This window comes from Cervus elaphus, chromosome 6 (genome assembly GCF_910594005.1).
Source record: "Cervus elaphus chromosome 6, mCerEla1.1, whole genome shotgun sequence".
NCBI lineage: Eukaryota > Metazoa > Chordata > Mammalia > Artiodactyla > Cervidae > Cervus > Cervus elaphus.
The window spans coordinates 32,830,891-32,975,069 of record NC_057820.1 but is presented as its reverse complement, the minus strand read 5'-3'; the positions used below and the strand labels follow the sequence as shown (position 1 = coordinate 32,975,069).

Here is a 144,179-nt window from a genome sequence, read left to right as displayed (position 1 = left end):
TCATTTGATAACTGGTGAGAAACCTGGGTAAATTAGTTACTTAAAAAACAAAGTACATGTATAATGAGCTAGACTGACAAAACTCAAGGGTCTATACTCACTTTGGAAAACCTTAAAGAAGAATGATACTTCATCAAGTAATCACACCCACATATTTTCAAAAGTAAACAATGGCCAAACAGTTGTTCTACTCCAAATATGCCTATAGATCAACAAACCTCCTATTGTTTATTAAAAGTTGTTTCTATTTATCTTATGTGTTTAAACTATGTCTTTAAAAGTTTGTTTCTATTTGTCTGATGTGTTTAAACTATGTTTACAATTGGAAGAATTATCCCTAAAAAAAAAAAAAAAATAGGCTGAACAAGACAACTAAGTCTTTGCAGTTCTCAGCTCCTTTGACTCTGCAGCTAAAGCTCTTTACAATGCACAAGTCTTACAAATAGTTAGTAAGGAAAAGTTGGCAAGTTCCTCAGGGAAAGGAAAACAGCTAGATATGGAGAGCGCTAGAAATAGAGTAAGCATAGTCTAACTGAACAAACTCCAGTCATAGGAAAGTCAAGGGAAATATCCCTGTCTTATTACAAGGAGAGTTTCTAAGAAAACTCAGAAGGACCACTAAAAAAAAAATTGACCAAATTCTGCTTCTGCAATTATGACTAATCCCTAAAGATGAGCAGTCAATCTGATGTGACAACTTTTGACCTTTCCCCATCAAATACATACTAATAGTTTCTAACACCAAAGTAAAGTCAGAACCATTTGCCTGAGTTTGAATCCTGACTCTGCCGCTTCCTAGCTGTTGTGATCTCAGGAAATTCACTCAGCTTCTCTCTGCATCAATTTATTTGTAAAATTGATGCGAGTATATTATCTGTCTCATGGGGTTGACATAGATTAAATAAGTCAACACATGTTAATGCTTACAGTGGTCCCTGACACATTCAAAGAACTAGGGTTTTCTATAGCTAAATATATAGATGTTTTATTCCTTTATGTTTGCTTCAGTTGGTATTTTCTCTCCTAGTTTAGCAGTGTTTGTGAATTAGCAACCATTAATTCATATTTTGGAGAAGGGAATGGAAGTCCATTCCAGTATTCTTGCCTGGGAAATCGCATGGACAAAGGAAGCCGTCGGGCTTCAGTCCACGGGGTCAGAAAGTGTTGGATACGACTGAGCGACCAACACAGTCCTTTCTCTAACACAATTCATATTTACTCTGTAAAATAATGAATACGTAGTACAGAAACATAATATACACAATAAATTTGCATTATATATATTAACATATATTTCATCCACTAAAAAAGAAAGATTTATTTGAAAATCTGCCATTTGTGACAACATGGTCAAACCTTGAGGGCATTATGCTAAGTAAAATAAACCAGACTCAGAAAGACAAATTTTTTATTTGCCAAACTCCTAGAGGCAGAGATAAGATTGGTACTTGCCAGGAGCTTGGCTGGGGGAAATGGGGAGATGCTGGTCAGAGGGTATAAACTTCCAGTGATAAGAAGATTAAGCTCTAGAGATCTAATACGCATGGTGACTGTAGTCAACAACACTGTATTGTATACTTGAAAGTTACTGAGAGAGTAGGTCTTAAATATTCTCATGGTAAGAACAAGAACAACAAAATGGTAACTATGTGAGTTGAAGAATGTATTAACTAACTTTTTGTAGGAATATTTTGTAATAGGCATGTATCAAATCATCACACTGTACACATTAAATTTACACAATGTTATATGTCAATAAAGTTGGGGGGAAAGTAATATGATAGAATATATTTTATTTATCCTTTTGCCAAGTAATTTATAACTTCTAAATATTTATACTTATAGTATATGGGCCTCAATGTCTTTTACTTCTCTGGGCCCCACAAATGTAATCAGGGCCATGCCCCCTGAGTAGGGGAGGGTAGCCATGCCACTGTCTCATGCACATTTCCAATTAACTATGGGATTTCTATAGCCTAATCCAAGGGGTTATAAGCTAGACTTGAAGACCCAAAAGGCAAATATCATATCTGTTTTACTCATTGCTTATATACCAAGGGTTAGCAAAATATATCCCACAGGCCAAATCCAGCCTGCAGCCTGTTTCTGTACCATCCATGAGCTAAAAAGGCTTTTACATTTTTAAATGGTTGGGAAAAAGGCAAAAGAATACTATTTCATGAACAACTAAAAATTATTTAATACATGAAACTCAAATTTTAGTGTCTATAAATAAAGTTTATCAGCCACACTGATTTGCTTATGTATCATGCATGGCTGATATAATGATATAATGACAGAGCTGAGCAATTATAACCAGAGATCTTATGACTCTCAGCCTAATATTTGCCCCTAGCCCTTCATAGAAAAAATTACAGGCCTCTGCTACATAACCAGTGCTTTTCAGAATATCTGGTACATAAGGTATTCAATAAATGTTTCTTACCTGAATGAATTAGAGGATGAATGAAAGTCATCTAGTAACAATTCATGTGAATCACTGTCAGATGTCATAATTGTAGCCACTTTTTAGAGGGAAGGGCTTCCCCTCACATAGCATAGAATTAAATGTCATAACCACTTGCTTTAAGCAACATAAATTTTGAAATAGAAATTTGATTTAAAAAGTTGTCTGGTGCACTTGGAAATACAGAAACTGTCTCCAAGATGCCTCACAGTATAGCAAAACAGATAAGTTTACTGAGGTCCAGGGCTCAGAGACTTCATGAAGGTTGAAGTTTAAACTTGGTTGATCCTAAAGGGAACCAGAGAGAACCATCTCAGGAACAGGATGCAGGAGACAGGAATCCCATTCATTAACTTACTTCATAAAATACAACTGTTATTCCCCTCAGAATCCTAGCATATTCTCCCTCTAAGGAAGACCTGCCTGGAAGAACAAACTATGAACATGATATTAACTGGTTCAATGGATTAGCAACATGAAACTGGACTGTCTATTGTATTTGCCTCCAAAGAGTTGGAGGTGATTCTGTGTGACCCAAGCCTCTTTTTCTGTGGTCAGTGCTCAGGTGAAGATCACCAGCCCCTGCTGGTTGATATTCTCCTCTTCTATGCTTCCATGGCTGACCTACCTCCCCTCATCTGTGGCATATTCATTACATACACGTGTTCATTTTATTATGCTACCATCAATTGTAGGAGCCTGGGACACATTGTGACTTCAGTTGACTTTGCCTATTTCTACTATAATGTATAATATATGTGTTGATTTTATAAATTAACCTAATATCATAAATATTATTTTCCAAATTGCTGCAGAAGAATGACAAAAAATTCACTACATTATACTGTCAAATAGGTATGTAACACACACACACAGAGTATGTGTGTATTTTCTACATATGACCCATTCACCACATATATACACATAGAACAAAAACTTGCTAACTTTAATTACTCTCATATACATCTAGAAGAATATTTTGTTGCATTTGGCTTTGAGGCTCTCAAGTGATTAATACTGGATTTATATAAAGTTGCAACAACTAACTTTCAAAAGGAAACACATTACAACTACCATAAATGGTGTGTTAATAATTATGAAAAGTCATAAATGGTTTTATAAGTAGCAAATTGCAGTTAGAACACTAAATGATGATAAAATCATTGTGGGAGAAGCCAAGGCATTTAAGCAATTACTTAAGTGCAGTGATGAGCTAAGTGTAGTTCCATATTTAAAAGCAGCCAACATGAAAAATAATTTTAAATAACTTTAGCTAAAATTTCCCCAGTGCTTTCTGTGTGCCACACATTTTATGTGCATTGCCTTTTATTTAATTCTCATAGCTCTGTGATATAAATGGGCTTCCCTGGTGGCTCAGGGGTAAAGAATCTGCCTGCCAATGCAGGAGATGCAGATGCAATTTCGAGCCCTTGGTCAGGAAGATCCCCTGGAGAAGGAAATGGCAATCCAGTGCAGTATTCTTGGAATATTGGAAAATTGGAAAATCCCATGGAAACTGGAAAACCCCATGGACAGAGGAGCCTGGCGGACTCCAGTCCATGGGGTCACAAAAGAGTCAGACACAACTTAGTGACTGACCAACGGTGATATAAATACCATTTTCTTTATTTTTCCTGGTAATAAAACTGAGGCAGTATTGTGAAAAGATTATACTTTAAGTGCTTGAGTCAGAGTATTTCAGTTTAAATTATGGCTCCACTACTTATAACTGTGCCATCTTAAGCAAGTTATTATCCTCTCTGCACTCTACATTTCTCATTGGTAAAATGAGGTAATATTTATAACTGCCTCAGAACATCTCACATTCTAGTAAAGTAATGCTCAAAATTCTCCAAGCCAGGCTTCAGCAAATACATGAACCGTGAACTTCCAGATGTTCAAGCTGGTTTTAGAAAAGGCAGAGCAAGCAGAGATCAAATTGCCAACATCCGCTGGATCATCAAAAAAGCAAGAGAGTTCCAGAAAAACATCTATTTCTGCTTTATTGACTATGTCAAAGCCTTTGACTGTGTGGATCACAATAAACTGTGGAAAATTCTGAAAGAGATGGGAATACCAGACCACCTGACTTGCCTCTTGAGAAATCTGTATGCAGGTCAGGAAGCAACAGTTAGAACTGGACATGGAACAACAGACTGGTTCCAAATAGAAAAAGGAGTACATAAGGCTATATATTGTCACCCTGCTTATTTAACTTATATGCAGAGTACATCATGAGAAATGCTGGACTGGAGGAAGCACAAGCTGGAATCAAGATTGCTGGGGAAAATATCAATAACCTCAGATATGCAGATAACACCCCCCTTATGGCAGAAAGTGAAGAAGAACTAAAGAGCCTCTTGATGAAAGTGAAAGAGGAGAGTGAAAAAGTTGGCTTAAAGCTCAACATTCAGAAAACTAAGATCATGGGATCCAGTCCCATCACTTCATGGCAAATAGATGGAGAAAGAGGGGAAACAGTGGAAACAATGGCTGACTTTTTTGGGGGGCTCCAAAATCACTGCAGATGGTGATTGCAGCCATGAAATTAAAAGACACTTACTCCTTGGAAGGAAAGTTATGACCAACCTAGACAGCACATTAAAAAGCAGAGACATTACTTTGTCAACGAAGGTCCGTCTAGTCAAGGCTATGGTTTTTCCAGTGATCATGTATGGGTGTGAGAGTTGGACTGTGAAGAAAGCTGAGCATGGAAGAATTGATGCTTTTGAACTGTGGTGTTGGAGAAGACTCTTGAGAGTCCCTTGGACTGCAAGGAGATCGAACCAGTCCATCCTAAAGGAGATCAGTCCTGGGTGTTCATTGAAGGGACTTATGTTGAAGCTGAAACTCCAATACTTTGGCCACCTGATGCAAAGAGCTGACTCATTGGAAAAGACCCTGATGCTGGGAAAGATTGAGGGCAGGAGGAGAAGGGGACGACAGAGGATGAGATGGTTAGACGGCATCACTGACTCGATTGCCATGGGTTTAGGTAGACTCCAGCAGTTGGTGATGGATAGAGAAGCCTGGCGTGCTGCCGTTCATGGGGTCACAAAGAGTCGAACACAACTGAGTGACTGCACTGAACAGAATGTTGTCATTAAAGATAAAATTAGATAAAAAGATAAAATAGTGAAATAATTAGTCGAACATAGGAACATAGTTAGAGAAGGAAATGGCAACCCATTCCAGTATTCTTGCCTAGGAAATTCTATGGACAGAAGAGCTACAGTTCATGGGGTCACAGAGTCAGACAGGACTGAGAAATTGGGCACATGCACCAGCACATAATATCCACTTGAGAGATGCTTGACATCATTAAAGAAGTTAGATATCATTCATGAGATCACAAAACTTACAAGTTATAGGAACAAAATAGGACCTGGGTCCATTTCATTCAAAACCCATACTCTTGATGCCTAAACTCGAAGGTCTTTGTCTACTTAACAACTGATGAGTTTACTTTAAATGATTCTAAGACATCTGAAAGTCTATTACCCTTCTTCAAAGATCTCCAGATTGTTTTCAGGCTTTTTTCCCCACCTTCCCCACCCCCAAACCAATGTCTGTAAGAGGAAAGGAAGGAAAGTGGCCAGGAAGGATGTGCATTTTCTATGGGTGGAGTAGACACCACAAAATATAACCTCGCTTGAAGTGGCTGTTGCGCCTTTCCCTAACATCTTTCCCTAGCGAGTGAACAGCCTTGCAGCTAAGGGGTTGTGCACAGGGAGCAATTATTAGGAGCACCAATGCAGGCAGAGTGGGAGCTGAAGGGGAGCTGCCACAGTGACAACCAAGGGTCACAAGAGGACCACATACAGCACTAGTTGACTGAAAAAAATCTCTTGTCCCTTTTCTGTAATTCATCCCCATTCCCAGCTCCCCCCACCCCCAGCACTCTCCCAGCCCCACACAACACTGAAAGGGTAAAGTGATAGACCTGGGTTTGGGGAAGGAAGCCAAAATAGATCACACTCCTACCCCAATGTAAGGCCCATCAGAGGCCAGGCCAGAGCTAGCAGAGGGAAATAGTGAGTCAAACAAGAGAGAGGATTTCTAAATTAGTCTACACCAAATCCTTGATACCTTCAAGTGGCTGGCAAGTTATGGAATCCCCCCCTGAAAGTCAATAAGGAGTGGAAAAGGGAGAATCAACCATATAGGGGAAGGTACTGACTAGAGAAAAGCAAAACTGTTTCATGCTTGTACCCTACCAAATTCAGGCATTTTAATTAACTGATGGGATAATTATATAGCTTTATAAAATTATCAGTGTGTTTATTTGCTTAATGTGCATATTTCTCTCTAGACTACAAGTTCCACGGGGGCAGAGGTTACTCTCCCAGTAGCAATTCAGCACTTGCACACAGCACTTCTCGCATCAATATTTCTTAAATAAATAATTGAGTCTACAGAAGATAACTCTCTTGAATTTTTCATTTTAAAGTTCTCAACAGCTCAGAATAACACACACCGCCCCCCCCCCCCCCCGCAAAATGTACCTTGTTGTATTTACATATGAAAGATATCCTAATTATCAGATGAGTCCATTAAAAAATGAGACTTTGAGGCAGGAAAACATTTTGGGGGGAAAAAAAAGAGAGAAAGGAGAGAGAACCTTCTGCCAGAGGTGTCCTTTCCTCTGGGAATGTTATTTTCAGTGTGATATTCCTTGGAAGGAGAGGACTGTGGAAAAATAGCATAAGATCAGTCTGATGGGGAAAAAAGTCTCCAATAAGTAGCTGTTGCTTGTTCCAGAGAAAAGGCAAATGGGGTGGGAGGGAGAGGGAGTTACTTTTTCCTATACTTTCCTTCTTGTTATAATGTCTCTCAAGGTGATATTTCATCCCAGAATGATCGAAGTCCCTGAAATTTCAAGAACAGGCAGGCCTTCTTTTACAAGCAACAGTAAAAAATTTTGAGCAGCTAAGCATGTTACTAGGGAATTAATAATAAATCTGTACAGATTGATATTCCCCTGAGATAAAAGGAGAGAGAAAATATTAAAAAACCAATGCTCTTGGCAAATGGAAAACTAATGGAGTGTTTATTTCTTCAGGGAGGGAGGGACGCAGTGCTTGCTTTTATTCCCAAGACTGAAGGCTGCCAGGTGGCCTAACAGGCAGGGAGATGGTCTCCGGTCATGTGATTCTATGAGACCATTAATGCTGACCGACCAAAGCATATTGCCAAGGAAAGAGCCAAACAGACTTGGATTAAAATGCCACTTTTATTGCTCATTGACCTCAGTCAAGTAATGTAGTGTAACCTTGAGCCTTAGTCTTTGCAAGAGAAAATGGGGATAACACCTACTTCCTGATGTGTGGAGAATGAAACAGGAGTATCTGCCTACTGACTAAGATCTAGTAAGGACTCAAGAAATTCCTAATTTTTTTTCCCATGATGTACATTTTTATAGTTAATTTTCATTCAAAAGAGCCTCTTTACTCCACATAAACTACCTATTATTTCACATACTACTCTACTTTGATAATACAAGATCCATAATCTTGGAATATCTTTCTTATCCAACTTCATCATATCTGATTCAATAGACATCAGTTCCTTAAAAGTACCGATCATGCTTCTTTGGATTTCATCCCAAAAGATGAAAAGTTGGATTTCACCAACTCTCAATCCCCACTGCCATTAGTCACTGGTGGATTATAAGATCTGTAAAGCCAGATCTGTATTTTTTTCACCATTTTACCCCAGTAGCTAACACAGAATTGATTCTTGTAGGTTCTCAGTTGGAGAAGGCAATGGCACCCCACTCCAGTACTCTTGTCCAGAAAATCCCATGGATGGAGGAGTCTGGTAGGCTGCAGTCCATGGGGTCGGTAAGAGTCGGACATGACTGAGTGACTTCACTTTCACTTTTCACTTTCATGCACTGGAGAAGGAAATGACAACCCACTCCAGTGTTCTTGCCTGGAGAATACCAGGGACAGGGGAGCCTGGTGGGCTTCTGTCTATGGGGTCGCACAGGGTCGGACACGACTGAAGTGACGCAGCAGCAGCAGCAGCAGCAGGTTCTCGGTAAATATCTATTACCTGAATGGATGAATGTAAGATATACTCATCAAGACAAGCTAACTTCTGTACCAAACAATCTCAACATCCCAGTGTCTTAGGCCAATAAATGTGTATTTTTTCATATACCCACAGTTGAAAGTAAGTCAGCATGGAACTGAGCTCTGCAGAATCATTCCAACAGTGGGATCTTTTCATCTAGCATTTCACTTCCTCCAGGCCTTCCAAATCCCCCACTGAATCTTCTATATCCAACCAGTAATTAAAGAAAGAGGAGGGCTTCCCTGGTGGTCCAGTGATTAAGAATCCGCCTTGCATTGTAAGGGACACCGGTTTGATCCCTGGTCCTAGAAGAATCCGCATGCCTCAGGACAACTAACCATGTGTGCCACAACTACTGAAGCTGAGCTCTGGAGCCTGCAAGCCCACAACTACGGTGCAGCCACGACTGAAGCCCGCATGTTCTAGAGTCCATGCTCTGCAACAAGAGAAGCCACCACAAGGAGAAGCCCACACACTGCAACTAGAGGGTAGACCCACTTGCCACAACTAGAAAAAGCCCACATGGAGCAACGAAGACCCAGCTCAACCAACAATAAAAAAAAAATAAATTTTTTTTTGAAAAACAGAAAAAAAAAAAAAGAAAAGGAATCCAATAAGAATTTCCAGGAAGATTACAGGAGCCAGGTCTGGAAGTGACTCATCACATCCCTTCACACTATGTTGACCAGAACTCAGATGTATGGGCCCATCCCCTGCTAGAAAATGTAATACATTTTCCTCAGCAGGAAAAGGGGAACTCCTAGTCAGGCTCTCACTTAACAAGTCAGACCATATCTGTTGAGTGACTAAGTGACCAGCATTAAGAATTGGGCAGACAGCTATCATCTAACAATTACAGTCACGGTTTGGGAACAAGATTCTAAGAGCCACAGAGGCTAAGGAGGAAAGGAAACAATAAGGTAGAAGAAACCAAAATCCAAAATAAGGGACCAGAACTAAATACAAGGCAAAAGTTCTACAGGCCCAAAGACAAAGGCTGACATCATAGCTCAATATCATCAAATGTCAACACCAAACCAATGGCAGTAAAGGCAGCTATTCAAGTTATACCTGCTTCAAGTCCATAATATTCTAGAAACTGAGACAGGCTGGGTTTCATGTGAGATCATGTGCCTCAATGTGCAGATTTAGGAATTTAGAGGCAGGAATTTGTCAGTAATGCAAGTAACCAAAGCCATAAAACCTACACTAGATATGATGGGGAAACATGGATCCTCCAGAGCCTTAGTCTCCTGGATTCCTTGTTTCCTCAGATCAAGGGACAGATTCTAGAAAGGTCATGCTTTTCTGGAAGGGAAAGGCCTTATCTTAACCAGTTTGAGCTGTTATAACAAGATACTCATAGACTGCTGCTGCTGCTGCTGCTAAGTCACTTCAATCATGTCCAACTCTGTGTGACCCCATAGATGGCAGCCCACCAGGCTCCTCCATCCCTGGGATTCTCCAGGCAAGAATACTGGAGTGGGTTGCCATTTCCTTCTCCAATGCATGCATGCATGCTAAGTTGCTTCAGTTATGTCCGACTCTGTGCAATCCTATGGACAACAGCCCACCAGGCTTCTCTGTCCACAGGATTCTCTAGGCAAGAATACTGGAGTGGGTTGCCATTTCCTTCTCCAACCCATAGACTAGGTGGCTTAAACAACAAACACTCCTTTCTCACATTTCTGAAGGCTGGAAGTATGAGATCAGGGGGCCAACATGGTTGGGTTCTGGTTCAAACCCTCTTCCTGGTTATAGAAGGCCATTTTCTTGCTATGTCCTTCCTCACATGGTAGAGAGCAGAGAGAGAACCAAGCTCTCTCATGCCTCTTACTAAGAGGGCCTCACCCTTATAACCTGATATCACCCACAGGCCCCAACTCCAAATACCATCACATGGAGGGTTAGGCTTCATTACACAAATATCAGAGGGGGACACATTCAGTCCATAGCTGACCTTATCCTGGAGGACAGGTAACAGATGCCCTGCATTTACCAAGGGGGCAGGGACCTGCATCTCCAGCTGTCATCTTAATGAGGCCGCTTTGCCTGAACGAAAACAGGACCAGCACTTCCTACACAACTGCCCTGCTCCTTTGCCCTCAACAGGACAATGACAGGATCGCTCTCCTTTCTCACTTTCGAGTTTCCCTTTTCAGCACGTTCCCCCCCTCCCCTGCCAAGCACAGTAATTAGTGGGCTTAACTGTAAATCTGTTTTGATTAATTAGTCTCAAAGCTGACTTGGCATGTATTGAGACAGTGGAGAGGGTTCTAGATTTATTTAGTGTTCAGGCCCCTGCACTCTCTGGGATGCCTCTGTCAGCAACAAAACTTAAAGCTCAAAACTGTCTATGTTAAAAAATGCTTTATGTACCTAATTAACTATTTGTCACTTTGAGGTAAGCCCAAAGATAAAATCTCACCATCCTGTGTAAGGTGATGGATGTGCATCTTTTTATAGTGCCATGGACCAGGAAACTCAAGAATCAATTTCTAGACTTGGGAACGACGACAAAATTGTCTAATGTATTAATTTGTGCTGTGACACATTACTCATGATGTAGCCTTCCAAATGGCTTCTCAAAATCTTAAAGCCCCCCGCCAAGGAAGTTTTCTTAGGTTTCTACCTCCAGGAATCAATGTAAAAACTGAAGCTGGTAGTATTTAGCTCAGCAGAGCTGAGTTGAGTCAAAAGATTTGTGGGAAGAGAGTTCAACCAATAGGTTGAAAGCCTGAATTCAGACCTTATTCCTGTTAGTAATTGGCTGTTGAGGAACCTCAGACAACCAACTGAAATGAGTTTAAAAGTAAAATAGGGAATATTTTAGCTCATATAACTAAAATGTCCAAGGATTGGTCTTTAGACCCAGCTGACTCAAGGAGGTTGAATCATGTTGACAAACCTCTGGATATGTCCTGTACTTAGCCTCTCTTTACTTTTGTTTCTAGCTTTATTCTGCAGACAGCATGTCAGAGATAGCTAGGGCAGACAGTCCATGGCAGTTCCACGTGTAGCAAGTCTTACAACTGTCAGTCCCATTAGAAAAGAGTGCTTCTCTCTTTGAACATCCATAAGCAAATCTTTACATTAGTCTCTGACTATCTCATTTGGGTCATGCACCCACCCCTGAACCAATCACTGTAGCAAAAAAAAAAAAAAGGTGTTATTGTTCAATTTGGTCTGACTCTTTGGAGTCAGTGGACTCCATGGACTATAGCTTGCCAGGCTCCTCTGTCCATGAAAATTTCCAGACAAGATTATGGGAAGCGGTTGCTATCTCCTTCTCCAGGGGATCTCCCCACCCCAGGGATCAAACCCTCACCTCCTACAAGTCTCCTGCTTTGCAGGCAGATTCTTTACCACTGAGCTACCAGGGAAGCCCTAGGATAAAATAAGTGGAGTCCTACAGGCTATGTCTTATATCCCTTCCTATGGTAAGATAGACAGAGGGGAGGGGATTGAAATTTTCATAGAATTTTCATAGCCATATGCAATTTGGAAATGTGGTCCAAGAGATGAAAGGTCAGATGCTATTATCAGATGCAAAGGAAGGATAGGATGGACAGACAAAAACACCATTAATTTGCACTATCACTTATTTAAACGAATAACTTATTTGGCATAAGAATGTCTTGGCAGGCATAAGAATGTCTCCATTCACTTTACATGGGAGCATAAAAATAAATCACTGAAAAATGGCTCAAAAAAAGAACTTTAGGGAACAAAATACACCTCTTCTATATTTCTATTGATAATATAAATTTGCATTAACACTTTGGAAGACAATTTGGAAGAAGTCTTGTAAAACTAAATATTCATAAACCCTACAACCTGGAAATTTCACTTCTAAACGGCAGAAACAAATATTCCATCTGCTCCCTGTGGTTCTCACTATTCCTCTGTTGCGTTAGGTTTGGTCATTTGGCTATTTCAGTTAAAGGAAATGTAGAGAAAAGTCACCTGTCACTTCTGAGATAAGGTACCATAAAGCCCTGGGCAGTTCCATTGTGTCCCTCTTCACTTCCTAGGAATTGAAGTTCTTTAAGACACAGCCAATGAGGAGTCTGGTGGGCTACAGTCCATAGAGTTGCAAGGAGTCGGACATGACTGACCATGCACATATATGTAAAATGATGGTGTAGCCTCAGTCCCTGAGACTCTGCCACCAAGAAATCAACCTTTGTTGTATGAAGCCATCTATGTCTAAGGGTTGATTTGTTATGACAGCATTATCTGCTCATCCTGTCTGACATAATACAATCCTCAAAAGAAACATTCACACAGGTACAGGATAACCATAGCAATTACCTTTTTTTCAAAGATTTTTTTGATGTGGACCATTTTTTAAAGTCTTCATTGAATCTGCTACAATGCTGCTTCTGCTCCATATTCCCGGCCCTGCTGCTGCAGCTGCTGCTAAGTCGCTTCAGTCGTGTCCGACTCTGTGCGACCCCATAGACCGCAGCCCACCAGGCTCCTCCATCCCTGGGACTCTCCAGGCAAGAACACTGGAGTGGGTTGCCATTTCCTTCTCCAATGCATGAAAGTGTAAAGTGAAAGTGAAGTCGCTCAGTCATGTCCAACTCTTAGCGACCCCATGGACTGCAGCCTACCAGGTTCCTCTGTCCATGGAATTTCCCAGGCAAGAGTACTGGAGCGGGGTGCCATTGCCTTCTCCGCCCAGTTGCCCTACTAGGGACAAAATCTGCATCCCCTGCCCTCATTGGGAGGCAGAGTCCCAACCATTGGACCACCAGGAAGTCTACTAAAAATGTTTACACAACTCAAATGCCTGCTGACAAATATGATGCATTAAGGAAAAAACACAGTATATTTCATAGTAGAATATTATACAGCCATAAAAGATATTGCTACAAGCAACATTATGTATACATTTTAACAACATAATGTCAAGTGAAAAAAGCAACTCCTAGGAGACTGCATATTTGGTTTAGTGCCCTTTATACACTCTACCATTTGTAAAATAGTGGGAACCTGCTTACAGCACAGGAAGCTCAGCTTGGTGCTCTGTGAGTTACTTAGATGGGTGGGATGGGGGGAGAAAGGAGACCCAAGAAGGAGGGGACATATAGCTGACTCACTTCCTTCTACAGCAGAGACTAATACATTGCAAGCAATTATACTCCAACAAAAACAATAAATTTTGTTATTTTAAAATAATACAAAAGTTTTCCCATTGAAAAAAATTTTAATTAAAAAATAAGCAAAGAAAAATATATTATCTAGGCACACAGATAATTATGTTTTTAAGCAAGAATATGATCACAAAAATCAGTGTTATTTACCTGGGGAGATGAGACAGGAAATAAGAGAGAACACACAGGTAAATATGGTTATTGGTAATTGCAGTGGACTGAATATTTGTGTCCCCAACCCCAGATGTCATATTGGTTTGGTCTGACTCTAGGAAGATAAAGATGGTATTTGAAGAAGGAGACTCAGAGCTATAGAATCTTATCAAGGGAACTAATTCCTCCAAATTTTAGTTTGCAAACTTGACTCCTCCATAGAAGGAGCAGACATTGCCAAGCCTGGAACACTGTTGGAGTCTGTCTTGGGCTAATCAATCTCCTAAACTTATGCCCATTTTCCCTAATACTGACCCTCTCAGCCTGTTACTTTAAGATGCCATTTATCATCATACTTTCCCAGTATCTCACCTACCAAAACATGGCTTTAACAACAAGCCTGAACTCTTTTTCTCTCCTCTCCACACTCTAAACACTCACCCAGGGCAATCTCAACAAAAAACAGCTTCAATGCCCTCAACATGCTGATACATTCCAAATTCACACAATTCTTTCCTGAAGAATGGAACAGTAACTCGGCTCATTTATCATCTCCATTTGGTGTCTGAGAAACACCTTTAAATCAAAACATACAATATTCACCTTTAATCCCTCCCTCCCAATTTTTATTCTTTCTCCTCTTTGATTAATGCTACCACTAGTTACCCAGTTTCCAGAACCATGGATCTGAGGTTCATCGTAGGCAATACCCTAGCTCTAGATGCCTTGGACCATGGTGTCACCTTTCTCATGGGACCATCACCAGTGACCAGGTCAAAATGAAAGTCTAGTGGAGACATGTGGACTTTAAGACTGTTCTTAAAGACACGTGAGTCACCCCCAGGAGTCCCCACAAGCAACCAGGAGGGATTTTAAAAAGACCAGGTTCTAGAGTATGAGGTAGAACTATGAACCAGAGGAATTTAAGTTACATAATTTTACCAATAGACTGGTAAGACCTAGACATATTTAAGTTACATAGTTTGATATTTGTTTCTTCCACTATATTGTAAATCTCTATAAATTATGGATTGCATTTTATTAATCTTTACCTCAGTGCCTTCCATGGTATCCAGCATATTGTAGATACTTGACACTACTGTTTAAGTGAATAAATCGGTACACCATGTAGCTTCATTGGAGCTATTTACATTTGTGTGATTGAGGAAGTTTGGTGTCCTGGTGAGCCTTCTCCCGTGTCTCTGATCCCAGGAGGAGCCCATCCATCCCCATGAAAGCAACTTTCAGAGCAGGGCTTTGCAATTGCTTGTCAGCAAGTCATCTTGCCTTATACTTAACCTGTTTTCTAGCTCCACAAAAATAAGCAAACAACATAAAAAGGAACGGGAGATGCAACAGTTCAGGAACAAATCGCTCACTATGTTTTGGAAGCATTTGCCTCAAGCATTTGGCAGTGTGATTCATAATAAATTTTTTCTCTCTCTTTTTTCTTTCTTTCTTTTTTAAGCATCAGGGAATAATATCATAAAAAGAAGCATGATACTTTCATAGAATGTAAATGAGGTGAAATAAAGAGGATGTTGTTTCTACTAGAATCAATATTTACCAGTCTGGTTAAACTTTATAGAAACCATGATGAATGGGTGCCTGCTTACGGTCAGGGGAGTGTAGTGTGGTGTATCTGTTATAAGCTATCCACTGGAAACTGATTATTTTCCCTCTTCTATAATTCTAGAGTTGTTTTTTTAAAGCATGTTCATTTATTTACCTTGTGGGATTCCACATTTTTGTCAGGTCATTTCCTTTATGTTATAAGAACCAATGTCAGATGTTCATTGTGGTGACACTTATAAAGCCACCCAATGGAATATAATGAGGCCTGCAGTCAATAAATAAATAATGTTGACCTGAAAAGAATAGTGAAAGCACAACTTCTCCCCACTAGTCACTACTGACTGTTAACTGCTCTACAAATGCCAGGAAAAGAACACCGTGCCCATGGCAACCCAGCAGTTGAACTCCAATGGTGAAGTTCTTTTTTTTTTTCAGTCTTGGAAGAGGGGCAGATGTATGTTCACATGCCTCCCATAGTTAATAATAACTTCTAAATCTGGCATTTCCTGATAATGCAACAAGCTTATAAAATAGCTTTCATCCAAGACCTTAAAAAAACCTAAAATCAAGCAAGTATTATCAGCATTTGAAAGATAAGAAAACCCCCAAAGATTATGCAGCTCGCCCAAGGTTAGACAGAAAAACTTATGAAAGCAAAAATACAGCTCAAGGTAACCAACTCCCAGTCTGCTGTTCTAATTAGACAATTCTCTCCTGGGCTGGACTCGGAGCTCTGCCTTAGGTTCTCAAAAACTTCTGATGGATCCGTAAGTCCAGGGAACACTCCCCATGGGCAGCTGTGGTTAATTGAACACCTTGCAACTTAGAAGTTTCTGTTGTTAGCCTCGTTAATTAGTTTAAAGCATTTCTCACACACATTCTCACACACATTCTCAAACACATGAAAATTAAGGAGTTTCCTCCTCTTGTTTTATAACCTCGATAATTAAGATGTTAGAAACAAATTATAGTGGAAATGAATGTATCACACCTCTACTTACAACTCAGTAGAAAGTAAAGCCACCAGCTGTATTTGTTACCGAGCCCAAGCTCATACTGCTCACCTGCCCAACAGGCTAACAAATCAGGAGAGGAGTTGTTGGAATAAGGAATAACGACTTTAATCAGAAAGCTAGCCATGGGAGATGGCAGAGTAGCTTCTCTATCTTCCCTCAGTCCAAATTCAGGCTCCTTTTGTATACAAGAGGGGGAGGGGGCGGAACACACTGCAACACTGACCAATAGCTGAGCTGAACCACTAACGGTCACGGGTTGACACTGACCAATAGCTGAGCTGAACCACTAACGGTCACGGGTTGACACTGACCAATAGCTGAGCTGAACCACTAACGGTCACCAGTTGACTCACTCACCAAAGGTCACTTGCTTGGGAGAGGGGCTCACCGTGGGATCACTATGGAAGCTGCGCGGGGATTCTCTAGTTGGTGCCTGCCTGGCTCCCAATGCACCCCAAGCAGAAAGGTGTGACTACAGAAAGCGTCAGGGTCCAAAGAAGTACCTGGCCGCTCCAGCATCGTGATCCTGCAGCCCTGGATGGAGCGAGGCGTGCAGGCACAGGGTCTGAGGCGGCAGGCGCCCTGGGCTCAGCCTGCCGTTGGCCCCATCCCAGAGAGCTCTTGATGGGCTAGGTCGATATGGCAGCTGGCACCCCGAGAGCAGAGCTCCCACCTGCCAGCTTGTGCAGTGGGTGGGCAGCAGGAGCGGGCCAGCCTGGTGGGTTAGGTGCAGCGTGGAGCAGAGGGGTGTGGCAGAGTGGCCCCTGCCTCGGCAGAGCAGGAGGGCAGTGCCAGGGAGGGGGGAGGGAACGGACCAGCACGCCTCGGGGTCAGCAGGGGAGGCCACAACTACATACTGAGTTAGGGTAACTGCGAAGAGGCTGGAGGTGCAAAAGCCATCCACAAACACTCCCTTCATGATGCAGAGAGTGTTTTGAACGAAGTAGCAGCAAAGATAACAGGAGTAGGGCTTCCCTGGTGGCTCAGTGGTAAAGAATCCAGCTACCAATGCAGAAGACATGGGTTCGATCCCCGGTCCAGGAAGGTCCCATGTGCCGCAGGGCAACTAAGCCCCTGGTCACAACTATTAAGCCTGTGCTCTAGAGATCAAGCTCCACAACAAGAGAAGCCCTCACTCACCACAACTAGAGAAAAGCCCGAGCAACAACGAAGACCCAGCACAGACAAAATAATAATAATAATTAATAATAAAGATAATAAAATATTGCTTACAACCGGCAAAGCACTCAAGAACACTAAGTGATAATGTCTAAGATGTTTTTCCTTTCATCTCTGTGTTGCTGCATCTGCCATTCCCTACACCGTGACCACCTCTCCTTTCTCATCTCTCCAACACATTAACTCCTCAAAGGCCCAAGTTATGAATCACCTCTTTCCTGAATGCTTACCTGCCCTCTCCAGATGCTGTCTCATGCCTCCAGTCTAAAATATAGCCCTCTCTGCTCCCATCAGAGAAGGCAATGGCAACCCACTCCAGGACTCTTGCCTGGAAAATCCCATGGACAGAGGAGCCTGGTAGGCTACAGTCCATGGGGTCGTGAAGAGTCGGACACGACTGAGCGACTTCACTTTCATTTTTCACTTTCCTGCATTGGAGAAGGAAGTGGCAACCCACTCCAGTGTTCTTGCCTGGAGAATCCCAGGGACGGCGGAGCCTGGTGGGCTGCCATCTACAGGGTCGCACAGAGTCGGACACGACTGAAGCGACTTAGCAGCAGCAGCAACTCCCATGATCTTCCTGGCTTCCATTAACCACCCCTCTTCCTATACTTAAATGGCCTCTCGTACATTAGACTGAGCTCCCAGAAAGCAGGAAAAGCGCTTCCATTGGTAAAAGTGGGAGAGAAGTCAGGAACTATTTCTCATCTCTTGTGATCTGGCTTGAGACACAGAGGAATTTTAGGAAAATTGCCCAAATCTGGAAAAGGGGATTTCAGCTTCAACGGGTAAAGAGTTTAGAAGTTGTAGCTCTAATTATCCTTACAATAAGGAGAAAGCTAAGCAAGCTGAAAATCAATGACTTTTCTTGAACCCAGCAGAGAACTGAGGTTGCAGAGAAAACTGCCATCCCAAAGTCTGGAGAGACAGACAGGTGAAACCAGAGTTACAACTAACATCTGCTTACCTGGAGTAGAAGCCACTGGAGCCATGAACCAAAGGGAACACTAAAAAGGCAATTTTGATGAATTGTTGGAGGCTGAGTGTGGACCAGGGTGATTGGCATAAACTCCTGTGAGCGGCAGTCTTAAAGGACCCGCACACATTTGTGGGTTTTATCTCTAGGAATCTGCCAGTTCTCCTGGTAAGAGCCAAGAAAAGACCCTCTTGCGGCTTTGGCAGGGACAAGAAGAAAGTAACTGTAACCATAGTGAAATACCCAGAGCATTCGCCTTACAAAGACCTACAAAATTTCTAAGGGAAAAGACGAGACTATCACACTGGGGAAGGTCTTTTTCCTGACTCCAACACCCTCTAGCCTTGTTGTATCAAATAAGGTGTAAAAGTAAAACTGAAGCAAAAATGAAAAATACTTCTGACAATCGTAGCCCAGGCCCACAAAAAGATTAAAATTTATTTTAAGATTGTAAAACACTTTTTCCTTGCCTATCTCTTCGCACCACATCGGCAGAGCTCCAGTAAAACAGTAATGGATTACAGCGAAGACGGCTGTGAGGTGAAAACTCTTACGTAAGGAGTTCTTAGGGAACATCAAAGACAACAGGGGGTTGTAAGACAAGGACATTCAAGGAATCTGAAGACTGACACAGTACAGCTATAGCAGACATTAAACAGTCCATCTCCCAGCCATATGAAAAAAGGAAAAAAACCTAACCTTCCCACGAAAGGCCTATTTACCCCGGTTTCCAAAACTTCATACAACATGTAAAACTTTCAACAAAAAATTACAAAACATGCCAGAAAGCAGGAAAAATCAACTTGAAGAGTTTATGAACGTTAAAACCAGGGTCAGATCTGATACAGATTTTGAAATTTGTCAAACAGGGAATTTAGAATATCCATGATTACTATGTTAAAAGCTCTCACATAAGAAGTAGACAATATGCCAGATCAAATGGGTGATGTAAACAGAGAGATGGAAACTCTAAGAAAGTAACAAAAGAATACGCTAAAAATCATAAACACTACAGAAATGGAAAATGGCTTTGATGAGCTCACCAATAGATAGGTCACAGACAAGAATCAGTGAGGTTAAATGTGTTTAAATAAAAACTTCCCAAACTTAAATGCAATGAGAAAAATGAATTTAAAAGAAAAAACAGAACACCCAAGAACCATAATTTCAAAAGATATGACATATGTGTAATTACAATACCAGAAGGAGAAGAAAAAGAGAACAGAGCAAAAGAAATATTTGAAGAACTAATGGCTAACAATTTTTCAAAATTAATGACTGACACCCAACCACACATCCTGGAAGCTCAGAGCACATCAATCAGGATAAACACCAAAAAACTTTACACTGAGAATATCATATTCAATTTACAAAAAACAAAAGACAAAGTCTTGAAAGAAGCCAAAAGGAAAAAAATCTTACCTACAGAAGATCAAGGGTAAGTATTATAGCAGATTTCTCAGAAATCATGCAAGCAAGAGGAGAATGGAATGAAATATTTACTGATGACAGAAGAAAACTAAAACTGAAAAATAAGATTATTACTTTATTAATGAGGGGGTGTTACTTTTTAACAACTTTTTAATGTATAATTGATATATATTAAACTGCACATCTAAATTATATAATGTAATAATATTTGAAATGTGTATATGCCTGCGGAGCCATTACCACAACCAAGGTAATAAATATATCCATCACCCTCCCAAAGATTTGTCTTGTGCCCCTCTGCACTTCCTCCTTCCTAGCCTACCTTGCCTCTCCTCCCCAGGAAATCTGTGATCTGCCTTCAATCACTATAGATTAGTTTGCTTGTTCTATAACTTCATGTAAATGGATTCATACAGTATATTCCCTTATGCGTGGCTTCTTTCACTCAGCATAATTATTTTGAGAATTATCCACATTGTAGTTTGTATCAAAAGTTGATTTCTCATTATTGTGATCATGGATTCTATCATGGATTCTATTTATGCATATTTCACAATTTTTCTGTTCACCTATTATTTGGCTATTTGAATTGTTTCCAGCTTAGAGCTATTATGAGTAAAGCAGCAGTTAGCATTCATGTAAAAGTCTTTTTGAACATATACAGTTGCATTTCTCTTGTGAAAATACCTAGTATTAAATAGTAAAATGGATATGCTGTATGTGTACGTTCATTTAAGAAACAGCCAAATTGTTTTACAAATTATTTGTAACACTTTTCAGTCTTGTAAGCAATGCATGAAAGTTGATTTCCTCCACACCCTCACCAACATTTGATATTGTCAGTGTTTTTCATTTTAGCCATTTTAATAGGTTTGTAGTGGTACCTCATGGTTTTAATTTGCATTTCCCTTATGACTGGCCAGCAGGAAGAGCTAGCCAGCACCTGAGCAGTACACAGACAGCCTCAAGGCCCTGGGGCGGTGTTAGTCACTCAGGCATGTCCGACTCTTTGCGACCCCCAAGGACTAGAGCCCACCAGGATCCTCCATCCCTGGGATTTTCCAGGCAAGAGTACTGGAACGGGCTGGCGTTTCCTTCTCCAGGGGATTCTCGACCCAGCCCAGTCTCCCGAAATGCATGCAGACTCTGTGATCTGAGCCACCAGGAAGCATTATGACTAATAATGTTAAAGCACCTTTTCTTGTACTTTATTTATCCCCATGTTTCTTCTTTAGTCATGTATTTGTTCAACTCCTCTGCCTGTTTTACATACGATGTTTTTGTTTTCTAATTGAGTTCTAAGAGAGCTCTTTACACGTTCTTAACACAAGTCCGTCATCAGATCTATGATTTGCAAATGTTTTCTCCCAATCTGAGGCTTGTCTTTCATTCTTTTAAAAGTGTCTTTCAAAGAGAAGTTTTAAGGTTGCTAAAGTCCAATTGATCAATTTTGTCTTTTATGAACCATACTTTTGGCGTCATATTTAAGAAATTTTGCTCGACTCAAGGTCATAAACTTTTTTCCAAAGTTTTTTTCCTAGGAGTTTTATAGTTGTAGATTTTGCATTTGGTTTTATGATCTATTTTGATCTAGTTTTGTATATGATACAAGGTATGGTTTGAAGTTCTTTGTTTGGTTTTTTCGTCTTGGTGGGGTGGTGTGGCACACGCCTGTTATGCCAGCACCATTTGTTGAAAAGTCTATCCTTTCTCTGCTGAATTGTCTTTACACATTTGTCAAAAATCAGTTGTCCATATATGTGTGCCATATTTGTGTGGGTCTGTTTCTTGACTTGCTGTTCTATTCCACTGATGTATTTGTTTGTCTTTACACCAGTACCACCTACTTCTGATTACTTAGCTTCACAATAAGCCCTGAAATCAGGTGTCAGTCCTTCAACTTTGTTTTCCTTTTTAAAGTTTAATATACAACTGGCTATTCTAGGTCCTTCGCATTTCCATATGAATTTTAAAATCAGATCATCAACGTCCATGCCAAAAAAAAAAAATCTTGCTGGACTTTTACTGGATTTCATTAAATCTGTTGATCAGTTTTGGAAAGCTTTACCTCCTAACAATAGTGAATCTTGGGACTTCCCTGGTGGTCCAGTGGTTAAGAATCTGCCTTGCAAATCAAGTGACTTGGGTTTGATTCCTGGTCAGGGAACTAAAATCCCACAGGTCACGGAGCAGATATGTTCCGGCACCACAACTTTTGAGCCTGCACACTCTGGAGCCTGCAACTCTGCAGTGAAGGGCACATGCCACAACTAAGACCCAGTGCAGCCATAAAGAAGTGTAGAAAAAAGTAGTGAGCCTCCCAATCCATAAAAACAATATATCTAATGAGGTCTTCTTTAATTTCATTAATTTGCAGATGTCAGTACACTCATATTGATTTTCTTGTATAATAACAGATTTATTCCTAGGCAGCTTAAGTGTGATGCTATCATAAATAATGCTACTTAATTTGAATTTTTAATTGTTGTCAAAGTATATAGAAATACAACTGACTTTTGGATATTAATCTTGTATCTTGCATATGTGGTAAAGTTACTTAATACTTCTACCATTTGGGGTTCTTTTAACTTTCATTAAAGTTTTTACTCTCAGAAAAAAAGGAGAGTCTTAAAAAAAAAAAGAAAAAAAGGAGAGTTTTACTTCTTTCTTGCCATCAGTATGGCTTTCTCCCCCTTGCTTTACTGCACTGGCTTTTCTCTACTATAATGTTGAGCAGAAGTGACGAGAGCACAATTCCTTGTCTTGCTGCTGAAGTAGGGGAGAAAAAAGTCACTGTTATGTTTGATGTTAGATGTGAGTTTTTTGGTAGCACCCTTTATCAGATTAAGAAAATCTCTATTTATTTCTGTTTTACTCAGCAGAGATGTTAAATTTTATCAAGTAATTTTTGCATCTATTGAGATAATCATATGGATTTACTTTTCAATTTTGTTGATATGATAATTTAATTTATTGATTTGGGGATATTAAAACAACTTTGCATTGCTAGGACAGTCTCACTTGATCATGATGTAGATGCTTATGTTATATTTTTCAATTTAGTTTGTTTTGTTTAGAATTTTTGCATCTATATTAATGAGGGATATTAGCCTATAATTTTCTTATAATGTCCTTGTTTTGGTACACTAGTTATGATGACCTCATAGATAAGTTAGGAAGTACTGTCTTCTTCTCAATTTTCTGCATGAGCTTGTGTAGAATTAGTATTATTTCTTCCTTAGATGTTCTGTAGAATGCACTCATAGAAAAGTAGATAACTAACAATTAGTTACTCCAAATCTGTTACCCAGAGATAATCACTGTGTCTGCTCCTGTATAACATTTTGAGATTAGACACTATACTGGGTTAAAATAATGGAAAATTACAAGTCATCTAAATGTGCAACCATAGAGAAATGGTTCCATAAATGTGATTCATCTATGCAAAAGAATATTATGCAGTCAATAAAAATACTGTATAAAGTATTTTCAATTATATATGTTTAGTTAATGGGATGGGATAGTGGGCTTTTGATTGCTGATTTAGGGGACTTGTTCTTGTTTTGTTATTGTTGTTTTGTTTTTCTGTAATAAAACCATAACAATATAATCTAGTAAAATGATCTTTTAAAGATCCAACAGTGTTCTGCCTCCCCACGACTGAGAATTCAACATACCTTTGGATTAAATTTGTTTTTTCTATGTTGAACATGATCATTAGTTACATAAATGTAAAGAGAGTATTCCCTTGAATAGCCTTGAAGAAAACTGTAACACTGTAACATTATCTGCATTCAGCTGATTTTTACTTAGTTTTGGTTTTTTTTTTACTGTCTGTGGTTGAACAACTGTCTCTGTCCCTATTGTGTTTATACAGGGAGGGAAGGAAAAATATTTATCCCTGTAGAGCTTGTGTCTTATCTCTGTATACATAACTAGATACTGTAAATTGCTAGCTGCTTTTGTAAAGATGTATGTTCTTATTCAGTTTCTTATGAGTGATATAGGATGAGAACCACGGCACTGCCCAAGAGACATATATGAATAATACTTGATGTAAGAAAAACAGAAAGTAAAACAACTGAACTTTTGATGTCCTTTATGTAATGTTAATTAAGATTAAATCACCCCAAACTAGCCCATCTAATGTAACTTTCTTGCAGTAGTTTTTACACCACTCTGGATGGGATAGGGTTTCCTCTAAATGAAGCAAGTATTTTCTCTCCAGTCATGCTGGGGAAATGCCACTTAGGATGGAAAGTAAGAATTAGGAACTTAGCTTAGACTGAGACAAGGACCTGAACTCAAAGACGGGGACATTTGGTGAAGTGGATGCCTGTCCGGTGCAACGGGCAGCAGGCGGCAGGGAGGGAGCCCCCTGCAGGACACTGAGGGTACATAAGCTTCCAGAGGAGCCTTCGCTGCCGCCTTATATTAACCCCTGTGTTAGACTAACGGTTCCATGATATTAGTATTATTCCAGGAGAGTCAGCAAAATCTTGCTCCAGGAGGCAGCTGGGTTTACACTGTGAGACATGAAGGGAAAGGCCTGGGAGTGAGACACAAAAGGAAGAGTGGTGTCTGCTTCCTGGAGGCCCAAGTTGAGGGAGAAACTGCAGAAACTAACAGAAGAAAGTAGAGTCCAGAAGAGCAGTTGATGACAGAGACAGTGACAGGCTGAGTACAGGTAGCTGGAGATGACGATGAGGAGCCTGTGACCAAATGTATGTGGGAAAGCAATGGGGAATTCTTAAGAGTGTTGGTGGTTTAAAGAGAAAGACAGTATGATATCATGTGTAGGGGAGAATAGAAAGGAGAATTAAGTTGTGAAACATAGTTGTGCTTAAATCCTGGCTTTGCCGCATATTAGCTGAGTGACGTAGGGCAAGTAGTTTAGCCTCTCTGACCCTTATTTTCCTTATTTGTAAAATGGGTATAGTAGTAACGCTACCATAAATGGATTGTTCTGAGGAGGACGTGAATTAACACACATTTCCATTTAATGATGGAAATATATTTATGATGTATTCAATGAAAAATATCACAAAATAGTATGTAGATTTTAATCACATATGAAGTGACTTAGCAGCAGCAGCAGCAGTCAATATACAGAGATAAATAAAGAGAAATTATGGAAAAATACACTTCAATATCTCTGGATTGGGAAATTACAGGCCCTTTTAATTTTTCCTTTTCACATTTCTGCTCCTGAGGTTACCTATAGTTAACTTTTACAATTAAAAAAGCAAAAATATATATTCATCATGTAATGACAGAGCAGTATAAGATTTTGGAAAGTTGATTGATAAAATCAGATTCTCTAGTTATGCCCTCAAGAAATTAACTTTAAAGCTAACATGCCCTAAGAATTCATAGAAGAGGAGTTTCCACTTGTTTGTTTACTAGATGATATTTAAAAGTTATAGTACTTGCTGTTACCCTTTTAAGATGTCCTTTTTTAAGGTGATTCCATCCTTATCAGCAAAGGAGTCTATGTTAGACTCACTCTCAGGGACTAGGCAGGGAACGAACAGACCTTTAAAGATGGTCACCTAGGACCTGGTGGTCCAGTGGTTAAGACTCTGCACTCCTAATGCGGGGTGCAAGGGTTCAACCCCTGGTCAGGGAACTAAGATCCTACATGCCATGCCACGTGACCAAAAAAGAAAAAGATGGTCACCTGGTGACACGAAAGAGGCTATGTGTTAACCTTACCTTTTTGAAATACTGCACAACACTGGCCACTTAGTATTGGATAAAAAACAAAGATACTCTTTATACATTGGCTGCCTACACTTTCACAACAATCTTATAAGGAAGGTACTACCACTGCCAAAATGTTCAGTGAGGCCCAGGAAGGTTAAATAATTTGCCTAGACCACACAACCAGGAAAGGATCAAACCAGTATCCAAACAAAAGCCAGTCGCCCAGCTGCTCTCAGACTTTCAACCACAGGAACTCAGAAGCCCGAGTGCACACACACTCAACATGGGAACTGAAAGAATCCTCAGCAGACATCATAACCCATGATTCCCAAGGTTCTTCCAGCACTTACCTGCAGACTTCAGAATTCTATATCAGCTTACAGTTTTGAAGCTAAATGGAAAAGGAAGGAATGCTGTCAATAAAAACATTGAAAAACAAGAATGGCAATCACCTTCTTACGCAAACAATCTAAAGCCATATATTACAGTGCTCTGTGACAATGTAGAGGGGTGGGATGGGGGCGCTGGAGGGAGACTCAAGAGGAAGATGATAATTGTATACTTATAGCTGATTTATGTTGTTGGACAGCAGAAATCAACACAACATTGTAAAGCAATTATCCCCAGTTAAAAATAAATTTTTTAAATAAATTAAAAATAACTTCATTTTTTCTTAAAAAAAAAAACTGCATAAATTTAAGAACTAAATATTACAGCAGATCTACTTTTATTTTCCTTAAAAACAATAGACCCAAAATGGAGTCACTTATGCTAAGCCCCATGTCACCAAACAAACTTAAGATCAGTTTTGACTTTCCCAGAAATGGAATTTTAAACCAGTCAGTCAGGATAATGTAATCAGCACCAGTTAGGATCTGCCTGATAAATCCCTACAATCCCCTAAAGGAAAGTGATTTTGCCAAAACCAACCTCTCTTTGTCTAGTATAACTTCCTCATTTCTGTTCATTCCTGACTATAAAATCCTTCATTTTGTACAGCTCCTAGAAGCTCCTTTCTCTCTGATAGACAGGATACTATCCAATTCATGAATCATTGCATAAAGCCAATAAGATCTTTAAAATGTACTCAGCTGAATTTTGTTTTTTAGCATTGTGATTATAGAATGTAGTACCATTCATTCATTTGCTCATTTATCCCACAAGTATTTCCAGAATGCCATTATATTCCAGACACTGTGTGGCAGGCATAGAGAGTGTCTCAATGGCTCACTTGGAGGTGAGTTATTACTACAAACTCCTCAGATCACCACCCTCTGAGATTCAGCATTAACAGAAGGAGAACCACACCTGCCTCCACGCACAAGCTTCCCTCTGCAGGCACGTTCACATAGGCACAGGTTCTCCCATGTGCCCTAAACAAGGCACAGATTCTGTAGTCTGCCCTGTTAGCAGTCATTAAAATTTTATATCCATCTCTAGGAATTATGATGGAAGCAAATACACGTGTATGGATAGGGTTCCAGACAGGTTACTCCCCAAACATGGCAAAGTGAATATTTTAAGCGGAAGGAGTTTCAGAAAACAGTAAAAGCAGGAAGGTACAAGTTTCTCCCCAGAAACAGATCATATAACCTTCATGTGGGAGGTGCCCTCCCTACACCCAGAGGAAAGGGGCATCCTCATCTCCAAAGACAACTGAACACCAAGAAGACACAGAAGCAGCAGGCCTTGCTGCGTTTCCCCCAGTTCACTGCCCTTGCCTCATACTCTGACTCATCACACGTCTACACGAAGGCCTGATTTTCATCAAACCTAGCGTAAATACTCAAGTGTGTTTCTTAGGGTCTTCGTTTCCTCAATGAAGTCTCCCATGTCACATAAAACTTACATAAATCTGTACACTTTTGGTTACTTGTCTTTGTCGGTTTAATTTTTAGACCCAGCCAGGGAGCCTAAGAAGATGTAGAAAAACTTCTTCCTCCTTCAATATACAAATAAAGGGGATTTTAATGGAAAGACACTGATGACCAGCAGATATGTGCATAGCCTGAGTGCCTCTTTATCTCCAATGATTTTTTTTAAGGGTCTATGAAAATTACCATTTTCTGTGAATGGTAAATCCAGGTCTAGTTTTACACATTGACGGCACTGTGTTTGGAGGGGGATGGTGTCTTTCTCTCTTCAAATGCAGGGAAAGCTCCCTTGGAACACAGCTTGCATCCTTTGTTGTGGAAGGCCTCCTTGGTGATGGAGTCATTATCTTGCTCAGCCCTAAGAGAAAGTGTCCCTTCTTTCCTGTATTAAAGTGCCTGCTCCTTGACTCAGTTACTAAAATGAGGGAGCAAATAGCTCCTTGTTCTAATTTTCCTTATCAGCCTCCACAGGGCCCATTTCGGGCTGTCTGTAAAGTGTTAGAATGCAATTGTGTGCTTGAATAAAAAGGAGAAACTGAATTAGAGCCTCTTAAGACCATTATATTGTCTTATTTAGTGACACTGTTTGCCTCTTCATTACTAAGCAATGAGCTAAGTGTTCTTTCTGAGTAATAATGATACCACATTTAACCACCACTTTCCTCTTTGCAAAGCACTTTCACATGTGCTATCCCTTTTGATCCATGCAGCAACTCTGGAGCAGATCAGGATGGTGCTCTAATCATCAGCTTACAAAGGAGGGGTGTGTGTGTGTGTGTGTGTGTGTGTGTGTGTGTGTGGAGGGTGGGGCGTGGGGGGTTCTGCCAAGGCCTCTACACTGCGGAGTCCCTTGATGTGGGAGATTCAGTCCAGCGCAACTTCCCCCAATGACCCTGAGCCCCCACTTCTGGTTGCCTATCCCTCAGGTTCCTGCAGCCCCCTCACTTAGCAACCAAACCTTTTAGAAAATGAGGGGAAAGTACTGGCAAGCGGGCTCAGGCCAAGCTCCTGCTAGTGCACCCACTTGTCAAGGAGGATCCTTTCACACTGTTATGGCGATGTGACGTGGTGACTCCTCTCCACATAAACAAAGGGAAGGGAAGGAAGCGAAGAAGGAGAGGCAGAGAGAGAGAGCGGAAGAGGAGAGGAGAAAACAGAAGGAGTAAAACTGGATAAAATTATCAAAAGCAACCTTTTCAGGGAACTAGACATCCTCACTCCGAGCTATGATCTTTCCTAATCCTCTCCTCCACCTGATTTTCCGGACTTGGTCCTTTGCCGTCAAATCACCGCCAGGTGATTAGAGGCCTGGAGCTAATGTAATTCTTGTGGTGCTGATGGTATTAGTGAGTGCTGTAATGGTTTAGCCTATCCAGATAACATATTTGCAATTTACTGGTTTCTTCAAAGATTTACCAATAAGGAAGAGGAAAAAAATTATAATTTTGAACGCCATTGCAAATCAGTGAGGGAGATATATTAGAAGAAAAAGGTAATGACTCTTTCAGTTCTTCTTAAATCTATCATTTATCTAAGTTGCTGCCTCGTCTCTTTCCTAAAAGCACTGCAATGATATTTGTAGAGTTAACGAAAATTATAATAATTTTATAAGATTTTGTGACACATTTTAAAGTAATTGGAGACCTCCTGATGTGCCATAAAGTCAGGAATTTAAATTCACTGCACTAAATAATTAGATAGTTTGTGGAAAGCTTACGCATTAAGGGACATCCAAAATGAGGCCAAATACCCAAATTCTTCCTCCAGAACCTTGGTTTTAAACATTGAATCATTATGATATGCTCTTACAGTAGCTGCATGGGACAACTGGGTATAACCGCTAGAAGTTCTGTAAATTAGATGGTGTGCTATGTCTTTATCTGCAACAGTTAAACTTTCAATCCAAACTGGAGTTGTTTAGCTTGCAGGGTCAGAGCGCCACCTGCTGGTGTAATATGTAAATTCACACACATTTCCTTCATAGTGAATGTCTCCCCAGTCTTTTGAAAGTTCAATTTGCAGAGAAAGATAAATATCATATATCACTTGTGTATGGAATCTAAAAAATGATACAAATATTTACAAAACAGAAATAGACTCGCAGACATAGAAAACAAGCTTATGGTTACCAAAGGTTGGGAGGGGGAGATAAATTAAGAGGTTGGGATTAACAGATACACACTACTGTATATAATTGACAAATGGCAAGGGGGCTTCCCAGCGGCTCAGGGGTAAAGAATCCACCTTCCAATGCGGGAGATGCTGGTTCAATCCCTGGGTCAGGAAGATCCCCTGGAGAAGGAAATGGAAACCCACTTCAGTATTCTTGCTTGGAAAATCCCAAGGATAGAGGAGCCTGGTGGGCTACAGTCCACAGGGTCGCAAAAGAGTTTGGCATGACTTATCAACTAAACAACAAGGACTTACTGTATAGCATAGGAAACTAACTATATTCAATATTTTATAATAACCTATGATGGAAAAGAAGCTGAAAAAGGATAGATATATATGTATAATTGAGAAGTTAACTATATTTCAACATTTTTAAATATCCCAGAAAAATAAATTTTGCTTTATACCATTCCACTTTTATGGAAGACCTACATTTAGTATCTGTTGCTAATGGAAAGAAATCTAAAGAGGATTTTTACCTTCATGAAAGAGGGTAAAAAGCAAAAATAGCGTTGTTCCTTTTGCAGTGAGCACTTAAGGAGGCAGCTGGTACCCCTAGTAGGGAGAGTGGTTCCACCAAGCTCCTTCCCTGGGAATTACATGCAGCATCTCAGCATCAAGCCCCCATAGTTGTGGACTGTGTCTGCCAGCATCTGTGCTTCATGTGGGTTTATTTCATGTGTCTGTTAGCAAGATGTGTCTTAAGGTTGCTTCGTTTTATGCCATTTCAGCTTAAAAGGGTTTCAAAGGAACACTCAACTTTCCAAAAGCAGGGAAACCTGTCCTCTGGTTAGATTTCTATTACCAAAAATCAAAACAATAAAATTTAATTTCAGAACAAAAATAATTAATGAACATAAAAATGTGTTCATCCTTTTCCTAAGATCATTCAAAACCTTCTAAGGGGAAAAAAAAAAACCCCACTGAACTCAGAGTTAGAAAACCTGGCTCTACCAATTTCTAGCCAGGAGATGATGAACAAGTTTTTAACCATCACTGAGCCTCAGGTTTCCAATCCATAAAATTTGGGTTAAAAAATTGTTCTGGATGAAACAAGATGACACAGCATGCTGACAAAGGAAGAAAACATGCTGAAGGTTGAGAAGTGAATGTAGAATGAGGAATTTACTCATGTTGATCCCTAGTCCTGCAAGATAAGATCTGTGGCTAGTTGTAAAAAGAGAAGAAGGTACTAGTAAGAGGATCACAGACATCATACAATGGATATAGCCTGATGGGGAAAAACTAAAACCTAGACTTGGAAAAAAGATGAAAAGACAAGAGACCAGAGATCATAATGAAGTGAAAGAAAAGGTAAACTGTAAATAGGGGAGAGAAAGGTCCAGAAGGATGCAAGATGATGGTCAGTGATTCATCCCAGAGCATCCAGAGGATGACAATGTCACAAATGCAAATAAAGGTGAATGTCACAGGATTACAGGTACCATAAGACTGGGTGTTGGCTCTGTTGTCCAGTGGATGTTGATGGCAGCAGGAAGACAAGACCATCAGCGGGAGCCAACGTCCTTATGAAAAACAAGGGCAAGATCAATTCAACCAGGAGCAGTAGAGAATGATGTAAGGGGGAGGCATCAGCACCCAGACAGGTGAGATTTTTGCTGGAGAAGTCTCTCCCTCCTTGTCTCCCTCTCTATAGAGAGACATATTTATATATATATGACTTAATACACATATATGACTTAATAGAAAGACTTCCTTACAGAAAGTCTTACAGTTGTTTTAAGCTTTACTAATTCCAAAATTATAAATGCTACCAACTTCCAAAACACATCATTTAAGGGTTTAACTATTTAAATTTTATTCACCCCTATTAAGTTTTGTGGTTTTTGAATACAAACTTCTCATTTTAATTTGCAGTTTCAGTCAGCGTTTGCCACCTTCAGTAAGAGGGACTGAATACATTTATTCAGCCAAGTTGATTAAGACCATTAGACCTACTAAGATTCACAAGAGTCCCCACAATGGCAGAGGTGACTGTGGTCCCTACTTCATTTGATACAGGAAGGCTGAGTCTCCTTTCCTTCTCAGTATGACCATCTTCATTTAGCAACACATTTTCATACCTTCAGATATACACAAGTATACAGAGACCAATTCAAAAGCCTGGGACATGGGAAACCTTCCAAGTTGGTTCCTGGAGGTGCATAAAACAGCTGGTCAGCTATTAAGATGCAGCACCATTTCAATTTCCAAAAATAAGGTTCTACTCCTGGGGAAATACTGCTAAATGTCCCAGGAAATGGCATAGATTCCCTGGCTTTCAACTTGTCCTTTCTCCCTTGTAAAAGAAGCTAACTGTGTTTAAAAAAAAAAAAACATATTTTAATAAAATTGCAGTCAGTTTTACTGTATGTAATGTATATGTTAGGTTGTGTCCATATATTGTTCATATATTATGCAATGTATGAAACAAATTTTCTTATAGAAGTACAAAAACTGTGGCTATGCTATTTTTAGCTTGTGTTCAGGGGTGGAAGAGTAGAATAGCTAAAAGTAAGGACTCTGGACACTACCTGGGTTTAAAATGTTTCTTTTACTAACTGAACTCGGTAATCTCTGGCTAATTAACCACTTGAGCCCCAGTTTCTTCTACAGCAAAATGAGGATGGTAATAATACTCCTGGTAGTAATAACGTGGCCTGGCTCAGCAATAATTTGAAGTGGAAAGTTAAACCTAAATTACTCTTGAATCTTCTTTCTTCCAAATTCACTCAAGAGTTATTCCCTTTCCCTTGATCTCTTCTCCCTATATATGAATTTGGGGCTAGAATGTAAGACAATTAACTTCATTCGAATTTCAGGGAGATCTTAGTATGTTTGAGCTCTGTGTCTACTCACTGTAATCAACTTTAAATGTTAGATTCTAACATAAGAATGTCAAATTCTCTTTAAACCAAAAAGAAATGTGGATTTATTCTCTGGAAGCCAAATCTTCATTCCTTGGTATTCCCTGAACACAAACAAACTGGAGATTTTTTAAAGGTTAAAATATCTTTGGAAACTGTAACTATTATGCCTTGCTTTAACTAATTAACCTTTCTATTGAACTAATGACAGGGTTAATTAGCTCAACAGATAAACAATTTAGTTTGGAGAAGGAAAAAAGCGTTGGAGATTAGAATCATTCTTTTGCCATCTAGTGGTTTCATTCTGGTAAACAGATCTCTATAAAAGCTAGATGATACATTGTCCATCTATATAATTATATCTCTTCATGGTAAAAGAGCCTCTTGATGAAAGTGAAAGTGGAGAGTGAAAAAGCAGGCTTGAAACTCAACACTCAAAAAGTTAAGATCATGGCAGCCAGTCCCATCACTTCATGGCAAATAGAAATGGAAAAAGTGGAAACAGTGACAGATTTGGGGGGGGGGGCTCCAAAATCTCTGTGGACAGTGACTGCAGCCATGAAATTCAAAGATGCTTGCTACTTGGAAGGAAAGCCATGACAAACCTATACAGCATATTGAAAAAGCAGAAACATCACTTTCCCCTCAAAGGTCCGTAGAGTCAGAGATATGGTTTCTCCAGTAGTCATGTAGGGATGTGAGAGCTGGGCCATAAAGGATGAGCACCAAAGAATTGATGCTTTTGTACTGTGGTGCTGGAGGAAACTCTTGAGAGTCCCTTGGACTATGAGGAGATCAAACCAGTCAATCCCAAAGGAAATCAGCCCTGAATATTCATTGGAAGGACTGATACTTGAAGCCGAAGCTCCAATACTTTGGCCACCTGATGCAAAGAGCCGACTCACTGGAAAAGACCCTGATTGCAAGATTGAGGGCAGGAGGAGAAGAGGGCAACAGAGGATGAGATAGTTAGATGGCATCACCAAGTCAATGGACATGAATTTGAGCAAACCCTGGGAGATAGTGGAGGACAGAGGAGCCTGGTGTGCTGAAGTCCATGAGTCACAGAGTTGGACATGACTTACTTAGCAGCTGAACAACAACAAAGTAGTATTTAAAGCTGCCATTTAAAACTGCTAGATGATTTCATTTGGTTCTTTTTCTAAACACGTAAGATACTCAAATGCTTACCATTGATATCCCTCTGAAGGAGAAAATGTTTTCATATACAGTCAGTAATAAATGAGACAAGATGATATAAAGAATAGCTCAGTTCACAAAGAAAGACTGAAACGTGTTCAGTTCTGTGGGCATCCTACTAATAAGCTACATCCTCTGCAAGTGTATCATTTCTAGTTTTTATCAGGACATTTAAGGATATCCTTGGAAGACACAGTGAACACAATTTAGACTATTTAACTTGCGGACAGAGTATCGTTATGTTACTGCTGTTGTTAACTTTCCATTCTCACCTCATGATGGCCACTTCCTTCACATCCCTCACTTCTTTCTGTTAACAAGGAGAAGAACCTAGACGTTACCCTTGTCTGCGGAGACCTCTGCATTAGCTCAGAAGACACAGCCTCAGGGTATCAGTGGAAGGTCAAGAAAAACATTAGATTCTCTAAATAGTGGTTCACTTTTATTTCTTCCAGAGACTTGAAACATCCTCTTATTTACATAGCACATATAAAACAAAATTCTCCTGTTTCCATGGCTTCATAAAAGGACTACCAGAGATAAGCTTTGAAGCGAAAATAGAACCCACAGCTAAAACAAGCAAATCTATAATTCCACCAAAAATCCAAATGCACATTGGATTACAGGCACATCCATCCTTAAATAATGACTTGGTGTATCTCATAGATAAGGTTACAAATGAATTCACTAGAAAAGACTTCCTAACCTGGACTAAAGTAAATGGCCATTACTTAGCTACTAAAGTAAATGGTCAAGCCACTTATGACTGCCTAAGACTGTGTCTTCATGACAAAACCTAAGGACTATGTAATTATCTGAATTCATAAATTCCATTGTAATAAAATAAAAGAATCTGCTGAAGAGAGGAGAGGTAGAGATGGTGATGGAGAGGAATAAGACAAATGATTTTCCTGAAATACTCTTACCAGGAGGTAGCCCTGACGGAACAGAAAGAGCACCCCAGCTCTACCACTTATTTGTTGGTGACCTTGGGAAAGAACCTCATATTTGAAGGGCAGTGTTCACTCATTTCTGTAAATAAAAAAAAAATGGATCTCAGAAATCCCCAACAAATCTTAAACAAACAAAAATATGTGCTGACTGTGAAGGATCCTGATTTCATCATATAATTACTATGCACAATCCCCATCTTTCCCAACCCTCCCACTCCCTCCATTCCCCACCCATTCTGGAAAAAACTTTCCAAAAATATGCATGCATAAGAAGGGCCTTAATCTGGTTGGGCTGAGAGTGGTTGCAACATAAATGGGAGGATTCAATATGCTAATATTGGTAGTGAGTGAAAGTTGTCTGACAGATTACAGAACAGAAAGACAGGCTGCCAACGGCAACAGTGTAGGGGGGGTGTAGGCAGGGTAGGAAGGGTGAAGAATGACAGCGAAGTAAAGGACACAGAGAGTCTTCTCAGAAAACAGATGATCCAACAGTGAGTGAAAATGAAGGAAGTCGGTAAGACTTCTAGATAAACTCTTTGAATGGCTAATTAACCTCCTTGAATAGGGATTGGTGATTAGAAAAGGTTTGAAAGTCAAAAGTCAGAATGGGAAAACAGAGCACTATATAGCTATCCTCTTCCCCCACCCCCGCTGCAGGGAGCTGAACGAGGTTGTGTGCCAGAAAAGAAGCAATTCAGAGAAATTTCTAGAAATGAAATTCCAGGAAAGAGCCAGTACTACTCTAGTCAATAAATTCAACAAGTGTGTGTTAAGAGCCTACTTTATGCCAAGAAATATTCTTGCAGTAAAAGAAAAAATTTAAAACCCTTTTCTTTGTCCTCATGGAGCATTTTAGTAAGGAAGGACTGACCACGAGCAGTACCAATTTTTAAAATTCACGTGTGAATTAGAAAGTGCTGTGGGGATTGGTAGACTACTGGTGGCTCAGACGGTAAAGCGTCTGCCTGCAGTGCAGGAGACCCGGGTTCGATCCCTGGGTTGGGAAGATCCCCTGGAGAAGGAAATGGCAACCCACTCCAGTACTCTTGCCTGGAAAATTCCATGGACTGAGGAGCCTGGTAGGCTACAGTCCATGGGGTCACAAAGAGTTGGACACGACTGAGAGACTTCACATATGGGAATTGGGAATTCTCGGCAGTCCAGCGGTTAAGACTCCACATTTTCACTGCTGAGGGCCTGGGCTCAGTCTCTGCTCTGGGAACTAAGACCCCACAAGCTGTGCAGCACAGCCTAATCAATTAATTAAGTGCTACGGGGATATATCAAGTAGGAAAGGGGTTCCTGGGTGGGATGGGTAGACTGAAGTTTTTAACTGGGAAGTCAGGACTGGAAGGCTTCAAGGAGGTGGCATCTGAACAAAGACTAGGTAGTGCGGGTGGGGGTGGGTTCTGTGGCTGGCCATCTAGGGAAAGATGTTGAAAGCAGAGCATGCCACATGTCTTCCAGGACCTGCAAAGAAGCCAGGGTGGCTGGATGGAATGAGCAGAGAGGAGAGATGTAAGAGAGAAAGGCGAGAGCTGGTGTAGGGGCATGTTGGAAGCCACTGAAAGGACTTACACTTTGACTTGGAGCTCCAGGAAAATGAGCAGATTGTTTGAGCAAAAGTTTGACTTGATTGCTTTAGGGCTCTGGGCTCAGTCTGGCTTAGTTTGTTTCATAAAATTATTTGTATAGAAGAAGGGTAAACATAAAACAAAACTGAGCTCTCCAAATCAGTTCACTCTTCATTAAATTAACAAATAACTGTTGACCGATCAAGGGCTTTCCAGGTGACACAGTGGTAAAGAATCCACCTGCCAATGCAGAAGACACAGATGTGGGTTCCATCCTTGGGCCAGGAAGATCCCCTGGAGTAGGAAATGGCAACAGACTCCAGTATTCTTGCTGGGATATCCCACGGACAGAGGAGCCTGGCGGGCTACAGTCCATGGGGTTGCAAAGAGTCAGACCCAATTGAACAATAATACTTTTACCAGTGAATTTAATGGAAACTTAGAAGTTAGAAATTGAAATTTTATTACTAATGATCTCACTTTTTGCATTGTTAAGTTTATGATAGTTTACATTATAATCTGTAACTAAAATTACATCTCTGAGATTTTTACATAGATTTATTTTAAAACCAAAAACAATCATCCCTTAGAAGATAATTGTAATAAATCTCATAATTTGCAGCATAGAACCAAGAATAGCAACCAGAGAGCTGTATGACTCGAGACATACTGATCCGTACTATTTCTGCTATCTTCTGTGCTCATCTTTGCAAATTTTTTTTTTCAGTAGTACAATCTCAGTTTTCTTCACATGAGGTCTATTGGTCATAAACTTTGACTGTTTTCATTCCAACAGTCTATCTTATCTTCACTTGACTGTGTGACTCGGATAGATTCTAAGTTCAAAAATCTTTTAATCTCAGACTTGGAAGGAATTTCCTTGGTCTTACACTACAAAGTATTGCTGATGAGCTGTCTGAAGCTGATTCTTCTTCCTTTGTAAGGATCTTTTTTTTAATTTGTCTCTGAAAGCTTTTTATTTTTTTCTTCTTTTTTTTTTCATTTATTTTTATCAGTTGGAGGCTAATTACTTTACAATATTGTAGTGGTTTTTGCCATACACTGACATGAACCAGCCATGGATTTACATGTGTTCCCCATCCTGAACCCCCCACCCTCTGAAAGCTTTTAGAATTTCCTTTTTATCCTTAAGAGTTCAGAAAGTGTTATCAAAATGTTTCTAGATATATCTTTAAAATTTTTTCTCCTTGCCCCTTAGAGGATTCTTGCAATATGAAGACTTTCTTCAGCTCAAGAAAATTGTCTTCTGTTGTTGCTTTTCTCCTTTCCACTATCCGTTCCTTCCTTACAGAATTTCTATTAATGCTGTACCCACTGAATCTATCTTCTCTGTTCCTTAGCTTGTCTATCACATTTCACATTTTTTTAATTTATCTCTGTCTTTCAGAATGCCAATTACTTTGTTGACTATGTTCTAGTATTTATCATATCTACTGAATGTTTAAATTTCTAACAACTGACTTTTCCCAATTGTTTTTTTTCTTTTTTTCCCCACCAATAGCCATGCTTGTTTTATGGATCAAATTTCTTCTTTCATAATTCGAAGACACCAACTGAATTTTTTACTTTTTTTACGTTTTTCTTATCTAGGTTGTTTCTGTCTCTTCCAAGATGGTTGTTGTTTCAGTTCATCTTGATCTTTCTTTTTCAGGCTGTATTTTTTCCTCCTTTTATGGGTTTATTCTGCACTTTGACTGTCTCCCTAAAAATCCACTCATTTGAAGAGGAAGGTAGGTGTCACAGAAGGGCATGGCATTTATTTTTAGGCAGGCTTCTCTGTAGGGTGAATACCCTGGGGACAGCCAGAAGGCCAACAGGGCTGCCATTTGACAAAACAAGGACATAAAGTATTCTAGAATTTTGCACCCATAGATGCAGCTGTCTGTCCTTTAAACTCTCCTCAAATCTATTTTTGAGGACTTAAGCTCTGTTCAACATCTTTCTCAGGGTACAATACCCAAACCAGGAACCTGTTCAAGAACTGACTCCATAATATTGAGATAGTCTGCCTGGTATGTAACAGAAATACCAAAATTACCTAGCTGATTACTATTATGACAATTTTTTAGAGTAGCTTTGGGTTTATAGAAAAGAGTGTAAAGTACAGAGAATTTCCATATGCCTGTTCCCCTCCTGATGTATATACCACAGTTTCCTCTATTATTAATGTCTTGTGTGGTGTATTTGTTACCATTGATGAACTATTTATTACCTTGCATTTTTTATTGAGCAGTTATTGTCTATATTTGACACAGAACATTATATTAGTTTCAAGTGTACAATATAATGATTTGATATCGGTTCAGTTCAGTCCAATTCAGTCGCTCAGTCGTGTCCGACTCTTTGTGACCCCATGGACTGCAGCGTGCCAGGCTTCCCTGTCCATCACCAACTCCCAGAGCTTGCTCAGACTCATGTCCATCAAGTTGGTCATGCCATCCAACCATCTCATCCTCTGTCGTCCCCCTCTCCTCCTGCCTTCAATCTTTACCAGCATCAGGGTCTTTTCCAATGAGTCAGTTCTTCACATCAGGTGGCCAAAGGATTGGAGCTTCAGCTTCAGCATCAGTCCTTCCAATGAATATCCAGGACTGATTTCCTTTAGAATTTGATGGGTTTGATTTCTTTGCACTCCAAGAGACTCTCAAAGAGTCTTCTCCAACACCACGGTTCAAAAGCATCAGTTCTTCAGTGCTCAGCTTTCTTTATGGTCCAACTCTCACAATCATACGTAACTACAGGAAAAACCATGGCTTTGACTAGACAGACCTTGGTCGGCAAAGTAGTCTCTGCTTTTTAATACGTGGTCTAGGTTCATCATAGCTTTTCTTCCAAGGAGCAAGCATCTTTTAATTTCAAGGCTGCAGTCACCATCTGCAGTGATTTTGGAGCCCAAGAAAACAAAGTCTGTCACTGTTTCCATTGTTTCCCCATCTATTTGCCAGGAAGTAATAGGACAAGATGCCATGATCTTAGTTTTTTGAATGGTGAGTTTTAAGCCAGCTTTTTCACTCTCCTCTTTTACTGTCATCAAGAGGCTATATTTGTGTATATTGGAAAATGATCACTTCAGTAAGTCTAGTAAACATCTGACACCAGACACTTACAATTTTCTTATGTTGAGAACATAAGATTCACTCAGAAAATTTCAAACATGCAATACAGTATTATTAACTATAGTCACCATTTGGTACATTATATTCCCAGGACTTATTTATCTTATAACTGGAAATTTTTACCTTTTGACCCTCTTCACTCATCTACCATCCCCTACTTCTGGTAACGACCAATCTTCTTATCAATGGGTTTTGTTTTTGCTTTAGATTCTACATATAAGTGAAATCACACTGTATTCATTTTTCTTTACCTGACTGATTTAGCATAATGCCCTCAAGGTCCACGTTGTCAGATAGCAAGATTTCCTTCTTTTTTATATCTGAATGATATTCCATCTTATATGTATGTATATATATATATATATATGTGTGTGTGTCTCTGTGTGTGCGTGTATATATATATATACACCTCTCATGTCTTCTTTAGTAACTCAGATAGTAAAAAATCTGCCTGCAATGCAGGAGACATGGGTTTAATCCCTGGGTTCGGGAGATTCCCTGGAAAAGGGAATGGCCACCCCCTCTAGTATTCTTGCCTGGAAAAGTCCATGGACAGAGGAGTCTGGCTGACTACAGGCCACAGGGTAGTCAAGAGTTGGACACAACTGAATGACTAACACACACACACATATAGATCACATCATCTTTATTCATCCACCAATAGACACTGAGTTTGACTCTATAGCTTGAACCTTGTAAATTATGCTGCAATGAACATAGGAGTGCAGATATCTCTTAGAGCTGGTGTTTTATTTCCTCAGATAAATATTCAGAAGCAGAATTTCTGAATCATATGTGGTTTTATTTTTAATTTTTTGAGGAGTCTTCACACTGCTTTCCATAGTGGCTACATCAATTTACTTTCCTATGAATAGTCAAATAAGGAAACTAACAATTTTCTTTTCATTTATGTTCCACGTGTTGACTTGATTACAGAGTAATCAGGATGCCTGAAAAAATAACTACCTATGAATCCAGAAGGGCAAGGAATATCAGAATAATAATAGCATCAGAAGCCTGGAAAGATTGAAGAATTAAAAGTGTGTGCCTCATCTATCATAAACTTGGCAAAGGAACATAAAACAATTTGGTAGGCATGAAGTGAGTTTGTCAACTTCACATGCCAACTACTGTCCTAATGCTTTATACAGTGATTTTTTACTGATTAAACTTAATATAAACCAAGAACTATGACATAATACTTAGACCCACTTTCCTAACAAATCCTTTAAAATTGAGAACAGAAGACTATTTCCTTAACAATGTAAAGAATATGAAGAATATTTATCTTAAATCAGTATCCCCCTTAACAATGTAAAACTAGATACTTAACTTTTGAAATCAGGAACAAAACTTTGCTCTGATGCTTCTGGCCAAAGCACTGAAATAGAAAACCTAAATAAATGTATAACTTTTTTATAAAAGAGAAAAAATACACAGACATGCACACATACACATACAGACACACAAAACACATACACACATATATATACATGTATATATTCTTTGCAAGTAATTTATAGACTGAATTTATATTTACCATATAAGTCTAAGAAAAGCAGCTGAAAGTTTATCAGAATTAACAAGTTCAAGAAAGTTATTAGATATTAAATACAGGAAATCAATTATTCTCTACTATCTCAGCATTAGCATTAAAATATTTCAAGAGAAAAAGTAATGTTTTTTTTCCAGTTTTATTGTTATAATTGACATATATCATTGCATTAAACTGTACAACCTACTGATTTAATACCCAACACCTCACACAGTTACAAATTTTTTTATTGTAATAAGAACTTTTAAGATCTACCTTCTTAGCAACTTGTAAATATATACAATAAACTATTATTAACTATAGTCACCATGCTATATATTATATCCTCAGAACTTGTTTATCTTATAACCAGAAATCTGAACATTTGATCGCCCTCACCCATTTTGTTGAGCCTTTACTTCCCCCTCTCCACCTCCCCTCATCCTCCACCCTGCCTTTAGCAACCACCAATCTGTTCTCTATGAGTCTGACTTTTTAGATTCTACATAAAAGTGAGATCTTGTAACATTTGTCTTTTTCTGTCAGTTTTATTTCACTTCACATAAAAATAATCTGTCTTAATAAAAGCAACAACAAAAACAAAATTAAGTATCAAATGGTAAACTGCTAATAAGGCTCCAATTATTTAACCTTCCTGTATCCATGCCGTTTGCCATGTGACTTCACAGCTCCTCTTACTAAAGAGGTGGAGGCACTGTATTTCCCCTCATAAAATCTGGACTGCCCTTGGTGACTTGCTTTGGCCAAAAAAATAAGTCTAGGGGTTTTAGAAACTTTAAATATTTTCTCTTGCTTGCTCTTTTCCTTTTACCACTGCCAAAAGAACATACCTGGGACAGCTATCTACCCTGATAGAAGAAGAAATATGCACAGAATGGCCAAGTTATACTGATCACTCAGGCAAAGTCATCCTAGATCAGACAACATTCAAGGGACACCCCGCTTCAGATACAAGTGGCCCAGCCAAGACTAGCAAATTTACATAACCAATCAACAACTAATCAAAGACAAATATGAAAACTCAGTCAAGACCCTTCAAGTCAGGTCCCAATTAGCCAACCCATGGAGATGCATTAAGCTAAATGCCACTGAAGTTTTGCAGTTGTTACAACAGTGCTATGATGACAATAGATAATACATACTATTTTAAAATATCACTAACATAGAAGCAATGCCACTGGCTATGCTATTAACTGCCTCTCTTGAGACTCTGACCCTGTGTCCCTAAGGATGAGTATTTAGAGTATTCTTGCCTCTTGGGAGAGAGTTGCCAAAAAAGAGGCATTCTGGAAAAGATCACCCTGGGACTTGGCATGAAAAAAAATTAAATTTTACTATATTAAGTTATTGATATTTTTGTGATTTTTGTTATAGCAGATAACCTATCCTAAATAATATAATGGGTGTGTTTGGTCATGTTCAACTCTTTGCAACCCCATGGACTGTAGCCCTCCAGACTCCTCTGTCAAAGGGATTTTACAGACAAGACTACTGGAGTGGGTTGCCATTTCCTTCTCCAGGGGATCTTCCCGACCCAGGGGTTGAACTCACGTCTTCTGCATCTCCTACATTGGCAGGCAGATTCTTTACTGCTGAGTCACCGAGGAATCTCCAAATAATATAGTACCTAAGATCAAACTGACTTTCACAATCTTCTGTTTTACTTAAATTCAATAACAAAACACTCTGAGCTTAATTATTCCCTGCCTTGCTTATATTCATCATGTCCTCCTTGATTCAGACCTTTCAATACATAATGAATTATATATAATATATACATAGAGATTATATCCATATTATATCATAAGTATATTAATTATACAGATATATGTTCTTTGAAATAGATAATTTATATACTGAATTTATATTTATAATAATATATAGAACATGCTTATTATAAATATAAATTCAACATAAAATATTGAGATAATATAACAATAATAATAATGTGTCCTTGAGCTTACACATTCTTTTTTTTTTTTTTCATTTATTTTTATTAGTTGGAGGCTAATTAGTTTACAATATTGTAGTGGTTTTTGCCATACATTGACATGAATCAGTCATGGGAGCTTACACATTCTAATGTATTGCCTAACACAATAATAGTTGGTAAATCATTAAGTCCTTTGGGTCAAGGGGACTGATAAGTACCAACTTAAGCCAAAAGAGTGGGTCTAGATCAAACCAAAGATAATTTTACTGAGAAAGTAGCTATTGTACACTTGCTAGATGCCCAGGCATAAAATGAACATTATTGGAAGATACAAAGAATTATGCAGAATTGTCCTTATGTTGGCACATGTATAGGTTATTTTCCTAAAAAGATGTAAGCTTCTTATAGGCAGTTACTGGGTCTCACATATCATTTGTTTCATAGTTCTAAGCATTAGGCAGTAAACCACTAGCAAGCACCTATGTGTACAGTTTTTCACTAGATATGGTATCTCCTACAAATCCTTAGAGTGGCTTTCATTAATTTTGAATCAACTGCAAATAATCACAAAACATGTAAAATTTAAACTAAAACCACTACAGTATTGTAAAGTAATTAGCCTCCAACTAATAAAAACAAATGGAAAAAAAAAGGAAAAAATAAAATAAAATTACTCATTAGGAAAGAAAGTAAACTGAAAGAACATTTGGATTGCAATTTATAATGTGCAAATTCAAATCAAAATAAGTAGAGAAAAAGAATCTGTGGCTTTTTTGTGGCTATAATTTCTTGGATATGACACCAAAAGCACACAAAATAAAAGCAAAAATTAACAAGTGGGACTATTTCAAACTAAAAATCTTCTATATGATAAAGGAAACAATCAACAGAATGAAAAAGTAATCAACAGATTGGGAGAAAATATTTTCAAAATGTATGTCTGATAAGAGGTTAATATTCAAAATACATTAAGAACTCATACAATTCAATAACAAAAAAAAATGGGACAAAAGGCTCAAGAAGGCAAATGGCCAATAAGTATATGAAAAGATGTTCAGTATCACCAATCATCAAGAAAATAAAATCAAAACCACAATGAAGTATCATTTCTCATCTCTTAGAATTGTTTTTATCAAAAAACAAAAGACAACAAGCCTTACAACAATGTGGACAAATTGGAACCCTCGTACACTGTTGGTAGGAATATAATATGGTGGAGTTGCTACAGAAAACAATATAAAATTCCTGAAAAAATAAAAAACAGAACTACCATATGATCCAGCACTTCTTTGTATATATCTTAAGGAAATGAAAGTAGGATCTCAAAGAGATATCTGTACCCCTTGAAGAATTATGTTCCTTGAAGAATTATTTACAGTAGCCAAGATATGGAAACAAAGAGCCATCAGTGATGAATGGATAAGGAAGATATAGTATATACATTTAAATGGAATACCATTTAGTTTTTAAAAAGAAGGAAATCCTTCCATATGCAACAATGCAAATGAATCTAGAAGACATTATGCTAAGTGAAATAAGCCAGTCACAAAAGGACAAATACTACATGACTCCACTCATGAGGCATCTGAAGTAGTAGTGGATTTTGCCAAGGTCTTAGGGGTGAAACAGGGAGTTGCTGTTCAATGAATATAAAGTTTCACTTATACAAGGTAAACATGTTCCAGAGATATACTGTACAACACAATGTTATTAACATGTTAACAAAATTATATTGCGCACTTAACATTTTGTTAAGAGGGTAGATATCATGTTAAATGGTCTTACCACACCAAAGAAATGAGCACACGGAAACTTTTGGAGGTGATGGATATGTTTATTACCTTGATTATTGTGAATTCATAGGCATGCATATACATCCAACTCATCAATTGTATACATTAAATATGTGTAACTTTTTAATATTACAACTCAATGCTGCTGCTGTCCAGTCACCAAGTCATGTCTGACTCTTCACGACCCCACGGACCGCAGCACACCAGGCTTCCCTGTCCCTCACCATCTCCCCAAGTTTGCCCAAGCTAATGTCCATTCAATCGGGAATATCATCCAACCCTGTCATCCTCTGTCACCCGCTTCTCCTCCTGCCCTCAATCTTTCCCAGCACCAGGCTCTTTTCCAATGAGTCGGCTGTTTGTATCAGGTGACTAAAGTATTGGAGCTTCAGCTTCAGCATCAGTCCTTTCAAAGAGTATTCAGGGTTGATTTCCTTTAAGATGAACTGGTTTGACCTCCTTGTTTTCCAAGGAACTCTCAAGAGTCTTCTCTAGCACCACAGTTCCAAAACGTCAATTCTTCGGCACTCTGCCTTTTTTATTGTTCAGCTCTCACATCCATACATGACTCCTGGGAAGACCATAGCCTTGACTAGACAGAACTTTGTCAGCAAAGTGATGTCTTTGCTTTATAACACTGTCTAGGTTTGTCATAGCCTTCCTGTCAAGAAGCTATCGTCTTCTAATTTCATGGCTACAGTCACCATCTGCAGTGACTTTGAAAGTCAAAGTGTTAGTCGTTCAGTCGTGTCCGACTCTTTGCGACTCCATGACTGTAGCCTGCCAGGCTCCTCTGTCCATGGAATTCTCCAGGCAAGAATACTGGAGTGGGTAGCCATTTCCTTCTCCAGGGGCTCTTCTGGACCCAGGGCTCGAACCCAGGTCTCCCACATTGCAGGCAGATTCTTTACCATCTGAGTCACCAGGGAACCACTGACTTTAAAACCCAACAAGAGGAAATCTGTCACTGCTTCCAACTTTTCCCCTTCTATTTGCCATGAAGTGATGGGACTGGATGACGTGATCTTAGTTTTTTAATATTGAGTTTTAAGTCGGCTTTTTCACTCTCCTTCTTCACCCTCATCAAGAGGCTCTTTAGTTCCTCTTTGCTTTCTGCCTTTAGAGTGGTAACATTCGCACATCTGAAGTTGTTGACATTTCTCCCAGCAACCTTGACTCCAGCTTGTAGTTCATCCAGCCTGGCATTTTGGGTGATGCGCTTTGCACAGAAGTTAAATAAGCAGGCTGACAATAACAGCCTTGTACTCCTTGCTCAACCCTGAACCAGTCAGTTGTTCCATACGGGGTTCTAACTGTTGCTTCTTGACCTGCATCCCGGTTTCTCAGGTGACAGGTAAGACAGTCTGGTACTCCCATCTCTTTAAGAGTTTTCCACAGTTTTTCATGATCCGTATAGTCAAAGGCTTAGCATGGATAACCAGAGCCAGACATTCTGGAGTGTGAAGTCCAGACATTCTGGAATGTGAAGTGGGCCTTAGGAAGCACTGCTGCCAATAAAGCTAGTGGTGGTTTTGGAGTTCCAGCAGAGCTATTTAAAATCCTAAAAGGATTACAACTTGATAAAGCTTTTTAAAAAGTGAAAAAGATTCTCCTGTCATCCAATTAACCTGGAGTGTCTTATTAACCTACGGTGGTTGAAACTAAAGAGGCAAGACACTGCAATAGCTGATAAGTCATAGGCATTTTTAAAACGCTCAGATAAATGAATTTATCTAAACTATTAACAGGTGGCAGAAAAAATATTGAGGAAAAATAAAATAATAAATGTAAAAGGCTGTAAAGGTTATAAAAGACAGAGTCAAAGGAGAATATACATTGTATGGGTTGCCAATGGTGAAAGCAACATTAATGCAAGGGTTGAGAAGATAAATGGAAAAACAAGGACAAGCTGTTTTCAGAGTTACAAAGTATCCTAAGGCAAGGTTTTATAAAACAACATTTGGCAGTTTTACAAATTGAGCATAATCATCCCGTACAACCCATGCATCACATTTCTAGGTAGTTGACCAACTGAGCTGAAAACTTATGTTCACACAAAACCTACTCTCAAATGTTTATAGTAGCTTTATTCATAACTGCCCAAAACTGGCAGCAACCAAATGTCCTTTAGTAGGTGAATGGATAAACAAACACTGATGGATCCATACAATGGAATTCTGTTTACAAGTTAAAAAAAAAAAAAAAATTATCTATCAAGCCCCCAAAAGGCATGTAAGAATCTCAAATGCCTATTGCTAAGTGAAATGACCCATTATAAAAAGGTTATATACTATATGATTTGAAGTGCATGACATTCTGAAAAATGCAGAACTAAAGACTATAAGAAGATCACTTTTTGCTAGGGTTCAGGCAAAGGAGAAGGTGGTTAAAGAGGCAAAACACAGGGAATTTTTAAGTCAGAGAAGCTATTCTGCATGATTCTGTAAGTGGTGGATACATGACACTATGCATTTATCAAAACCCAAAGGAATTTACAGTACAAACAGTTAAATAAAACATATGGAAATTTTTAAAGAATTATTTAGGTCAGAATATCTCCAGATAGAATGCAGATGTGACAAAACAATCTAACTGTATTAGAAATGCATCAAACAACTTCACTGGTGAAAGAGATATGGGTGCTGACCCAAGTAACTCTGGAAATGAGTGGAGTCTATTAGACTAAAGGCAAAATAATGATACATAAGCATTATATTATAGTTGACTGCTCCTTCATGGATCACAACCTTGGCCTGGCAAAGGTGCTTGCATAACTCAATGAAGCTATGTGCCATTCTTTAGAGGGTTACCCAAGATGGACAGGTCATAATGAAGAAAGAGTTCTGACAAAACGTGGTCCACTGGAAAAGAAAATGGCAAACCACTCCAGTATTCTTGCCTCAAGAACCCCATGGACAGTGTGAAAAGGCAAAAAAGATATGATGCCGGAAGATAAGGCACCCAGTTGGAAGGTGTCCAATATGCTACTAGGGAAGAATGGAGGGCAATCACTAATAGCTCCAGAAAAAAATGAAATGGCTAGGCCAAGGCGAAAATGACGCTCAGATGTGGAAGGGTCTGGTGGTGAAAGTAAAGTCTGATGCTGTAAAGAACAATATCACACAAGAATCTGGAATATTAGGTGAATGATCAAGGTAAACTGAATGTGTTCAAGCAGGAAATGGTAAGAGTGAACATCAACGTCTTTGGAATCAGTGAACTAAAATGGATAGGAATGAGTGAATTTAATTCAGATGACCATTCTATCTACTACTGTGGCCAAGAATCCCTTAGAAGAAATGGAATAGCGTTCCTAGTCAACAAGAGTCCAAAATGCAGTACTCGGGTGCAACCTCAAAAATGACAAAATGTTCTGTTTGTTTACGAGGCGAACCATTCAACAGGACAGTAATTCAAGTCTATGCCTCAACCACTGATGCCAAGTAGCTGAAGTTATTACCAGTTCTGTAAAGACCTATAACACCTTCTAGAATTAACACTAAAAAAAGAAGTTCTTTTCATCATAGGAGACTGGAATGCAAAACAAAAGTAGGAAATCAAGAGACACCTGGAAAAACAAGCAAGTTTGGCCTTGGAGTGAAAAATGAAGCAGGGCAAAGGCTAACAGAGTTTTGTCAAGAGGACACGCTGGTCATAGCAAACCTCCCTTTCCAACAACCCAAGAGACAGCTCTACACATGGACATTACTAGATGATGAATACCTAAGTCAGAATGATTAGGTGCTTGGCAAAGATGGAGTTCTATACAGTCAGCAAAAACAAGGCCTGGAGCTAACTGTGGCTCAGATCATCAGCTCCTTATTGCAAAATTCAGGCTTAAATTGAAAAAAGTAGAGAAAACCAATAGGCCATTCAGTTCAGTTCAGTCGCTCATTCATGCCCAACTCTTTGTGACCCCATGGACTGCAGCATGCCAGGCCTCCCTGTCCATCACCAACTCCCAGAGCTTGCTCAAGACCATTCAGGTATGACCTAAATCGAATCCCTGATAACTATAAAGTGGAGGTGACAAGTATTAACAGAATTAACGGATTAGGTCTGGTAGAGGGAGCATCTGAAGAACTATGGACAAATGTTTGTAACATTGCAGAAGAGGCAGTGACTTAAACCATCCCAAAGAAATAGAAATGCTAAGAAGGCAAAGTGGTTGTCTGAGGAGGCTTTACAAATAGCTGAGGGAAGAAGAGAAGCAAAAGGCAAGAGAGAAAGGGAAAGATATAACCAACTGAATGCAGAGTTCCAGAGAATAGCAAGGAGAGATAAGAAGGCCTTTTGAGATGAACAATGCAAAGAAACAGAAGAAAACAATAGAATGGGAAAGACTAGAGATAACTTCAAGAAAACTGGAGATATCAAGGGAACATTTTGGTTTGGATGGGCAAGATACAGGACAGAAACAGTAAGGACCTACTAAAAGCAGAAGAAACCATGAAGCGGTGGCAAGAATACACAGAACTATACAAGGTGTTAATGACCGGGATAACCATGATGGTGTGATCACTCACCTAGAGTCTGACATTCTGGAATCTGAAGTCAAGTGGGCCTTAGGAAGCGTTACTACAAATAAAGCGAGTGGAGGTGATGGAATTCCAGCTGAGCTATTTAAAATCCTAAGATGATGCTGTTAAAGTGCTGCACTGAGTGTGTCAGCAAATTTGGAAAACTCAGCAGTGGCCACAGGACTGGAAAATGTCAGTTTGTATTCCAATCCCAAAGAAGGGCAATGACAAAAGAATGTTCAAAGTACTGTACAATGCACTTATTTTACACGCTATCAAGGTTATGCTCAATATCCTTCAAGTTAGGCTTCAGCAGTATGCGAACCAAGAAATTCCAGATGTACAAGCTGGGTTTCAAAGAGGCAGAGAAATCAGAGTTCAAATTGCCAACATTTGTGAGATCATGGAGAAAGCAAAGGAGTTACAGAAAAAGGTACTTCTGCTTCACTGACTATGCAGAAGTCTTTGACTAGGTGGATTACAACAATCTACGGAAAATTCTTGAAGAGATGGGAATATCACACCACCTTAACTGTTTCCTGAGAAACCTGTATGTGGGTCAAGAAGCAACAATTAGAACTGGACATAGAACAATTCAGTGGTTCAAAATTGGGAAAAAGAGTACAACAAGGCTGTAGATTGCCACCCTGCTTATTTAACTTTTATGCCACGTACATCATGAAAAATGAAAGGGTAGATGAATCACAAGCTAGAATCAAGACTGCCAGGCGAAACATGAACAAATTCAGGTATGCAGATGATACCACTCTAATGGCAGGAAATGAAGATGAACTAAAGATGCTCTTGATCTCGAGGGTGAAAGAGGAGAGTTAAAAAGTTGGTTTGAAACACAACATTCAAAAAACTAAGATTATGGCATCCAGTCTCATCACTTCACGACAAACAAAAGGGTAAAAAGTGGAAGCAGTGACAGATTTTATTTTCCTGGGCTACAAAATCACTGCTAACAATGAGAGGAGCCATGAAATTAAGACTCTTGCTTCTTGGAAGGAAAGCTATGACCAATGTACACAGCATATTAAAAAGCAGAGACATCACTTTTCTGATGAAGTCAAAGCAATGATTTTTCCAGCAGCCATGTATAGAAGTGAGAGTAGGACCATAAAGAAGACTGAGCACCAAAGAATTGATGGTTTTGGAATTCAGGGGAGAAAGTGTTCTCAGTGAATTTAGACAAAGTGTAAGTTGAACTTTGGTAACAGCCAGATGGGCTTTAACTTTCATTCATGTTTAAACTTCCACAGCTAAGAAAAATATGACAAGTGCAATGCTTTATTCCATTTTTGACTGGTTGTGAGCAAGTGAAATGAAAGCAATTATACATTAGTTTGAACATTCTTTGGCATTGCCCTTCTTTGGGACTTGAATGAAAACTGACCTTTTCCAGTCCTGTGGCCACTGAGTTTTCCAAATTTACTGACACATTGAGTGAAGCACCAGGTATATTGTTACCCTGCTTACTTAACTTCTATGCAGAGTATATCATGCAAAATGAAGGTGTGGATGAATCACAATCTGGAACCAAGGTTGCCAGGAGAAACACCAACAACCTCAGACATGCAGATGATACCAGTCTAATGACAGAAAATGAAGATGAACTAAAGAGCCTCTTGATGAGGGTGAAAGAGGAGTGAAAAAACTCACTTGAAATTCAAAATTCAAAAAACTAAGATCATGGCATCCAGTCCTATCATTTCATGACAAACAGAAGTGTAAACGGTGACAGATTTTATATTCCTGGGCTCCAAAAATCACTGACAGAAGACGTGAAATTAAAATATAAAAATTTTCCCAGTGCACCAGGCCCGAGCACTTGTCTCATGCATCCAGCATGACAAAAACCACTACAATACTGTAAAGTAATTAGCCTCCAACTAATAAAAATAAATGAAAAAAATACATATAAAAAAATTTTGTCCCCTCTTTCCTCTCTTTCCCCAACTCCCATTACACTTGTTGGAATGCTTGTATCATGGGCTTTCGGGGTTCTGTTAATTTCTTCAATCTGGTTAAATTCATTGTATACTTTTTTTTTTAGATTTCACTTTTTTTTTTCATTTTTATTAGTTGGAGGCTAATTACTTTACAATACTGTAGTGGATTTTGCCATACATTGACATGAATCAGCCATGGATTTACATGTGTTCCGCATCCCGATCCCCCCTCCCACCTTCCTCCCCATCCCATCCCTCTGGGTCTTCCCAGTGCACCAGCCCCGAGAACTATTAATATACCTTCATATAAATGATCTCTGCTATCTCAAAATATCTCTGCTATTTGCTGTTGAGCCCATAATTTTTATTTTTAATTTAGCCATGCTTTTTAACTCTGTAAGTCTGATTATTTTTTAGTCTATATTTCTCTATGGATTATGTTATTTATATATTTTTTTGTTGACTCACTTTAAAATTATATGTTTTTTTGAGCTTATCTATTAATTCTTTATTGAAGTCTTTGCTAATCTATCATCTAGGCCCATACAGACTCAGTTTCCATTAATTGCTGCCTTTTCCTCTTAGTACGTTTCACACTATTTCTTTCCATTTGTGGTTGAAAACTGGGCATTTTAGTTAATTTATTATAGCAACTCTACACCATGTATCAAAGTAATGCTCAAAATTCTCCAAGCCATGCTTCAGCAATATGTGAACCACGAACTTCCAGATGTTCAAGCCGGTTTTAGAAAAGGCAGAGGGACCAGAGATCAAATTGCCAACATCCGCTAGATCATAGAAAAAGCAAGAGAGTTTCAGAAAAACATCTATTTCTGCTTTATTGACTATGCCAAAGCCTTTGACTGTGTGGATCACAATAAACTGTGGAAAATTCTTCAAGAGATGGGAATACCAGACCACCTGACCTGCCTCTTGAGAAATCAGTATGCAGGTCAGGAAGCAAAGTTAGAACTGGACATGGAACAACAGACTAGTTCCAAATTGGGAAAGGAGTATGTCAACGCTGTATATTGTCACCCTGCTTATTTAACTTATATGCAGAGTACATCATGAGAAATGCTGGGCTGGATGAAGCATAAGCTGGAATCAAGATTGCCAGGAGAAATATCAATAACCTCAGATAGGCAGATGACACCACCTTTATGGCAGAAACTGAAGAAAAACTAAAGAGCCTCTTGATGAAAGTGAAAAGAGGAGAGTGAAAAAGTTGGCTTAAAGCTCAACATTCAGAAAACTAAGATCATGGCATCTGGTCCCATCAATTCATGGCAAATAGATGGGGAAACAGTGGAAACAGTGGCTAACTTTATTTGGGGGGGCTCCAAAATCACTGCAGATGGTGATTGCAGCCACAAAATTAAAAGATACCTACTCCTTGGAAGGAAAGTTATGACCAACCTAGACAGTATATTAAAAGCAGAGACATTACTTTGTCAACAAAGGTCTGTCTAGTCAAGGCTATGGTTTTCCAGTAGTCTTGTATGGATGTGAGAGTTGGACTGTGAAGAAAGCTGAGCACTGAAGAATTGAGGCTTTTGAACTGTGGTGTTGGAGAAGACTCCTGAGAGTCCCCTGGACTGCAAGGAAATCCAACCAGTCCATCCTAAAGGAGACCAGCCCTGGGGTTCATTGGAAGGACTGATGTTGAAGCTGAAACTCCAATACTTTGGCCACCTGATGCGAAGAGCTGACTCATTTGAAAACACCCTGATGTTGGGAAAGGTTGAAGGCAGGAGTAGAAGGGAACGACAGAGGATGAGATGGTTAGATGGCATCACCGACTCAATGGACAAGAGTTTGGGTAAATTCCAGGAGTTGGTGATGGACAGGGAAGCCTGGCGTGCTGCAGTTGATGGGGTCCCAAAGAGTCAGGCACGACTCAGCGACTGAACTGAACACTGTGTATCAAGATGCTAAACAGTGTATTAAAAAGCAGAGACATCACTTTACCAACAAAGGTCCATCTAGTCAAAGCTATGGGTTTTCCAGTAGTCATGGATGGATGTGAGAGCTGGACCATAAAGCAGACTGAAAAAGTGCTGAAAAACTGACGCTTTCAAATTGTGGTGCTGGAGAAGACTCTTGAGAGTCCCTTGGACAGCAAGGAAATCAAACCAGTCTCTCCTAAAGGAGATCAACCATGAATATTCATTGGAAGGACTGATGCTGAAGCTCCAATACTTTTGGCCACCTGATGCAAGGAGCCGACTCACCGGAAAAGACCCTGATGTTGGCCAAGATTGAGGGCAGGAGGAGCAGGAGGCAGCAGAAGATGAGATGATTGGATGGCATCACTGACTCAAAGGACATGAGTTTGAGCAAATTCCAAGAGAAAACAAAGGACAGGGAAGCCTGGTGGGCTGCAGTCCATGTGGTCACAAAGAATCAGACACAACTTAGCTACTGAACAATAGCTGCCATAATGAATTCTCCAATGGATCTGAACAAAACAATTTGAAAACCTTCTGGAAAGGATGCCATTAAGAACATTTGTGATTCATCGTAAGAGGTCAAAATATCAACAAGAACACAGAAGTCTGGAAGAATTTGATCACAACCCTCATGGATGACTGAATGGTTCAAGATTTTAGTGGAGGAAGGAACTGAAGATGTGGTGCAAACAGCAAGAGAACTAGAATCAAAAGTGGAGTCTGAAGCAATGTGATAATTGCTACAATGTCCTAAGATATCCTAAGATCAAGATTGCTTAAGGATGAGAACAGAAGGTTGTTTCTTGACATGGAATTTATTCCAGGTGAAAATGTCAGAAAGACTGTCAAAATGACAGGACTGTTTAAAATGACAACAAAGAATTTCAAATTTTATCATTGATAAAGCAGCAGCAAGATCTGAGAGGACTGACTACAATTTTGTAAGAAGTTCTTCTATATGGAAAACTATCAAAAAACACTGGCATGTTACAGAGAAATCATTTGTGAAAGGAAGTCAATAGATGCAGCAATTGATCAGTGTGGTCTTTTTTTTTTTTTTTAAATGGGGCAATATCATTAACTGGCTTAAGGCAGTTAAGCTGTGCCTTAATACAGACGCTGGGGCTTGCCTATGGTGCTCTTAATGTACAAAGACTGGACATTCTGTTAGCTTTTCTTGTGCAATGACACCAGAAAGTTAACAGCTAAGTGGATGCTGTACACAAGCTCATCATCCATCATCTTCACATGGCCAACAGCCACTAATAGACACAGCATCTCCTTCATCTGAAACTTGATCATGGACTTTACTTCATCAACTTTGGCCATCATGTTCTCATTCTGGGTCAGCAAGGAAGGGAATTTGCCAATATTTATTCAGGTATGGGCCCAGGATTTGTGGGACCTGCTTAAACAGAGATTCTGGAGTCAAAAAGTCATACTTGTTGGATAGCTTCTTGACCCATTTTCTATTCTTATTTTCTTCAGTGCCTTGATGTTCATGTGGGAGATTTATCCACAGTCTTAGACTCATCACAGTGCTGCTGTCTCCCAGAACATATACAGAGAACTTGGTAAGGGGAATGAATGTAAGCCTGACGGTGCTGAGAAGTGTTTGTCCTTCTGTAGTCACAGTTCTTCAGGCTGATCTGAAGATCCACCATTTCCAGAACATTTTGATACTTGTGTTGATTTCCATGCAGGACTTCCTGTACTGTCTCCATACAGAGTGTCACAGGAGACTTCACTGCTCATGGTGCCTCGTGCCACAATAACTAGAAAAAAGTTGCTGTCTTATTTTTAAAAATTGCCACAGCCACTCCAAACTTCAGCAACCAATACCTTGATCAGTCAGCAGCCATCAACACCAAGCCAAGACCCACCACCAGAAAAATGACGACGACTCATTGAAGGAATCAATAATGGTTAGCTTCCTTAAGGTATATGCATTAATTTTTAGACATAAAACTATCGCACACCTAACAGATGATAGCATAATGTAAACATAACTATTATATACACTGGGAAATCAGAAAATTCATGACTCACTTTATTACAATATCTGCTTTATTGTGGTGGTCTGGAATCAAACCCATGACATTTCCAAGGTTTGTCTGTATATCCTCGAGAGCAGTGATTTTGGTATTCATGTTATTAAAAACTATGAATATGGGCAACACTACAGGTGATGTGTATATCTGTAAAAATTAGAAGATACATACAAAAGTTTGATGTTTACTGAAACAAATATACAACACAGAAATTTTAAAACTTAACAATTACAAATATACCCATCTCAACTGTACAATGTGTTTTATATGTATGTATGTATGTTTATATATATACACATGTACTTAAACTTTGCTTCATCTTTCAACTTTTTATCTGAGTAAAAAGAAGAACACTTTCCTCATTCAGGAGATTTTTGATGTTGTAATAATTACCTAGAAATAAAATAAGAAAATTAAAAATTACTTCCATAGCAATCATTTCCTTTTGATTAAATATTTAGTCATCACTATATCAGTTACAATATATAGTGTCAAAAAAATTAACTCATCTAACTTCAAATAACTCTTATCTAATTCTACAAACTGAAAAATCTAACAGTTAACCACCACCTATGATCTAGATAAAGTTTGAAAAAACACAAACAAACTTCACATCATTCTAATAATAAATGCAAAAACAAATCAGACAAAGGTGTAAGTAGGAAAAAAAAAATCTCTCTCTGAGCCCAATCATGTTTTGGGGTTGTTGTTTTTAACTGAAGTATAGGTGATTTAGGTGATTTCCAATGTTATCTTAGTTTCAAGCATACAACAGTGATTCAATTATTTTTGTAGACTATACTCTATTTGAAATTATAAAATATTTTCTACACAGCCTTGTACCTTTTTATTTTCCTAGCAGTGTCTACCTCATTCCTCTTCCTCTATCTTGTCCCTTCCCTTTATCCCTCTCTGCTGGTAACCACTAGTTTGTTCTCTATGACTCTTGTTCTTGCTTTGTTATATTCATTTACTTTTTAGATTCCACATATAAATGAAAACAAACAGTACCTGTCTTTGTCTAACTTACTGAACACAATTATTAGGTCTTTGGAACCACTATGGATTCCTCTAAACAAGACATAGACAATATATAGATAAGTATAAAAGATACTTATAAAAGATAAGTAGAGTATAAAAGTAAAATAAAATTTCAAAGTTAAAAGGCAGCAAATGTAACTCAAATAAATTAGATAATAAATAACAGCAAATGCAAAATACACATGGACAGCTGCTCATAAGGCAAATTTATAGTGCTGAGTACAATACTGTGACTTTTCTTAGACTTCTTATTGGAAATTCATACATATTAGGATTAACTTAGTTAATGAGTTTAAACTGTTCACAACAGTGTTGGCACATATAAAGGACTACATAAACTTAGCTATTATTATAGCTTTGTTTTTTCATTAGAATGTAAGCTCCACAAGGGCAGGGATTTTTTGCCTGTTTGTTCATTTATGTATCCCGCTTTCAAAGCAATGTTTAGTAGACTCTTAATCACATTTGTTAAATGAATGAATGAACAAATTAAAATTCCTACTTCAAAGACTTTTGCTCTTCAACAGCTGATGAAGGACACTATTCTGTATGTTTAAAATAACCAACTAAAAATTGTTTGATTACATAATGCCCTTGCATAAGGGAAATAATTTTCCTTCTACACTGGAGACAACATATCTCCTAACTAAGTATTTTTATATTCAGCAATTAGCAACTCTTATTCAATTTTCATGTATCAAAATACTTATATACCAACATTTATCTAAACAAAAAAATTAAAATATGCACCAAAACGTTTGACATGGGTTGCATCATGCTTCACTTTGACCATTGTGGTTTCCATTTTCATGGTGTTCATGAGCAACTATACAAGTACTTAACTATGTGAAAGAAAAAGTTTTTAATTACTCTTACCTGAAGGAACATAGAATGAATCCCCAGTTGTTATTATATAAGGTGTTTCATGTAAGGTACATAAAAGGTGACCAAGATTAACATAAAAAACCTGAAAAATTAAAAATTAAAATCTCAATTTCAAATTGTAATACAACAACTACACTCCAAAGAAACTTAAAGTAAACATTGAAGGCAGAATAATGGTCCAATCTAGTCACACAAACTTTACGTGAAAGTGAGTAATTTTCCTACTGGAAGCAGAGGGAAGATGAAGCAGAGAAGTTAGAGAAATCTGAAGCATGAAAAGTACTTTCACTGTGGCTGGTGCTGAAGATAAGACAGTCATGAACCAAGGAGTGTAAGCTATTTCTAGACACCTTGGCCAGGAACCTCAGTCTTACAATGACAAGTAACTGAATTCTGCCAACAAACTGAATGAATTTGAAAGCAGGTTCATTCTAAGAACATTCAGAGAGGACTATAGATCTCTGGACATCTTGATTCTAGCCTAGTGATACTCTAAGCAGAGAACTCAGTCAAGCCCACCCAATTTCTAACTTATACAACTATGAGATAATACATGAATGCTGTTTAAATTGTGTAGTAATTAAGTAAAGCAGTAATACAGAAAACTAATACAAGAAATTTCTTTTGTTATTATCTACTGTTTTTTTAAATTCAGAACCATTGTAAAGAACATGACTTAAGAAGAGTAGCTAGGTTTTACATATACCTCTATAAAGGTTACATGCTTTGGTATATGTAACTTAATCTGACTGATGAATCTAAAAGATCAATAAAAAAATTTTTTTAAGTACACTTAAAGCATCAACATTAAGAAAGTAAAAGAGGATAAATGTAGTGCTCAATTGTACAGGCTTCCATAGTCAAGCAGGGCAAATTTTACATTTTACACAGAGACAGCACCTGATAATAATCTGTTTTATTTTGACAACTAAATACAAAATGTAGGGCCCTCAAACTCTGATACTCAAATTCTGAGATTCAGCCATCAAGAATATTTGCCTCAGAGAATTATGCCTCCTGCTCCTCCTTTTCTTACCACTTTTGTAAAATGAGCCTAAAATACCAGAAAAAGAAGAGCAGCTAGAGCTTATACAGCACCCACACCATGCAAGACACTGTTCTAAGCACTTCATTTTTATTCATTTAATGTATGCATCTATCAGTGAGACAGCACTATCTTAAGAGCTTTTCACAAATGAAGAAGATGAGGCACAAAAGAGTGTAAACTTCCAAGGTCACAATGTAAATGGAAGAGCAGGAATTTGAACTCGGGTACTTTGACTCCAGAATCCATGTTCTAAGTCACTACAATATACTCCCTCAAGGGAAAAAAAAGTTCTTAAAGTGGTTCTAAAGGTACTTTTATAATTTAATAAAAGAAATAAATGTTTATTATATACCAAAAATAGCCTTTTAAAAAAAAAAGTTCACGCACACTATACCCAGAGGTCAAGTACACGTTTCTAAATGTTGTTTGCTTATCTATTCAATTTGGCTCTCTAAGCATACCTCTCCCCATTTCTGTAAACATTTTACTAAAAATGCTTTTGAAATACACATAAACAGAATGACACTCTCCCACAAATAAATATCAAATCCCAATAACCCTCTCTTTTCAAAATCTGTTTTCCCTATCCCATATTATTTTGAAATGAATGCCCAGCACCATAATCACCTGTAAGTATTTCAATGTGTACTGAAAGATCAAAGTCCTCTTTTAAAACACGACAACACTGTTGTCACACGTAAAAATAAATGAATATTTAGTATTAATATTAAATTTGAATTTGAACATTCAAATTTTCAATTGTCTCCTAAATGTCCATGGAGATAACCAATGTCCTGAATTTTGTATTTATTATTCTCTTGTTTTCATTACAGTTCTTACCAGGCAAAAATGGATCTTTAAAAAATAACTTTTTAATTTTGTATATTTCTTAATTTATATAAATGGAATTAGATTGAATGTATAACTCCTTGATTTGTTTTTCATTCAGAGTATGGGCATTTTTAGTACATGTTTATTTGCTTCTTATGTTTTCACTTCTGTAAAATATTTTTTTTAATAACATATCTGCTTTCCTATTGAGTTATCATTCTCTTTGAAATTTTAAAATATTTACATTCTGGATACTAATCACTTGTTGGTTATCTATATGGCAAGTATTTTGTCCTAGTTTTAGCTTAAGCTTTCTTTGCTTAAGCTTTCTTTATAGTCTTTTGAATAAGAGCTGTTGTTAATAATTTAATCAAATAAAATTTTCTTTTTCATTTGTAAAAAAAAAAAAAAAAGGGTTTGTTTCAATTGGGATCCAACTAAAAGTCAGTGCTTGATCTATCTTTTAAAACACTCAGTCTATGGCATGGTTCTCAATCTGGGGGTGATTTTGCCCCTCAGGGGACAAGTGGCACTGTCTGTGGACACTTTTAATTGTCACAGCTAGAGCACTCCTAGAATCTAGTGCAGAGAGGCCCGAGATGCTTGTGAACATCTTACAAGGCACAGGGTAACAAAATGTCGACACTGCCACGGTTGAGAACCGTGATCTCTGTACATTCCACTTGGTTGTCTTTTTTATCCCTTGCATCTTATTTAGTAAGTAAATCAAGCAGCAAAATTTGTTTTAAAAATCTTTACACAGCTGGATTTTGCTGGGTAAACCCAGGGTGTCATTTGTAAAGTCTGCTATTCTTTACTTCCTATAAATTGGTTGCTAGATCCAAGGACTTAACTTCAGGTGGTGTTCTGTGCAGGTTTTGTTTTGTTTTTGAAAGGAGGTGGGGAAGACATGACTATTTCATATGCAGTGTTGTATTCTTCCATAGGAGGCACATAATGTTTGGCTGTATTCTTTTTAGATGTTAGTGTACGATGATGCTAGATCCATCAGTTTATTGGGTGTTGTAAAAATGGTAATATTCCATCCTAACATTCCTTCTTTTATTAACTGGAATATTTCTAAAAGGGTGAACTTCCCTTCCTCTATTATTTGGTTACCTAGTAGTACAATTTGAATGAGAACAGCCGAATAAATGTTTAATTATTTCCCTTTATTTGCCATATTTGTTGTCAAAGTTGAGTTGTCATAGTATTTGCCAACAGCGATGAAATAAGTTTTTCTTTTTGTAGTAGTCTTACAAATTCACGGATTTAGATATAATTGGTATCTATCAACCCAATGAAGTTATTCTTATTGATACTCAAGTTTTCACATCTTTGTCCAGAGAAAGCATCTTCAAGCTGGATTCTGAAACCTTATGACCCAATCCTAATGGTTTTTGATAGTTTGCTATCAGACATGATAAAATATTCCAAGCTTAGTCACAGGCCTGGGATAAGACATTTCTTAAGGAACTCTGGTTCCTTTAGGTGTGTTGTGTCACCTTTTGGTCTTTTAGTTCTGGAACAATTATTGTCTACTTTTTCAAATATTTCTCCCTTTTGCTCATTTGGGTTTTTTCTCGATTCTGTTTTAACCTGTTCTTCCATATCATCTAACTTTAATATTTTCCATTTCTTAATATCCTCTTGTCTTCTAGGAAAGCTCCACAACAAACTCCCACAGTTAATTTGTTAATTTCTCTGTGGTTTGATTTTACTAAATCTACCACTGCTACTTTCTCCCTTATTAGTGGTTCTCCATCTTGCCCTTTTGCTTCTCAAAAGCATATATTTAAAAGTGTGCTTCATTCTTTCAAAAATGTAAAAATATTCCAGTTATTAAAAAATTTAATTCTGATTTTCATTATAAAAAGTTAAAGGCAATATTTAGAAGAAATAAAAATAAACTATAATCACCTACTAACATGTTTTCTATAGTTCCTTCAAATTTCTGTCATTTTCACTTTTTATTTTAGTCAGAAAAAAACAAAAAGGATTTTCTATCTTGCAATTTGCAAGATAAACATTTAAGGATTAATCTTTAAGGATAAACATTTAACCAAACTGCAGATATAAAATTCTTCCAATACAGTTATTCTTCAAAATGTTTCATACAATACCTGGAATATGTAAGTGCTAGATAACCGATTATAATATGTGTGTGTGCTAAGCTGCCTCAGTCGTGTCTGACTCTTTGTGACCCCATTGACTGTAGCTCACCAGGCTCCTCTGTCCAGGGGATTTTCCTGGTAAGAATACTGGAGTGGGTTGCCATTTCCTCCTCCAGATTACTATATATAATGGTTTATTTCATTACTAAGTCAAAAGATACATATAAGCATTTTCTTCCCACAGCACATTTCAGTGGTTTCCAATGTCAGAAATTACTCTCAATGTTAAAATAAGTAACTACCTATGTTCAGGTTCCCTAGCTTTTATTTTCCTAGGAAAAAATTCTGAAATGACATTCATAAGTGAAAGTCTACAAATCAGTTATAGGTTAGAGTTATAAGTCTACAAATTATAAATCCAAAAATGTCTACTAAATAATTATAAAGTATGCCTTATTTTTAATATAGATTCCTTTGAATGTTAGACAGGTTAAACATTTTCAAATATTTACTAGATATTCAATATTCCTCCCTTCTAAAGGAATAAAAACATTATATCTTATTAATACTACTACTAATATTAATACTATTAGTTTAATGATGACATTTCATAACACTTATTTTCATTATTAACTGTTTCTTAATGATTACACAGGGATTATCTATTACTTCAGTTAGTTTAGTATGTTATTTTTACTCTTTTAATATGACCTAGAGATCTACAACATTTTAAGACTGGATTAAAGAAAACTTTTAAATACTTTAGACCTGGATTCTACATGCTATGTGGTGGTGGTGGTGATGGTTTAGTTGCTAAGTTGTGTCCAACTCTTGTGACCCCAAGGACTGTAGCCCACTAGGCTCCTTTGTTCATGGGCAAGAATACTGGAGCGGGTTGCCATTTCCTTCTCCAGAGGATCTTCCTGACCCAGGCATCAAATTCGTGTCTCTTGCACTGCAGGCAATCTCCTGCACTGCAAGCAATTCTTTACCACTGAGCCACCAGGGAGAAGGAAATGGCAACCCACTCCAGTGCTCTTGCCTGGAAAATCCCAGGGACGGGGGAGCCTGGTGGGCTACAGTCCATGGGGTCGCAAAGAGTCGGACATGACTGAGCGACTTCACCTTCACTTTCAGCCTTTCCTTTCTCCAGGAGATCTTCCTAAGCCAGGGACAGAACCCAGGTCTCCACACTGCAGGCAGATGATCTACTGTCTGAGCCACCAGAGAAGTCCAAGAATACTGGAGTGGGCAGCCTATCCCTTTTCTAGCGGATCTTCCCAACCCAGGAAGCGAACAGGGGTTGCTGTATTGCAGGCGGATTCTTTACTAGCTAAGCTACCAGGGAAACCCAGGTAACACATTATTTAGTACTTACTGAAGTAACTAGTTCCCAGTCTCAATCTGCTGTTAATCAGTTACATGATTTTGAAGTCTTTTAAATTCTTTATTTCTAAACTTCATGATTGGAGAAATCAGATTTAGACTTAATCTCAATAAACCTCTCCAGCCCTAAAATTCTAATGACTTGTTTGCAAATCTAATTTTGAAGATACTTTTAAGACCATTCCCTAAACTTCTAAATCTCAAGGCTACACTGCTACACTACTACAAGTACTTTTAAATATCCTTCGGTTGACTGATTTTAAACAGATGAAAAAAACTAAAAAATTACCTTTGTACTATAGTGACAATATCATTTCTGAGAAAATAGATTTTTAATGCTTCATCAAGCCCAATAACTCAGAGTTGTGCCAAGATCAAAACATATATATCAATATATGGAGAAATGTACTCACCAATGTATCAAGGCCTACATGCTGCTTTCCCTTTTCTTGATTTGGTCCTAGTATCAATTTTCCAGTAGAAAAAAATGGTGTATCCAATGTTTTATATACTTTCAACTCATCATGTTCAACACAAAATTGGTATGTATCTCGTGGCCTTATAAGATCTAAAAAGGAAAAAAATTAATATAAGTATGAAGTAATAGCAATGACATTGCTCATTGATATAGCATATACACACATGTGTGAGCATGCTAAGTCACTTCAGTCAACGAACTTTTTGTGACCCTGTGGACTATTAGTAGCCAGCCAGGCTCTTCTGTCCACGGGACTCTCCAGGCAAGAATACTGGAGTGAGTTGCCATTCCCTTCTCCAGGGGATCTTCTCAAACCAGGGATCAAACCTGCATCTCTTATACACATTCATAAATAAAAACATAAAACTGTCCTAGAAAGATAAATGTGATTAAGAGCACTGACTCTGGACCTAGAAAGGTCACATCATATCTTTGTCTTCCGAGTTGAATGACCTTAGCCAAGTTGCTTATCCTCCATTTCATTTTCTTTTCTATAAAATGTGATAAAAATAGTTTATCTATGTTAGAGTTGGGAATATCAAATGAGTTAATGTATAAAGTATTTAAAACACTGGTACAAAGTAGGCATTCAGTAAGCTTTGCTAATAATATTATTTTATTATTATTAACAATGGCGGTATTATTATTTCCCCCAAAATAACTCAGATGGAAAAGAAAATCAGCTAAGAGACAAGAAAAGACTCCTTATTCTTAAAAAGTTCAATATAACATAGCCATACTACAAATGTATCATCATCACACCAATAAATACCTTTGTGACTGATTAAGTAACAGTATTTTTTATTTATCAGGTAGAGGCTCTAAATAACCAGAGTTCTAACTGTAGCTTCCAAATTACTATATCATTTTTTAAATTTCCCTTTTACTTACAAACTTTTCCAGATGTATAGTTAATACATTTTTTATCATCAGCTTCCGACTGTACTCCCACAGACGACAGGATATAGACAATACATATGCTCAGCAAACAAAAAGTGATGAATTCTTGAAAACACAACTTTTTTACTAATACAGTATAGCAATGTTTTCAGTTAAGACACTTCGCTAAAAAAAATATTCTCTGTACTTTTCCCTCTACAGCCAAATCAACAACTGAATATAGAAATATCTTTGCTACTTAAGATATCAATGGAACCTATTCCACAATCAAAATTTTAAGAGTAAACTGTCTCTCTGCTTTGACATATTTATCTTTTGATTTAGGATAAATAGTCCTCAGTACTCACTAGTACAGTCATGATAGTTGTTAAAACACTTAAGTATTTCCTGTATGTAAATATTGCCTGGTTGGGAATTAGTTGAGTGTCCACTACTTAACCCCACCACACTATAGCCCATCTCTTGGGACCTCCAATGGTATCCTAGACACTAAATGTTTAGTACCTGTTAAGTGCAGGAGGAGGCTTTTGGACCCTATGTCTGCCTTAAACGTGACATTTGTTTGACTGACTGATGTCCTTGCTACACAGCACCAAAGGCTGTCTAAACCCAGCCACAATCCCTACCTGATCTCACAGTAAGAGTGTATCCAGGAGTCTGCCAGTTAATTTGCTACAATTCCCCCTGAATGGGCTTCCTGATAATTCAGTTGGTAAAGAATCTGCCTGTAATGCAGGAGACCCCAGTTCAATTCCTGGCTTGGGAAGATCCACTGGAGAAGGGATAGGCTACCCACTCCAGTATTCTTGGGCTTCCCTTGTGGCTCAGCTAGTAAAGAATTCACCTGCAGTGCGGAAGACCTGGGTTCGATCCCTGGGTTGGAAGATCCCCTGGAGAAGGGAAAGGCTACCCACTCCAGTATTCTGGCCTGAAGAATTCCATGGACTATACAGTCCATGGAGTCGCATAGAGTTGAACACAACTGAGTGACTTTCACTTTCACTTTCCCCCTCAACAGCCCTTGTCCCCAAGTGTCCTCCTGATCAAAGAAGGCCTGGATCCTACTGGAAAAGGCAACATTCCTGATGGTAGCACTTGTATCATAGAGGACAAATGCATGGTACTCTATGTCCCTGGAGGTTGTCTACCATCAATTTCCCCACAGTAGTCCTCATACAGGCTACTTATTTGAATCAGACTTGCTACTGGACTTTGGCTCTGAAAGATCTGAGGAGAGAAAGGGAAAGTAGAAAAGCCAGCCTTCAAACAGTTTGTCCTTACTAGATATTAAATTAAGCATTCTCAGAATCAATCTGAGCTTACCCATAAGAACAGTCTCTCGTGTTTCTGGGTCTTTTACCCTTGTTGGCTGCAGAGGATCTCCCAGAGGTATATTCAGATTTACCATGAATTTATTCTCTGCAAAAGAAGTATCACTGAAATACTATTTACTTAAAACTCTTTTCCATTAAAAAAAATCTAGTATGAAACAGAGCTAAGGACAAGTTTGTAAAGGAGAATGGAAGAAGCATATTTCTTCCTGTTTATCAATGACCACTATGATGCATGGACAAGATAAGTTTCATTTGACAATGCAATTTACCCATGTGGAAATGTTTTACACTATGATATTAATGATTTTTTAAAAAGAATAAAATTAGTTTACTTTCAAAATCTGAAGAAAAGTAGACATTAAAAAGAGAATTAAAAAAAAAAAAGAGAGAGAATTTACCCTTAAGTACTATTATATTCTGAAACCTTTAGAGGTATATTTCAAAATCTGCAAAGAGCTATTTTTCAAAACACTGTTAGTTAAAATAAGGAAAAAGTTCATACTTCTTTCATCATTTTCAAGACAGATTCTTTTCCTATTAGCTGTTGTAATGATTCTTCCCAAGTTTCCTGTTGCTTTCCTTTTAGATGATACTGTGTCTGGGGACAGTATTCCACCAATCACAAATCCTCCTGAAATTTAACCCCAGAAAAGGTAAATTATCATACCTAGCAAAGTGAAAATCTTGAAACAAAATTCATTACATTAATACAGCACATTTCTTTTCAAAGCACAGAAGAATACATTATTATTACTACTCTACAGCTAATTCAAGTAACACAAACAGCAGCCAATTTCACTTCAGTCTCTCTACTATCCTAAATCTGGTGGCTCAGTCAGTAAAAAATCCACCTGCAATGCCAGAGACCCGGGTTCAATCCCTGGGTCAGAAGATCCCCTGGAGAAGGAAACGGCAACCCACTCCAGTAATCTTGCCTGAGAGGATCCTAGCAGGCTACAGTCCATGGGGTCACAAGAGTCAGACACAACTGAGCAACTAAACCATCACCACTATCCTAAATCTAGACATACTGATGAAACATAACTGAATGACCTCTATTGCTTGAAATAAATAGTCATCAGTGGAGGTATAAAAAATGAAAGACACAAAGATTAGCAATGAACTATTTATAGTAATCCACGTCAGTTTAGTCCTTTGACTCAGAAATATCAATTAAAAAAAAGGAAGTAACTTTAATATAACACTATTTTCTTTCCCACCCTCTATAATTTTTGTAGCGAAATATGATAAGAAAATGGAATGAGAATAATAATGGGGAATATTTAATCTTTTCCAGTTAAAATTTTCTCATGTTCTGATCTAATGTTCCATTTTATGCGATTAGAAATATTGAATTGTATATTATTGAATTGTATAAAAATAACGTGCTCCATGCTCAGTCGTATCTGACTCTTTGCTACCCCATGGACTGTGGCTCGCTACGCTCCTCTGTCCATGGAACTTTCCAGGCAAGAATACTGGAGTAGGTTGCCATTTCCTCCTCCAAGAGATCTTCTTGAATCAGAGATCAAACCTACTGCATCTCCTGGGTTTCCTGCTTTGGCGGGCAGATTCTTTACCACTGGGGCACCTGGGTTAAGTGTTAGTCACACAGTCATGTCCAACTTTTTGCGACCCCACAGACTGTAGCCCAACAGGCTCTTCTGTTGACCGAATTCTCCAGGTTGCCATTTCCTTCTCCAGGGGATCTTCCCAACCCAGAGATCGAACCTGGGTCTCCTGCATAGCAGGCAAATTCTTCACCATCTGAGACACTAGGAAAGCCACCTGGGAACACTCTATAAAACTACACAATCACTTCAAATTGCTAGCAAAGAGAAAAAAAAAAATCAGCATCTCTAGAGTAATCAGAGAAACCTGGACTTGAATCTATTCTTGTCACACTGTTGGAGGATGATGATTAAATAAGGTAATGTTATACTTGTAGTGTTATACAGTACTTGGCTTCCCTGGTGGTTCTGCCTGTACTGTGGGAGACCTGGGTTCGATCCTCAGGTCAAGAAGATTCCCTGGTGGGCTACAGTCCATGGGGTCGCAAAGAATCAGACACAACTGAGTGACTTTCACTTTTCTGGCACAACACATATCTAAATAAATTAGAGTAATTATCATTATTATTTTTTATTTTAAGACACCAAAATACAGATTTTACCTGATGGCCTTCCCTGATAATTTATTCGTTCCCCTCGCCAGTATTCCAAAGGTTTTGATCGTGTTCTCATAGTTCTGCGAACATTTGGTGTATTGGAGGGCAATACTGTAAAAGACATCAGACAAAAATATACACATATGTTAAGCTGGATGAAACTCCACAGTGAAAAGACTGATATTACTTTCTAGAATAGGAATGCTTCTAGACAAAACACTAGAGATACAAATTTTAAGATATATTTGGGCTAGTAAAGAAATGCCAATGAAAAAATAAACTACTAGATTGGAAAGATGTAAAAATCTGGTAACATTCATGGTTAAAGATGTTAAAGGTACACTGAAATTCTCATATATTCCTGTTAAGAAATATAAACTGAAGACAATCTGACAATATCTATAATTGTAATACTCTGAGATGGCAATTTCATTTTTAGGAAATGAATTTGCAAAATATTTATAAGAATGGGCAAAGATCTAGGTATAAAAACATTCATAGTAGTACTGTGTATACTATGGAACTGAAACAGAAAGGAACCGAAAACAGAAGTCAAATTGAAAACCATCTAAATGTTCCCAATAGGAAATGTGTTACTCAGGGTAGTCATAGACGCATGTATTTGTGTGTATACACATGTATCTACTCATTTTATCTTACCAATGCAAAGTTCTACATGCTAAGTTTGCTGGCTATATAATCAACTTTCTATGTTCTTTCTTATTTCTGGTTTGCTGGATTTCTCCAATTCTGAAAGTGGTTTATCAAAATCTCTAACTGTATTGCTTAAAATCTCCTTGCTTTTCCTCAGGTTTTTTTTTTCCTTTATACATTTTAGTTGCTAGGTTGTTTGGTACATAGTAGTTTAGGATTTTTCTATCTTCTTCAATAAATTGCTTATTTATTATTACAAGTCCTTTATTCTGTTCACATTTTTAACTTTAAATTTCACTTCACCTAATATTAAAAATGCATCACTACTTTCTTTCTATTTATATTACTCTACTTAATTCTTTGATAATCTTTTATTTTAAAACCTGTTTTAAGTGTTTCGTATAAACATATAGGTCAGTTTGTATTGCTTAACCAAATCTGTTAGTCTCTATCTTACTAGAGGAATTCAATCCATTCATGCTTATTTAGTATAACAAATATGGTTCTTTTTATTCCTTCCATTTTACTTTATATTTACTTGTTATTTTACATCAATGATTCTTTTTTCCCCCTCCTTTTCATTGGTTTGGTCAGAGTATCATTTCTTTCCCCATACTCCAAACCTTGGTCATTTCAAAGTTTTACTGTACTTTTTCAGTCTAATTTACCTTCCTATTCCTGCCATTCAAATCATACTCATTTCTCTATGATTATATTGAAAACTATATTCCTTACCAAGATATCATCTTCTTTCTTCTCTCACTTAGTAAAACAAAACTTTTAGACTACTTTTATCATCCCTCTGCCACTCCTACTCTCCTCCCCATTACACCAAGTTTTGTTAAGATACTGCCGATTTCAAACTATCATTGCAAAAATTCTTACTTAGTACTTATAAATCCTCAATCATATTAGCATTAAGTAGTAGACACACCCTCAGGTGTGAGCAATGAGATACCCCTTCCCTAGGATACATGTGGAACTTATGATATACTCAACTGAATATGGCAAAAGGAAAGGGAAGTCACTCCTGTGACTATATCATGATTCTACACATAAGACACTATCTAGCAGAAGCAGAGAAAAATTCTTCCTTGCTCACTTTGAAGAAGCAAGCTGCCACACTGAGAAAAGAGCCTATTGAAAAGGGTCATGTGGCAAGGAACTGCAGGTGACCTCTAGAAATTAAGAGGCCCATGGCTCACAGACACCAAGAAAACAGGTATCTCAGTCCTACAATTCCAAGGACCTGAATTCTCCTAACAACCACATGAGCTAGAAAGAGATCTGAAGCTCAGATAAGACCATGGTCCAGGCTGACACTTTTGACTGCAGCCTGTGAAACCCTTTAACAGAGAACCCAGCTAACATGTACCTGAGCTCCTGTCCCATGGAAACCACAGGATAACATGTTGTAATCTGTAGTAATTTGGTACATGGCAACAGAAAATAAGTATACATTATTTAAATTTAACCATATATTGAGAATCATTCCTAACTCTCCCCTCTCTTTGAACCCAGTCCTGATTTATATGCTACTTGGTTAAAGAACCTTACATGGCTATTTTCCATGGAGGATGATAATCTTGCAAAATAAATTCAGTTATCAGAAGGAAAGATATCTTGGCTAGTTATAACATGGATTGTAATACATTTCTGAAAGTAGGCTATTTTATTTTTCCAGAGTTACAAAGATGAATAATGCTAGTCTTTTTTTTTTTTCTCCTCTTTTATACATAACTGCTGTCTGGAAGCTTTCCTCTATCCTTGAAATTTAAGAATTTTATTCAATTCTGTCTAGAGGTGTATATTCTTCATTAATTTTTACTGGCAGCTGATAAACTCTCTCAAATTGCAGATCAAGTCTATCTTTATTCCAGGAAAGTTTTTCTGAAAATTCTATTATTTGCATTTTTTTTATATGTTGTCTCCATGTTATTTCCATTGCCTATATTTTCCTCATGGTTTCAATCTTTTTTGTATTTCTGTTCTGATAAATTTCTTCCATGTCAACACCAGCTACTAATTTAGCACTCAATAGTATTCATCTTTATTTATCAGTTCATGTACTGATTTTTTAAACTGAAAAATTATGCTTTAGCAACCAGAAAGCCTTCTGTGATATAACTAAATTTCTGAAAATACTCATATTTCCCTCATTGTTAAAACTTATTTATCTACAAATGTTCTGGCTCACTAGACTTTGTCTACTGTTGATTTTTCTCTCTTGTGTTGCTGCAGACCCTCTCAGAGACATTTTTCTCTTTGCCTACTCTGACTCACAGCATATTCCACTCCAAGTCAAGCAAGTGTGTGTGTGTGTGCACACACATGCACTTAGTTGTGTCTGACTCTTTGTGACCTCATGGACTGCAGCCCACCAGGCTCCTCTGTCCATGACATTTTCCAGGCAAGAATACTGGAGTGAGTTGACATTTTCTACTCCAGGAGATCTTCCCAACCGGGAGATAGAAGCTGCATCTTTTGCGTCATCTGCATTGGCAGGTGGATTTTTCACCACTGCACCACCTAGAAAGCTAAGCATTAAACACTGAGAAGTACAGCAGTATCTCTTCACATGGACCCACAAAATACTAACTGACAAGATGTGAGGTTCTGGTGGAAGCACTTAGAGAGAGCTTCATCCCTATAGGTCTCGTCAAGTATAAATGCAGAAGCCTTAAGTATAGGGAGAAAAATAAAAAGCCACTCCAGTCCTCCAAACATGAGAGGCTGCATGAATCTTAATCCCCAAGTGGGCCTCTCCATGGGTTCCTTAGCTCCTGGCTTACTTATCCTAGTTACTGTTCTGTTTAGGTGTGAACTGGAAAAAAACCAGAGAAGTTGTCATGGATGCCACTACCCAGAAGTTACATTTTATAGAATTCTCTACCCTAGCTTCTTACATTAGGTAAGATCAGCTCCCTACTACTGAGCAAAGTGTGAGAGGATTACAAGATTTATAAATGGACAATAAAGAAACTCTGTGGCATGTGATGATTTACCATGAAATTAATGAAACAAAATATGAAGTTTTACATTACCTGACAATTAATCCAAATAATATTTCCCTCACTTGAGAAAAAATTAAATTATATTTAGAAACAGAGATTTTATAAAAATATGAAAATATTAAGGGAAAAATAATCTTACCTAATTTGTGATGCATTTTGCTCTCTGGTGTTGAATTAGATATTTCTCCTCTTGAATCATCTGTAAATTGCAAAAGAAATATCATGAGCAATGGCTCCTAATTTCATGTTGAGTTCAAGTAGGTACTAGGTCAACTTCAGAATAAATATTAAAAAAAAAAAATTCAACCCAACAATACATTTTACTACTCCCTTTGCTTTCCACTGCTGAGGATAAAAGGCTAATGAAACCAGTATAACATGTCTACAGGTTTTGTTACAATGAATATATCTTAAGAGGATAATGGTTACAAGTAACAAAAACAACAGGTTTTAAATTGCTTGTGGACTTCAAGTGAAATAAGCCACTGGATGGATAAAAATGCCGGGTGTGATTACGAACAAATGCTGACTTAATAATGCAACCTACGATTCTTAAAGTTCTAAAACAGTGCAAGTGTACTGAATTTAGTTGGCAGGGTGACAATTAGTGTGGCAAACAGCATCTAAACATAGCAGTCATTAATTCTTTTCCTTTATCAACAGGCAAAGTTTAACTTCTTCTTGAAACTCCACTGGCCTCAGTGAGTTGGTTGACTAATGAATGCAGCAGAAGTGACATTCCGGGGCTTTGAAGGCTAATTCCTCAGGAGACATTCAGGTTCCACCTGGATCGCTTAGAACTTCAGTGTGGAAAAAGACAGTCACCATTATGAAGACTGACTATCCCAAGACTGCCGTGCTGTGAGGAAACCCAAAACAACCATGTGGAAAGGCCATGCGGAGGAAAAGAGATGCTTGGCCAACCCTCAGTTATTTCAGCCATCCCAGCTGAATATCAAATATATAAGTAAATAAGCCACTGTGGACTTCCAGCCCAGTTGATCTTTTCAAATGACTCCAGCCCCAGTGGCTTGCATCTAACTATAAATGCATGAAAGAGCCAAAATGAGAATGGCCCACCTAAGTCACCCCACAGAACTACGAGAGATAAATCGTTAAACTAAGGCACTAAAATTTGTATAGTAAGTTATACAGCAATCTGAAACTATAACACTGAACATACAACCTGAGATTTTTAATACAATTTTTATATAGCATACATTTCCTGAAAAGCAGGTCTAAGCTTTCACTTTATTCCCAGGTAAAGAATAGAAGGCTTCTTTTTGGGGATCATGAAAATGTTCTAATATTTACTGTTTTTTTGCCTTTTTTTTTTTTTTTTTGCATGTGTGCTCAGTCATGACCACCTTTTACAACCCTATGGACTTTAGCCCATCAGGATCCTCTGTCCATGGGATTTCCCAGGCAAGAATACTGGAATGGGTTTCCATTTCCTTCTCTAGGGGAAATTCGTGACCCAGAGATCGAACTCGAATTTCCTGCATCTCCTACATCCACAGGCAGATTCTTTACCACTGAGCCATCGGGGGAGTCCAAATCTACTGTGGTGAGTTATAAATGACTGAATTATATACACTGTAGATGGATTAACTGTATGGTATGTGAAGTATATCTTTTAATAAGGGAGCCTTATCTTAATAAAGCCACAAGGGAAGCCCTATCTTAATAAAGCTATTATCAAAAAGAAAAAAGAAAAATCCAGTCTCCCATGTAATTCCCATTAGAACAAGTAGAGAGCCAGTAATTCTCGGTAATTTCCTAAAGCAGTTTGCCTTAGAGGCAGCTATTGGGGCCAAAAAAGGAGCAAAGCAAATGAGCAAAATATACTGAAGATAATGGGAGTCAGGCTTCTCGGTATCTTTGAGAAAGGGTTTATTAAAATGGAAAAGGAAAAGTCAAGCGTGTTGGACTGGAGTTGGAGGTACTGATGAGCATGCGTGTGATACAGACACACCTCAGAGATACTGAGAGTGTGCTTCCAGTGCGCACAGGCTTAGTCACTCAGTCCTGTCCGACTCTGTGTGACCCCAGGGACTGTAGCCCATCAGGCTCCTCTGTCCATGGGATTCTCCAGGCAAGAGTACTGGAGTGGGTTGCCATTTCCTTCTCCAGGGGATCTTTCCGACAAAGGGACTGGACCCTCATCTCTCGCATCTTCTACATTGGCATGCAGTTCTTTACCACTGAGCCACTGCAATAAAACAAACTTGGCAATAAAGCAAGTCACATGAATTTTCTGTTTCCCAATACATTATGTTTACACTATTTTTCCCCCAATATTTGTTTCCCAATACACTATATTTGTTTCCCAATACATTATGTTTACACTATAATGTAGTCTGTTAAGTCTGTAAAAGTGTTATGTCTAAAAAAAAAACAACGCATTTTAAATACCTTATTGCTAAAAAATGCTAACCATCATCCTGAGTCCTCTGTAGGTCAGAACTTTTTACAACAGTAACAAAGACCACTGATCATGGATCACCACAGGAATAATGAAATATCACATGAATTATCAAAACATTACACAGACACTAAGTGAGCAAACGCCACTGGAAAAACGGTGCCAATAGGCTTGTGTGATATGGAGCTGCTATAAAACCTCAGCTTGTAAACAACGCAAACCTGTGAAGCACAATGAAACAAACAGCAGTAGAGCCAGGACTGCCTGAATAAACACAGAAATAGATATAGATGCTATGTATGTACAGTGTACACAGATGCGTGTGTGTATCTATTGCCTGTCTCAGTCCACTGAGAGCCTAGAAGCAGTAATATCCCAGGAACAATGAGCACACCTAGTACCCAAATCTAAGTTTCTAAATGTCATCCCTCTACCAGGTTCCTTTGGCAAAATAACTGATTCCAGAGTAGAGACAGGGAAAACAGTCTGGAACATCTTATGCTAAAAAACAAAAGCATTAAAAAAAAAAGATAAAACCATGACAAAAGATCACAAGGACCAGCTGAAAGGATGCTTCCTCCTAGCCAAATCTGGCACAATTTGAGTACCAGAACAAATGATAAAGATTACAACCCACTGAATAAAATAGGAACCTAGCAATAGTCTGTAATAATATAAATAAATGAATAATGAATAAATAAATGTTTAACATGCAAACTAAATAACAGAGAAAGAATTAGGAAAATATAAAATAGTAATTTGGTACCATCATTAGTGAATTCAGGTGAGATTTTCAAAAGATATGAATACTGGTGTAGAAATTTGAAAAGGACAAGTTATTAAAGTAGTGTCACAATATCATTCCACAAAATACTTACAAATTACCAAAGAGAAAAACCTTATCTGAGTGGAGAAACCTGGAAGACAGTATCTTAAACAGGTGATGAAGATTAAAATCATCAGTAGAAGATGGGTCAGCACTGCTGCTGCTGCTAAGACACTTCAGTCGTGTCCGACTCTGTGCGACCCCATAGACGGCAGCCTACCAGGCTCGCCCGTCCCTGGGATTCTCCAGGCAAGAACACTGGAGTGGGCTGCCATTTCCTTCTCCAATGCATGAAACTGAAAAGTGAAAGTGAAGTTGCTCAGTCATGTCCGACTCTTCGTGACGCCATGGACTGCAGCCCACCAGGCTCCTCCATCCATGGGATTTTCCAAGCAAGAGTACTCCAGTGGGTTGCCATTGCCTTCTCTGGGGTCATCACTATATACCTCCTAACATGATGCACAAAAGCATCATTTCTGTAGCATTTCTGTCAAATATGCATGGCTCACATCTGATCATGAAGGAGTATTAGAGAGACTCAGGTTGAAGGTCATGCTAAAGAATGAAAAGCCTGTACTCTGTAAAAAGCGTCAAGGTCAGGAAAGAAGAAGCCTAAAGAACTATCCCTTAAGGAAACCAAAGGGACATGAAATCTAAACAACCCATGATCCTAGAATGGATCCTTAACCAGAGAGAAAAAGGAATACTGATTGAACTCCTGATGAAATCTACATGGACTCAATGAAGGAAGACTAGTGTCATATTAACGGTGACTTCCTGACTTGGATCACTGAAGAGTGATTATGTTCTTGTCTTGTATCATGTCTGCACACTCATACATAAAAATATGTATGTGACTTGCTCCCAAACAGTCCAGAAAAAGACTAATAGACATATATAAACATTTATGTAGAGGTGACAGAGAGGAAGATGAAACAAATATTATAAAATGTTGACAACTGTGGAATCTGGATGAAGAGGATATGGTATTTGAGTAGATCTGAAATTATTTCCCAAAAAAGTATAAGAGAAAAAGAAAAAAAAGAGAGAGACAATTCCAAAATTTCAAAGACTAACAAAGTCTAATAAGCATGAAAATGAAAGAAACAGGTTATCTACAAAGGAAAAAAGAAGGCTGGTTTAAAGTATCTACTCATAAGAATTAGTTATCATGAGGGAAAAAGAGCAATAGCCAAATAGCTTAAAGGAAAAAAGATTGACTCAAGACTTTCACTATTTGACTAGTTGTTGATTGTATTAGAAAAAGAAAATTTCTGAGTGCTTGCTTGCTTGCTAGCACATGTGAGACTGTCTACCAACTTTACAAAGTAACAAAGCATATCTATTAAACATTTATTAGAGGAAAAAAATACTAACAGAAAAAAAGTTAAGTAAAAGGAAGAATGAAAATATAAGAAACAACAAACCAAAAGAAAGTAGGGAATCACAATGTTAATATTAAACAAAAAACAAAAAGACTACAAAGTAAAAAACATGATCAAGAAGGCAAATTTGAGCAAAACAAGTACATTCCATATGCAAATTTATATACTCAGTAATAGCACTGAATGTACATAGCAATGACTGCAGGAAATACCAGAGACAGACAGACCATTGCAAAGGAACGATTTTAACTCTGGCAGTCCTTAGTAGACCTCACAAATGGTAAGGATACAAAGAATTAGAATAATATAAAACATAGAATGTCCATATTTAAGATCCTGTTGTTTTCCGCCCTAATCTGCCCCTTCTCTAGTGGTCTCCAAATCAAGAAATGATGTCATTTTTTCAGGGGTCCAGGCCCAAAAATTTTAAATTTTTGTCCTCGACACCTCACTTTCTTTTACCCCCTACGTCCCATCCATCAGGAAATCACGTTGACTCTACCACCAAAACAACCTAAAATCCTAATTCTGCTCTCTCCACCTTTCACTGCTACCACCCTAGTCCAAGTTACCACCTCACTCAGGAATTACAAGTCTCACGAACTGGTCTTCCTGCTTTCAACTTTACACCTGACTCCTTGAACTCATTAGTCCACCTATTAGTCCAACTCATGTAGTCTACAGCAGCCACAATGATTGTTTATAGGTTAGTCATGTCTCTCCTCTGCTCAAAATCCTCCAATGGCTTCCCATACCGCGTCGTAAAGCCCAAAACCTTATAAGTAGTCTTTAACATTGTAGAAGATCTTTCATTCTTGTTCCCTCTGTGACATCATCTCCTACTACTCTCTCCTTTCGTTCTCTTCCACCTCCCCCTCCTTCCCAGCCTCCTTGGTGTTTTTCAATCAGAACTGAGTCTTCACCACATCAAAACCTTTGCCCTCATCTTCTATCTGCATGGAGCACTATTTCCCCATTCAGTTCAGTTCAGTCGCTCAGTCGTGTCCGACTCTGCGACCCCATGAATCGCAGCATGCCAGGCCTCCCTGTCCATCACCAACTCCCAGAGTTTACTCAAACTCATGCCCATTGAGTCGGTGATGCCAGCCATCTCATCCTGTCATCCCCTTCTCCTCCTGCCCCCAATCCCTCCCAGCATCAGGGTCTTTTCCAATGAGTCAACTCTTCTCATCAGGTGGCCAAAGTATTGGAGTTTCAGCTTCAGCATCAGTCCTTCCAATGAACACCCAGGACTGATCTCCTTTAGGATGGACTGGTTCGATCTCCTTGCAGTCCAAGGGACTCTTAAGAGTCTTCTCCAACACCATAGTTCAAAAGCATCAATTTTTCGGCACTCGGCTTCCCTCACAGTCCAACTCTCACATCCATACATGACCATTGGAAAAACCATAACCTTGACCAGATGGACCTTTGTTGGCAAAGTAATGTCTCCACTTTTTAATATGCTATCTAGGTTGGTCATAACTTTCCATCCAAGAAGTAAGCGTCTTTTAATTTCATGGCTGCAATCACCATCTGCAGTGATTTAGGAGCTGAAAAAAATAAAGTCTGACACTGTTTCCACTGTCTCCCCATCTATTTGCCATGAAGTGATGGGACCAGATGCCATGATTTTAGTTTTCTGAATGTTGAGCTTTAAGCTAACTTTTTCACTCTCCTCTTCCACTTTCATCAAGAGGCTTTTTAGTTCCTCTTCACTTTCTGCCATAAGGGTGGTGTCATCTGCTTATGTGAGGTTATTGATGCTTCTCCCGGCAATCTTGATTCCTGCTTGTGCTTCTTCCAGCCCAGCGTTTCTCATGATGTACTCTGCATGTAAGTTAAATAAGCAGGGTGACAACACACAGCCTTGACGTACTCCTTTTCCTATTTGGAACCGGTCTGTTGTTCCATGTCCAGTTCTAATTATTGCTTCCTGACCTGCATACAGGTTTCTCAAGAGGCAGGTCAGGTGGTCTGGTATTCCCAAGCTTCATAATTTGATTTCTCACCTCTCTCATATCTCTGCTCAAATTATCACTTCTTCAGTAAGACTTTTTCTGCCCATCTACCTAAAAATCTAACTCCTATTTTCTACCCCAAAAATCTGTACTTTATTTTCTTACTCTCAATATCCCAACGAACCACAAATTTGGCTATTTTATCCCTATAGAAGAATGTAAAGTATTCCATAATATTCCATAAATATATAAGAATTTCAAATATTTAATATTCAAAGTATACTAAAATATATATTCACTTGCATTAATAATGAGTGTATATACATATTTTAATCCATATCTGTACACAAAAAGGGTCTTCCCAGGTGGCGCTAGTGGTAAAGAACCTTCCTGCCAATTCAGGAGACCTAACAGATGAGGGTTCAATCCCTGGGTTGGGAAGATACCCTGGGAGAGGGCATGGCAACCCACTCCAGTATTCTTGCCTGGAGAATCCACAGACAGAGAAGCCTAGTGGGCTACAGTCCAAAGAGTCACAAAGAGACACAACTGAAAAGACTTAGCACACATGCATGTACACAAAAAGTAGTATTATCTTTTTTAAGCATCCACAGAAGAATTATGAAATTCTTCCATGAAGTTATGTGTTCTAAGTATATTCAAAGAATTAATAATACATGCCAAAGTTATCTAGAACAATGAATCAAAACTAGAAACTATAAACAAAAAAACAAAGTACAACTTCTCAGGATAATAGTGAACACTGCATATTTAACATATACCAGTATTAAAACTAAGCAGAGGACTTCCCTGGTGACCCAGTGGTTCAGAATCTGCATTCCTAGGCAGGGGATGCAGGTTCAAGCACTGGTCAGAGATCTAAGATCCCACATACTGTGAAGCAACAAGCCTGCACACCCCAACTATTGAGCCCGTGGGCCACAACTAGAGATCATGTGCCACAACAAAAGATCGCCAATGACTCAATGAAGACCCCACACGCCGCAACTAAGACTCGACAAAGCCAAATAAAATAATATATTAAAAAAAGAAACTAAGCAAAGAATGTATATTCATCTTTGTATCAATTCATATGATGAGAATTGATACCACCATTTTATAAATAAGGAAGCTGAAGCTAAGAACAATTAAAAACCTTACTCAAGATAACATAGCTAAGTGGTAAAGCTAGACTCACTTCCAGGTTCCTGACTATGGAGACCATGATCTTGATTAATGTACTCTTTTAAAAAACATTTGGGTCAAAGAAAAATCACCACTGAAATTTAGAATATACAATAGTAAAAACACTCTATTTAAAAAAAAAAAATTTAACTAAAACTATACTCCAGAAAATTCAAACTCTTTACCAAATAAAAAGTAGAAAAATAAATATAAAAAGCATTCCACTTAGTAGAGAAAAATAATAAAAGTAAATCTAAACAGAGGGAGAAAAAACTATTTAAAAGGAAAAAGAATTAGTGAATTAGGAAAGAAAAAAATGTATAAAAGATCATATGTCAAGCACATTCCTTAGGGGCATAAAAATTATACAACTCTCTATAAAGAGGCATTTTTAAAACTTCAACATTTAGCTTCAGTAATCATCAATATATGGCAAATCTTGCTTCATTTATACTCTTATCAGCCTGACATTTTAAAATACTGGAGTAGGCACCTTAAATGCCAATTATATTATTATGTCCTACTTCAAAGAAAGGACTGTCACTCATCTTACTCCTTCTCTTTATCTTTCCCTTCCTCCCTCTCGCACCCAGTTGTAAGGTCTTACAAATCTCTAACCATAAAATAAGGCTCTTAAGGGTAGGCACTCAATACATTTATGCCATAAAAATGTCAATGGTGATAATTTAAATGAAACATAGCACAGGGACTTCCCTGGTGGTTGGTGGCTAAGAGTCCGGCTTAAAATGCAAGGGGCCCAGCTTCAATCCCTGGTCAGGGAACTAGATCCCACACGCTGCAACTAAGTGTTCACATGCTGCAACTAAGACCCGGTTCAGCCAAATAAATAAATAAAACAAAAGATATTAAAAAAGCATACCTTACTCCAATTTCCATAATGCTATAAAAATCAAGACAGTAGAAAATAAATCATAACTTACTCAAATTTTCCTGAACTACATTATCATCCACATCTGAATTATTCTTTCCAGACGTTAAATAATTCTTGAGCCGAAAAGGTCCACTTAAGAAAAAAAGGAAACCACAAAATTTGTGCTTTTGTAATATATCTATTTAACATATCTATCTTTACGGTCATTTTTCTCCTAAAACTGCCAAAGATTTTTTTCTTATAAAACCAGTAATTATGTTATAGGACATTAATTCATACTTGATTCATAAAAAGAAAGTCTAAAAATTTACAATTTAATTTTTGATTTAAACACATTTGATTTAAACACAATACCACTGAATTTTACAACCTTTAAACTAACTCATGAGTCAGAGTTACACATTTAAGTTAACTCAATAACACACTCTGATAAAAATCAGGTCAGTAGAAATAAATCAGCTTATCTTAATTTTTTAAAAAACTACCAGCAAAAACAAGTAATTTAAAATTGTTCAGAGATGACTTGGTTTATCCCAGTCCTAGATCCTCGTCCATCCTGAGCCCAGGACAGGCCTAGTAGTCAAGGGCTCTCAAACAGTAAAGAAATCTTAGTTATCCCTTTAAAGTCTGAAAATCTGCTATAATTTACCATTCCTTCATTTTGAAAAAGGGTTTATGACTTCAGATATTATGAGAGTAGGGTAATTTGGTTTACTTGCTGAGTATGCTCTCTTTAAACATACACCCACAAATTCTTAGATAACGCTTCTTTCAAAAGGTACAGCCCAATTCTAACTCCCTTCTGAGTATGATATAGACTGAGTGACTTGTTTCTAAACAGAATAAAATCCAAGACTTCAAAGACTAGGTCATTAAAAGACTATGACCTCTGTCAGAGTCACACTTTGACTCGGATCATCTGCTTTGTGGGAAGCCAGCTGCCTTACTGAATACCCCAGTGGAGACAGCCACATGACAAAGAAACTCTGGCCTCCAGCTAATAACCTGTGAGCAAGCCGCTTGATAAGTGCATCCTCTATGCTCTAACCAGGACCGCCAACTAGACAGATATCTTGATTGCTATACCTCATAAGAATCCCTGAGCCAGAACTAGCCCGCTAAGTCACTCTCAGATTTCTACCACAGAAACTATGAAACAATGTTTGCCAGGCACTAACAAAATTAAAATGAACCTTTGGGAGTAATTTGTTACAGTCAGTGGGTAACAAATACAGTGAGTAAATCCTATTATCCTTAGGACACATGCATACCTTCCTTCCAAAACTGAAGTCTCAGGCTCTCCAGAATCCAAGTTAGACTTTGTTGGTGTCGTGCATGTATATCCACTCATTTGAGACTTTCGATGAACATTTTGTGCAGCCATACTATCTTGGTTCTCTGAGTTTCCTGTATCTCTATGAAAATGAAAAGTCTGTAATTGTTCACATTTCTTCAAAAATTAGTTCTTCCAGAAACATAACACAGGTGGGTAGACAATACAATACTGACAAATATCAGATAATCTTGTTCAGGTCCTAAAACTTAACAACTAGTCCAGGAAGGAAATCTGATTTTAGAATCTACTGAAAGTTTTAATTTAAAAAATTCTGATAAAAGAAATGATAGAGAACTGACCTAACTAAAATAGAAGTGACTAACTGGGAGTAATTACCTACAGGCAGCTTATGATGTAGGAAAGTGAAAGTCGCTCAGGGGTGTCCAACTCTTTGCAAACCCAAGTCCATGGAATTCTCCAGGCCAGAATACTGGAGTGGGAAGCCTTTTCCTTCTCCAGGGAATCCTCCCAACCCAGGGGTCAAAACCTGGTCTCCCGCACTGCAGGCGGATTCTTCACCAGTTGAGCCACAAGGGAAGCCCAAGAATACTGAAGTGGGCAGCCTATCCCTTCTCCAGAGGATCTTCCCAAGCCAGGAATGGAACTGGGGTCTCCTGCACTGCAGGTGAATTCTTTACCAACTGAGCCATCAGGGAGTTAACCTATCACAGTTTTTGTTGAAAATCCTTAAAGAACTGAAATTTGTTTTCTTTGATATCTCTACCCAGCCTCCTGACAAACAGTACTGTTCAGAGGAACACAGGCTCACCTCTTTGGTAGCTGCCAACTAGTTAAGCTTACTGCAAATATATGCAAACAAGATACATTATTCCAAGATGGTATAATTCTCTTCTCTCACATCTCCCTTACAAATCCCATGTTTTGTTTCTTGACTCAGTCTACCAGCTTATTCTTATCATTTGTGGGGATAAAACTGCAACATAACTAAAGAGCATGCAAACTTCTAAGTATTCTTTGATAATTTATTTCTGGAGTTTCTAGTCTCCCTCTAGGTCCTATCATCAGTCAAAACAAAACAAAAGGATTGTTAGAGAATACTATAAACAACTGTATACCAACAAATTAGATAACCAGAGTGGAATGGACAAATTCCTAGAAACACAAAAATTGCCAACACTGATTCAAGAAAAAAATAATCAATTTCAAAAGACTTAATTAGAGAATAAATCAGTAGAAAGAAAATTGCCCAGATGATTTCACCACTGAATTCTACCACCATTCAAAGACTTAACAGGACTTCTTCACAAACTCTTCCAAAAAATAGAAAAGCACTTCCCAACTCAGTTTATGAAGTCAGTGTTATTCAGATACCAAAACTGCACAAAGACATCACAAGAAAACTACAGACCAAAAGAAAACAAAACCCCTCAACAAAATACCAGCAACATAAAAACAGAATTATGTATCATGATCAAATAGGATTTAAACCAGAGATACATGTTTGGTTTAAGCCAAAAACCAATTAATGTAGTACGTTTTATCAATAATAAAAAAAAAAGTATCACATGGCCACCTCAGTATACAGATGCCCAAAAAAAAGCATTTGACAAAACACATTTTTTCACTATAAAAAACACTCAACAAACTAGGAATAAAAAGGAACTTCCTCAATCTGATAAAAGGACATTTACAAAAACCCCACAGCTAATAACATATTGAATAGTGAAAGACTGGATGCATTCCTGCTAAGATTAAGAACAAGACAAAGAAGTCTACCATGCCACTCTAACTGAGCCCAGTATTAAAGACTTTAGCCAGAGCTATAATGCAAGAGAAAGCATCCGGATTGGAAAACAAAAGTAAAACTATCACTGTTCACAAATGACATTCATGATCTTTTACTTAGAAAGTCCTACAAAATCTATTTTTAAAAGCTATCAGAACTAATACATGAGTTCAACAAGATTGCAGGATAAAGATCAACATAAAAATATCAATTGTATTTCTATACATTTGCACTGATCAACACAAAAGTAATATTCAAAGAGCAATTCCATTCACAACAGCATCAAAAGGGATACTTAGGAATGAAATTAACAACAGAAAATATAAAACTTGTATTACAAAAACACTGTTGAGAGAAATTAAAAAAGATCTAGCTAACAGGAAAAACAAACCTGTTCATGAATCAATAGACACTATTAAGAGAGCAATAATCCTTAAACCAACAGATTCAAAGCAATCCATATCAGAATTCTGACATCTTTGCAGAAATTGACATGCTGATTCTAAGACTTATATGGAAATGCAAGACTCAGAATAGCCAAAATATTACTAAAAAAAGAAAACTCACACTTCCCGATTTCAAAACTTACCTCTAACCAATGGTTATCAAGACAGTGTGGTTCTAGAACAACTGATACATAGACAAAAGAATAAAATTGAAAATTCAGAAATAAGCCCATACATCTATGGTCAGTTGATCTACAAAAAGGGTTCTAAGACTATTCAATGGGGGGAAAGTTCTTTTCAACAAACAGTTATGGGACAACTGAATAGTCTCATGCAGAAGAACAGGGCTGGACTCTTTACAGCATATACAAAACTCAAACTAGATCAGAGAATTAAATTTAAGAGCTAAAACTACAAAACTCTTAGAAAAAAACATAGGGGTAAATCTTCATGAACTTGAATTGGACAAAGAATTTGTAGATATGACACCAAAATACCAACAGGAACAAAAGCAACCAGACAAAATAGATAAATGGGACTTTATCAAAATTAAAAACTTTTGTGCTTCTGGTAGTAGGAAAGCTTGTGTGTGTGTGTAGTATGTATAATATATATATTTTAGAAAATTTATGAATTTTTGCCAAACCAAAAAAATTTATGATATTTTGATTCCACTTGTTTGACTTTGTATGAATAGAATGCTAGATTTCTAATTTATATTCACTCAAAACTTTGATATAGTTCCATGTATTTTGACATCTAGTATTACTGCTACAAGTCTAGAAAATTTATTATCTTAAAAGTACAGATTTTGTTCAAATTCACAAAATTTTATGCCACTGCCCATTGTTTGTTTTCATATGTTATTCAAGGCTACACACTGTATTTAATTGCACTGAGTAGCTTCAGCTGTATGCAACAAATTCTGTTAAAATCTCTTTTCATTTTTATTCTATTACAAATATTTCCTAGCTTTCCTTGTTATGGCCTTTTAGATACACTCATCATTTAAAAGTGGCCATTTAATTTCCAAATACACGCGATTCTGTCTAAAGTATGAATGAATGAAAGTCGCTCAGCTGTGTCCGACTCTTTGCGATCCCATGGACTATACAGTCCATGGAATTTTCCAAGCCAGAATACTGGAGTAGGTAGCCTTTCCCTTCTCCAGGGGATCTTCTCAACCCAAGGATCAAACCCAGGTCTCCTGCACTCCAGGCGGATTCTTTACCAGCTGAGCCACAAGGGAAACCCACAAGGGAAGGGAAGTTTAAAGTATCCTTAACATTAATTTCTCATTTTTATACTAATTTCCCATTCAAATGCTTTCTCCTCTGCAATCACCCTCTGTGTTTTTTCAGTCTAACTTTATTGAGGCTTTCAAGGGCTAAGTTGAAGATCTCTCTTGGTAAATGTTACACTGTACTTGTGACATCATACTTGAAGATATGTGGGTTATTATCAAGTATCTTTTGATATTGATTTCTAACATAATTCCACAGGAATAAAAGAACAGACTGTAAGATTTCAATAACTTTAGATCATGAAATTTTTGCACTTTGTTTTACATTCCTGGATATGTTCCTGTGTCTCCTAGTTTACAGCCTATAGGAACTTGAATAGAATTTGTATCCTGCTGTTGTGTCAAAATTGTATAAATCTTAATTATGTTGAATTGGTTCACAGTGGTTTTCAGGTCTACTATATCCTTCTACTTCTCTGTATACTCATTCTATTAATTTTTGAGTTTTTATTGAAATGCCAACTAAAAATCTTAATTTATCTACTTAAAAAAATTGTAATATATAGTGGAACTACATGTAACCTTGTTCTATACTTTCTAAGTTTTCTGTAAATGTGCTAGCATACTTCCATAAATTAAAAAATAAAAATTAAAAAGAAGAAAACAACTTTCATCCTTCAAAGAACACCATCAAGAAAATGAGACAACCCAAAGAATGAGAGATTATCAAATATCACTTATTTGAAAAGAGACTTATATCTGGAATAAAGACCTCTCAAGACAATTCAATTTAAAAAAAAGACAATCCAATTAAAAATCTGCAAAGGATCTTAGTCTTCACAGAATGAAAATAAAAATCACAATGAGATACAACTTCATACCAATTAGGATGGCTAGAATCAAAAAGCCAACAAATGTTGACAAGGATGTGGAGTCACTGAAGTCAACTGCTGATAGGAACATAAAATAGTGCAGATGCTTTGGAAAATGATCCTGCAGTTCCTCAAAGGATTAATGTAAAGTCATCATGTGACTCAGGCTTCTCTAGTGGCTCAGTAGTAAAGAATATGCCTGCAAGGCAGAAGACGTGAGTTCAATCCCTGGGTTGGGAAGATCCCCTGGAGAAGTAAATGACAACTCACTCCAGTATTCTTGCTTTCTTGATGGTGTTCTTTGAAGCACATTCTGTTATATTTTGATTATCCATTCATCCACTGCTGAACATCTGGGAAACTACCTTTTGACTATTATGAATAATGCTGATAAAAACATCTGTGTACAAGTGAAATTGCTGAGACATATGCTTATTGTTGTTTAGTTGCTAAGTCATGTCTGACTCTTTTGTGACCCCAGGCATTGTAGCCCACCAGGCTCCTCTGTCCACAGGATATCCCACTTTATGACATGTAAAATATCAAGACAATTACGTGTTTGGTCATCTACACGTAGTAAGTAGACTATACAAATGTCTCAAAGATCTTCCTTTCTATGAATCCAGATACCCAACAGGTTTCCTAAGCAGATACTGTAATAACTATCAACTTTGGATGTTTCTAAATAGTCCTGTTATGTGTAAGATAGGGATACTAGATCAAATTCAGAAACTCAACATAAAAACTTTATTTTTATACCTCATTATTTCTCTCAACCCATAGCTAAGGCTTATCTGCTTTGTTTAATAAAACAGTGATTTATTATTATTAAAACTTTATTATTATTAACACATTCAAGTAAAAACAACTGGGCTAATAAAAGACCTAGATACATTTATTTATCTTAAGTGTGCCTTCCTTACATGTAAAAAGAGCTAATACCTATCCTTTCAACTTCTCAAGATTCTTAACAAAAACCAAATAATATAAAGAATAGAAAAGAAAGTGAAAGTGAAGTCGGTCAGTCATGTCCAACTCTTTGCGACCCCATGGACTAATGTAGCCCACCAGGCTCCTCCATCCATGGGATTCTCCAGGCAAGAATACTGGAGTGGGTTGCCATTTCCTTCTCCAGGGGATCTTCCCGACCCAGGGATCGAACCCAGGTCTCCTGCATTGCAGGCAGACGCTTTAACCTCTGAGCCACCAGGGAAGCCCTGATATAAAGAATAAGCTACTACAAATATGGAAGTCTGACATAAGACAGAGGGAGCACTGCAAATCATTGGGGGCAGACGTACAACTCAGTGAACTACTTATAGACAGTATGCACCATAACACCATACAGTAATGTATTTTAGAGTATTCTATCATGTATTCACTACATCCCCAGCACCTGCAATTTCTCATACATAATATGCATTAAGTATTTTTTGAATGAATGAATAAGCAAATGCTATATCAAAAAGCAAAAATGCCTAAGAGCAGTATTTACTAGGTTGTCAGGACTGATGAGAATTCATTGAAAGCATCTAGTGAACACTTGATAACAATAAGCACTAAAATATGTTAACTATTATCATCTTATAGGAAAAGAATTAATGCATTTCCAATTACTAAAATTATATTAATCTCACTTCAAAAAAAGCAACTTGGACTTCCCTAGTGGTCCAGTGATTAAGAATCAGTCTGCCAAAGCAGGGGACAGGTTCAATCCCTGATTTGAGAAAACTCCACATGATGCAGGACAACTAAGACCTTGCAGCAGAACTACTGAGCCTGCGTTGCAGAACCCAAGAGCCACAACTGCTGAAGCCTGCTCACCCTGGACGAGGTGCTCTGCAACAAGAGAAGCCACCACAATGAGACATCTGTGCACGGCAACTGGAGAGTAGTTGTCCCTGCTTGCCGCAACTAGAAAAAGCCCACACACAGAACTAAAGACCCACCACAGCCAAGAATTAATTAATTAATTAAACAAAATAAAAAAGAAAGCAACTCAAACGATACACTGAAAAACAAGATGGGGACTTCCCTGGTGGTCCAGCAGTTAAGAATCCAACTTGCACTGCAGGGGATGTGGGTTCAATCCCTGGTTGCAGCACTAATATCCCACATCTTGCAGAGTAACTAAGCACAAGCACCATAGCTCTGAGCCCACGCACCACACCTAGAAAGTCTGCGCATCACAACTTTGACGCAAAGGAGACGTGACAAAACATCTCCTGTGCCACAGCTAAGACACAATGCAGCCAAATAAATAAATGTTTTTAAAAATTTAATTAAGATGATAAATTTTGTTATTTTTTATCACAATTTTAAAAAAGGGATTGTTGGGTGACAATAACACCTACCTTATTAAATTTATCACCATACCTTATGTGCTATATATTATTCCCCATTTTAATAAGAGTAAACAAATTTAGAGTACTATTTAGCCTGGGGGTCCACCCAGCTAATGGCACACCATGGATTTACTACCAGGTCTGTCAGACTGTAGACTCCTTTATGCTAATATTGCTTTCTATAAATGATTAAATAACAGAGACATTTATTAAGTGTCAAACAAAAATAATTACTTGTACATATAAGAGACATTACCCAAAAAAACAAACCAAAAAAAGAGACATTACCCAGAAGGATTAGGATTTTTCTTCTTAGCCAGGTCTGCTTCATTGCTTCCCAATGACTCATTCTGGGAACCACCAGAATCTTTAGCACGTAAAACCTTCTGTGCTCCTGAGCTGCCTTCATTAGCTCTCTTCTGCTTTTTAAATGGAACAGCTTTTTTTCCAATATTCTTAGATGATTGGTTTGTTTTTTCAGCAGGTGGTTTTTGTCTACTGTTATAATACACTGACAGTTCATTTCTTACTGAAGAATTGCTAGAAAAAGGACCTACAGGATTAAATGATAACATAAAGTGAGTATACGTTTGATTATCTGGCTCACTAAAATATCAATAATATTTATATTTTTCATGTAAACATATGCAAGCACCCCAATTTCATAGTAATCTACATCTGTTTTCAAGTTAAATTCATAAACTATTCAGCTCTTCACTTTACAGATTGTTGTTGTTAGTCACTAAGTCGTGTCTGACTCTTTCCCAAGGTCAGGGTCTTTTCCAATGAGTTGGCTCATCAGGTGGCCAAAGTACTAGAACTTCAACTTTAGCATCAATGAGTATTCGTGGTTGATTTCCTTTAGAATTGACTGGCTTGATCTGCTTGCAGTTTACAGATACATGGACAAAATCTTTTAAATTGATCACAAGTTTTCAAAACCATCCTCTCTGGCTCTGCCCACTATTCTTCTTAACATCCTGGTATATCCCCAAGGTCCCAGTTTCATCTTCTCAGTCTCTGTGTACTTTCTTTGAAGGATCTATCTATACATAACTTTAATTACTATCTATATTCTGATATAATTATCTACATGCTGATATCTATAACATTGACCTACCACTCTCCCCCAAATCTGCCACTCTAGTTTTTTATTTCCTATCTTAATGAAAAGTGTCACTATCTCATATATATGAGTCATCTGAGACTCCTGCCCCCAACCACAAGGAATCCTAAATCCTGTCACTCTACTTTCTTGTAATGCTTCTCAAATCCTCTTCTTTTAAGCTCTGCTACCTGTCATTAGCAGGCACCTTTATCATTTCTTATCTGGATCATTAAAACAGCCTCTAAACTGATATCCTTTCTCTACCCTTGCATTCTTCGATCCATCCTTTACACCATTTTAAGAATCATCCTTAGAAAACACAAAATGAATCACTACAATCTGGTTAAAATTTTTTAGTGATTACCCATAGCTTAAGGATTAAGTTCAAATATGTTTAAGTCTAATTTATTACTACATCTAAGTGCTTTTTCATTAAGCATAACTCAACACTCTTCTCCAAATAGACAAATCAAAAAAAGGCAGCAGTACTGAACTATTTGTCTTTTTCCAAAGCACTGATCTTAAACAGTAGTCCCTAGACCAAAAAATCAGCATTACCTGGGAATCTGTTTGAAATGCAAATTCTCAGGCCTTAGGTCAGACCTACTAAATCAAAATTTTTAGAGTAAGATACTGTAATTTGTGTTTTAACAACTCCCCCAGATAATTTTGACAAAACAATTTTAAAAGGTTGAACTCTCAGCACCAAATCTCAACACGATACTTCTGCTTCAAGCATTCCGTCCTCTTTCCTCCCCACAGCCAATCCCTGAGCTTGCTCCTAATCATCCCATCTTCAGGAGGCCCAAGGCTAAATTAAGCAGCTCTTCTCAGTCCTTTGATAATGTTTATCATACATCTTGATACATGCGAAGAGCCAACTCATTGGAAAAGACCCCATTGCTGCGAAAGAGGGCAGGAGGAGAAGGAGGCAGAGTATGAAATGGTTGGATGGCATCATCAACTCAACAGAGACAAGTTTGAGCAAACTCTGGGAGACAGGGAAGGACAGGGAAGCCTGATATGCTGCAGTCCACGGGGTCACAAAGAGTCAGACACGAATGAGTGACTGAACAACAACATACAGCTCATTGTTTACTTACCACTCTCTTCCAGCAGACTGACAATCATTTAGACCAAGACCTAACTTTATATTCCTAATGTCTAACAGCAGGGGCAGGACTGTGGTAAAGCAAGAATAGCCTAGGGTGGTAAATAATTTTTGCCAGTTTAATTGATATACAACTGACAGATATCAGTTATATATCAATATATAACTGACATATATCATAACTGACTATGCAGGTTTAAGGTGCAAAACACAATAATCTTATATAGTATATACTGCAAAATAATTATCAGAGAGTACATCTTAAAAGTTCTCATAAAGAAAAAAATAAAAATTCTAACTAGGGTATAAAATTTAAGAAGGTGTTTACTCCAAGTTGGGCTTCCCTGATAGCTCAGTTGGTAAAGAATCTGCCTGCAACGCGGGATACCTGGGTTCATTCCCTGGGTTGGGAAGATCCCCTGGAGAAGGGAAAGGCTACCCACTCCTGTATTCTGGCCTGGAGAATTTCATGGACTGTATAGTCCATGGGGTCGCAAAGAGTCCGACACAATTGAGCGACTTTCACTTCACTTTACTCCAAGTCAGTCACACAGCCCTAAGAGCAAGTGTCTTCTTAAATTTCCCATTCTAGGTTGCTCATTTGCCTCACTGAGTCCTGGCCCAGCCTAACACCATTCCTGCCTCACCATGGGCACACAATAAATATTTCTTACGAACACTACAGGCAGATCAAGAGTAAAGAAATATGGGTTCTGTTGTTTCAAATTCTAGCACAAAGGTCTCTGACCTTAAGGGGAACTTATGCTGCTTTTCTATGCTTCAGACTTAGTTTGTTCTTCCATCAGATGAAGGACTTTGGACCAGGTGATCTGTAAGCATTCCTCCACTTTTGTGACTACCTACTTGATCCCAACATGTCTCAGGACTAATACATGTTTCAAGTCTTTTTTGGTAAATTATGGAGCTCAAGCATTTGTAAGATTTTTATTAGTCCATATAATTACACGTTCATTTACCATAGTACAGTTTCCAGCAACGTGGGGCAAAAAGATAAGTTCTCCAAAGTAGTAACAGTAGTATTTAACATTTTAATACTAAATATATGCCATTTAATACTTATAATTTAATGAGGTTAGAAGTAATGGTAGTCACATTTTAAAGAGTAAGAAACTAAACAAAGTAATCTACTCAAAGTTTACCTTCAACATTTATCCTCCCACCATCAACCCCACCAACCTACTTCTAAGTGTTGCCACATATTCTGCCTTTACCTTTTCACATGATAATGTCTTTGCTTCAATCTAGAGCTAACCCTTTTATTCTGGGGTAGCCCACACCCATTCCTTGCCTACACAAGGGCTGTGATCCTGTACCTTTTCACACAGTCGTTTTAAAAAGCAGATGAGCTGATATAATATCTTGCATATTAAAAAAGAGAGAGAGACCATCTCTTGACCCATCTGCCATACCCCTTTATTTTACTGTCTCTTTGGTCTCACTTCCAAACTCCCTTGAATCCACCTCAAATAGAGACATTTGGTCTCATCATTCTACAAAAATCAATTTTATCAAGGTGATAACAACCCCCAAAATCACACTGTCAATTCTTAGCTCTCATCTAATTCATGCCATGAGCAGTATTTAAAATAGTTCCTCACCTCACCCATGTATCTATACTGCTGGTCTTCCTTCTGTAGAATATAAGTCATATAACAGCAGCAATGTTTCATTTTTGGTTTTATTTTTCCACAGCTGTGTCCCTATACCTAGAATACTGTATATGATAAAGCTTCATGAATATCTATAATCAATTGATTTAATATTTCTATTGATGATCCAATTTAATTTTTTCCTCATGAGATTTTTCTCAAGCGAACAGGAATGTAAATCAAACACAGAGCCTCTGATAGAATGAATATGATTTAAATAAAAATACTTACTCTGCTCTGATTTTACCACCCACCAATTAGATGGGCGTCTAGAAATTCTTCGACTTCTTGTGACAGTTGAAGTTAATTCTTCAGGTTCAATTTTGTTCTTCTTGGATCCACTTGAAAAATGCTTCTTTTTGCATTCCTTATCTTTCTTCTGATTCTTTTTGTGAGGAATATTGGTGTTACCTTTCTTGGTTCCTAAAATAAAGAATAAAAATAAAAATCTACTGAACCAAAGAATATTCAGAAAACCACAGCCAAACAAACAAACAAAAAATACCTCTCAATTATAGAAACTTCTTAAATTTATCCTATGGACTTCTTTTTTCTTCTATTTTTTTAAAGTCACACATTCTCAAAATCTACAACTTCCTCTCAGCTAAATGCAAACTTTGCACATTGCTTGATAAGCAACATATACTCCTGAGTCAAAAAGAAAAGTATAGTATGTAAAGGAAAAATGAAATATATGACTCCTTCCACTACTTAAGAAAGTCCCATGTAAGAAAAGGTTAACCACTGCTTTTCTGTTTTAAAATAATTCATGACTTTAGTCAATCTAATTTATGGAAGAGAATACTTAAAGGAAGTTTTCAATAAAGATATATTTTCTACCTGAAGGAAAAAAGAATGTTTCTTTGAATAGAATTTAAAGAGGAAAAAGAATTTAAAACAAGAATGAATATGGAAAGTAACAAAAAGTTAAAGGTGTCAATAGCAGTTTCATTTTACTACAAAAGCAGGTAGAGAAGAAAAGATCTAACAAAAGGGACAGATGAATTGTAGTTTTGTTCTTGAGACTGACAACCAGGAAGAAGGGGAAATCAGAAATACAGGCTATTTGAATACAAATATTGCATCTATAACAAAACGTGTACAACCACCAACATGAGTTTAACAATGGAAAATTCTTTTTTCAGAAAGAGAATTAAAACATTAGATGTTATATAATGAAAAATTTTCTTGACCACCAAGTCAATCAAGAAACCTGCATTTTTAAGTTTCTGACACAAATATTTCTATGAGATCCAAAGAAATTAAAATCATTATCAAATAGGAAACTCATATAGTAAATAAACTGCATAAAAGTATATAAGATCAGGGGAAGTGGCCAGATGGCAGAATAGGAATATCCTGAGCTAACCTCCTCCCACAGGCATACTAAAATTACAACTACTATTTACAGAGCAAATATTGATGAGAACAATTTGAAGGCTAGCAGAAAAGACCTTCTACAACTAAAGACATGAAGAGCCACAAGACAGGCAGGAAAGGAAGAGACAAGAGACAACCAAGACCCACGGTGGGAAACCTACACAGAAGAATAATTACGATTGCATGGCTCTCCTCAGGAAGCCACATGGTGTGAGACCCACGCTGGGCTCCCCTGCGTAGGATTCCTGCACCAGGAAGAAAAGCCCCCTAAAGTTTGACTTTGAAGGCTAGTGAGGCTTACTTTCAGGAGAATCTGAGGGCTATAGTAAATACAGATGCCACTCTTAATAGGAAAAGGCATTGTAATTAAAATGGCAAAATCTCAAACACTCCAAGGCCCAAGGCAGAAGTAGCAGTTTGGAAGGAGCCTGGGTCAAAACCACTTGCTGATCTCGGAGAGCCTCCCAGAGAGGCATGTAGTAAGTGGAGCTCACTGGGGACCCAGATGCTGGTTGCAGTCATTGTTCTACCACAAGGACACTGCTGTCGGCAACCACAATTTTGGAATCTTCTATCTAGATTACTAGAGCTTCCCAGTGGTCAGTGGTAAAGAAACCGCTTGCCAATGCAGGAGACGTGGGTTCGATCCCTGGGACAGACAGATCCCCTGGAGAAGGAAATGGCAACCAGTATTGGCAACTCCAGTATTCTTGCCTGGGAAATCCCATGGGCAGAGGAGCCTGCAGGGCTGTAGTCCACAGGCTCACAAAATAGTCAGATACGACACAGCGACTATTAATAAAACAGCAGCATCTAGCTTACTAATGCCAGAACCCCCTCCACCCACAGGAGGTCAGCATCAGTCCTGGGACAACCCAGGCCAAGAAGCCAACCTAGTTGGGACCCAGCCCTACTTATCAATGGGCCAGGACTAGCCTCTGGACCCCTGGAACCCCACGGCCAACCATCAGGATCAGTCCTACCCACTATCAGTCTGACACCAGCTCCAGGAATCCCAGGGCCTTGTAGCCAGAAATCCCAGGATCCAGCTCTGCCCACCATTCTGCTGGTGAATTTACACCAGCTCCAAAACACTCTGGACCTCACAGCCACCGGTGTTAAGGAACAGGTCCTGCCCACAAGCAGGCAACATCAACTCCAGACCACAGCCCTGCCCACCAGCAGGCCAACACTAGCTCCCAGACCGCAGGCACCACCCCCAGACACCCCAGGACCTGGCTGAGCCCGCCAGTAGCAGCCTCCACACGATGCAAGGCCAAAGAACTGAGTGGGGTACAAGCCTTCCTACCAGCACTTTAAGTCATCTTTATTACCTACAGCATATAACACTGTTTGGTATACAAGCTCTCAAACAGACACCAAAATAACAAGTTCAGGTGAAAGCCTATATTTCACTAGGCAATGATACCGATAAAACTGCTACCAAGCATGAGCAATTTTAGATACTACCTAAATTTTGATACTTAAAATGTGGCTCACATCAACTACACTAGCATCACCTGGGATAGACTGTTTAGAACAACAGAATCTTGAGTCCCACCCCAGACCCACTAAATCATTTATTAATCAATATTTTAACAAGACCCTCAGTGAATTCAAATGCACATGCAAATATGAAAAACTCTATTCTAGATGCTTTATTAGGAAGTAGAGGGATAGAGGATAAAATGAGTGAAATTCTGTCATGAAACCTTATAGCAACATCACTCTGTGATTCTATTTTCAGAAAGTTATAGGTTTTGGCAATACTTTAAATTCGGAATGAAGAGAACTGATTGATACTGATAAAGAGAACTGATCCACGCTCATAAAGGAGTAAAAGAAGACTGTTTGCCTTAATTATACCATTGTTGTTCAGTTGCTAAGTCATGCCCACCTCTTTGGGACCTCACGGGCTGCAGCACGCCAGGCTTCCCTGTCCTTTGTAATCTCCTGGAATTTGCTCAAACTCACGTCCATTGAGTCAGTGATGCCATTCAACTATCTCATCCTCTGCCACCCACCTCTCCTCCTGCCCTCAATCTTTGCCAGTGTCAGGGTCTTTCACAGCATCAGTCTTTTTCAGTGAGTTGACTCTTCTCATAGGGGGCCAAAGTACTGGAGCATCAGCTTCCGCATCAGTCCTTCCAATGAATATTCAGGGTTATTGCCTTTAGGACTGACTCATTTGATCTCCTGGCAGTCCACGAGACTCTCAAGAGTCTTCTCCAGCACCACAGTTCAAAGGCATCAATTCTTCAGTGCTCAGCCTTTTTTATTGTTCATCTCTCACGCCCATACATGACTACTGGAAAAACTATAGCTTTCATTATATGGACCTGGATGTTGGCAACTTATCTCTGGTTCTTCTGCCTTTACTAAATCCAGCTTGTACAACAGGAAGGTCTCAGTTCACATACTGTTGAAGCCTAGCTTGAAGGATTTTGAGCATTACCTTGCTAGCATGTGAAATGAGCACAATTCTATGGCAGTTTGAATATTCTTTGGCATTGCCTTTCTTTGAGATTGGAATGAAATCTGATCTCTTCCAGTCCTGTGGCCATTGCTGATTTTCCAAATTTGATGGCATACTGAGTGCAACACTTTATCATCATCTTTTAGCAACTAAAATAGCTCAGCTGGAATTCCAATACCTCCACTAGCTTTGTTCATAATAAATGCTTCTTAAGGCCCACTTGACTTCACTTGACTCCACACACCAAGATGTCTGGCTCTGGGTGAGTGACTGCACCATCATGGTTTTCCAGGTCATTAAGACCTTTTTTGTATAGTTCTTCTGTGTATTCTTGCCACCTCTTCTTAATCTCTTCTCCTTATGTTTGGTCCTTGCCACTTCTGTATTTACACTGTTCCATAATTATACTGGATCAGGCACAAAAATTTTTATTAAAAAAAATTAGAAAGAATCTACTGTACCAATATTGTGCTTAGTAAGAGTATCAACCAATACTTTCAAGATGACAAGAATAGGAAACACTACAAGCTACCACAAAGTAAAAACCTGTAAATAAATAACATATTTTAGGGAGTAGATATAGAAAATAATAAAGGGTCAATTAACAAAACACCAAAGCAAGAATGAGAACTTTCAACATAGTTGTCACTATTTGAAAAATTATTTGCACAACAGCAAGAATTTTCACTGATGAGCATCATTTTCCAGCCCCCAAGATTTCCATCCACATCTCTCTTCTCTAACTCCTTTTATTTATGTCTTTCCTTCTTGTTTTTCCCTTATGCTTCTCAAAAATATCCTCAGGAACTGCTTCAATAAATGAGAGGTGCTCATGATGACATAGATTATTGTCCATATTCATTGAATTGATTCAAAAAAAGAAAAAACACCAATGTGAACAATGATTTAAAGCAAAAGAATATGAAGAGGAAAATGCTACCATCAAAGATTTATTCAGACATGATATAAAAAAAAAAATCATACAAAGTAAAAAAGAAACCAATTAAGAACACCATTTTGGAATTCAGCTCCAGATCAAGAAAGATTAGAGAGTGAATGACATAAAAAGGAACGTATACAGAACATTAAGCTGATATATGAAACATCTGGTAATATGAAAAGAGGTAACTTAGAACTGTCGGGACACAAGTCATAAGCAGGGCAATAGCTAGAGAAAAAAAGTGACTACTGTAGAAAATTTTGCATATTTACATGTACAGGAACAGGATTCTGAAGATGGGACATGTTCAGATAAACATAGCAAGAGTATTCATCCAAAATAGAGCGATATTTCTGTCACTGCTGATAATATATTCCAGTGAGCCACAGAAATGCTACAGCAAAGTGGTTTTAGGAACAGGAAAGATATAGTTCCTATTCTCCTGGAGCTTTCAGTCCAGACTCTATAGTACAAGACAAATTCAGTATTTTCTTATTATGTTTGAAAATGAAGAGTGCTTTGGAGCAGATGTAGGAACATACAGGGTAAGTGATAATACTCAAGGAAAGTAATATTTAAACTTATTACACAGCTTGGTAGGGAACCCAGAGTATATTTTCTTTTCTTTTCTTTTTAAATTTTATTTTCTAAGTAAAAGGAAGAGCATACAAAAAGACCCACAGCTGAGAAAGTGGTCTGTTCATGGAACTGGAAAAAATTCATTATAAACCAGTCCAGGAGATAAATCTGGAGAGGAAAGAAAAGCAAGGGTACGTACATAGAATGCTAAAATAATCTAAGAAAGAGGTTAATGTAACTTGGCCAAAGGGGGTAGCTGTAGCAATGGAGGGAAATAATAGATTTGAAAGCTACTAAGGAAGAAGTCAAAAGACTTATTGACTTTATACAGTTTGCCAGGTAAAGAAAACTGTAGTTAAAGATGAATCAGATTTCTTTCTTATTATATCTCTGCTTATGAAGATACTGAAAACTAGCAGAGGAAGAAGTTGGGAGGAATTTAGTTTCCAATATGTTGAGTCTGAGAAGCCTATGGGACAACAAAAGTAGAAAAGTTAATTTGCTCAATCCAAGTCATCAGTTTAGGCATTACAATTATGTCAAGTGCCTTGTGAATCAATGGAAAATTATTTTCAGAATTAGAATTATCTCCATATTTTTAGTCTTTGAAAATGATATGGTTGGTAGAATAATGACTTCCTAATTCACCTGCCCTAATCACAAAATCTGTGAAAATGTTACATTACATGGCAAGAAAGTTTAGAGACATGATTAAGGCAATAAACCCTAAAATAAGGAGATTACCCTGGATTATCCCAGGATAACTGGCTGAATCCAATTACAATGAGAAGGCTGGCATTGCTGGTTTTGAGACTGTAAGAGGACAGCCATAATTTAAGGAATACAGGCGATTTCAGGAAGGTAGAAAAAGCAAGGCAACAGATCTTCTTCTAGAACAACCAAAAAGGAACAAAAACCTTGTAAACACCTGGATTTTGACCCAGTAAAATCCATTTCAGACTCCTGACTCACAGAATGGGAAGATAATGTTTGTTGTTTTAAACCACTAAGTATGTAGTAAGTTGTTCTGAGAGCAAAAGAAAATTAAGGCAGAATGTTATATTAGTTAACCAATCTAGATAAATACAAGTTTTATATACACTAAAACCAGTGTACAAAATATAGCAGGTACTCAATACAGGTTTAACATTTATAATTTAGGAGAGTATCGTCCAAGTACACTTTCTTGATGCAATGTTTTTTACTAAGAAATTATAAATACACACCTTTCAAATTTTGTGAATTTATATTCTACTAGTTTTAAGAAATATGCTTTCTTATAATGTTAACTATCACCTTCACTTTAGTCAAATTCTCCATACAGTGTTTTCTTAAAATGACCAAATGCTGATTAGAAACTGAAGGAAACAAAAAAATAAAGAATTATTCAAATAAAAAGAATATGGTACATGTCTAACACTTATAAGAGATCCATTAAATAGGTCATTTTTCCTTTTATTGTAAGCAGCACTTGTCAAATATGCAAAGGCATACATAGGCAAAACTGAAGTCTGACAACTATTATTTCAGGTGATATAAAGTCTATGTTATAGACAATACAAAAAGAAAGCTAAAATAACTGAGTGTATGCATGAGCTTAGTCGTGTCCAACTCTTTGCAACCCCATGGACTGTAGCCCGCCAGGCTTCTCTGTCCATGGGATTTCCCAGGTAAGAATACTGGAGTGGTTTGTCATGCCCTCCTCCAGGGGATCTTCCTGGCCCAGGGATGGAACCCTTGTCTCCTGCACTGCCAGGCCGAGTCTTTACCACTGAGCCACCAGTGATAACTATATTACAGAGGATTTAAAAAAAAAAAAGATTAGGACAAATATTGAGCTTTTAATATACTCTCTCTTTCCTCTATATTAACAACAGAGTTAGAAAATCCAGGCACAAAAACAATTCCACTTAAGCATTAAAAATTTTTACCTTTTCAAAACTTTTTGATGTAACAAAAAATATGGGCTCTAGGTTGAAATAGATCTTAAGACTAATATTTAACTTCTTTTGAGTGTTATCTCTTATTGGATAGGACTGTCAAGGATTAAGCTGTATTTCATACATACAAAGTGCAAATAAATCTGGTAAGTGTTTTCTAGTCCATTAACTATTCTGGAGAAAGTTCTTTCTGTAATACATTTTCTCTCTAGTACAGAAAAAGTGATACACTTCATCCATTTACAATCAAAATTCTTCAAAGAAGTGGGCACAAAGGGAACATACCTCAGCATAATAAAGGCCATATATGACATATATGACAAAGCCACAGGTAACATCATACTCAACGGTGAAAAGCTGAAAACATTCTCTAAGACCAGGAATGGTGAAAAGCTGAAAACATTTCCTCTAAGACCAACTCTCACCACTTTTGTTCAACACAGCTTTGGAAGTCTTAGCCACAGCAATCAGGGAAGGAAAAGAAACAAAAGAAGTCCAAATTGGAAAGGAAGAAATAAAACTGTCACTGTCTGCAGATGACAAGATACTATTAGGTTGGTGCAAAAGTAACTGCGGTTTTTGCACTGTTGAAATTTGCTATTTGATATTAGAATATAGTCTTAAACATATTTATGTTATATATCATTTTAATGCACACTTCTATGCTTTTTTGCTAACGACATTATTAGTTGCTGATTATATTATATAAATAGACTATGGAAATGATGTTAGACAAAAAGCAAATTCAAGCAATTTTCTTATTCAAGTTCCAAATGGGTTGCAAAGCAGCAGAGACTACTTGCAACATCCACAACATATTTGGCCCAGGAACTGCTAATGAACATACAGTGAGATGGTGGCTCAAGAAATTTGGCAAAGGAGATGAGAGTCTTGAAGATGAGGAACACAGTGGCCAGACGTCAGAAGTTGACAATGACCAATCATCGAAGCTGATTCTCATACAACTACACGAGAAGTTGCCAAAGAACTCAACGTTGACCCCTCTACGATCACTTGACATTTGAAGCAAATTGAAAAGGTGCAAAAGGTCAATAAATGGGTGCCTCCCAAGCTGACTGAAAAGAAAAAAAAAATCATGCTTTAAAGCATTATCTTCTCTTATTCTACACAATAATGAACCTTCTCAATCAGATTGTGACATGTGACGAAAAGTAGATTTTCTACAACAACCGGCAACAAACAGCTCAGTGACTGGACCAAGAAGCTCCAAAGCACTTCCCAAAGTGAAACGTGTACCAAAAAAAAGATCATGGTCCATGTTTGGTAGTCTGCTGCCTGTCTGATCCACTACAGCTTTCTGAAGCCTGACAAAATCGATATATCTGAGAAGTATACTCAACAAATCGATGAGATATACAGAAAACTGCAATGCCTGCTGCTAGCATTAGTCAACAGGAAGGGTCCAGTGCTTCTCTACAACAGTGCCTGACCTCACATTACACAACTAACAATTCAAAAGTTGAATGAATTAGGCTACAAAGTTTTGCCTCATCTGCCATATTCAGCTGACCTCTTGCCAACCAACTATCACTTCTTCAAGCATCTCAACAACTTTTTCCAGGGAAAAACCTTCCACAACCAGCAAGAGGCAGAAAATGCTTTTCAAGAGTTTATCAAATCCTGAAGCAGTGACTTTTTTTTTTCTTTCTTGAAATACAGAATTTTATTTAGAAACTGTTTAAAGTAGAAAAACTCCCTGTCAAGAAAGACCAGGTGGAGAATGGGTTCCCAATAAAATGGAATTTTAGGACAATGAAAGTCTAAAAGGCCACGAAAGAGAAATAGCACCACTGTTATTTGAACAATGGCTAGTTACTTGCATTTTTTGGCATTGTTATTCACTGAATCTGAGTTTTCCTCTGAATTCCACATACAGCATGCACTACACAACAGTTTTATCCTAAAATACCTGCTTGCTACACACATTTCAGGACAAGCTACCACCAGAAACAAATCTATACAAATACATCAGGGGCTCAACAATCTCAGCAGTGGGTGACACAAATTTGTAGAATTCTGCCAATTAAAGGAACTGAGTCAGCTGTGAGCAAAGTAAATGAGGGAGTTAACGAATAAAATGTTTTAAATATTAATAATTAACTCAGACATGGTACTATATTTTCTGCAAAATAAAATTAACATTTGGTAACATGCTAACATCCTTATCTCCAAAGAGATTAGCGCACTGGTAAAGTATTCTGATAAAAGTGGAGGGCTATGGACAGCAGGTACCAAAACACCCAGTCTTACAGATCCCAAGAGAGCGGTGGCCCTCACTGATCATTCCCTTTGCAAAGGTCCAGAAAGAACTTGCAGCATGATCAACTACCGCTGAACTTTCTCTAAGCAGCAAATTTTAAGGAGCCAAACAGGAGTCCCCAGTGGGCAAGGGGAGCAGAGAAGAGAAACATGTTAAATGCAAACTTAAAACAGAGTAAAACAGGACACAACCCTCATTCAAATCCCAGAGATGCAGGCAAGTCCCCAAAAGTAAATGTTAGGTTTAGTTTAAAAACTGGACACATCTCATTTCCCCCCACCCCCCCCTCCAAAAAAAACGATACATAGAATTATCAGGGATAACTGGAAAAATCACCAAAGAAATGCTCAATGAAAATCAAGCTCTTCCAACCAAATGTTAGGCCTGAAACACATCCTATATTCATCCAGGCAACAAAGCCTCTTGCCAAAGCATGGATTTTTTAGCTACAGGAATAAAACTTATTACTCACTGGCAAAAAAGTATTGACTGTAATGATCCCTATTTTGATTAATAAAGATGTGTTTGAGCCTTGTTGTAATGATTTAAAATTCACAGTTCAAAACTGCAATTATGTTTGCACCAACCAAATACAGATAGAAAATCCTAAAGATGCTACTAGAAAATTATGAGAAGTCTTCAGTGAAAAACAAAATTTGCAGGATACAAAATTAACATACAAATCTGTTGCATTTCTATACACTAACAACAAAAGATTAGAAAGAGAAATTAAGGACAATCCCATTCACCACTGCATCAAATGTAAAATACTTAAACCACTTAAGGAGGCAGAAGACCTGTACTCCAAAACTATAAGATGCTAACGAAAGAAATCAAAGATGACACAAACAGATGGAAAGATATATCATGCTCTTGAAATGGAAAAATCAGATTTCTCACAATGACTATCCTACCCAAGCAATCTGCAGATGCAATACAATCCCTATTAAATCACCAATGGCATTTTTTGCAGAACTAGAACAAAAACACTTTAAATTTGCATGGAAACACAGAAGACTGTGAATTGGCAAAACAATCCTGAAAAAGAAAAACAGAGCTGGAGGAATCAGTTGCCCCGACTTCAGACTATACTACAAAGCTACAGCAATCAAAACAGTACGGTATTGAAACAAAAACAGGCATACAGATCAAAGGATCAGGATAGAAAGTCTAGAAATAAACCCATGCACCTACGGTGAATTAATGTATGACAAAGGAGACAAGAATATACAGTAAAAACAAAAAAAAGACACTCTCTTGAATAACTGGTGCTGGGAAAACTGGACAGCCACATGTAAAAGAATGAAATTAGAACATTCTCTAACACTACACACAAAAATAAACTTAAAACAGATTACAGATCTAAATGTAAGACCAGATACTATAAAACTGCTAGAGGAAAATACAGGCAGGACACTCTTTCACAAAAATTACAAGTATCTTTTTCGATTCACCTCCTAGGGTAATGAAAATAAAAACAAAATAAACAAACGTGACCTAATTAAACTTAAATGATTTTGCACAGTAAAAGGGAAGACATATACAAAATGAAAAGAACTCACAGAAGGGAAGAAAATACCTGCAAATGAAGTCACCAATAAATAAGAGATTCATTTCCAAAATACACAAATAGCTCATACAGCTCAATATAAGAAAAAAACAAAAACACCCAAATGAAAAATGAGCATAAGATCTAAATAGACATTTCTCCAAGAAGATACACAGATGGCCAATAAGCACATGAAAAGATGTTCAATACTGCTAATAATTTGAGAAATTCAAATCAAAACTACAAGGAAGGATCACCTCATACCGGTCAGAAGGGCCATCATCAAAGGTCTACAAATAATGAATGATGGAGAGGAAGTAGAGGAAAAAGAACCCTTCTACACTGTTGCTGGGAATGTAAACTGGTGCACCCACTATGGAGTATAATATGGTAGTTCCTTAAAAAACTAATAATAGGATAAGCCCTGCTACAAAGAGGGCAGGCGGTGAGCCGAAACAAGTGCACCCAAACCCTGCAATGCAGAGAGCGGGCAGGGGGAGCCAGAACAAGTCCACACGAGCCCTGCAATGCAGCACAGAGGGCCCCGGAAGCAGAGAGAAGTGCACCCAAACCCCTCAATGCAGAGGGCGGACCGGGGAGCCAAGATAAGGGCACACAAGTCCCGTGAAGCAAAGGGCAAGCCAGGGGAGCCAAAACAGGTGCACACAAGCCCTGCAACACAGAGCAAAGGCCTTGGGAACCGAGACAAGTGCACACAAGACCCGTGACACAGAGGTTGAGCTCAGAGGGCTGAGGGAAGCCCACACAAGTCTCTGTGACACAGAGGGCACAAGAAAAGATCCACATAAGCCCCTACCTAGCAAGCTTTGGCCAGTAGTGCAGGGCAGGACGGGGAATGATCCCAGAAATAAGCAGGGGGCTGGTGGCAGTGAAGATATCCTGAGAGAGCCACTTTAAGTGGCTGCAGAAACAGACACGTCAAACACTTCCCTCATAGCTCAGTCAGTAAAGAATCTGCCTGCAGTGCAGGAGACCTGGGTTCTATCCCTGGGTCAGGGAACTCTCCTGGAGAAGGAAATGGCAACCCACTCCAGTATTCTTGCCTGGAAAATCCCATAAACAGAGGAGCCTGATGGGCTGCAGTCCACAGAGTCACAAAGAGTCAGGCATGACTGAGCAACTAACACACACACAACACTGCCAAAGCCAGAAAGACTGCCCAAAGGCATACTGAAGCCACACTCTCCAAACCTACTAATCTACACTGCACTGCCCTTGAGAGACGAGATCCAGCTCCAGCAACCAGAACACAGGCACAAGCTCCCCCAACCACGAAAACGTCACAGGACACTAACCCAATCCCATCCACAGGGGTAGACGCCACAACCAAAGAGAACTACAACCTTGAGAACCTTTTTTTCTCTTATAATTCACAGTTTATTCCCCCTACATATTTCCACCTTCACATTCGCCTTCTGTGGTACTATGGAGCTTTCCTCTTTACTTTTCTTGTTAAAAAAAAAATCATTTTAAGATTTTTTTTTTCTCTCTTTTTCACCCTCTTTTTTAATGAGTTTTTCATTTTGTTTTTTATATACTCAACTGCTTTTCCTATAGTTCTTTACCGGCTATATCTATTTCTGAATATACATATAAATCTTCTCCACATGTCTATTCATCTTTGCTTTTCTATTTTTTCTGTTGCTCTTTTTTTAAACTTCTTTCCACCCCCTCCTTTTCTCTTTTGCCTCCCTTCTCCTCTTTTTTTATCTTTTTTCCTTCTCCCTGTATTCCTTCACTCTTTCTTTTTTCACCAAGTAGGTTAAATTGCTGAGCTCTCTGTTATATTCCCCAGTTGGCCCTCTGCTATGCAGTTTTCCAGATTGAGCATGACCTAGCTCTGCTTTTAATTGGTTATCACTATTGACTCTCCTTGTTCACCAAGTCAATCTCCTGTACTCTTTTCTTTAGAACACTTTGGTTATAACTGTATGTGTGGAAGTATGTGTATATGTCCCATTATCTCTGTAATTACCTGCTTGATTCGCTTGATCTCCAACCAGAACACAGGCACAGGTCACCCCTAACAAGAAATCAACACAAAACCCCAACCAACATTTCCCTCCAAGGGCAAAAACCAAAAGCAAGAAGTAATACAACCCTAAAGCCTGGGAAGAGGAGACCTCAATGAAGCAAGTCAGAAAAAAAAAAAATTGACAAAAATACAGAGAATACAGCACAAATGAAAGAGCAAGGTCAAAACGCACAACACCAAATAAAGAAGAAATAACAGTCTCCTTGAAACAGAATTCAAAATAATGATAGCAAAGATGCTCTGAAGACTTGAAAACAGAATGGAGAAAATACAAGAAACATTTAACACAGTTAATACAGTCATCCAGGACATAGAAGAAATAAAGAATAAGCAAACAGATGAATAACAAAATTACTGAAATTAAAAATACCTTCCTCTAGAAGGAACCAACAACAGAATAACTGAGGCAGAGGGACAGATAAGTGAGCTGGAGGATAGAATGGTGCAAATAACTGCTGAAGTGCAGGATAAAGGGAAAGGCATGCAAAGAACTGAGGATATCATCAGACCTTCAGGACAATATTAAACGTACCAATCTTTGAGTTATAGGGGTCACAGAAGAAGAAGGAAAAAAAGAAAGCACCGAGAAAATTTTTGAAGAAATTATAGTATGCAGGTTAAGTAACAGTTAAGTAGTATAACTTAAGTTATACTAAAGTTATATAAGTAGTAGTATAACTGCATAACAGTATAGTATGCAGTTAAGAAGTAAAATCGGAGATGGACCAATGGACTGGTTCCAAATTAGGAAAGGAGTATGTCAAAGCTGTATACTGTCACCCTGCTTAGCTTATTTAAACAGAAAGCAAAGAGGAACTTAGGAGCCTCTTGATGAAAGTGGAAGAACAGAGTGAAAAAGCTGACTTAAAACTCAACATTCAAAAAATGAAGATCATGGCATCTGGTCCCATCACTTCACAGTCTCATCACTTCATGGCAAATAGATGGGAAAACAATGGAAACAGTGACAGACTTTCTTTTCTTGGGCTACAAAATCTCTGTAGGTGGTGACTGCATCCATGAAATTAAAAGACACTTGCTCCTTGGAAGAAAAGCTATGACCAACCTAGACAGCATATTAAAAAGCAGAGACATTACTTTGCTGACAAAGGTCCGTCTAGTCAAAGCTATGGTTTTTCCAGTAGTCATGTATGGATGTGATAACATAAAGAAAGCTGAGCCCAAAGAACTGATGCTTTTGAACTGTGGTGTTGGAGAAGACTCTTGAGAGTCCCTTGGACTGCAAGGAGATCCAACCAATCCATCCTAAAGGAAATCAGTCCTGGGGTTCATTGGAAGGACTGATGTTGAAGCTCCATTACTTTTGCCACCTGATGTGAAGAACTGACTCACTGGAAAAGATCCTGATGCCAGGAAAGTTTGAAGGCAGGAGGAGAAGGGGACAACAGAGGATGAAATGGTTGGATGGCATCACCGACTCGATGGACATGAGTTTGAGCAGGCTCCAGGAGTTGGTGATGGACAGGGAGGCCTGGCATGCTGCAGCCCCAGGTCGAAAAGAGTCAGACACAACTGAGTGACTGAATTGAGAGCTGAAAACTTTCCCAACATGGGAAAGGAAGTAGTCAATCAGTCCAAGAAGTGCAGAGAGTCCCTTACAGGAGAAACACAACAAGACATATGTTAATCAAGCTGAAATTAAGTACAAAGAAAGAATATTAAAAGCAGCAAGGGAAAAGTAACAAGTAACATACAACCGAAAACTCATACATTTAACAGCGGATCTTTCAACAGAAACTCTACAGGCCAGAACATAATGGTAGTATATATTTAAAGTACTAAAAGAGAAAAATCTACAACCAAGATTACTATAACCCACAAAGATCTCATTCAAAATTGATAGAGAAATCAAAAGCTTCACAGACAAGCAGAAGTTAAGAGAATTCAGCATCATCAAACCAGCCTTGCAACAAATACTAAAGGGACTTGCATAGTCAGTAAACACAAGAGAATGGAAAGGTCTACAAAACAAACCCAAAACAATCAAGAAAATGCCAATAGGAACACATGTATCACTAATTACCTTAAATGTAAATGGATTAAATGTACCACCCAAAAGATACAGACTGACTGAATGGACATTAAAAAAAAGATCCATATATATATGCTGCCTACAGGAGACCGTTTCAGACCTAGAGAAACAAACAGACTGAAAGTAAAAGGGTGGAGAAATATATTCTGTGAGAATGGAAACCAAAAGAAAGCCAGAGTGGCAATCCTTATTTCAGACAAAATAAGACTTTAAACTAAAGAATATTATCACAGACAAAGAAGGACACTACATAATGATCAAGTGATTAATCTAAGAAGATATAACAATTGTAAACATTTATGCACCCAACATAGGAGCACCTCAATACATAAGGCAAATACTAACAGGCATAAGAGGGGAAATCGACAGTAACACGATAGTAGGCGACTTAAAAAACCCACTTACACCAACAGACAGATCATCAAAACAGAGAATCAAGAAAGAAAAACAAACCTTACATGAAACATTAGACCAAATGGACCTCATTGATATCTTCAGGACTTTCCATCCAAATGCAGAAGAATACACTTTTCAAGTGCACATGGAACATTCTCCAGGACAGATCACATATTGGGTCACAAATCAAGCCTCAGTAAATTTAAGAAAACTGAAATTCTATCAAGTATCTTCTCTGACCACAAAGGTATCAGACTAGATATCAACTACAGGAAAAAAACTGCAAAAAACACAAACTCATGGAGATTAAATAAGACATTAATAAATAATGAGGTAACTGAAAATAAGAAAGGGAATCAAAAGATTACTAGAAACAAATGACAATGAAAACATGACAACCCAAAACCTATGGGATTCAGCAAAAGCAGTTCTAAGAGGGAAGTTTATAGCGATACAATCACACCTCAAGAAACAACAAAAGCACTGAATAGACAACCTAACTCTACTTCTAAAGCAGCTGGAAAGAGAAAAACAAAAAACAACCAAAGTCAACAGAAGGAAAGGGATCGTAAAAATCTGAGCAGAAATAAATGAAAAAGAAATAAAGGAAACAACAGCAAAGATCAATAAAACTAAGAGCTGGTTCTTTGAGAAGATAAACAAAACTGACAAACCACTAGCTAAACTCATCAAGCCAAAAAGGGAAAAAAATCAAATCAACAAAATTAGAAATGAAAAAGGAGAGGTTACAACAGATAACACAGAAACACAAAGAATCATAAGAGAATATTATGAGTAACTATATGCTAATAAAATGGACAACCTAGAGGAAGTGGACAGATTCTCTGGAAATCTGTCAATCAGGGAAGGTCAATCTCCCAGGACTGAACCAGGAATAAACAGAAATTATAAACAACACAGTTACAAACATTGAAATTGAAACAGTGATCAAAAATCTCCCAAAAACCAGATGGCTTCACAGGGGAATTCTATCAAACATTTAGAGAAGAGTTAATGCTTATTTTTCTGAAACTCTTAAAAAAAAAATTGCAGAGGAAGGAACATTTCCAAATTCATTCAACAAGATCACAATCACCCTGATAACAAAACCAGGCAAAGACAACATGAAAAAAGAAAATTACAGGCCAATATCACTGATGAACATAGATGCAAAAATCCTCAACAAAATTCAAGCAAACAGAATTCAACAACACATTAAAAAGCTCATATACTATGATCAAGTTGGGTTTATTCCAGGGATGCAAGGATTCTCCAGTATATACAAATCAATCATGATACACCATATTAACAAACTGAAAGATAAAAACCATATGATCATCTCAATAGATGCAGAAAAAGGCTTCAACAAAATTCAGCATCCATTTATGATAAAAACGCTTCAAAAAATGGGCATAGAAGGACCCTACCTAAACAAAAAGGCCATATAAGAAAAGCCCATAGCAAACATTATTCTCAATGGTGAAAAAGTAAAAGCATTCCCTCTAAGATCAGGAACAAAACAAGGGGGTCCACTCCCACCACTATTATTCAACATCATTTTCTAAGTCATAGCTATGGCAATCAGAGAAGAAAAAGAAATAAAAGGAGTACAGACTGGAAAAGAAGTAAAACTCTCACTGTTTAGAGATGACATGATACTATACATAGAAAACCCAAAAGAAACTGCTTAAAATCAGAAAATTGCTAGAGCTAATCAGTGAATTCAGCAAAGTCATGGGATACAAGGTCAAAACACAGAAATTACTTCCATTCCTATACACTAACAATGAAAAATCAGAAAGAGAAATTAAGGAATCAATCCCTTTTACCATTACAACAAAAAGAATAAAATATTTAGGAATAAACCTATGTAAGGAGACAATACCTGTATGCAGAAAATTGTGACACTGATGAAGAAATCAAAGACATAGTAACAGATGAAGAGATATTCCATGCTCCTGCGTAGGAAGAATCAATATTGTGAAAATGACTATACTACTAAATGAAATCTACAGATGCAACGCGACCCCCGTCAAATTACCAATGGCATTTTTCACAGAACTAGAACAAAAAATTTCACAATTCACATGGAAACACAAAAGACCCTGAATAGCCAAAGCAGGCTTGAGAAAGAAGAACGGAGCTGGAGGAAGCAAGCTTCCTGCCTTCAGATTATATGACAAAGCGACAGTCACCAAGACAGTGGGGTACAGGCACAGAAACAGAAATACAGACCAACGGAGAAAGACAGAGAGACCAGAGACCAACCCGCACAGCCATGGGTACCTTCTTTCTGACAAAGGAGACAAGAGTGTACTACGGGGCAAAGAGAGCTTCTCGAACAAGTGGTGCGAGGAAAACTGGACAGCTATGTGCAAATGAATGAAAAAGTAGAAAACTACTTGATGCCACACACAAAGATAAACTCAAAATGGCTTAAAGACCTAAATGTAAGACCAGAAACTGTAAAACTCTTAGAGGAAAACATAGGTAAAACACTCGATTTACCTATCAAAATCAAAGCAAGGTCTTCTGTGACCCACCGCCCAGTGCAGCGCAGTGCAGGTGGCTCAGTGTGCCCCACTCTGCGACCCCGTGGCCTATCCAGTCCATGGAATTCTCCAGGCCAGAACACTGGAGTGGGTAGCTTTCCCTTCTCCAGGGGAGCTTCCCAACCCAGGGATCAAACCCAGGTCTCCCACATTGCAAGTGGACTCTTTACCAGCCACAGGGGAAGCCCCACCTCCTAGAGTAATGGAAATTAAAACAAAAATAACAAGTAGGACCTAATTAAACTTGAAAGCTTTTGCAGAGCAAAGGAAACTATAAGCAAGGTGAAAAGACAACCCTCAGAATGAGAGAAAATAATAGCAAAGGGAAAAACTCACAAAGAATTAATTTCCAAATTATACAAGCAGCTCATACAATTCAATACCAGAAAAACAAACAACCCAATCAAAAAGTGCAAAAGGGAGTTAAAGAGACATTTCTCCAAAGACAACATACAGATGGCTAACAAGCACATGAAAAGATGCTCAACATCACTCATTATTAGAGACATGCAAATCAAAACTACGAGATACCACCTCAGACCAGTCAGAATGGCCATCATCAAAAAGTCTACAAATAATAAATGCTGGATAGACTGTGGAGAAAAGGGAACACTCTTGCATTGCTGGTGGGAATGTAAACTGATACAGCCACTATGGAATACGGTATGAAGATTCCTTAAAAAGCTAGGAATAAAACTACCACATGACCCAGCAATCCCACTCCTAGGCATCCAACCTGGGGAAACCAAAACTGAAAAAGACACATGTAACCCAATGTTCACTGCAGCACTATTTACAGTAGCTAGAACATGGAAGCAACCTAGATGTCCATTGACAGATGAATGGATAAAAGTTGCGGTACATATACAATGGAATACCACTCAGCCATAAAAAGGAACACATCTGAGTCAGTTCTAATGAGGTAGATGAACCTAGAGCCTATTATACAGAGTGCAGTTAAATCAGAAAGAGAAATATACATATTGTATACTGACACACATATTTGAAATCTAAAAAGATGGCACTGATGAATTTATTTTCAGGGCAGCAATGGAGAAACAGACACAGAGAACAGACCTATGGACATGGGTGGACGGGAGGAGGGAGAAGGGGAGATGTATGGAGAGTAACATGGAAATTCAAAATATCATCTGTAAAATAGACAGCTAGTGGGAATCTGCTGTATGGCTCAGGGAACCCAAACAGGGGCTCTGTGACGAGCTGGGATGTGAAAGGCGGGATGTGCAGGGAGACAGGAGGGCGGTTCGGCAGGGAGGGGACATGGGTGTACCTATGGCTGGTTCTTGCTGACGTATGACAAAAAAGCACAAAATTCTGTCAAGTAACTTTCCTTCAATTAAAAAATTAAAAAAAAAAAAGAAACTAACAATAGCATTACCATATGATCTGCAAACCCACTCCTAGGCATGGATCTGGAGAAAACCGTAATTCAAAAAGATACATGCAACTCAACGTTCACTGCAGCACTACTAACTATAGCCAAGACGTGAAAGTAAACTAAATGTCCATCCACAGATGAATGGATAAAGAAGGTGTGGTAATTACATACATACACACACAAACACACATACTCACAATGGAATATTACTCAGCCATAAAAAAGAATGAAATTATGCCATTTGCAGCAACATGGATGGATTTATAGATTAGCATACTTAGTGATATAAGCCAGACAGAGAAAAACAAATATCATATGATATCCCTTATTGTGGAACCTACAGAAAAAATAAAAAAGATACAAATAGGGGATGGAGGTAAATTAGGAGTTTGGGATTAACATATACACACTACTATAAATGAAACAGACAATCAAAAAGACCTTCTATACTGCACAGGGAACTATATTGAGTATTTTGTAATAACCTGTAAGAGAAAAGAACTTGAAGAAAAATGTGTGTGTGTGTGTGTAACTGATTCAGTTTGCCATACACCTAAAACTAACACAACATTTTAAGTCAACTATACTTCAATTTTAAAAAGTGATACAAAAGCACAAGTTGATCTTTTCTTCATGATACTGTCACCATTATAAACCTCAATCACCATGCAGAGAGATGGTGTAAGAGAGCGGTTGTATTTCAGGTTTCCCTGGGCAATCGGAGTTTATGCTCACAGTCATGACATCCTCTCCCATTTTCATGTGTCCCAGTTTGAAAAATAAATGATATACTGTCCCAAAATAGACAGTTTTTTGAGTTATTAGTTAGTTGATTATTCTCTGTGCTTCCAATATCATCCTGTGGATGTATGTATATTTATCTGTTGGTCTACAGACATTAACAGATGGATTTTTTTTAATGATGAAAATTATTTATTAGCAATCTTTGTAAATTCAGAGCCTAATACAGAGTCTGACATTCAATAATTTTTAGATAAATGAATAAATAATTGAACAGAGGAGTATTAATTTTTATCTGCAAGAACTAGACCAACTAGCTGATTTCTTATCCAAATTTATATTTTAATAAGCCTCAAGAATATATGATGCTGTCATACTTGTGTTCTGGTAACTACCTGGTTTACTAAGCATTTGCCTTTTACTTCTCCCTTTCCATACGCTGTAATCTTAGAAGCTATCCCAAAATCAAGAGACCTGGACCTGAAGTACAATGTAAAATAAACAGACTCTAGCAAAGAGCTTGCAGGCTTTCAAGGCTTTGTACAGATTAAATGCCTACTTCCCAACGCTAAATAGGAATATTATAAAAAGCAAAGTGTTAGATTAATATTCATAGTTACATTTAATATAAACACTTACCCACAGAGAGCAACTGATTTTTGGAAATGCTAACGCTTATCTCTTCACCCTCTTCCATATTTTTGTCTGAATTTCTTTGTAACTTGTCTTGGACAGTATGTGATATACTTATATTTTTATCTTTCGATTGCCTCACATCAACTTCTTCTTCGGGTACATTGGCCTTAGATTTTGTTCTCTGTTTTGGTTTTATAGTCCTTTTGGCTCCAGATGCTTTTTCTGCATTCTCAGAATATATTTCATATTTTGTAGATTTACAATTATTTTCTACTTCATCTGTCAAAGCACAACTCCCACCCAGTATGTTTTGTTCAGAGGGTTGAGATTTCTCTACTGGGTGAGCTTTGCCAGGATGCTTGTTACTTGTCAAAGCCATAGATGATACATTGTCCTGTTTTCCTCTTGACTTCTTCTTCTGAAGGACAGTGCTCTCAGCAGGGGATGCTGTGTGCTGCTTCTGAGGCCCAGTCTTTCTTGGTATAGTAATCCAAGGTTGACTGACAAAACTTTTATCTGATTCATCAATTATAAACTCATCTTCCAGTAACTTCAAATTATTTGCAGGAGATAAATGAGGTGGAACAGTTGCTACATGCCTAACAACAGAACTAAAACAGAATGTTACAATAAATAATAGCTCAAAAAAGTAAAGTTTATATCTTTGCTTTAAAGAGCAGTTGACATGTCTCTTCAATTTTTTCTTACACTTTAAAATCTTTGCCTCCTTTTACATTTCTATAATATCTGAGCATACTCATTTATAACATAGATGGGATCACAAAAATTTAAAGCTGGAAGCATCTATACAGACTTCCTCAACTAATTTCAGGTTACCCATTCATTAGAAATATTAAACAGATGAAACCCAGAGATGTATAATACTGCTCAGATATACTCACTCACAGTATAAAAATGCATGCCATTATTATAATGTTAAATTTTGTTTTTATAGATGTCTCATGGGCATGAATTTCTTAACATACAAAACAAGATTATTTTTGAGACACCTTTCAGTTTAACAATTTAAGAAAACACTACTAAATTACAGACTAAATTATAATTTATATTATATAAAAAAATTCATTCCAAGTTTGAAAATTCACATTTTTGTATGTGTTTAATCTGATAGAATAATTTTGCATTTCCTTCTCTTTATGACAACAGCCGTGAACAAACCATATTCTAAAGTGAAACATGCAAAAATAAATAGGGCAAACATTCAAATTCCGAAGGCAGTGCATGTACTCCTTTTTCTGCCTTTTTCACTTGAGTAAGGATGCTTACGGAGAAGGCAATGGCACCCCACTCCAGCACTCTTGCCTGGAAAATCCCATGCACAGAGGAGCCTGGTAGGCTACAGTCCATGGGGTCTCGAAGAGTCGGACATGACTGAGCGACTTCACTTTCACTTTTCACTTTCATGCACTGAAGAAGGAAATGGCAGCCCACTCCAGTATTCTTGCCTGGAGAATCCCAGGGACGGGAGCCTGGTGGGCTGCCATCTATGGGGTCACACAGAGTTGGACATGACTAACGTGACTTAGCAGCAAGGATGCTTAACTATTTTTTACACAGTAGAAGAAAAGCTACGATGGAAAAATTGGATTATCATGTCTATATTTTTTCCCTTCATAAAAAGATTATGAAAAAAAAAGATTATGAGATGAAAATGCCTTCTATACTTCTCTAATCTCAAACACCTCATAAATCTTCCAATATAAAAAACATATACATATATATGCTAAGAAATATATCTTAATAGGCAGAGTCTTACAAGTTTATATAGTTTATAAACTATAGTTTATACAGTTTATAGTTTTAGAAAAATCTAGAAAATCTAATAAAAAAAGTATAAATAGAAGACTATATAATATATAAATAGAAGATCACATTTAAACAGAAATCTTATTTTTCAGCACTATTAGCCAATCTGATAGAAATATGTTTAACTTGCTTTATTGTGTATTATCTGTAGGGCTTCCCAGGTGGTTCAGTGGTAGACTCAGCCTGCCAATGCAGGAGGGTATGATCCCCTGGAGAAGGAAATGGCAATCCACTCCAGCATTCCTGCCAGAGAAATTATGTGGACAAAGGAGTCTGGTGGGCTATATATAGTCTTTGGGGTTGCGAAAGAGTTGGACACAACTTAGGGACTAAAGAACAACAAATATACCTGCAATATCTATTAATTCCACACATTAAAGAAGTAATCCTAGGGACTTCCTGGAGGTCCAGTGATTAGAACTCTGCACTCCCACTGCAGGGGACATGGGTTCAATCCCTGGACAGGGAACTAGGATCCCACATACCAGGCAGCCAGAAAAACAAAAAATAATGCTATGTATTTAAAAATAAAAGTTTTCCCAAACCAGCCAATAAGAACTTTCTATATCCCTCCTTTATTCTATTTCAAGAGACTTTCATGACTTTAAGGTTATTCAAACCAAAGATATCCTTTGGAAACAACCTTGACACTTACTACAGATCAAATGTTTATATCCCTCTGAAATTAATAAATTAAAACATAATCCCCAATATGATGGTATTTTAGGGTGGGGTCTTTAGGTAGTGATTAGGTAATTAGGGTGCAACGGCTCATGAATGGAATTAGCATCTTTATAAGAGAAACCCCAGAAAACTCCCTCACTACCTTTTACCCTTTGAGGTTATAGCAATAAGATAGCCATCATGAACCAGGAAGCAGGTCTCACCAGACACTGAATCTACTTGAGCCTTGGCTTGATCTTGGACTTCTCAGCCTCTAGCATTGTGAAATAAATTTCTGTTGCTTATAAGCCATCCAGACTATGCTGGTCTATTTAGCAGCCCAAATTAAAAATACAATTTTAATTAAATATTAAAATTCAGAATACAGAAAGATGACTTCTGGCTCAGTGGAAAAATGCCACTTGAGTTGGATCTTGAAGAACAGATATGATTTGGCCGTGAGGACATGCCAAGAAAGAATCAGAAGGAAAAGCATAAGCAAAACAAAGAAGGAAGCAAACATGAGGAATAATGAACAGTTATATCTGGTTATAGTAATTAAACAAACTATACTCACTAGTTTATCAAAAAAAGCTGACACATTAAAAAATAATTACTCTTTTGGACACACATATAATTAGTCCACAAATGTAACATATTTGTATCAGATACCAGTACTCTTGCCTAGAAAATCCCATAGACGGAGGAGGAGCCTGGTGGGCTGCAGAACATGGGGTCGCGAAGAGTCAGACACGACTAAGTGACTTCACTTTCACTTTTCACTTTCCTGCATTGGAGAAAGAAACGGCAACCCACTCCAGTGTTCTTGCCCGGAGAATCCGAGGGACAGGGGAGCCTGGTGGACTGCCGTCTATGGGGTCGCACAGAGTCAGACACGACCGAAGCGACTTAGCAGCAGCAGCAGCAGCAGAGACAACATGCATACAGGGGTAAAAATGCCATATGTACCTATGTGTACACACACACACACATACACACACACACACACACACAAACAGAAAGAGAAGGAGAGATGGGAGAGAAGGAGCAAGACTATGGAGGTGGAGGAAGGGAGGAGTCAACTATGGAACAGAGACTGAACCAAAGAGGAATTTCATTCATTAAATGTTTTTATAAAACCTTCCTAATAGATTTGCAGACTCTGACAGATCTCATAGAAAATACAAAAGAAACTACACTCCCAGAAAGATGGGTTTATGTCATAGTCTACTAAGACAGACATACATAAAATAGTTAAACCATAATACAAGGTAAGAAATTATTTTAAAAAACACTGGAGTGAAACTTTCAGAAGAAAATATAAATTGGCATATGACAACGGGAAAGGGTGTGCCAAAGCCAGGACAACTGCAAATACATATGACAGAAACAGTTCACGAGTGAGAGTGAAGGCCTTAAATACCAGCTATAAAGTCAAAGTGCAAGTGATAGTCACTCAGTCATCGACTCCCTGCGACCCCATGGACCATAGCCCGCCAGGCGCTTCTGTCCATGGAATTCTCCAGGGAACATTACTGGAGTGGGCTGCCATTCCCTTCTCCAGGGGATCTTCCAGATTCAGAGATTGAACCAGAGTTCCTGAATTGCAAGCAAATTCTTTACTGTCTGAGCCACCAGGGAAGCCCCAAATACCAGTTGACAACTCTGAAACTTATTCTGTAAACCAGTGGTTCTCAACCCTAGCTGCTGTTAATTCCAGTTAACTCTACGTGCAGCCAGTTAAAAATCACTATATGGACACCGTGGAACTACTGAAGGCTTTTAAGTAGGCAAGAACAGATTAAAATTTTAGGACTACCATTTTACTAACACAATCAAAAGAAATAGAAAAAAATATTTAAAACACTTAACAATGACACATAGGCACCTTGACAATTTTACTTCTAAATACTGCCTTTATTTTTTGATATCATATATACTAGAAAGTGTTGATGAACAGAAGTAATAAAAGCTGAAGAAACTTATTTTCTTTCACATTTAATTTAGAATCCATTAAATGATGGCTTTGGGGTTAGTTTACTGGTAAGAAATTCACTCTCCTTATGGGTTAAACATAATTTCAATTAAAAATTATGTCAATTAAGATTAACTTCTAGTTAAATGTCATTAAGAATCCTTAGGTACTATTCAAAGAATGTGAAAGAAAAATCTGGACCATTTCTTAATAACTTACCTGGACTCACTTTTTCTTTTTACAGTTTCTAAAAACAACGTTGAAAAACTCTTCCTAGCTTGCGGTTGATTTTCATATTCTGAATCTTGTATTCTTTTTTGAGATGTTTCTGACTGTCTCCTTTCTTGTGGTCCTTCTGATACTTTATCCTCTATTTCTGATACTTGATTCATTACTTCTACTTTCTTCAAAACATCTTTATCTTCAAAGTTTAACCTAAAAGGTTAGAAGGACGACAAGCTGAATGTTTCCACCATTTGCTGAGTTATAAGTTTTCTTGAACTTCCCTACAGTGATAATACAACCACTTACAAAATTTTCCGATGGGCCTTTATTTAAACTTTATAAATGCTGATGTGTTTCTCTCACACAAATTACACAAGACAAACTGTTCAGAAAAATTAAATTTTGTATTTGCTGATAGAAAAAAAATAAGAGAAAAAGGATGGTTAAATCATATAACAAGTCAAATTGTAGCTTAAAATACTAGTTCTCAAACATTTCATATGAATCTGAATCCTCTGAAGAATCTTATTAAAATGTAGATTTTGATTCAATAGGTCTAGCATAGAGTTTGAGATTATGTATTTCTAACACGCTTTCAGATAATATCATTCTCTCGATCCTGAGCTGCAGAACACACTTTGGACTGCAAAATCTTAGAGTGTACTTAACTCCTCAGCTCCAAGAATCAAAGAGGAAAAGACCCTATACAGATATTATACTTATGGCAGAGGTTTTCCAATAGCAAAGGACCTTGAACAATCAATTTTGCTTCTTAAAGGCCAAAGGGAAAGAAAGCCCCAGGAAATGGATGTGGGTTCATCACAATTATCTTCAACAATACTTATTCTTTGCTACCCCTCAAAGTGACCTGATACATACCTACCCTGGTAATTAAAAATAACATATGGAAAATACAAATTATTTTTCTTAGGAAGCTAGAGAAAATGTATTATGAGAAAAAAAAATATCCTGTGATAAACCATAATGAAAAAGAATATGAAAAAGATTGTGTGTGTATATATATACATATATATATGCATAACTGAGTCAATTTGCTATACAGCAGTAATTAATACATTTTAATTCAACTACATGACACTCAAATATGTTTTTAAAAAGTATCTGAATATAACAAAATATTCACATATGTCAAATATATGAGTGCCTACTGTATTATCTTCTATATGTCTTCAATATTTTTTTAGATCTTAAAGAAAAAAGAAAAAAAATATGCTTTTCCCTAGACCATAGAAAAGTTTACCACTAAACTTTTCAGAAGTACACTTTAGGGCCTGCCATAGTAAATATAAATTGAATATATACCCAATGTATGTCTACTTTTCTCATAACATATAAATATTCACTACTTACTATAAAATACATGAGACCAAATTACCCATTTTTTAAAATAAAAAATGAAGTTGTTACAGAAAGATTCATATTTCATAAATAAATAAAACTTCACCTTTTTCTGGTTTTATGAGAAATCTCTGTACTTGAAGATAGCATATTTACTGAATTTTCGGAAGTGTAGGTCTCTCTCTTTTGGGCAACAGATGGACTACCCTTTTGCAATGAAGATGCTTTTATATCCAGGTCAAAAGGTGAGCCAATAGATAAGTAACACTCCTCATCAGCTTTACTGTGATTATCTTTTAGTTTTTTACTTGACATCTTTCTCAAGTCAGATGCATTTTTAGAACGAACATCAGTTGCCAAAATTTTCTGATGAACCTCATGGTCCTGAACTAGAAAAAAAATTATATGAAGATATTAGAAACTCTTTAAATAATATTAGAACAAAAAAAAATGTGCTTTCCAAAGTTCAGCAACAATTAGAAAGTTTTCAGAAGACTCACAAATCTTCAAGTTTATAATCAAAGATCTAGGAATAAAATATACAAGTACTTTAAAAATTCTAATTTATGAAATTAATAAACTGAAAGATGTATTTGGTCTATGTGCCACAGTTCTGAAATGAGTAAAAGCTTCAAACAGAAAATTCACAGTTTTATTAATACATAAAATTTATTCAAGATTTGAATATAGTCAAACTCATAGAAGAAGATATTAGAAAAGTGGATGCCAGGGACTGGGAGGACGGAGAAATTCAGAGTTGCTGATTAACAGATGCAAAGTTTCAATTGTACAAGATAAATAAATTAGAAGTCTAGTGTACAACATTGCAGAGAAGAAAATCGCAACCCACTCCAGTACTCTTGCCTGGAAAATTCCATGGAGAGAGGAGACTGGTGGGCTGCAGTACATGGGGTCACTACAAGTCGGACGTGACTGAGAGACTTCACTTTCACTTTTCACTTTCCTGCATTGGAGAGGGAAATGGCAACCCACTCCAGTGTTCTTGCCTAGAGAATCCCAGGGACGGGGGAGCCTGGTGGGCTGCCATCTATGGGTTCGCACAGAGTTGGACATGACTGAAGCGACTTAGCAGCAGCAGCAGCAGTACAACTTTGTCTATAGGTAACAATACTCTACTATACACTTAAAAATCTGCTGAGAAAGATCTCACTTAAAATATTTTGACCACAACAAAATAAAAAATGTTTTAAAGATTTGAATAAATCTATACATGAGAAACGCTGGGCTGGAAGAAGCACAAACTGGAATCAAGGTTGCTGGGAGAAATATCAATAACCTCAGATATGAGGATGACACCACCCTTATGGCAGAAAGGGAAGAGGAACTAAAGAGCCTCTTGAAAGTGAAAGAGGAGAGTGAAAAAGTTGGCTTAAAGCCCAACATTCAGAAAACTAAGATCATGGCACCTGGTCCCATCACTTCATGGCAAATAGATGGGAAAACAGTGGAAACAGTGTCAGACTTTTATTTTGGGGGGCTCCAAAATCACTGCAGATGGTGACTGCAGCCATGAAATTAAAAGACGCTTACTCCTTGGAAGGAAAGTTATGGCCAACCTAGATAGCATATTAAAAAGCACAGACATTACTTTGCCAACATACATATTAAAAAGCAGAGACATTACTTTGCCAACAAAGGTCGTCTAGTCAAGGCTATGATTTTTCCAGTGGTCATGTATGGATGTGAGAGTTGGACTATAAAGACAGCTGAGCGCCGAAGAATTGATGCTTTTGAACTGTGGTGTTGGAGAAGACTCTTGAGAGTCCCTTGGACTGAAAAGAGATCCAACCAGTCCAACCTAAAGGAGATCAGTCCTGGGTGTTCTTTGGAAGGACTGATGCTAAGGCTGAAACTCCAATACTTTGGCCACCTCATGCGAAGAGTTGACTCACTGGAGAAGACCCTGATGCTGGGAGGGATTAGGGGCAGGAGGAGAAGGGGATGACAGAGGATGAGATGGCTGGATGGCATCACCGACTCAATGGACATGAGTTTGAGTAAACTCCAGGAGTTCGTGATGGACAGGGAGGTCTGGCATGCTGTGATTCATGGGGTTGCAAAGAGTTGGACATGACTGAGCGACTGAACTGAACTGATACATAGTTAAGGGCTTCCCAGGTGACTCGGTGGTAATGAATTTGCCTGCCCAGCAAGAGACCTGGGTTTGACCCCTGGGTCAGGAAGATGCCCTGGAGAAGGAAATGGCAGCCCACTCCAGTATTCTTGCCTAGGAAACCCCATGGATAGAACAGTCTGGCGAATGGAGTTGCAAGAGTCAGACACTACTTGGTGACTAAACAACAACATATATAGCTAAAATAAGTAATAGGTAATCCTAGAGAAATAATGAGATTCAATCTTTAGGTAGAGTAGAATAAACTAGGGCAGCTAGATGAGCACACTTTTGTACATATACATACATATGTACATACTGAACAGATATAGATAGATATACAATATACATGTCTATATAGAGAGAATATTAATATGTATGTATGTATGTATGTATTTAAAGAGAAGACACTTTGGACTTCAAAATCTAAGAATGTATAAATTTAAATAAATAAATAAATCTAAGAATGTACTTAACCAGTGGGAGATGTTATCTCATTATAGCTTTGATTTGCTATAATAGTAATAATCTCTCATAATGAGTGATGTTAAGCATCTTTTCATGTGTTTATTAGCCATCTGCAGGTCTTTTTGGAGAAATATCTGTTTAGGTCTTTTTCCCACTTTTTGATTGGATTGTTTGTTTTTCTGGTATTGACTTATATGAGCTACTTGTACATTTTGGAAATTAATTCTTTGTCAGTTGTTTCATTTGTTATTATTTTCTCCCATTCTGAGGGTCGTCTTTTCACTTTGTTTATAGTTTCCTTTGCTGTGCAAAGCTTTTAATTAGGTCCCACTTGTTTTTGTTTTTATTTCCTTTACTCTAGGAAGTGGATCATAGAGGATCCTGCTTTACATCATCGAGTGTTCTGCCTATGTTTTCCTCTAAGTTTTATAGTTTCCTCTCTTATATTTAGGTCCTTAATCCATTTTGAGTTTATCTTTGTGTATGGCATCAGGTACGTCCGACTCTTTTGCAACTCCATGGGCTATAATACAGTCCATGGAATTCTCCAGGCCAGAATACTGTAGTGGGAAGCCTTTCCCTTCTCCAGGAGATCTTCCCAACCCAGGGATCAAACACAGGTCTCCTGCACTGCAGGTGGACTCTTTACCAGCTGAGCCACCAGGGAAGCCCACACGGTGCGAGAAGTGCTCTAACTTCACTCTTTTACACGTGCTGTCCAGTTCTCCCAGGACCACTTACTGAGGAGGTTATCTTTGCCCCATTGTATATTCTTGCCTTCTTTGTCAAAAAGATGGTACCCATAGGTTCGTGGGTTTATTTCTGGGCTTTCTATCTTGTTCCATTGGTCTATATTTCTGATTTTGTGCCAGCACCACACTGTCTTGATGACTGTAGCTTTGTAGTATAATCTGAAGTCGGGAAGCTTGCCTCCTCCAGCTCCATTCTTCTTTCTCAGGACTGCTTTGGCTATTCAGGGTCTTTTCTGTTTCCATATGAATTGTGAAATTTTTTGTTTTAGTTCTGTGAAAAATGCCATTGGTAATTTGATAGGTATCACATTGAATCTGTAGATTGCATTTGGGAGTACAGTCATTTTCACAATATTGATTCTTCTTACCCAGGAACATGGAGTATCTCTCTGTTTATGTCATCTGATTTCTTCATCAGTGTCTTAAAATTTTCTGTATACAGCTCTTTTGCTTCCTTAGGTAGGTTTATTCCTAGATATTTTATTATTTTTGTTGCAATGGTGAATGGGATTTATTCCTTAATTTCTCAGATTTTTCATCATTAGTATATAGGAATGCAAGTGATTTCTGTGTATTTATTTTGTATCCCACAATTTTGCTGAGTTCACTGATTAGCTCTAGTAATTTTCTGACTATCTTTAGGGTTTTCTGTGTATAGATTCATGTCATCCACAAACAGTAGGAGCTTTACTTCTTCTTTTCCAAAATGGACTCCTTTTATTTCCTTTTCTTCTCTGATTGCCATAGCTATGACTTCCAAAACTATGTTGAAAAACAGTGGTGAGAGTGGACACCCTTGTCTTGTTCCTGATCATAGAAGAAATGCTTTCAGTTTTTCACCATTGAGAATGTTTGCTGTGGGCTTATCATATATGGCCTTTACTATGTTGAGGTAGGTTCCTTCTATGCCCATTTTTTGAAGAGTTTTAATCATAAATGGGTGATGAATTCTGTCGTAGGCTTTTCTGCATCTATTGAGAGGATCATATCATTTTTATCTTCAACTTGTTAATATGGTGTATGACATTGATTGATTTCATATAATGAAGAATCCTTGCATCCCTGGAATAAACCCAACTTGATCATTGTATATGAGCTTTTTAATGTGTTGTTGAATTCTGTTTGCTAGAATTTTGTTGAGGATTCTTGTATCTATGTTCATCAGTGATACTAGCTTGAAGGACATAAATGTATAAGATATATATTTGTATGTAGAAAAGCTAAATGATACAAAAATAAGAATTTTCACAAAATTCCTATACAAATCAATACAACTTTAGTGAAAATCATAACAAAATTTTACTGGAAACAATAAATAAAATTCATAGAAAGTAAAAACTTCTAAGAGTGGCAGAACAGTGACTATAAACACCTTTATATCACCATATTGCTATAAAAATACTATTAGTAAAACAGTATTGTGTTGACATTAAGAAGAAACAAATGGACCAAAATTCAAAAGTACATTGAGGGACCTCCGTGGTGGTACAGTGGATAAGAAGCCATCTGCCAATGCAGGGGACACAACCACATGCCATGGAGCAATTAAGCCTGTGCACAATTACTGAGCGTGGGCACTGCAAGTACTGAAGCCCAGGAGCCCTAGAGCCTGTGTGCCGTGCGCTGCACCAGAGAGGACACTGCAAGGAGCAGTCTGCACACCACGATGCAGAGTAGCCCTCACTCACTGCAACTAAAGAAAGCATGCACCCAAGAACGAAGACCCAGCATAACCAAAAATGAATTACTTTTTTTAAAGCTTATTGAATGATATATGATAAAAGTAGCCCATTGAGATGAGAACGGATCAAGTAACTAATGAACGCACCTAGCACAAATGACCATCATGAAGAAAGTAATTAATAAAATTATAACATTATGTCACATTATATACCAAAACACATTCCAGATTAAAAACTTTAATTAAGAAGAAAGATGCTAAAATGAAAATCTAAGTATTACATATACTTTCAGGATAAAACAAATCCTTTAACCAAAATAAGAAACAGAAAAAAAAAAAAAAAAAATCCGACATTTGACAAGTCAAATAAAAAATGTTACCTATCATATAAGATACTATAACCAAAATCTGTACTAGTCAAGGGATCATTTGGAAAAATACCTGTCACACATATTACAGACATTTAATTACATATATTCAATTAAAGATCTCTCATAAACTAGAAGAAACAAATGGGCAAAGCATATGGACAAACAACTAAGATAAAAAGAAATTCAAATAGCCAGTAAACTTATAAAAAGGTGTTCAAACTCAGTGGTAATCACAGAAATACACTAAAGTAACAGATTACTTAATACTGATCAAACTGGCAAAAAAGTAGAATAAAAGTGTATCAGGTGAAAGGTATATTCTTACATTACTGGTAAAAAGTAAATTGTGAAAGTCTCTTTCACAAGTGTGCATACACATGCACACATAAACACACACATTTATATACATACATAAATATAATAAATACATATATATAATAAATATATTATATAATAAATACATATATAAATGAATACATATTCATTAAGGAGCACCAATGAAGATATGAAAGGATTCAAGGTTACCTCAGCAGGATGAGGGAAATAAGGATTAGTAGTTTCTTGTTTTAAATCTTTGACTCTTACCTCAAATGAAGAACTTTTCTGATTTGAAAAATATAAATAAAACTTTAAAAAGCAGCACCACATATAACTGACTAAAAGAAATGGAACACAAGGAGAAAAGAGAAAAATACTGACCACATATAGTCAAACAGCAAATCATTATGGTGTATTCCTGAAACTAATACTATATAAATTATCCCTCAGTCAAAAAAATGCTCAATAAGTCTGTGGAGAGGCCCACATGGGAGAAAAGAAAGTAAGGCTTCCTGCCAGCAACCAGCCCCACATGAGTGAGTCATCTCGGAAATAAATCCTTAGCTCCAGTCAAGTCTTCAGATGACTGCAACCTCAAGTGAGTACCATCTAACTAAGCTGCTTCTGAATTCCAGACCCACGGAAACTGTGTAGATAATAAACATTAAAAGAAAAGAAGAAGAAAAAAAGGACAGGAAAGGGCAAAGAGAAATCTATTTGAAAACTCTTAAAGCTGTGGTCCCTATAATAATTCTTACTTAATGTCTCTTGCCACATTCCTAGTAAGCAGTGTTCCTACAACTAAAACAAAGAAACAGAAAATAATCAGATAAAACCATTGTTCTGCAAATCAAAGCAACAATGTACCTACCAACTCACAACAGTCAGAATGACCATGACTAAAAAGTCTACAAATAATTAATGCTGGAGGGGGTGTGGAGAAAAGGGAACCCTCTTACACTGTTGGTGGGAATGTAAACTGGTAGAGCCACTATGGAACACAGTACAGCTTCCTCAAAAAATTAAAAACAGAAGTGACACATGATCCAGCAATCCCACTCCTGAGCATATACCCAGACAAAACAATAATTCAAAACAATACATGGGCCCCTATGTTCATAGTGGCACTATTTGCAACAGCCAAGACATGGAAACAACTTAAATACCCATCGACAGATGAATGCATAAAGACGAGGTGGTATGTACATGCGGGTAACACACACGCACGCACATGTGTGCATGTGCACTGGACTATCACTCAGCCATTAAAAAGAACAAAATAATTCCGTTTGCCGTAAATGGACGGACCTAGAGGTTAAGGTCCATCTTAGCGAAGTAAATAAGAAAGAGAAAGACAAATACTGTGTGATATCACTTATACATGGAATTTAAAAATGTGACATAAATGAATATATCTATGAAACAGAAACAGACTCATAGAAAACAGACTTGCAGTTGCCAAGGGGGAAGGAGGTTGGGAAGGGAAGGATAGGGAGCTTGGGATTAACAGATGCAAACTATTGTATACAGGGTGGATAAATAACAGGGTCTTACTGTAGAGCACAAGGAACTATTGTCTCTATCCTGTGATAAACCATAATGGAAAAGAATATTAAAAAGGATATTTGTACATATATATGTACAGCAGAAATTGAACACAACATTGTAAATCAACTGTATTTCAATAAAAATTTTTAAAACTTATTCATGTTAAAACACACACACACACACCCCCCCCCCCCCATGGACTTGAGAGAGACTCAAAAACAACTTCATCTATTTCATAATTCTGTCTAGGCTGACCCTGACCTTGTCCCACCAAGACAACATTGTGCTACCTTAAGCATTTTTACCTTTTAAAATATACCGAGGCAGACATTACCCACGGGGATGCTACCAACCTGATTTGCTGACAGCTTCATTTGGTTCTACAGTTAACTGCACATGGGCTTCTTTCTTCCTTGAAGAAACTGGACCTGACTTTGGATGTGATTTCTGGCTCTGAGTCTAAAAGAGATACAGCATTAGATCTACTCTATTTAATTACCAGTTTTGATTAAACATATTTGTTTTTAAACTGAAAAAAAATTTTTTTAAACATGAAATGAGCTGGTAAAGTTGTATACTTAAATAACTCTGTAGAAACCAAATTCATATAACCTATCATAGAAACATTGAATAGCTTTTAAAAACCTAAAGAAGATTAGATAAATAAATTGCCATATAGGCATTTAACATCACAAATACAAGAGAAATGAATAAAGTAAGCCAACATGAATGATTATGTTAAACAAACAAAAAAGCAAGGTGCAGAAGACTGAGATCAGAGACATGTGACAAAACCAAAGGTAAAAGTAACACACTGAAAATAGAGACATTAAGTAGAAGTATTCAAAATGCAGCTTCCTCCTTGCCCCCACTAGGCTAAGAACACTCACTGTTAAAATCAGACACCCAAGCAGGAGAGATTTCTTTGTCAGAAAAACTTACCAAGTCAGAGAAGAAAGCCTGCAGATATTAACAAGAAGCTTTTCACAATGACGTGGCCCATACAGATCACACTACAGCAAAATCTAACAATGTACAACTCTTTAAGTATGCAGAATTTCCAATTACCATTTTCGTTTTACATTCTTAAAAGTGAGGAGACCAATAACGATCACTGGAACATTTGACAAAGGTTCTAGTTTAAGCATGTGACTCAGATGGTAAAGAATCTGCCAGCAATGCAGGAGACCCGAGTTCGATCCCTGAGTCAGGAAGATCCCCTAAAGAAGGGAATGGCTACCCACTCCTGACCTTGTCCCACCAAGACAACATATGTGCTACCCTTAAGCATTTTTACCTCTTAAAATATACCAAGGCAAATATTACCCATGGACAGAGAATTCCATGGACACAGGAGTCTGGTGGGATATAGTCCATGGAGTCGCAAAGAGTAGGACCCAAATGAGCAACTACCACACACAATGGATAATGTTAAATTAAAATTCTCTCTCCAAACTAGGGCTTCTCACGTGGTGCAGTGGTAAAGAACCCACCTGCCAATGCAGGAGATGCAGGTTTGATCCTTGGTCCGGAAAGATCCCCTGCAGAAGGAAATGGCAACCCACCCCAGTGTTCTTGCCAGGAGAACCCCATGGACAAAGGAGCCTGGTGGGCTACAGTCCATGGGGTCGCAAAGTGTCAGACATGACGTAGTGATTAAACAACAACAAAGTTATCCATTTGGGGAACCTCCAGGATTCCAACATGTCATGCCATCCCTGCACAAGTGTCAAAAGCTCCGCTTTCCCTCAGTGAACTCACTGTTTGGGCCAATCTAAAATCTTCAGCTTTTGCCCAAAATCAGCAATACTCTCAGGGAAGAAAATGACTAACAATCATCAACTCCTATTCTAAGGATTTCACTCTCTTTTTTAGTTCATCTAGTACTTGTTGCTTCCACAACTCTCATGTCTCTACAAAACATGAGGTTTTTTGCATGTTATTCTTTTGTTAAACTAGCTGTTGCAGCAGAAGCACTGACCTACTGCAATCTGTTACATCCTACCTGAAAGTAGAACCTCCACCCTTGGTATCAAAGCCCCACAAGAACATTTTGAGAAAAGAAAATATTGTTCATGAACATAGATGCAATCATCTTAAAATATTAGCAAACCAAATCAGAACTGGTTAATACTTCATGACCAAGCCAAGATTATCCCAGGAAACTTAGCTGATTTAACTTTCAAAAATTAATATCATTTATCACATTAAAAAAAGTCTCTCAATGATGACAACAATGGATGTCTTCATTCCTTGGAACCAAAAGGCTATATGTGGTTACTTATTTGTTTATACAAGTTTCTAGTCAATGTTATTTCTAGCATTACAGGTATTCCTCTCAGATACTACAAGTTCAGTTTCAGACCACTCCAATAAAGTAAGTACTACAATAAAGCAAGGCACATGAATTTTTTGATTTCCCAGTGTATACAAAAACTGTTTCCACTAAACCATAGCACAGTAAGTGTGCAATAGCATTATGTCTAAAAAAATGTACATATCTTAACTAAAAAACACTTATTGCTAAAAAATGTTAACCACTGCCTAAGCCTTCTAGAAGTCATAATTTTTTTGCAATAGTAACTTCAAACATCTCTGATCTCAGATCATGACAAATATAATAATAATAAAAATGTTTCATATATAGTGAGAATTACCAAAACATGACAATGGAAACATGAAGCAAACAAACGCTGTCAGAAAAAACAGCGCTGAAAGACTGGCTTGACAGAGGGTTGCCACAAACCTTCAATTTGTAAAAAGTGCACTATCTGTGAAGGGTGACAGGCAAAGCACAATATACGATGTATGTCTATATACAATTTTTCTCTTCAATTACTACTGTGCTTTTGAATAATCTGTCCTTAATCATTAGCTTCAAAATCTCTATTTCAAAGGTGGCTATTTTGTAGAGTTAAGTTAACGTATCCTCTTAAGATATATAATCAATAAAAGACTGATTTCCCTGCTTAGCAATAAACTGCCTTCAGTAAGAGTGAAAAATAATTGTATTATAATTTGATTATTCTAATTCCCAGACCTCCAATTTCAACCACAGGAAATGTAGGACCAAAATTTTCATAAACTATCTCTAAATTTCATGTAAACTCAATGGAAATATAGGATTGCTTTTAAAGAATAAGACTTACAAACAACTAAAATGTATCTAATTTTGTGTATTGAGCTTTACTCATTAAGCTCCCCTTTTTGACTTACCTCTTTGCTTGATGACTGAATACAAATATCTTTTGTTTTAGGTGTTGAATAAGGCACTGATTTTGTGGCATTTTTGCTAAAATCATTGGCAACACCTAAAAAGTAAAAAAAAAATTTAAACGTATAAAAATTTTTGGTTACAATTAAAAGAAGCCCTACATGATACATCAAGAATTCTTTTGATTCTTTTAAGCACAATTAGTTTAACTGAAGTACAGACACAATTCAATATTCAAATGTACCTAGAAGGCATCAGGAACTGAAAAAAAGACAGACAAGATTCCCCAAGAAGTACGTGCCAACTCATCTTTCAGAACTTAAAAAGAAGAGATACTTTTCCACTGGGTGTGCTTTTCTTTGGTTGGCTTTTTTTGGTGTTGTTTGTTTGTTTTTGTTGGCTTTTATTCCAATTCCTTCTGATACTGATCAGCACTTAGAAAAGTTTTCTAAAAGAAAACTTGCCATAATATATCTTTTCTTTAGGAAGGGGTACAAATCATCAAATGTTATTTCAAGCTCTTCAGAGATCTTAAGAATTCTGCACATTTAGTTCCATTATTAAGATACTTCCTCTAGTGTATGATAATTATTTACAGAATTCCAGACTATAGGAATCTAGTGTGAACTAAAGGGAATAACAAATTATTCTCGTTTTTGCCAGTATTATCTTCAGTATGGAGAAGGAAATGGCAACCCACGCCAGTATTCCTGCTGGGAAAACCCCATGGATGGAGAAGCCTTGTGGGCTATAGTCCATGGGGTCGCAAACAGTTGGATATGACTGAGCAACTAACACACATCTTCAGTATACCAGAAGGTACATGAAGGACTGCACATGTACTTAAAACTCCTGGGAAAATATATACTGAAATGCTGGAACATATTTGCTAAATTTGATGTCAATGGACATTTTTATATTTCAGCCATCCCAATCCTCAAAGTGAAACCTTACTTTTTTCTTCAAAACAGTCTAGTAAGACTTCCAGTATATTCTTGCCTTGTTCCGTATTAATGTCAGGTGCCCTACTAAGAAACAAAGAAGGGAAAATGTTAGTGTATCATTTCTACAAGATATTTGCTAATTATTAATATCTATCTTGAAAATTCTGTATCTCCTTATTACAAAATGCTAATTTTTACTTAGTAAGAAAAATATCACCATTAAAATCTGAGGATAAAACAAGTATTTGAGAGAACAAGAGCTCCCAAAAAGTATATGATGCAGTATGTTATTGTCTACATTAACAATTATATTCCCTGATTGAATAGCCATGTCTAAAGCTGTTTTAGACTACTGCTATACCTAAGAACATAAAAGTTTTCTGAACAAATTCAATCATTCCTGAAATGCTTCTTTAATAAAGACTCTATAGTCACAAGTCCTAACAGCTCCAAGTAACACAGTCTTCCCTAGATTTCAAATGCACTTTTGATTCAATACCCTTAATCTATAAAGAAAGCTGAGCACCGAAGAATTGATGCTTTTGAACTGTGGTGTTGGAGAAGACTCTTGAGAGTCCCTTGGACTGCAAGAAGATCCAACCAGTCCATCCTAAAGGAGATCAGTCCTGGGTGTTCATTGGAAGGACTGATGTTGAAGCTGAAACTTCAATTCTTTGGCCACCTGATACAAAGAGCTGACTCATTGAAAAAGACCCTGATGCTAGGAAAGATTGAGGGCAGGAGGAGAAGGGGACAACAGAGGATGAGATGGTTGGATGGCATCATCAACTCGATGGACATGGGTTTGGGTGAACTCCGGGAGTTGATGATGGGACAGGGAGGTCTGGTGTGCTGCAGTTCATGGGGTTGCAAAGAGTCGGACACGACTGAGTGAATGACCTGAACTGAACTGAACCCTTAATCTTAAGGAACTAATGAATCAATACAATTTAATTAAAAATTATAATTTTAGATTCAAATGCAATTGTAAAAATAACATAAAAGAGATCCCTTGTTCACTTTATCCAGTTTTCTTCAATGGTAACATTTCACAAAATAATACAATATATTATCAAAACCACGATATGGATATTGACAAAATCACCAATTTTATTCAGATTTTTCCAGTTCTACATGTACTCATTTGCATGTTTATGTTTGTGTATGTATTTAGTTCTATACACTTTATCATATTTGAAGATTCACTTATGACCACAATAGTCAAGGTGCTGAACAGTTCCATCACCACAAAGATCCTTCTATTGCCCTTTAGGGTCACACCCACCTTTTCTTTTTCTTAGCCCCACAGAATAAACTGCATCTTTCTGTTACTACCATTCAAAGTGTAGAGTGCTTTATCCATAGCTATCATTTAGTCAGAACTGAAACTGCCTCTTCCTGATCCATCACTCATCAGGCGAATTTCTTTTATGACTACTATTTAGCCAATGCACTGTTTGCACTAATATTTCTCTATTAATACAAAATAATTAAGATGACTATACTTAACCAATGAGCATATAAATCATTATTTTAGTCAGAGGTAATAGTTTTTCCTTTCTGCATTTAAAAATTCCACTTTCTAAATAAATATTATATTAATTAAATAAACATTAAATAAAAATTATCTTAAAAGCTTAAGTATACAGATTACCTGGAAGGTCGGCAAAATCTTCTTCTGTAGTCATTTTTGAGATGATCCTGAAAGACAAGTAAATCATCAGTTTGGTGAAAAGTTAAGTTCTTCATTTATTCATTCAGCAAGTATTTGCTGATTGCCTACTATAATACTATAAAGAGGAATTCTTCTGGATCAAGTGAAAAACAACTTGGCTCACATTCATTGTTTCCAAACCTTTTTTATATTATTTCCTTACCCTGGATTTTTTTCATCGTCTTCTTCCTCTTCCTACTCCTCCATCTCCCCCTACACCTCTTCCATCATCAATATCATACTATCTGGGCTTCCAGTAACTCAAGTTAGTCCCTCAACAGTATCTATTTATCTTCTTTCCCTGTAGGTCAATCCCTCTAAATAATAGTAAAGAATAGATGGGCATAAAATGACAATGAAAAAGAGAATGGAACAGAGGACCATCTGCGGACAGACACATATAACAAATTTCTGAAAGATGGAAACAAATGAAACATGATAATTGATGAGACAGAATAAAAGGAGAAGCAGCCTAAAGAAAGCTCAGAGGATATTGTCCTGGATGAGGAGTGAATGACCAACATAATGAAAATGCAAGAACAGTCATACCTAGGAAACTAAGAGTGAAATATCAGAAAAACTGAGGATTAAAAAGTGCTAGAATGTCTCCAAATGAGAAATTAGGTAACCCCAAAAAAGAAGAGTGATTTATTACATGGCGCTAGTGATAAAGAACCTGCCTGCCAATACAGGAGACGTAAGAGACGCAGGTTCAATCCCAGGGTCGGGAAGATCCCCTGGAGAAGGGCATGGCAACCCACTCCAATATTCTTGCCTGGAAAATTTCAGGGACAGCGAAGCCTGGCGGGATACAGTCCATAATATCACAAAGGGTCAGACATGACTGAAATGACTTAGCAACAAAGAAGAAGCCCCTATCAATGGAAATGACAGGAAAAAAATAAAACACATGGACATGTTGAAAGTGGAAGTGGAAAACATATTTGTGATAATCTGGGTCCTATCTTTTAAGTATAAAATCTATAAAGTTAACTTTTCAAGTTGAAAATTGGGTAGTAATAGGATAAACCGTATGCTTTTAAAAAATAAATAAATTATTATCAATATAAAATGCTTAGTAAGCTGTACTCTTCCTTGGCCCAATGGGATATAAATAATCCCACTTCATGTGAACACTCTCTTTACCCCACTCATGCTCTGACATTCTGACTCTCCTAACGCTCTTACACACAACTCTAGGCCACTGTAGTTTCCACTCACAGGGACTGCTACCTTGCTTCACTTTTGAATTGAATTATTCAGAAAGATGAAGACATCTCTTAAGAGTTTAAGAAACCCGAGAGCAGAGACTTTGTCTTAAGCTAGCTTATATTCTTCCCAGAGCTTTGACAGCGTTGTATACCACAAAAACATATTTTGTTATCTTTTTGACATGCCAAATAAATAAGACTAAAATTTATGAGATAAAAGTGTTTTTCTTTCAAGAAAATTAGTGTTTCACATAGCCTGTTAATTTCAGGAGGTACCTAAGGAGCAAAAGATTAAATCTATTTTACAGATAGCAAACTAAGGAACAAAGACATCTAACGAGTCTGCATTTTATCACAAGATAGAAAATTAATGCAAGCACTTAGGTCTCTCATCAGCACTCAACACTCTGAAACACTTAAGCAAATCCTTGATAATTAATGTTAGTTAACCCCCTTCCAAGGTCTAATTTAAGGTCATTCTTCTAATTTAACACAATAAAATGAAAAAGTCATATTTTCACACCAAATGTTTCTGAACATTTACACCTGTAAAGTACTCGGTTCCTCTTTTAAATAGAAAAAATTTAAGGCTAAGACAATTCATTCCTTCAGCAAATATGAATCAAGCACCTACTAGAGGGCCAAATGCTATTTTGGTGCAGTATAAAATGAGTGGTGAACAAGACAGACAAGGTCTTTTAATTTTACATTAAAAGTTAGAATACAAAAATTATTAACTTTCAAACACTCAAAAACTTTCAATTTCAACTCATCTTCATTCAATTTCAGATTCTTTCATTCACTGTGAGATTATGTTTCTCAAAGAAAATAATACACCTCACAGCTGAGTTTCTCAAACCTAGCATTGATGACATTTTGGGCTGAATGACCTGTGAGGTCCTGTCCCGTGCACTGGTAGGATACTTGCTGCATTCCTGGCCTCCACCCACTAGATGCCCTTATACCCCCTCCTCATCCACGCCTTTTCAAAACAACCAGAAATTTTCCCAGGCAACACAAACACCTCGTGCAGGGCAAAATTCCACCCAGTCTGAAATCACTAAAGTACAAGAATGACTGAGGATAATCTCTCAACTCCTTTCTCCCTTTGTCTTTTAAATGAGTTATGATGCAAAGTCAGATATTAGAACTAAAAGGGTCAAAACAATTCTAACTTTGGGGGGACTTCCCCAGTAGTCCAGTGGTTATGACTCTGGGCTTCCAATGCAGAGGTCAGGTAGTGGATTCGATCCTTTCTCAGGGAACTAAGATCCCACATGCCACAGCTAAGGGGTGGAGGTGAAGTGAACTGTGGGAATTTACTCCCAGCCAAATCTTCTCAACAAACTATCATGATCAAGTGATTCTTGGACAAGAAACAAAAGTATAATCGTCCCATTCCCCAGTGGATTTGAATAAAAGCTGGTAATAAAATCAGGTACAAACACAAAAGACGACACTGGAGAAGAACCAAACAGGGTCTATACGGAGTCCTGCACATGAGGCGGCACACATATCCATACTGTGCCAAGGGCACCTGCATCTTACCACAGCACTCTGAAAAGTCACTACTATATGAATAGCTGGATGTGTTTTACTGGGAAAATGATTTTTGTCTTTGTGTCAGCATTTCTGCACTATTGCTTTGGCTCAGTAATAAACACGAGACTTTTTGTTGGAAAATAAAAGTGAACTGCATTCAAAAGAGTAAGACCCAGCAAACTGAACCAGCAGCTGCTCTTCCAGTTTCAGTATTGTCTATCTCTCTCCTCCTTAATCTGAGAAGCCAAGTGCAGTCAATGGGGAGGACTACTACAAAGAGAGAAAAGAGAACTTTGAAAAGAGACACAAGGGCAATGCTTACAGAAGACTGACAAGAAAAGCGCGCAGCAGGAAAAGCAGTCAATGTGAGAACTAAGACAAGCTTCAAGCAGTCTAAGCTTTCCATGTTCTGAATGAAGGGCATCATCCTTAAACTAGGAGAAATTTGTAACAGGTGAGATCACAGTGAGAAAAGAAGTTGTTTATTAATAATATCATTGATATTATTATTATTGATCATAGATTTTAAACACACGCCAACATCAATATAAATAAAACACTGATCATGGTTTTTAAAAAAGAAAGCATGAGAAGATAAGCCACAGACCAGGAGAAAATATTTGCAAAAGGCACATCTGATAAGGGCTGCTATCCAAAATATACAAAGAACACTTAAAACGCAATAAAATGAGGGAACTCCCCTGGAGGTCCAGTGGTTAAGGCTCCAGTTTCCAATGCAGGTGTGGGTTCAATTCCTGGTCAGGGAACTAAGATCCCACATGCCTCCCAGCACCACCAACAAATAAAAATGAATGAAAGAATTTTTTATCTCAATTAAAAAACAAATGGTCCAAAGACCTTAACAGATACCTAAGAAAATATATAGATGGCAAGTAAGCTTGTGAAAAGATGCTCTACATCATATGTCAATGGGAAATGCAAACTAAAGCCAGATAGCACTATATATCTGACTGTGTGTCCAAAATCTGGAAAAATGACAATGCCAATTGTGGAAAAATGGGAACTCTCATTTTAGAAGGCAAAACGGTACAGCCACTTTTTTGGTGGTTTCTTACAGAAGTAAACATACTCTTACCAAATGACCCAACAACATCTTATTTTTCTTTAGTCAACAGTATGAAAGTGTTGGTATAGAGAGTACTTTTTACGACGAGCACATGCATTATTTACATTATATATAATTGTCAGCTGGGAAAAATGCACAACTTAAAATTTATAATTTTTATTTGGTGACCTTACTTAGGACCATAGCTCAGGAGACAGACTCTCAAAGAGAACTACTCCAAAGAGGTAAGGGAGGACCTAGGATATACATGAGTTTGGGCTGGGGGAAAAAAGAAAAATCATGTATCAAAACTACCACTAATCACAAAAAAAGACACCTCAAGCTAATGATTTTAGTGCTTCTCTATATATGCCACTTAGTGGCAGCTGCAGTTTCTGGTGGCCTGAAGGTGGGCTACATTCTGTTTACTTAAGTGGAGGGCAACAATTTTTGTCCACAATAAACTTCTTTATGCATACAAGCATATATATACATATATATATATATACAATATAAATGGGAGTTCATCAATGCTGAAGATCTTAAACGGGGAGATAAAGTAGAAACTAGGAGTTTAGAATAGGGGCTGCTAAGGGTTGTGTAACACATAATAACCATAACAGGCTATACGGTCGCCAATAGTCGGATACGAGACTCAGCGGCTAAAACAACAAAACCGTAAAGTACAGAAAAGTGAATACCAAGGAGTCCAGAAACTGTCCAATAAAAAATGAGTTTCCGCCCCCTCAGTCATTCACCGCTTACACTTTTAACCAGTAGCTGCCTCTCAGAAACCTGTCAGAAACCAGCAATTCTGAAAGAAACGGGTCACTTCCAAGGCTTTCCAACACTACCAAGGACAGAAAATTATTGGGAGGACTACGAACTGAAAGCTCAGTCGATCAGTGGTGTCTGATTCTTTGCGACCTCATGGACTGTAGTCCGCCAGTCCCCTCTGTCCAGGGGATTCTCCAGGCAAGAACACTGGAGTGTGTTGCCATTTATTCCTCCCGGGAGTCTCCCACACCCAAGGATCGAACCCTCTCTTTCATATTTCCTTGCATTGGCAGGCAGATTCTTTACCACTGAGCGACCTGCTGAATTCCTAGAACTGAAGTTAGGCTCAAAAGTAGAAATCACAAGATTCTCAGAAGAGAAAGTTACCCGTCACAACTGGATTACAAAAAGCCTGAGGGAACACTGCAAGTAAAGTAACTCTGAATAGTGGCACCCGCTCACTTCCCAACTCAAGAAATTCGCGCAGCTTTCCATCGAAATCCTCCAGAAGCGACGACACCAGCCCGAAGCCTCACTCTCCCCGCCTCACCCGGTTCCAGGCCTGCACTTACCAGACCCCATGCAGCCATGTTCCGGCCTGGCTCCGACCGGGAAGGGGTTTGGGGCCGTAAGTCTACACGGGTCAAAGCTCTGGGCAGCCCAGCGAGGATTCAGTCACCCCAAAACCAGCCAGAAGGAAACCAGCAGCGCCCTTAGGCGAGAGACAGCGGGAGATGGCGGGCTCCGAGGAGCCCCAAGCTAGCCAGCGCGCCCAGCAGCGCGCCGCGCACTACGCAATTTAAAACGGCCTGCACATGCGCAAAATGGGCTTGCCGACTCCGACGGAAGAAAGCCGTTGTGTGCCCGCCCCTCACTTGTACTCGCCTCTCCGCCTTTTCGAAGCCCCGCCCGCCCCACCCGGCAGCCCCACCCCTTCCTCCCAAAGACTTAACCTCTCGCTCCCACAGCTTCCTGGTCCTTTTCTGGCTCACTCTCCCTCTTTGCCACTCGGAGGAGGTGTAAAACTTCTTGATGGTTACATTACACAGTAAAAAGTAATGTTTGGAAGGATACAAGGTAAAAAATTGCTGAAAACAGTTAAAGAGTAATGTTTTACTGTGCAGGTTCATTAGCCACACCCAGCCCACTTATGCATCACCTCTGAAAGGAATAATAGTATATTAATAATGGTGATGGATGATGTATTTCTCCCCCCGCCCATTACGTGAGGGGGCGGGGCTGGGGGTGGGGGTGGGGGAGGGAATTACTATTGCTGTGAGGCAGTGCCAACAAAATGATCTATGTAAGTACATACCACTTAAGTGTGATGATGTCCTGAAAAGAATCCTAAATCAGAAGCCTTGAAACCTGCTCAGTGGACTAGCTATCTCATGTATGACAAGCTCTGGCACCATTTTGGCAGGTTCCTTATTTACATAATGGGAAAGTTTACTTAGATGCTCTGAAAACTGACTAGACCTGACCGTTTTATGATTCTATGACATTTTTTATGATTCAATAAAAAATGTATCACGGAACTCAAATCAGAAAATGGAATACCTTCCCTTAGGCAAGGGAAACAAAAGCAAAAATGAATAAATGGGGCTTTATCAAGCTAAAAATATTTTGCATGGTGGAGGAAATTATCAAAAAAATGAAAAGGCCACCTATCAAAGGGGAGAAGGTATTTGCAAGTGGTACATACAATAAGGAGTAAACACCCAAAATATACAAAGCACTTATATAATTTAACATCAAAAAGCTAAAGAACCCAGTTAAGAGTGAGCAGAGGAACTGAATAGGCATTTTCTAAAGAAGTAATACAGATGTATAATAGATACATTAAAAGATGCTCAACATGAAAAGGGACCCCTCCAACATTGTTGGTAGAATGCAAACTGGTACAGCCACTATGGAGAACAGTACGGCGATTCCTTAAAAAACTAAAAATAGAGCTACCATATGATCCAACAATCACTCTCTTGGGCACATATGTGGAGAAAGCCATAATTCAAAAGGATATGTGCACCCCAGTGTTTATTGCAGCTCTGTTTACAATAGCCAAGACATGGAAGCAACCTAAATGTCCATCAAAAGAGGAATAGATAAAGAAGGTGTGGTACATATATATAACGCAATATTACTCAGTCGTTAAAAAGATGAAATAATGCCATTTGGAGTAACATGGATGGACCTGGATATTATCATACTAAATGAATTAAGTCAGAGAAAGACAAATATCTTATGATATCACATATATACAGAATCTAAAAAAGAAAAAGATACAGATGAACTTATTTACAAACCAGAAACAGACTCACTTAGAAAACTAACTTATGGTTACCAGAAGGGAAGAGGGGAGGGGGGAGGGATAGATTGGGATTTGGGGATTGACATGTACACATTGCTATATTTCAAATGGTAATCAATAAAGACCTACTGTATAGCACAGGGATGCTGCTCAATATTTTGTAGTAAGTTAAATAGGAAAATAATTTGAAAAAGAATAGAAAAAAATTGCTCAACATCTCTAATTATCAGAGAAGTGCAAATCAAACCATAAAGAAAAGTCACTTCACATGTCTGTCAGATGGCTATTATCAAAAAGACAACAAATAACATGTGTTGGCTAATATATGGAGAAAAGGAAACACTTGTGCCCTGTTGGTGGCGCTGTAGATAAGTATAACCACTATGAAAAACAATGCAGAGATAAATTTTAAATAGAAATATCATATGATTCAGCAATTCCATTGCTGTGTATTTAATCCAAGGAAAACAAAATTCAAAAAAACACTAACTTATAAATATTTATGCACCCCTATATTCATAGCAGCACTGTTTACAACAGCCAAGATTGGACACTGCCTAAGTGTCCATCAACCGATGAAGGAATTAAGAATACTATTGGATCATAAAAAAGAATAAAATCTTTCCATTTCTGACCACACGGATGGACCTAGAGGGTAATATGCTATGTGAAATAAGTCTGACAAGAGAAAGACAAATACTGTATGATTTCACTTTTATGTTTAGTCTAAGAAACAAAAGAACAAACTTAACAAGATCAAAACAGTTTAGATACAGAGAACAAACAGGTGGTTATAGGGGGGATGGGGGAGGCAAGAAATAGGTGAGGAAGATTAAGAGGTACAAACTTCCAGTTTCAAAATAAATGAGTCACGGATACGAAATGTATAGTGTAGGGAATATAGTCAATAACTATGTAATAAAATATATTATTTATTGAATAAATTCATTAATCAAGAGTTGAACAAATAATTTTTTAAAAATATGTAATGTTTTAACAAATGTTGTTACCAGAAAACTTTTTTTTTTGTAGGAAAGAAGAAAAATCAGACAAGTCCGAGTTTCACTCTACTTCACTAATTCTGCCATAATGAACAAGTTAAACTGTAAGTTTCTCAATTCTCCTGTCTGTAAAATAGGAATAATGTTAACGTTGTTGAAATCTGGATTAATTTGTTTTGAGATCTAGTTGAAATGCCTAAAACATAGCAAGAATTCAATAAATGATGTTACTGGTATTATTATGGTGCTTTTTAGACTTGGTCTAGCAGAAGTTTTGCCAACCAGACTATATTATATAATTTGGTCTCACACTTGAAATAGTAATACACACAAGTATTTACTGAGTTCATACTGTATGGAAAGTTCTATCCTAAATGTTCTCCATGCAATAACTTATTTAATTCTTAGAACATTCCTATGAGAAAAGACAGCTAATATTGACATTTTATAGTCAACAGAAATGGAACAGTCTTTAAGTAACTGCCGAAGATCACACTACCATTAAACAGCAGAGCTGGGCATGAACCCATGTGCATAACTATATAAAACTATGTGAACAGAAATGAGATCAGTGATTACCAGAGGATGATGTCATGGGGGAAGAAGACACTGACCACAGAGAGTCAGGAAGGAAATTTTTGCAGTGGTGGAAATAATAATTTATGTCTTGATTATAGTGGTGGTTACATGACTATATGTATTTTTCAGAACTCTTAAAAGTGTGTTCATTTTTAAAAGGGCAAACTTTGTTGTAAATTATACCTCAGTAGGGGTTTCTCTGGTCGCTCAGTGGTAAAGAATCTGCCTGCAATCTCCCCTGGAGAAGGAAATGGCAACTCACTCCAGTATTCTTGCCTGGGAAATCTCATGGACAGAGGAGCCTGGCAGGCTACAGTCGCAAAAGAGTGGGACATGACTTAGCGACTAAATAATACCTCAATAAACTTAACTTGAAAAATTAAGAACATGAGAGAGAGAGACATACAAACCGAATGCAATGTGTGAGCTTTGATCAGAGTCTGGTTCAGATCAAAGAAGCTGATTAGAGCATTAAGCAACAGTGGAAAAGGAAAATATTGACCATTGTATGACCAAGAATTGTAAATTTTCTTAGACATTATAATGCTATTGTTAATGTAAGAGAATGTCCTCACTCCGTTTGTTAAGTATATTTACTTAGGTTTTTCTGACAAAATTATTTTGAGATTCAAAGATTATTAACTTGGCAGTTAATAAAGTGTTATTAAAGTGAATTAAGTGTGCTTGCAATGTGCAGATAGATGGCAGCAACGTTCACCAAAAAAAAATAAATAAATAATAATAATGTTTACACTATGTCTTAAAGTCCTGCATTGAGCTGGTAATTTTAGAGTGCTGTATAAACTGATCCAGCATTAAGTTTCCTATGCTATTTTGGCACCAACTGTTTGATTCTTAATTGCAATTATACTTTGTTATATATACATTGCTTCTCTTAACAAGAACATAACAAATCTTTATTCTCTAGTCTCCATTTCTGTTGCCTCTAGTTTACTTCTGGACAATATAATTCTTTTCTCATAAAACAGAGTTTTTGTAATTTAAAACATGCATAGATTTTCAAAAATTTAATACAGTTCTGCATTACAATTTTAACCTTACAAAGACAAATTACTTTGATGGTACTAGGCAAAAATTTAAACAATGTACATTCATACTTGGGCTTCCTTGATGGCTCAGACAGTAAAGAATCTGCTTGCAATTCTGGAGACCTGGCTTCGAACCCTGGGTTGGGAAGATCCCCTGGAGGAGGGCATAGCAACCCACTTCAATACTCCTGCCTGGAGAATCCCCATGGACAGAGAGGCCTGCTGGGCTACAGTCCATGGGGTCACGAAGAGTGGCACACGACTGAGCGACTAAGCACTGTTGGCATAAACGTGCTCTAGATACATTATTTGAATAGATCATGGGCTTCCCTGGTGGCTCAAGAGGTAAAGACTCTGCCTGCAACTCTAGGAGACCAAGGTTCGATCCCTGGGTTGGGAAGATCTCCTGGAGAAGGAAATGGCAACCCACTCCAGGATTCTTGCCTGGAAAATTCCATGGACAGAAGAGCCTGGTGGGTTACAATCCACCTGGTAGCAAAGAGTAGGCACCACTGAGCAACTTTCACTTTCACTTTCACTTTGAATAGATACATTATTTGAAAAATGCAGTTTATCAAATAGCATTACAGAATTTACCTGACTATATAAATATACACAAATAGAGAAAAAGTGCCCAAAAAGTTATGATACCCATCCAAACAGTGCTAATGGTATAGATAATGGAATAACATGTAATTTTCATTGTCTTTCTTTGTGCCTTTCGCTTTTGTCTAAGACTTATGTAAGTTTACCTATAGTTAGTAAAAATAAGAAATTATTTTAACTATGTATAGGATATGATATATTTGTAAACTCAAGTGCCTAAAGAAATTTTAAACAACAAAATGGCAAAATTGTAGCTTGCTGGCAATACCTAACAGTAAGAGATTTACAAGCTGAAATAAATAGAAAGATAAACCACAAGCAAAGTCGTGAGGCAGAAACCATGTGCTGTTGATATAGAGAAAATTTGTCAGACACTGAAAAACTGTTCATATTTGCAAAATAGAACTAAATTATAGAGCAACTCCAATGTTAGGATAACTTTTCCCTTATTGCTATAGACCTTGGAAAACTATTGATCTGGGATAAGTTACATAAATTCATTCTAGCTAATTTAGGCATTTGTCAGCTTACAGTATGGTTGGAAAGGATGGAAAAGTAATGTATTTTGGGCTTTTAGGAATGATTCCCAAACATACACTACAGAACTGAATCACGAAGAGTCAGTTGCATGAAGCAGTGAAAAATTGGGAAGTCGATGTTAATGCTTAGTCTCCAGAACCACACTGACACTGCATAATGAGAAAGTCACCATAATCACCAAACTGCCATGTCAAGGAAGCCACCAGAAACAAGAAGTCTCCATGAGCAGGAAACATCCTTACTGCTTCTGGCTTCAGAAGCACACTGTACCTGCCCTGATCGTTATCAGAAAACCAGTGTTCCATACCTTGACTATCAACACTCATGAAACTGGTGATCAGACACTGAGACTTCTGATAACTTTGCCACAGAAAAATCAGATGCCTATACACCATGCTCACCTACAGAAAAGCCAAAGGACCGAGAAAGAATGAGTTCTGTCCCCCCTCCTCCTTGCCAATATTGAATGCAGGCCCTCTCTAGCTGCAAAGAAGACTGGGAAATGTAGTTTTTAACTTTTAAGCCTCTGCAGTAAAGAATGCCATACTAGCAGGGGTTGGAATGGATGTAAAGCACCAACCCATGGTTAACAAGTTTATTGAATTAAACCACTCTCAGAGCTACTAATGTCACAGTGATTCCTTACATTTTTTTCTTTCTGTCACAGAAGATCTAGTAGAAACATTTTCTGAATAAAAATGACTCACTATGGCACAAAGTTTTCACCTAGTCATTAAAATTAAAACTGTTTTTGGTTAGAATTAAAGCCGTGAAACATAAATGTATTCAGTTCACATATCTTCAAGATTTACTGCAATACACAGTGACACAAATGGCAATAAATTGTCAGTAAACATTAAGTAAAACAAGGGTCAGAAATTAGGAAGTACTAGAGAGGGATTGGAGACTCCTATTCAGATTTACCGACTGAATCAATTTCAATAAATCAGATAATAAAGTATTTTAGAGGCCCTTAAATATTGTAAAAATATTCATTCATTCACTTTAATTGTATTATAACATAGATGACTTATAGATAACAAAGGATATTAAGATATTGGCTTTATATGAGTTAATCCATATACTTCACTCAAAGCTGTGGTGTTATATTTTTCATCTATCCTGATCTAAAGCAAATTCCTGTGATGAAGATGCTGATGATGATTATACTAGTTGGATTTTGAATATTTTTAAGAATTTGATAATAATATAATTGTTATGTTTGTGCGTGTGCTCAGTTGATCGGTTGTGTTCAACTCTTTTGTGACCCCATTGACTGTAGCCTGCCAGGCTCCATGGCATTTTCCAGGCAAGAATACTAGAGTGGGTTGCCATTTCTTTCTCCAGGGGATCTTCCCAACTCAGGGATTGAACCTGTGTCTCTTGCATCTCCTGCATTGGAGGCGGATTCTTTACCAACTCTGCCACCTGGGAAGTTCATGACTGTTATACATGGCAACAAAAGAATCATGCATCAACCAATGTTCACACATATCAGAAAAAAGAAATTCCTGTCACAGTGGAGGCTAAGAATTAGAATCATAATGCTTTCCTCAGCTGGAAAATTTAATAAATGGTTACCACAATCTATAATACTTCTTATTGACCTTGTCTTCAACACAATCCCTGTGTTTGAAAAA

The 144,179-nt window shown here is 37.7% G+C and overlaps 1 protein-coding gene and 1 pseudogene across 2 annotated transcripts; both read right to left on the bottom strand.

Moving 5' to 3' along the window:
* Window positions 1–53,601: 53,601 nt before the first annotated feature.
* On the bottom strand, window positions 53,602–55,135 carry LOC122696538 (annotated as a pseudogene).
* Window positions 55,136–55,276: 141 nt separating this feature from the next.
* Window positions 55,277–137,262, bottom strand: CENPC (centromere protein C). Of its 2 annotated transcripts, none has more exons than XM_043906635.1 (19): window positions 137,026–137,262; window positions 131,798–131,844; window positions 130,154–130,224; window positions 129,202–129,296; window positions 126,339–126,444; window positions 118,820–119,102; window positions 117,349–117,564; window positions 112,668–113,275; window positions 91,918–92,109; window positions 88,086–88,350; window positions 81,080–81,223; window positions 79,858–79,940; window positions 71,274–71,333; window positions 67,473–67,577; window positions 65,802–65,930; window positions 65,289–65,384; window positions 63,001–63,155; window positions 57,200–57,290; window positions 55,277–55,675 (listed from the first exon to the last, which is right to left on the bottom strand). In XM_043906635.1, the coding sequence occupies exons 1-19, from the start codon at window positions 137,041–137,043 to the stop codon at window positions 55,605–55,607; spliced, it is 2,835 nt and encodes a 944-aa protein (XP_043762570.1). In that variant the 5' UTR covers window positions 137,044–137,262; the 3' UTR covers window positions 55,277–55,604. The 2 variants fall into 2 exon arrangements, with proteins under 2 accessions (XP_043762570.1, XP_043762569.1); XM_043906634.1 differs by having other exon boundaries at window positions 130,154–130,227; window positions 137,026–137,261.
* Window positions 137,263–144,179: the final 6,917 nt, after the last annotated feature.

Excerpts from the sequence above, each read along its gene's own strand:
- CENPC (XM_043906634.1), bottom strand. Across the intron at positions 119,103-126,338 it reads TGAAGCTGTCAGCAAATCAG|TTCAGGACCATGAGGTTCAT; the intron begins GTTGGTAGCATC and ends TTTTTTTTCTAG. Across the intron at positions 65,385-65,801 it reads TCTTGAAAATGATGAAAGAA|AGAATAAATTCATGGTAAAT; the intron begins GTATGAACTTTT and ends CTTCTTTTGCAG.